General features: G+C 45.5%; 4 protein-coding genes, 1 non-coding gene and 1 pseudogene across 5 annotated transcripts; 3 read left to right on the top strand and 3 right to left on the bottom strand.

The window, feature by feature from the left end:
* Positions 1-2,157: 2,157 nt before the first annotated feature.
* Positions 2,158-2,261, bottom strand: LOC115509487. Its single transcript, XR_003967385.1, has one exon. It is a non-coding gene; the product is annotated as a U6 spliceosomal RNA (small nuclear RNA).
* A 20,665-nt stretch (positions 2,262-22,926) lies between these two features.
* On the top strand, positions 22,927-23,435 carry LOC115500127 (annotated as a pseudogene).
* Positions 23,436-50,102: 26,667 nt separating this feature from the next.
* Positions 50,103-62,127, bottom strand: CHCHD4 (coiled-coil-helix-coiled-coil-helix domain containing 4). The gene is made up of 3 exons (XM_030307490.1): positions 61,938-62,127; positions 54,464-54,562; positions 50,103-51,219 (listed from the first exon to the last, which is right to left on the bottom strand). Exons 1-3 carry the CDS (start codon positions 61,957-61,959, stop codon positions 50,915-50,917), a joined length of 426 nt encoding a protein of 141 aa, XP_030163350.1. The 5' UTR covers positions 61,960-62,127; the 3' UTR covers positions 50,103-50,914.
* A 178-nt stretch (positions 62,128-62,305) lies between these two features.
* On the top strand, positions 62,306-79,836 carry TMEM43 (transmembrane protein 43). The gene is made up of 12 exons (XM_030307489.2): positions 62,306-62,507; positions 66,723-66,872; positions 67,746-67,880; positions 68,526-68,620; positions 69,652-69,701; positions 69,964-70,033; positions 70,841-70,911; positions 71,798-71,919; positions 72,196-72,270; positions 72,894-72,995; positions 75,473-75,590; positions 77,754-79,836. Exons 1-12 carry the CDS (start codon positions 62,496-62,498, stop codon positions 77,954-77,956), a joined length of 1,203 nt encoding a protein of 400 aa, XP_030163349.1. The 5' UTR covers positions 62,306-62,495; the 3' UTR covers positions 77,957-79,836.
* Positions 79,837-81,050: 1,214 nt separating this feature from the next.
* On the bottom strand, positions 81,051-110,235 carry XPC (XPC complex subunit, DNA damage recognition and repair factor). The gene is made up of 16 exons (XM_030307487.1): positions 110,021-110,235; positions 104,308-104,500; positions 101,573-101,691; positions 98,745-98,868; positions 97,632-97,716; positions 96,340-96,497; positions 95,726-95,846; positions 92,615-92,704; positions 90,523-91,416; positions 88,815-88,975; positions 85,930-86,011; positions 84,865-84,999; positions 84,608-84,777; positions 83,994-84,087; positions 83,140-83,229; positions 81,051-82,024 (listed from the first exon to the last, which is right to left on the bottom strand). The coding sequence occupies exons 1-16, from the start codon at positions 110,121-110,123 to the stop codon at positions 81,809-81,811; spliced, it is 2,835 nt and encodes a 944-aa protein (XP_030163347.1). The 5' UTR covers positions 110,124-110,235; the 3' UTR covers positions 81,051-81,808.
* A 114-nt stretch (positions 110,236-110,349) lies between these two features.
* LSM3 (LSM3 homolog, U6 small nuclear RNA and mRNA degradation associated) lies at positions 110,350-119,915 on the top strand. The gene is made up of 4 exons (XM_030307488.1): positions 110,350-110,457; positions 112,652-112,762; positions 115,620-115,715; positions 119,600-119,915. The coding sequence occupies exons 1-4, from the start codon at positions 110,437-110,439 to the stop codon at positions 119,678-119,680; spliced, it is 309 nt and encodes a 102-aa protein (XP_030163348.1). The 5' UTR covers positions 110,350-110,436; the 3' UTR covers positions 119,681-119,915.
* The last annotated feature ends 22,897 nt before the right edge of the window (positions 119,916-142,812 follow it).

The following is a 142,812-nucleotide window of genomic DNA, read 5'->3' as shown; positions in this document are numbered from 1 at the left end:
AAAGTGCATTCCCCACGTCCGGCCCTCACCCTGGCCCAGCCACACCTCTGCCTTCAGCAGGCTGGGCTTCCGCCGCACATCCTGGCCTAACCTGACCTGTTTATCACCCAGCTCCCACGTGGTGCCCTGCCCCTCAGGCACACACATTCCCAGGGAGGATTCTGGGCTGGCTGGAGCAGAGGGGTTGGCCGGTGTGCCTCACAACTTTATGGAAGTCACCCTTTTCTGGAGCCAAAGACAGCTCTTTGGAGAAGGTGAGGAGATGTGGACCCACATCCCAGCTCCACTGTGAGCTTGCTGTGTAACTTTGGGCAAGTGAATCTACCTCTCTGGATCTTAGTTTACCTAATTTTTAAGTAGAGAGAAAAATACCTCCATCTCCAGTTGTTGTGCCCTTTAAATAAGATAATACAGTCTTACTGATGTCTGTGCTTCACCTCCAACCAATTAAATCGGAATCTGAGGGATAGGTCCCAGGCATTGGATGCAGCCAGTGATGGAAACCGCTAGTGTGGAATAATTGTTAAGAGCCAAAGCTTTGGAGGAGACCAACATGAGTTTGGATTCTGGCCATGTTATATAAGTATGGACCCTTGAATAGATTATTAGCCTCTCAGAACCTCTGTTTACCTGCCCATAAGATCGGGATGACAGTACTTACTTCCCAGTGCTGTTATGAGAACTAAAAGGAGTAACACATATTATGCGCTTTGCACATGTGAGCACCCCAAGCGACCCATGTGAGGACAAGCACCTTGTCACTTCACCACTGTACCCACTACAGCTGGCTCTGTGCCAGAGTCACATTTGGCATTTCAAACAAATATATGAACGTGAGTAAGTGTTATCACCATAGGTTAAAAAGCGATGAAGAAATATCACTTATCATGACCTGCCAGAATGAATAAAATTAAAAACAAGGAAACAACACATGTTGGCGAGGATGTGGAGAAAGGGGAACCGTCTTGCACTGTTGGTGGGAATGCAAACTGGTGCAGCCGCTCTGAAGTACGTGTGGAGATTCCTTAAAAAGTTAAAAATAGAACTACCCTATGATCCAGCAATTGCACTACTGGCTATTTACCCAAAGGCTACAAAAAGACAGATTTGAAGGGTCACATGCACCCCAGTGTTTATAGTAGCATCATCAACAATAGCCAAACTAGGGAGGGAGCCCAAAAGTCCATTGGCTGATGAACGGATAAAGATGTGGTATATATATGTATACGTATTTATTAATTTTAAATAGAAATATATATATAATGGAATATATATATATATGTCTATCTATCTATCTATCTATCTATCTATCTATCTATCTATCTAGATACATAATGGAATATTACTCAGCCATCAAAAGGAATGACATCTTGCCATTTGCAACCACATGGATGGACCTAGAATGTATGATGCTAAGTGAAATAAGTCAGTCAGGGAAAGACAAATACCATATGATTTCACTCATATGTGGAATTTAAGAAAGAAAACAAATGAACCTGGGGGGAAGAGAAGACAGGCAACCATAAAACACTCTTCACGACAGAGAACAAACTGAGGGCTGATGGAGGGGAGGTGGGTGGGGCATGGGCTAGATGGGCGATGAGTGTTAAGAAGGGCACTTGTTGTGATGAGCACTGGGTGTTCTATGGAAGTGATGGATCACTGAATTCTCCTGAAACTGATATAATACCTTATGTTACCTGGAATTTCGATAAAAACTGGAACAAAAAATAAAATAAAATAAAATAAGAAACATCAGTTATCATGAGACAAAGCTTCTGTCTTTTGACAGACTTAAAAACGTACAGATCCCAGCATCTGTTGTTGCTAGGAGTGGCCATGGCTCTGTGGCGGCCACTGAGATGTAGATGGAAGTCACAGGTTCTTCGTCCCTTGCGTTTTCCCCTCTTTGTGGTCCTCGGGCTGCCATCTCGAGAACGGCAGAATGAAAAACTAGAAGGATCCTGGGACTCACCGGCCTGGGTGAGCTGCCCTTGCAGCCCAGAAGGCAACTCTGGGCTTTCGTTTTTCCCCCAAGTGAAAAGAAGATAGACTTCTTGTTGTTTAGGCCTCTGGCTGGGGAATTTTTGTTTCTGATAGAAGGAAAACAGATGCTTTGGACCGCCTCATTGTTCTACTGTTTTTCTTTTCTTTTCTTTTAATATGGAACACTTCGCGAATTTGTGTGTCACCCTTGCACAAGGGCCATGCTAATTTCTATGCTGTTCCAACCTCAGTATATGTGCCCCCAAAGCGAGCACACTCATTTTTCTACTTTCTGTCCATAGTCATCAGACTCCAGATAAAGCTATGCCAAGAGGACCCACTAAGAGGGCTGAGGACTTCCTGGCACCACAGAAATCCCAGTCCTGAATGTGATCCCTTGGAGTAGAGCTAGCCATGGGTTCCTATCCATGCTCCTCTGGCCTCCTCAGAAGGTTCAGAAAGAGGGCGTGCCTCCCCCATGCCCCCTAAAACTAAAACTCATGGCTCCCATTGCTCTCCTGAGCACTGTCTCTGAAGTCAGGCGAATATAGATGAGAATCTTGACTGTTGCACTGTTTTGCCATGGGCAAAGTGTCTTTGAACAAGCCTGAGGTCACATTTGTCAGTGGGACTATGTCAACCAAGAGATACAGTTAGACAGGGAACTTGGAGGGAAAAGACAAAGTAACAGGACCAGAGGTAAGCAGTGCTTCCAAATAAACTCTGAACTAGGTCTAAACATCCAAGGGAAGGGAGGTGGCAGAGTAAATGTGATTATCACAGACCTTGGCATTATAAAAACAATAGCCCAGCAGCAGAATGTTGGGCGTGGGCAGGGAAGAGTGTGAGGGCCTTACTTTTCTCATCCTTCACGGTAGGGAAAAATAGAGCGGAGTGAAATGTGTAATTTAAAAAAAATACATGACCCCCAACTTCTTAATATTCTTCATAATCTTGGGGGGTCTTGTAGGAAATAATATCTGATACGGTAACAAACCAACGAGTAACGTTAGAACTGCTTTTATTTCCATTAAATTCTTTTTCTTTAGTTAAATTCAAAAATCAGTAAGCTCCATATGTTATTTTAAAATTTAGCATACAGAATAAGAAATAGGTGTACTGTGAAGAAGCATCATGAGCAAATGGAAAAGAGATGGATGATTGACTCAAAAAGATTTTTGGAAAACTACTTAGTGAAGAATAACTAAGCATTTAACTTACACCATAGTAAGGGGTTTATTAAAGATTTTAGTGTAAACAATAAAACTCTAAAACACTAGGTGAAAATAGATGTGTCTTTTAACTGGCATGAAGGTAAAAAGGTATCTTTTCTAAGATAAGATAAAGGCAATGAAAGAGATCACAAAGGAAAAAAATGATGTAATGAAGTTAAAATTTCTGTACATTATAAAAAAGCAAACACAAAACTATACACAAAATATTCAAGTACATATTCACTTAAGTAAAAATAATTTTGACTAGAGGTAGCTACCCTTGATACATAATAAAAGGCTCTAAAAATCACGATTCCTCTAATAAAGAAGAACATGGATAGCCAATTCTTGATTGAAAAAACATTAATTAGAACAAATATATAAAAAATCACCAAACTCAATCCTAGAGAAATAGGCAATAGAGCCACAATAAAATACTATTTATAATCTGTACACTTGACCAAATATACTTTAAATGTGAATTTTCAATACTCACTGAAACAGGTATTCATGAGGGGCAACTGGGTGGCTCAGTCCATTAAGCATCTGACTCTTGAATTTGGCTCAGGTCATGATCCCAGGGTCATGGGATCAAGCCCTGCATCGGGCTCCCTGCTGAGCATGGAGCCAGATTAAGATTCTCTCTCTCTCTCTCTCTCTCTCTCTCTCTCTCTCTCTCTCTCTGCCCCTCTCCCCCACCCCACGTGCTCCCACCCTCGCTCTCTCTCTCTAAAATAAAAACAAAACAAAACAAAAAAAACAGGCACTCATGCATTATTTGTGAGGTTATAAATTAATACTAATTTTAGGAAAGCAAACTGAAAATCATCTCAAAAATATTCATAGTCCTTAAATGAGTAATCCTACTTCTAAAGATATAATCAGAGATAGGTTCACAGATATATGCATATGCAAAGATGTTTACTGCAATGTTATTTATAACAGTGACAATTAGCAATAATCAAAATGTCCAACTTTAGGTAAATAAGAGAATAAGTTATGATTTATAATTCATGAACTTGATAGAATATTATGCAGCCATTATAATGTTGCTTCCAAAGCATATTTAAAGACTTGGAGGGGCACCTGGGTGGCCTAGTCATTTAAGCGTCTGACTTCAGCTCAGGTCAAGATCTATCAGTTCATGAGTTTGAGCCACGCGTGGGCTCTGTGCTGACAGCTCGGAGCCTGGAGCCTACTTCGGATTCCGTGCGTTCCTCTCTCTCTGCCCCTCTCCCACTCATGCTCTGTCTGTCTCTCTCTCAAAAATAAGTAAACATTTAAAAAAAAAAAAGATTTGGAAATTTTTCATTATTTAACATTATTTCATTATTCATTATAACATTATTTCATTATTTCATAATTAGTTAAATAAAAACTCAGGACTCAAGTTTATATTTGTAGTTGTTAAAATAAACATTACAAATGGAAATCAACAAAAAAATTAGCATACAGAGTGTGATCCCACTTTATAAAATTCTTTCGTTTCCTTCTTTCCTTTCTTCTACCCTCCCTACCTTCCTTCCACCCAAACTTTCTCCTTCCTTCTCTCCTTCTTCCCTCCTGCAATATATATGCCTAGAAGGATATCTGGAATGATGCTGCCTAATATTATTCCTGCATATCTGGGGTACTTGAATATATGTGAGCCACCCTCCCATTTTGGCAGTATTTTGCTGTATAGTGTGGATTCTTTACAAAGCATTTCGTATTTTTATAAGACAATAAAATCACTTTCCAAAAAAATTAATCATACCTACTTCTGTAGGGTTCTCATGAGCATTGACTAAGATAACCAGGCAAGCACGCGGCACAGTGTGGGAAGCAGCTTTCTGAGACCGCCCCAAGATTCCTGCCTTGTGCTGGACATGCCCTGTACACGCAGCTCCTACCTAGAAGGTCCCCTTCCCTTCGGTAACTTTCTACTCATCCTTCAAAACCTACTCCAATGTGAAACAGGTCCTGACACCTATGCCCCATTAATCAGACTCCTTCTCCAGACACACAGACTCTGAGCAGGGACAGCTCAGACAGCAGAAAAGGTTAGAGAGTGCCTTCAAAAAGCAGCAGTGTCCAGGAGTGACTGCTCAGAAGTTTGGGGCACCTAAACCACCTGGGACAGCCCCGCTCCTGCTTTACCGACCCTTGTCTTCAAGCACCCCCATTCCACTATCTCGCCGGTATCCTTCCAACAACTGTTGCTATGCAAATTAGTAAATTCAGCTTCTGCAGCCTACAACTCAAGCCGCCAACTGTTGCCGTTTTCCCGGCACCGAGTTCAAAGCTACTAAATGTTTCTGGAATGAATCTATCTCAGTCACACACAGAGTTGTTATAAGAGGCTATCCTTGCCCCAGGCCAACTTTCTAAAGGATGGGAAACGGGACTGACACCTGTGCAGCCTCTTTCTGAGCCGTCTTGGGTTGGAGGGCAGGGCGAGCGCAGACGGTTCTTGCTCGCTAAGGAGCTATGCCTACCTTAAGGAGAGGAAACGGGTTCAGCGCGTCTAAGCGATGGGCTCAAACCACTGGGGCAAAGCAGAGAGCCAGGTCTTCTAAAACACGCCCAGTTTGGTCTTGAGTGCTCCCGGAGGATGCTGGGCCGGAGATCATCCTGCGTCCACACTCACTCAGCACATAGATGGCTTTTCACACGTGCTCACTGGCTCCCGAATCCTCCAAGTAGCCTCAGGAGAGCGGAATTTTCAACAGCTCCCTGGTGCAGATGGAGAGACGGAGACTCAGAGAGGGGAGGTGCTCCAAGTTCATCCAGTTGTGACATGGGAGGCCCTGGACGCGACGCCAAGTCCGCCAAACTCAGAACCGTCCCTCAGTCCGCGAGGCCACCGCGATGACGTAAACCCTGGGAGACCCTTTCGGGGTCACCTGGGACCAATTCCCCCAGAGCGGACCACCGTTAAGTGAGGAGTTGGCAGGTGCACGGGCGTGCGGGGGAGCTTCGTAGGCGACTGAAGAAGGGAACGAGGTGTGCCCGGTGGAGCCGAGCTGTGCGCGCCACAACCCGAGGTGGGCCTGGCCCGACCCAGCAGACGGCCGCGTGACTAGCCACGGCGAAGGTGAGAAATTACGAGATTCCACTGGCTCAGAGGCTAAGCACGTGTGAGCCGAGCGAAGCCTCGAGCGGGGCCGAAAGGGGCCGAACGGGGGCCGAGCGGAGCCGAGAGAGGCCGAGTGGAGCCGACTGGTGCCCGGAGCGAGTCGGGTGGAGCCGAGTGGTGCCAGGAGGAGGCGAGCGTCAGCGCAGAGAGTCACGTGGAGCCGAGCGGGTGACAGGAACGAAGCCGAGTCGGTCGCGGTTAGCGGAGGCGATGGGAGCGTGCAGAGGTGAGGCTGCCCCAGAAATCCTGTAGCACATCGTCTCTGGACCCCTCCTTTCCAGGACCAATGGGAAAGCCATGCACTCCGGTTTCCCGAGCCTGCGAAGTAGCTTCAGAGAGACTCTCTTCTTTGGTGGCCTCAGTTTCCCCCCTTGTACAATTAGGGTAATGGAGGGAGGCAGAAGACGCAGCCTTTCTTAAGCCCTCCCCCTCAGGGGATGATGCGGAGTTTTTATATTTTCTAGGGGGATTGAATGTTCCCTCTCTCGTTGGGGTTCGTCCTGGGGAATGTCACTTGAAAGACCGTTTTTCTGGAACCATAATTAAGCCTCATTTTCCGGGCGTGCGGTAGATGCCATAACCTGGAGGTCCAGAGGGTACATGTGTGACACCACTGACACACGGTTAAGCCTTGCCTGGTCCCAAAGTCCAACATATTTACATGAAACAGGAGCTCTCTGGGGCCTGAGCAGTGAAGGAGTCACAGATGGGGAGAGGGTCTTTGCTCTTAGCAGGGCAACCTCGCTCAGCCTCCTTGTTTTCACCTGTAAGGTTAGGAGACTGATGCCTGCTGGTCAGGCTTGTGAGATGCCTTATTCTCACAAAGGTGCTTGGGGGGATGGATGGGGTAGGGGATCTGCACTTTGACAGTATTATCATGGCGTCTTTCTATTGTGAAATGTGCCCCTTTCATTTTTTAAGAAGAACTCTTAAGGTTCTAGGCAGTGTGGATAGAGATGTGAGCAAGTCAGCCGATAATCCCTGCTCGTGTTCCAGTAGAAGGCAGCTATTCCTATGATCTGGCCCAAGAATTCCAATAGTAAGCATAGGCTTGGACATGCTGACCCCATAAGCACCTGATGCCTTCTTGAAGCCCATGCCTGTATGCCTGCACCTGAAGTGTTCTAAAACACACATCTGATCACCTCCCTGAGGTGCTAACAGCCCTTCAGTGCCTGTGAAACACAGGCTTCCTTCAGGAGCTGGCTCCATTGGCATCTCCCTTCCGTCCCTAAATTTTCAGGAACACCTGGCTACTCACCCCTCCCAGAGTCTATCAACTCCCTCATACCTCTGCTGTATGTTTTTTTTTTCTTTTTCTTGTTTAGAAATGCTGATCTCGATACTGACACAAGATGGCGCCGAAACTGTATTCAAAGCTTTCTCCAGTAGCCCCTGAGTACTGGCTACCTGTAAACTGGCTTGGTTGTTGGAACTTTTAGAAAGACCGTAGACAACTTGTTTTATAAACTTAGGTTAGGTGTTTCTAGTACAACTCTCGATGAATTTTATGTATCTCATTAATGTTCCAGATAGAAACAGGGACGCTTACCTACCCAGTGTTTTGGTACTGTCATCTATCCTTGGACAACAGGCCCCATAGTGGTACTCAGAAGCTAGTTCGGGGTCCGAATTCACTCATAGCTTCTTCGTACAACCTTTGGTGCCTGGATGCTTCAGGGACCTTGGCCAAGGTTGGGAACATCCCCTTCCCTTGTCAGGCTGTTTTTTCATAAACCAGGAAAAAGAATTCCATCAGAAGGATTTTTTCCCCGCAAAGTCCCATTTATCTTCCACCCAACTAATATTAGGTAAAAATCAGATAGTGTTACTTGCCTTGGTTTCTTGGTGAAATATCTAACATTTCAGATGTGTGAAATTGTAGGCCCCTCCCCATCGTAGGAGGGGCCACAAAATGGATTTTTTGCTTGATGTCATGAAGCAGTCACGACCTGGTCTGTGCTGCCAGATAGTGAGGGGATAGTCCATCCTTTTATAGGATGGACTTTATAGGATAAACTTTTGGAGTTTCCACCAAAGACAGTCTAATAGAATGAAAGGAAATATTAGAATTATTAAAAGAGCTATTATTTTGCCTTGTTCAGATTTCTATTTCTGGTCATGTTGCACAATGTGTATAATGAACTTTAGTTGTATTCGTCAAGCCTGTGTTTTGCACAGGGCAAATGGCCAACAGTCTCACTAATTTGTCCCAAGATCTTTTTTTTTAATTTTTTTTAAATTTTTATTTATTTATTTATTTTTGAGAGAGAGAGAGAGAGAGAGAGAGAGAGAGAGAGAGAGGAAGACTGCAAGTGGGGGAGGGGCAGAGAGAGAGAGGGAGAGACAGAATTGGAAGCAGGCTCCAGGCTCTGAGCTGTCAGCACAGAGCCTGACGAGAGGCTCAAACCCACAAACTGTAAGATCATGACCTGAGCCAAACTCGGACGCTCAACCAACTGAGCCACCCAGGCACCCCATTTCCCAAGATCTTTTGACCTGAGTAGACTACCTGGAATTGAGTAGTGCTTCTTTGGAGAGTTTTGTCCTTCTCCACCTCTCAGCCTTATTTCTTCATCTGTGAAATCGTGCTCATAATCCCTATTCCACGGAGCTGTGAGAATTCATTCAGTGAGATCCGACAAGTGAAAAGGCTTTGAAAGCTGTGGTGTTGGGGGCAGGATAATGAAGGCTGCTGTCAGACTCCACAGCATATTTGGGAAGTGAGAAAAAGCCATCCCTTTCTCTGGGTAGACTCAAACAAGTGCCAGGGTGCATTGCTTGGTGGATTGAGTTGATTGGATTTCAGCCCCATTCGCCCTTGTGGCCAGACACCCAAGGATGCAATCTACACAGTGGTGGTGGCAGCCCTGTGGATCAAGTCCAAATTCACACAGGGGTGCCTGCCCAGAGTGCCTCTCCCATGCACACACCCTGAGTTTATAACAGAGTGAGGCCATCGGTGTCTTGACAGTAAAGGATCATTTCACCTCTTATGCTTTGCACATGTGGGTCCTGCCAACTTGCATGCTCCTTCCCTTACTCTTGCTGTCTCATTGAGCTTGTGCTCAGCCATGAAGACCCACCTTAGGCGCGTCTTCTTTAGGTGCTCCTGATTTGATCACTTCTACTTTTGTGGCCTTTCTCCTTGATCTGAGCACACATTCTGTCCTCGCCCTGATGCAATTATCCTTTCTGTTCTGCCTCCCTGCTAGCTTTGGACACTGATGAAGAGACAGACCCAGAGAGTCGGCTCCCTTGTGTCCCAGACAAGTCCCATCTTCAGCATGTGAGCTTGTAATACAGCACAGTTCTTTGCACAGAGTGGCCACTCTGATGAGAAAGCTGCCCAGGGCCAGGGAACATGACTCATTTACCTCGTCCTGTCCAGTTTGTGACAGTCCAGGGCCCAAGGGATTGGTGCTGGTGTCTGTTGACTGATTCGTTGACTGTATCTCATCCTTTCCTGCCCTAGCCCTGAGCCAAGGCATGGAGCCCAGGGAACCATGGAGCTGAGTAAGGGAAAGACAGTTCGGGAATAGAGTTTTCCAGGAGCAAGAGGAGGGGAATTCAGGGATTGTCTTTTTAAATTTTTATTTTTTTTTTATTTTTAGAGAGAGAGAGAGAACATGCAAGTGGGGGAGAGGGGCTAAGAGACGGGGGGGGGGGGAGAGAGAGAGAGAGGAAGAGAGAATCCTAAGCAGGCTCTACACTCAGCATAGAGCCCAACACGGGGCTCAATCCCACAACCCTGGGGTCATGACCTGAGCCAAAATCAAGAGTGAGATGCTCAACCAACTGAGCCACCCAGGTGCCCCCAGGGATTGTCTTTTAAATTTGTTATCAACACCTAAAATGTATACATTCATTATCCTTGTGAAAATAAAAACATTGTAGATTAGGCTGAGGTTCACCTTGTCTGATGCACCCAGTTCAAGCGCCGTCCCAGAGGTAGCTACTGGTCCACGTGGATCGGTCTCTACATGTGCTTTTTATACGTGTCCGTCCATTAGGGTACATGCCGGCTGCAGTGCCCAGAAAGCTCCCAAATGTCAGTTGCTTAACATAAAAAAGTTTATTCCTCACACTGCATGGTGTGATGTGCTCGGGAGGCAACTCTGGGCAGCAACCCCGGAAGGTGGTTTGGGGTCTGGGCTGGAACAGCTTGTCGCTCTGCCAACTCCTCGACCCCTGCTTCCGGCCTGTGAGAGGAAGACTGAGGGGGACATTTGAAGCTGGGGGCAGCATATGCTACCTGTTTCCTTCTTCCAGCAGCATGAACCCAGTCATGTGGTCTGAAGTAAGTTCAGGCAGATTGGGAAGTGAGGATTTGTGAGCACCTGGCAGATCTTGCCACAATAGACATGGGTATCAGTAGAATGTATATTGTGTCATGGCATGTGACTAGATGATAGACTAAAAGTGCTTGGATTTGGGGTAGACGGTAAAACCTTGGATTGCGAGTAACTTGTTCTGGGAGTGTTCTGTAAGACGAGCAAACATTTCTAATACATTTTATTTTTTTATCTTTATTTATTTTTATTTTTTTAATGTTTTTATTTATTTTTGAGACAGAGAGAGACAGAGCATGAGCAGAGGAGGGGCAGAGAGAGAGGGAGACACAGAATCCCAAGCGGGCTCCAGGCTCCGAGCTGTCAGCACAGAGCCCGACGTGGGGCTCAAACTCACAGACTGTGAGATCATGACCTGAGCTGAAGTCGGACGCTCAACCAACTGAGCCACCCAGGCACCCCAAATTTTTAAATTGGTAAACGAGCAATGTCTTGTAATGTGGGTAGTAGTACGTGATGCTGAATGTCATGTGATCACAACTGAGCCAGTGGTTCTTCTCTCTCTCTCTCTCTCCCTCTCCCTGCAGGATTGTGGGTGATCATCTCCCATGCTCAGATGCTCAGTCTCACACCATGATGTTTGGTAGAAATCCGTGATTTTTCAGAACATTGGAAGGTGCCCACAACTGGCACTCCTGTATTTTTTGTCACTTCAAAGCACCTATGGACAGTCCTTTGCTTTTCCATACAAGAGTAAGCTTAGGAATGCTTTGCTTCATTCTAGGTCAGGCTGCCTGCAGACATAGACCCTTTCCTCTGCTGCCTTGTTGCCAGTTACATTAAATACAGCATCTGACAGGAGTTTATTAATACGGTACTGTAGTCAACATTCATGGAAGCGTATACAATGGCCCCCATGCAGAAAAAAAGATTCCATTGAGTCAATAGATTGCAGTGACTCCATTAGTGATAATGAAAGTTGTCCTACACAATAACCCTCCTCTCTCTTGTCTCCCTCACACCACTCATGAAGTTTTTCAAAGGTACGTGCAGGTTAATTTATTTTTCTTTATATTTTATAGTTTCTTTATTATTTTGTATTATATTACAGTATTATCATCATTTAAAAATTTTTAAGTTTATTTTGAGAGAGAGCAAGCGTGAGTGGGGGAAGGGCAGAGAGGGAGGGAGGGAGAGAGAGAGAATCCCAAGCAGGCTCCGTACCGTCAGCACAGTGCCCACCACAGGGCTCGATCTCACAAACCACAAGATCATGACCTGAGCCGAAACCAAGAGTTGGATGCTCAACCAACTCAGCCACCTAGGCGCCCCTGTAGTCATTTTTGTATGAATATTTTTGGGTTGTGGAACAAGTCATCTGAGTTTCTATTATTTCTTACAGGGAAATTCACTTTGATATACAAGTGCTTTGGATTACAAGCCCGTTTCAGAACGAATTATGCTCGCAAACCAAGGTTTTACCGTATATTATTTTGGCTCTAAAGAAGGCAGGGTTTGCCGATGGATAGGTATGACAGATACAGGAGAAAAGCATCTAAAGATGATTCCTGAGCTTTTGGCTTAGATAACTGTAGAGAGCAAGATTGTGGAGAGCAAGCAGGTCCCTTGCTGATAATTGTAGAGAGCAAGCAGGTCCCTGAGTCAAGCAATGACACAAGCAGCCAAGCGTACTGCAGCTACCAGATATCCCTGAGACCAGCGCCAGCTGATGACACCCCAAAACTGAGAACAGGCAGAAGCAGCGGAGGTCTGCAGGGGCCCAACGCTGATGAAATCCCTTTAAAGGGGGAGGATTTTGGCAGCAAGCTGTCGGACTCCTCAGACACTGACCCCTGCCTGACCACTTCAGAAAGGTAGCTGATGCCGAAGGCTCCGCCTGACTGATCTCCAAACAGAACTGGGATCCCTCGCTGCTTGAACATAATAAGCAGTAAGTGCTGAGAGCTGACCCGGACCGGACCGAGGCCTCATCTCGGCTGTGAGCCCACACACTGACTTCACGTTTGGTTCCTTAGCTTCCTACCCCCCGTGTGTTAGCTCGTTTGTTGTGTGACTTGTCTAGTGTTCTCCTTTGTGTGCCGTGTAAGGAGCCAAGTGAATCACGTGGTGCAATGTCACTGGGTTGGGAATCCTGAACCTGCTTTAGAATTATGTTAACCCTGCTTGATGACTGACTTAAACTGGCCTCGTGGAAAGACACGACTTGTGTGTCTTCTGAGCGTACGCCTTCATAGCATGCTCGTGACAACAACACAGAAGGCTCATGTCACCTGCTCCTGGACAAAGAGGAAAAGAGACTTGGGGCAGGAAAAACAGAGACAGTTTTTTTCCCCAGGGCAGGAGGACTTCCATGTTTGCATTGTTAGCATGAGATACTCTTAGATATCCATGGGGAGAGCCCTCCAGGTAGGAAGAAGACAGGAGGTCATAGGAGTTGGATAATATTTAATGCCATGAGACTGCAGGTGCAGACAGAAGCATAGAGACCTCACCCTGAGTCCTGGGCACACAGACTTTAGAGAGAGAGGGAAGTGCGTGAAGGAGACAGAAAGGGCATTCAGTCTGGCAGATGGCAAACCAGGTAAATGTAATGACAGGGATTTCAGAGAAGAGGTGATTTCAAGAAGGATGATACCACCTTGTGCTCAAAATGAGACACTGTTCACTGAGGCAGTGAACAAAGACACCAAGGGGGACGATGAGATTTGGGAGAATGGGAGTGAAGGAATTGGAGGCAACAATCAGGGGTGTCTGGGTGGCTCAGGTGGTTAAGCATCCCACTTTGTCTCAGGTCATGATCTCATGGCTCATGGGTTCGAGCCCTGTGTCAGGTTCTGTGCTGACAGCTCAAGCCTGGAGCCTCTTTTGGATTCTGTGTCTCCCTCCCTCTCCTTTTGCCCCTCCCAGCCTCAAACATTAATAAACATTATTTAAAAAGTTTAGAGGCAGGGGTGCCTGGGTGGCTCAGTTGGTTAAGCGTCCAACTTCAGCTCAGGTCGCGATCTCGCGGTCCGTGAGTTCGAGCCCCACGTCGGGCTCTGGGCTGATGGCTCAGAGCCTGGAGCCTGTTTCCGATTCTGGGTCTCCCTCTCTCTCTGCCCCTCCCCCATTCGTGCTCTGTCTCAAAAATAAATAAACGTTAAAAAAAATTTTTTTTAAGTTTAGAGGCAGCAACTATAGGTAGTATTTCTCTAAGGAAAACAGGATAAAAGGATACCTGCCCAGGATGTTAACATTGCTAATATTGGGGCCGTGGGATTCGGCTGAATTTGTAAAGTCCGTAATATTTTTTTTCTCATTGTGGCCACTGAAATACTGGCTATTTGACCACATCGGTCAGCTGGTAATTGGTTGGAGAGAGATTTTCTTAAAAGCATGGAGCTAATATGTCTCGGAGTTGACTGAGCGGCACTGTGTGTGTTGGGGCATTGGCTTCAACACTGCAAGTCACTTTATAATCCTGTCTTAGTCTTTGCTCCCTGCTTGCACAAAGCATCATGACCGGCCACAGGCGAGAGAACTCGGCCTCATCATGCCTTTCCTGGCGTACCTGTAGCCCTGAGTGTGAACAATACCCTGTATGTGCTCGTGATTTTTAGATTCCCCTGGAATTTGGAGCCCCCATTGACCCTTGTTCTCCAGATTTTCTCCAGATTATACTTTTTAGAAGGTTTTGGTTAGCTTGATTTTTACCTCCTCCTGTTATCACCACCTCACGTGGCTGAACTGCTGCTGATTGTTTTTGACCCAGGGCCCTGTTACAAAGGCTTCTCACTGTGGGTAATCCTGAGGAAGATAAAATAAAGAGAAAGCTTTCGAGTGGGGTTATCTCAGGAACTTCCAGACAGATGAAATAAAGATAATTCTCTTGGAATGGGGCTTTGAATGTGTTCCATCCGGTTCTTTCCCCTCCATTGGCTGCTGGGCTGTGGATTTTCACCATGACTGCTGGCTCTTGACTTTCAAAAATACCCACAGACAAGGAGAAGAGGGTCTGAATAGAGCAATTTAAATGCCCCAGAGTGTGCTGTGCTTAACCCACATCCAGCCGCCTTTCTTGAATAAATGCTCTCTTATTACAAGCTTTTGGTTAATTTCAAGAGTCTGAAAGGGTTGATTTGGACTATTTTTTGCCGATGTCCTCATTGCTTTTATGAAGCAGGGATTGGAGGTACTTAACTCTGCCATTCTCCCTGACATCTCTCTAAGCTCCTTAGTTTCTAGTAGCACTCCAGTTTTCTGCTAACTTCTTGTGTGTGCTTTATGGGTTTGCTGCATCATAGGAGATCATATCTGAAATAATTCAAATGTTCTCTTCCCCGCTTTGTCCATTTTTGTACCAGTTGGCTTAGGATGGGTACTTTTTCAGACAGGGAAGGGACTGTTTGCACTTGAGAGTTTTAGTACTGGAAAAGTAGACCTGAAATCAGAGTATCAAACAGACAACAGGGCTCTTCTGACCAAGCATATGCCGAGGTAGATTACAAGAGTATTCACAAAGAAGAGTTATTTGTACCATTTATGGAAAAGGAGATTTCAAGCCAGTTGTATTCATTTTCAAGAAAGCACTGGACTGCGCAGGAAGGACATGAATATGGTCAAAGTGGAAACCCAGTTGCATCTGAGCTCTGAGCTTATTCCTCTAAGAAAAATATCCCGTAATTGTTTGAGGGCATTTCAAACGTAGTTTAGGCGAAGATGAGAGAAACTGCTGGCATTAGTGAATTCTTACGGACACAGCGAATGTGGGAAATTATTCTGTGCTATTGCACAAGCCATGCAGGAGTAAAACTTCTAAAATGTAATCAGTATGGGAAAACCTTCAGTCATAACAAACCTCATAAGATCTCAAGGGATTAATAAAGTGGAGAGATTCCCGTAAGTGTGATAAAAGTAGGAAGGCCTTCACAGGGAAGAGAGCAAACAAGTCATACTATGAAGAATCCCTCTGATTTTAATGAAAGTGAGAAGCTATAGATCCAGGAGTTAAAACTCCTTAGCCACCAAAGTTCTGCAGAGATGATAATCCTTATAAAAGCAATGAATTTGGTAAAGCATTCTTCAAGAAGTCACACTCTATTCCACATCAGAAGAAAACCCCTGGTAGATTTCTAGAGTTGCTCTAACAAATGACCACAAACAGAGTGACTTAAATAGTAATATATTTTCAACATCTATATAAGTCTGGCATCTGTTGATTGTGTTTATCCCTTCCAATTGGTCACATTTTCCTGTTTGTATATTGAGTCCTTTTGAATTATATTTAGACATTGTGAGTATTATGCTGTGTTCTCAGGCCTGGTAGATGCCTTTTGAGATGTTGTTTTGCTGAAGAAGGCAATCAACCTGGTTTGGGTCCATCAACCTATATGTCTAGTTCAGATTCTGTGTACTAGATCACATTGCTCTGTTATTCTGTATGTGTGCCATACGTGGTCAGGGGTTTGGCTGGGACACTGCCGGGCCTACACGGAACTAGGACCCCTTTTCTGGTTCTCTCCTCTGGAGTTCCCTCCCACACCCTCTGGTCCTCGAAGGTCCTTTTTCTGTATCCATGGGCCAGATGGATGTGGTTTCTGTTACTACTGCCGGGCCAATTCAGGAGAAAAAAAATGCATGGGAGCCAAGAAATGGGAAACTTGCTCCCCTGCATAAAATCTGGTTCATTTTTAGAGTATTTTGGATCTTTGTTCATGTTTTAAGTCTTATATTTATGTCTTTAATATTTTCATACTTATATTACATATGTGGTTATTACAATATCTGGTCTGTTGGTTATTACAGTATCTGGACACTTAATTTCACCAGAAATTAGGTTTCTGAATGTTCTGAAAATTTAGATTTTTCACTCATATATAGCTTATCTTATTCTTGGGACTATTTTATGAATGACTTATTATTTGCTTCCTTCTTGTTCTTGAGAAATAACTAGAGAATGTATAGATTCCAAATCACTCACATTCGTAGAATTTGAAGTCCAAACTAATACGAAGGAAAACTTTCATTACATCATATCCATATGAAAATTATAAAAATAATGTGGAAGAAATTTAAATTGAAATTTGATGGAAGAGTTCCAATTCTGCTATTGAAACCTGTTGTTTTTGCTAACGACAGCTAAATCTTTGGGGGAACCGTAAGAGGCAACTGTCCGAGGCCTCTGAAAAGTCAGCAAAAGCAGGCCAATTGTGGCGCGAGCCAAAACCAGAAGATGCATCCTACATGAGAATGAGTTTCCCATTTCTTTTCTCTCGTGAATAGTAGAAACCATGTTGTTCTGGCCAGAGGAAACAGAGGAAGGGGACTTCTGAGGGTCAGAAGGAAACTGACACAGGCTACGATATGGATGAACCTTGAGGACGTTGTGCCCAGTGAAACGAGCCTATCACAAAAGGACGAATCCTGAACGATTCCACTTACATGAGGTCCCTAGAGTGAAATTCAGAGATGGAAAATAGGATGGTGGCCGCCAGGGGCTGGGGGAGGGGCAACGGCGAGTTGTGTTCCATGGGGACAGAGTTCAATTATGCAAGATGAGAAAAGTTCTAGAGGTGGACAGTGGTGATGGCTGCACAGCAGTGTATGTGGGCTTAGTGCCTCTTCAACATGGTTAAGATGTTAAATTTTATGTTTTATGTATTTTATCCCACTTTTGAAGAGGTAAAAAATTGCTTTGCCTTTATGTCTGTTTCACCTGATATTAGAATAACCGCCCGGGACTTCCTCTCCTTACTCTTTACATGGTATGTCTCTCACTTCCTGTTTTAAAGTATTCCTATTTTGGAATACATATAATATGGACTTGTCTTTTTTCTTTTTTTCTTTTCTGAATATAATTTATTGTCGTGGACTTCTTTTTTTAAATCACTCTCCATCTTTACCTTTGGATTGTTTATATTAGTAACATTTCATATAATTATGGATACAGTCGGATTGAGAGCTGTCATTTTCTTATGTATTGTCTGTTTGTCTCTCCTGTTTTTTATTCTTCTCTTCTCCTGCTTTCTTTTGAATCAGTTTAATAATATCACTATTCTAACTTATCACACGGCATTTTGGCAATATGTCTTCGAACATTTTTATTTCTTGCTGCCCTGAGAATTATAATATACGTATGTGACTTTTTAGAATCTACTTAGAATTAATAAAGTACCACTTTATGTAAATTCTCAGAACTGGGACGCCGTGTGGGTTCATTATGACCCCACTGCTGTCTTATGTGGTACACATACGTGGAGTGAAACAGCCACTAACCTGTGTTATAAATTTTGCTTTAAACAGCCCTTGTATATTTTAATGAAAATCTAGGAAGAAATAAGAGGTCGTATTTTCTACTTATCTTGCTATTTACCATTTCTGGGCTTTACTTTAATTCCTGAAGTACTGGCTTTCCCTCTGGATCATTTCCCTTCAGGATGAACTACGTTAGCCTTTCTCATTGAGCAGATTGGCCGGCACATACTTCTTTGAGTTTTACTTCAATTGAGAATTAATTCATTTTACTCTTATTCCTGAAGGAAAATTTTTTTTGGATATAGAACAGGTTTGGGAGGGTTTTTTGAGGGGGGGGGTTGGCACCACTTAAAGATATTTTTCCCCTGTTTTTTGACATTTGTTATTTCTGATGAGAAATCCATGGTCATCCAAATCATTGTTTCCCAATATGGAATGTATCTTTTATCTCTTACTGTTTTCAAGAGACTTTCTTACTGGGGCGTCTGATAGGCTCAGTCGCTAGTGCATGTTCCGTTGACCTGTATGTCTGTTTTTGTGCCAGTACCATACTGTCTTGATGATTAGAGCTTTGTAATATAGCTTGAAGTCCAGGATTGTGATGCCTCCTGCTTTGGTTTTCTTTTTCAGGATTGCTTTGGGTATTTGGCATCTTTTCTGGTTCCATACACATTTTAGGGTTGTTTGTTCTAGCTCTGTGAAGAGTGCCGGTGTTATTTTGTTAGGGATTGTGTTGAACACGTAGATTGCCTTGGGTAGTATTGACATGTTAACAGTATTCTTCCAATCCATGAGCATGGAATATTTTTCCTTTGTGCGTGTCTTCTTCAATTTCTTTCATAAGTTTTCCATAGTTTTCAATGTATAGATATTTCACCTCTTTGGTTCGGTTTATTCCTAGGTATTTTATGGGGTTTGGTGCAATTGTAAATGGGATCGATTCCTTGATTTCTCTTTCTGCTGCTTCATTATTAGTGTATGGAAATGCAACCAATTTCTGTGCATTGATTTTGTATCCTGTGACTCTGCTGAATTTATGGATCAGTTCTAGCAGTTTTTTGGTGCAATCTTTTGGGTTTTCCATATAGAGTATCCTGTTGTCTGTGAAGAGTGAAAGTTTGACTTCCTCCTTGCCAGTTTGGATGACTTTTATTCCTTTGTATTGTCTGATGGCTGAGGCTAAGACTTCTAATACTGTGTTGAGTAACAGTGGTGAGAGTGGACATCCCTGTTCTGTTCCTGACATTGCGGGGAAAGCTCTCAGGTTTTCCCCATTGAGGATGATATTAAAGTTGGGTCTTTCGCATATGGCTTTTACGATCTGGAGGCATGATCCTTCTATCCCTACTTTATTGAGGGTTTTTATCAATAAAGGGCACTGTATTTTGTCAAATGCTTTCTCTGCATCTATGGAAAGGATTGTGTGGTTCTTATTCTTTGTTTTATTAATGTGATGTATCACATTGATTGATTTGCGGATATTGAACCAGTCCTGCATCCCAGATATAAATCCCACTTGATCGTGGTGAATAATTCTTTTAATGTATTGTTGGATCTGGTTGGCTAGTACCTTATTGAGAATTTTTGCATCCATTTTCATTACAGAAATTGGTCTGTAGTTCTCCTCTTTAGTGGGGTCTTTGTCTGGTTTTGGAATCAAGACAATGCTGGCCTCATAGAATGAGTTTGGAAGTTTTCCTTCTGTTTCTATTTTTTGGAACAGCTTCAGAAGAATAGGTGTTAACTCTTCATTAAATGTTTGGTAGAATTCCCCTGGAAAGCCATCCGTCCCTGGACTCTTGTTTGTTGGGAGATTTTTAATAACTGAATCAATTTCTTTACTCATTATGAGTCTATTCAGATTTTCTATTTCTTCCTGTTTCAGTTTTGGTAGTTTATATGGTTCTAGGAATTTGTCCATTTCTTCCAGATTGCCCAATTTATTGGCTTATAATTGCTCATAATATTCTCTTATTATTGTTTGTATTTCTGCAGTGGTGGTTGTAATCTCTCCTCTTTCATTCTTGATTTTATTTATTTGGGTCCTTTCCTTTTTCTTTTTGATCAGACTTGCTAGGGGTTTATCCATTTTGTTAATTCTTTCCAAGAACCAGCTCTTAGATTCATTGATCTGTTTTACTGGGTTTTGGGGTTTTTTTGGGGGGGATTCTATATTGTTTATTTCTGCTCTAATTTTTATTATTTCTCTTCTTCTGCTGGCTTTGGGGTTTCTTTGCTGCTCTGTTTCTAGTTCCTTTAGGTGTGAGGTTAGATCCTGTATTTGGTATTTTTCTTGCTTCTTGAGAGATTCCTGGATTGCAATGTGTTTTCCTCTTAGGACTGCCTTTGCTGCATCCCAAATGGTTTGGACTGTCATGTTTTCGTTTTCATTTACTTCCATATATTTTAAAATTTCCTGGTTGACCCATTAATTCTTCAGTAGAATGTTAATTTCCATGTATTTTCAGGCTTTCCAAATTTTTTCTTGTGGTTGATTTCAAGTTTCGTAGGTTTGTGATCTGAAAATATACATGGTATGATCTCAGTCCTTTTATATTTGTTGAAGGCTGTTTTGTGACCCAGTATGGGATCTGTTTTGAATAATATTCCATGTGCATTTGAGAAGAACGTGTATTCTGCTTTTGGATGAAAAGACTTGAATATATCTGTTAAGTCCATCTGATCCAATGTGTCATTCAGAGCCGTTATTTCCTTACTGATTTTCTGACGAGATGATCTATCCATTGTTGTAAGTGGAGCGTTAAAGTCTCCTACAATTACAGTATTGTTATGTATAGATTTGTTTATGTTTGTGATTAATTGATTCATATATTTGTGTTCCTTCATGTAAGGAGCATAAACATTTACAATTGTTATCTCTTTTTGATGGATAGACACTTTAATTATGATATAATGCCCTTTTTCATCTCTTGTTACAGTCTTTGTTTTAAAATCTAGTTTGTCTGATATAAGTATGGCTATTCCAGCTTTCTTTTGACTTCCAGTAGCATGATAGATGGCTCTCTATCCCTTCACTTTCAATCTGCAGGTGTCCTCAGGTCTAAAATTAGTCTTTTATAGGCAACATATAGATTGCTTTTGATTGGGGCATTTAGTCCATTCGCGTTCAGAGTGATTATTGAAAGATACGGATTTAGTGTCATTGTGTTATCTGTAGTTTCATGCTTGTGGTGATGTCTCTGGTCCTTTGTAGTCTTTGCTGCTTTCCACTCCCAGAATCCCCCTTGGGATCTCCCACAGGGCTCGTTCAGTAGTCATGCATTCCTTTAGGGTTTTTTTTTTTGTCTGGGAAACTTTTAATCTGTCCTTCTATTTTGAATGACAGTCTTGCTGGATAAAAGGATTCTTGGCTGCATATTTTTCCTATTCAGCGCATTGAATATTTCCTGCCACTCTCTTCTGGCCTGCCAAGTTTCAGTGGACAGGTCTGCTACTACCCTTATGTGTTTACCTTTGTAGGTTGTGGCCTGTTTGTCCCTAGCTGCTTTCAGAATTCTCTCTTTATCTTTGTATTTCAACCTCCAACTCTTGATTTTGGCTCAGGTCATGATCTCAGCATCATCGTGAGCTACTTGTCAGGCACAGTGCTGAGTGTGGAGCCTGCTTGGGATTCTTTCTCTCCCTCTTTCTCTGCCCCTCCCCCACTCGTGTACACTCTCTCTCAAAAATAAATAAATAGACTTTTAAAAAAGAAAATATAGAATTTTATAAATAGGTAACATTATAAAAGTGATCAAGTAGCAAGTTTCAATCATATGCATTAGGGTGAAGGACTCCCATTATTTTCAGTGTTATTAAGGGGACTACAGTCCTACAAATAGAAATGATTAAGGAAGGAAAGGCAGGAGTGTGTAGTTGCCATGAACTTGCACTAATATTCAAGAAATCATGGTTGAGGTGGTCATTGCTTTAAAACCACTGGATCCTGGGGGCACCTGGGTGACTCGGTTAAATGGCCAACTCTTGATCTCCGCTTAGGTCATGATCTTACAATCGTGAGATCAAGCCCCAACTCGGAGCTCTATGTGCAGCATGGAGCCTGCTCGAGATTCTCTCTCTCCCTCTCCCTCTGCTCCTCCTCCACTCATGTGTGTGCTCTCTTGCTCTCTCTCAAAAAAAAAAAAAAAGAAAGAAAGAAAAGAAGAAGAAGAATCATGAGAAGAGTAATTATTTCTCCAAATTAAAGAAACATTAAAATCCCAGAGGCACTACATCACAAATACAGAGTTGTCAAACCTCAGGAACTCAAATGGTCCTACATGCGAATTGGTTTCCCTGATCAACCAAACAGTGGTGAAATAAGAGCAGTATGTCTTTTTTGCTAAACTGATTTCACTTTTATTTATCACCAAAATCTTTGTATTTCAGTAACAAGAAAGGAGATCAGTTCACGTTTACCTCTTCATAATAAATGCATAAGGTAAAGTTTGAAAAAATAACTTAAAACCCAAACATAGCGATCAGAGTCGTAAATTTTCTTCCTAATGAAATGTGTTCTGGCATATCCATAAATGGAAGGGGTAGAGGAATTTGTTAAATGAATATGAACTAATTTGTAGAGAAAAGATAAATGGACCCAAATAGTCTTTCTCCTCACAAATTTTTGGGAGATAGTGTTCTTAAACAAGCAGAAGAGACATCTATCATCATCACTTTGTTTTCTTTATTTTTAATTAGTTGCAACCTTACTTCCAGTGTCCTGTGATTTGAAATTTCCTAACTGTTAGGGCACAAGCTTAAGTGCTGATGCCATTAATTTGAAATCTGTGAAATTAAAACTGGGGCAAGAAAGGTTTCGTGAGAAAATACTGGTGGATATCATATAGTACTATGAGGTTAAACTTGCTTTGTGAAACAATTTTTTGAACAAAGAACCTTATTTCCCAATAAAGAATCTAAGTTTTCTTAATTACACAAATTATAGAAGACACTTATTAAATAATAGTTCTAGTTGAGTCATGGAGAGACGTCAACTGAGTAATTAAGAACCAGACCTGATGCCCAACCTCCTCCTGTAGGTTGAAACCCAGGCGGTGCCCAGATGCCCGCTTACCACTCTTCTCTCGTGGACCCTGACACCAAACTCATTGGAAACATGGCACTGTTGCCTATCAGAAGTCAGTTCAAAGGACCTGCCCCTAGAGAGACAAAAGATACAGATACTGTAGATGAAACCATTTATTACTTCTTCTTCCAAAACTATGAGATTAAGAATGAAGCTGATAGAACCTTGATATATATAACTGTCTGCATTTCTGAGTGTCTAAAGAAACTCCAAAAGTGCAATTCCAAAATCCAAAGTGAGAAAGAAATATATATGCTGGGATTCACTAATTTTCCCACTCCTGGAGAGCCTGGTTTTCCACTTAATGCAATTTATGCCAAACCTGCAAACAAACAGGATGATGAGGTGATGAGGGCCCGTTACGGCAGCTGAAGCAAGAGACTTGACTGAGACTTTGTGAGAAAGTTTTGGACCCTCAGCACGTGGTGGATTTGCTTGTGCAGAGACAGTTCATGAACCAGAGTCTTTCAGGACCTGGACAATAAAAGGAGCCTGGGCAGACACTTTTCCACAGCCATGGGCAGCATTTTACAGCAAGATGAACACATTTCTTTGCCTTTATTTGATAAAGTTTTTTACAGAAGAGAGAAGAGAGTGTGTCTTCGCTTGAAGAGCTCTTTATCAAGAATTTGAGTGGGGGAGGGAAGAATGGATTGTCGAAGGGTAATTGGAAATTTTCTGCAGTATTGAATTGGTGCTTAATAAGAACAAGTAATAATAAAGACATTTCTGACATTCCAAAAAAATAAATAAATAAAAGACCAGACCTGAAATGTGCCCTTTCAAGATGAGTATGAATATGAATTAGTAAGGTTTTAGTTTAAAATGAGTCGATAATATAATAATATGTACCTTCTGAACTGATATAGGAAATAAATGAAAGCCATTTTATTCCGAGAAATGAATGGTCGCAGTGCACAGCAGAGAAAATAGTCCTCTGAGCTGTGGGAGATGGTTAGAGCTGGATGGCTCATCAGAGGCTACCAGAAACTTCCCTATTACACCCAATTTGCCCACTTCCACCACCTGCCTAGGACCCTACCCGGGCACTGATTCTAAGTCTGGGGAAGTTTTTCACACTTATCTGGGTGGACATGTAGGGTGACCTGTGCACACTGGAAGAATCTGCACAGTTTAAATATTTTTGTAATATTTTTTTACTGTTTATTTATTTTAGAGACAGAGAGACAGAGCACAAGTGGGGTCAGGGCAGAGAGAGAGGGAGACAGAATCTGAAACAAGCTCTAGCCTCTGAGCTGTCAGCGCAGAGCCCAATGTGGGGCTCGAACTCACAATCCGTGAGATCATGACTTGAGCCGAAGTTGGACACTCAACCGACTGAGCCACCCAGGCGCCCCAAGAATCTGCACAGTTTAAAGGCAAGGATGTCATTAGCTCGTCTTTCTACAGGCCTGTCATCTCAGTGTCTATAGAAAGGTGACAGGGACAGGATGGGGGAGGGCAGAACCATGGGGTCCCCAGTGGAAACATTTTCCCTGTCTCTTAACTCTACTTGATTCTCTCCTGGGAAGAGCTGAGCTCAAAACTTTCCCAATCACTTCCCTTGCCACATCTGCGTGGAGAGATCAGAAGAGAACACAATCATGGTAGAACTTACTAAGTTTTCTCATTTCAGTCTTAAAATCAAGTTAGTACAGTCTCACGTCAGACTTTGCAATACCACTACTTTGATAAGAGATTCCTTGCACCTCCCGTGAGTTCAGAGTGGCTATGAGCATCCTGTCTCTACAGTGTGATGGACACCCTCGTCCCTAGGTCGATTCTCAGATGAAACTCATGGTTTCTAGGTAGCATTGCTCATGCATCCCATGATTTCCATGCTTCATACAAGTCCTCAAATTAGGTATAAAAATATCCCTCATGGCAACAGGTGAAGGCAGCAAAACCCATTTGGAGCCGATTGGTTTTCATTTTCCAGGAATCCCTGCAGTGGCCCCACATTGGGTTATAAACATGCATCCCCTGCATATTGGTGACCCCAGATTTTTGGGGGGATGGAACAGGTGCCTGCAAAGAGCTGGGAACCTTCTGCATTCTGTGACTGAGGTACTGAGAAATCCAGGTTCTGATCCCTCTGAGACCACCGGTGAGAAACACATCATGATGGAACAGTGTGGTGCTGACCAGAGGGTTTTCTGGCAGTAAAGCCATTGCAGACTTTCATAAGGACATCCCTGTAAAAGCAGAATCCTTTCACGATATGATCTTGAGTGATTCTCACATTTTTTCCCCAATTAAATTCATTAGAAAGGGAATCAGAAAGAAGACAAAAGTTTCTGTACATTCAAAGAAGTTTAAAGAGAGGAAAATAAGATGCTCTGGGTGGGGAGGTGGCGGGGGGGGGAATATATTCCTACCCAGACTAAATGTAGACCATTGCTATTTAGCAAATCAAGGTTTCATTTAAAAAGTGCCCTAAACGTTAACAGGTCTTTCATGGATGTGGACTAATCCAGACCATGTAGGATCCATCCTCAGGTCTGCATTTGCTGCCCTGATCAGAAATATGGAAACTTGGGGCGCCTGGGTGGCTGTCAGTTGAATGGCCAACTCTTGATGTCAGTTCAGATCATGATCCCAGGTTCGTGGGATTGAGCCCCACAGCAGGCTATGCACTGAGTGTAGAGCCTGCTTAAGATTTTTTTCCCTCTCTCTCTCTCCCTCTACCCCTCTCCCCATCTCATGCACTCTCTCGCTCTCTCTCTCTCTCTCTCTCACACAAAATTTGTTAATGAAATAGGGAAGTGTTCTCTGTGACTGCTAAGCAGACATTCCAAGCAAGAGTGGAAAGCTGTGGGGGGGTGGTGATCACAGATGCCAACGGCCGAGGTCTCTCCTCCAGTAGTGTCAGATGAACATCAGCTAGCAAATACATCCGCCAACTAAGTTTGGCTTTTTTGTGGACATGCTTTCAATTTCCTCGGATAAATCCGCATGTAGATGCTGAGTAAAAGGGTGTTCGTTTGACTCAGCAAGAAACTGCAAAAACTTTCCAAGTGTCACTCATTGTACCATTTTGTGTTCTTCCCAGAAATATGTGAGACTTCTGGTTGATTAATATCCTTGCCACATTTTTGTTGTTTGGTTCTTAACTTTAAATATCCCAGCGAATGTGTAGTGGAATATCACTGGAGTACTTACTGCAGTCTCTAAAGACGAAGTGAGCAATTCTTCCTGTGTTTATTTTGTGTTGTCTAGTGTTTATTGTCCAGACATCTTGCTTTGTGAAATGTCTGCTTATGTCTTTTGCCAATGTTAATGGTTTGTTTATCTTTTTGTTATCGAGTTGTAGTTGTTAAAGAATCTGGATACAAGTATTTGGCTGATAAATATTGTTCACATATTTTCTTTCAGTATATGGCTTTCCTATTAATATTTGAAATTTTGACTTATGATAAATAAGAGTAGTCTTTGCAAAGTCTAATTATCATTTTTTCTGTTATGGTAATTGCTTTCTGTGTCCTGAGAAATCTTTGCCTACACAATATTGCAAATATGGTCTGATGTTTTCTCCAAAAGACTTTTTAGTTCAGCTGATTTAGTTTTGAAGACTGTGACTATCCTGAGTTAATTTTCTTTTTTTTTTTTTTTTTTTTTTAATTTTTTTTTTCAACGTTTATTTATTTTTGGGACAGAGAGAGACAGAGCATGAACGGGGGAGGGGCAGAGAGAGAGGGAGACACAGAATCGGAAACAGGCTCCAGGCTCTGAGCCATCAGCCCAGAGCCTGACGCGGGGCTCGAACTCACAGACCGCGAGATCGTGACCTGGCTGAAGTCGGACGCTTAACCGACTGCGCCACCCAGGCGCCCCCTGAGTTAATTTTCATCTGTAGTGTAAGGTTCTGGTCAACATTCATTTTTCTTTTTTTCAAAAAAAAATTTTGTTTAATATTTATTTACTTTTGAGAGAGAGAGAGAGAGAGAGAGAGAGAGAACACAAGTGGGGGAGGAGCAGAGAGAGAGGGAGACACAGAATCCGAAGCAGGCTCCAGGCTCTGAGCTGTCAGCCCAGAGCCCAACGTGGGGCTCGAACCCACGAACCGTGAGATCATGACCTGAGCCGAAGTCGGACGTTTAACCGACTGAGCCACCCAGGTGCCCCTCCATGTAGATTTTTAGATGAAGCTTATTAATGTATGTGGAAAAGACTGCTAAGATTATGATTGCATCGAATCTCTAAACTAATTTGAGAACAAAAATTTAGGCAATTTTGTGTCTTCTGATCTATGACTATGGTGTATCTCACCATTTATTTTGGTCCTTAAAAATATCTCTAAACAAGTTTTATAGATTTCAGTGTATAGATTTTCCAGGTTTTGTTAAAATAATTCCTAAGTGTGTCATCTTTCTTTAATGGCACTTTCAAAGGTTATGATTTTTTATATGTATTGCTGGATTCTGTGTTCTAAATTATTTTTACAATTTTTTTGCCTATAGTCATGAGGAATTTTGTTTCTGTTTTTTTGTTTGTTTGTTTGTTTGTTGGGAATGTTCTTGGTTTTGTATCAAGGTAATGCTTGCCTTAAATAAAACAAGTTGAGAATGTGCCCTACTCTTCTATTTTCTGGAAGATATTTTATTACATTTGCATTATTTCTTCCTTAAATATTTGGTATGGTTAACCACTAACTGCATCTTAGAGGAATTTTCCTTCGTGGGAATGTTTTCATTGTTAATTCAATTCCTTTGATAGCCATGGGCTAGTCAACTTATACATTTCTTCTCGAGTGACCTGTGGTAATTTGTGTCTTTAAAAACATTTGTCCATTTGTTTTAAAGTTGTCAAATCTGTCACAATAAAATTTTTCCAGCTAGTCTCTAAATTAGTTTTTTAAAACAAGTTTATTGGGGCACCTGGCTGGCTCAGTCAGAAGAGCACACAACTCTTGATCTCAGGGTCTTGAGTTCAAGCCCCATGTTGGGTGCAGAGATTACTAAAAAAAAAATAAAGAACACTTTAAAGGAAGTTTATTGATTTTCATAGTGGCTGAATCAATTTACATCCCCACTAAGAGTGTACAAATGTTCCCTTTCCTACACATCCTGACAACGCTTACTTCTCATCTTCTTGATGATAGCCATTCTAACAGGTGCAAGGGGATATTTTCTTGTGGTTTTGATTGGCATTTCTCTGATGATGAGTGATGTTGAGTGTCCCAGGGGGAGGAATCTCATTTAGCACCTAGTTTAAGGCTGACTGGGAGCCAGACTCTCAGACAGCAGCTTTTAAAGTATGCAAATATATATAATCCTGTGAAGTCAACTATATACAGTCCTGTGTTATCTTCTTGTTGAGTATTAAGGATTCTCGTACATTTCGGTCCCAAGTCCCTTTTTATGTTATTTGAAAATGGTGTGGCTTATTTTTCATTCACTTAACAGTATCATTCAGAGATCACAAGTGTTTAAGTTTGGTAAAGTCTAACTTAATTTTTTTTTCTTTTATGGATTACACTTTTGGTGTTGAATCTGAAACCTCATCACCAAACCCAAGGTCATCACATTTTCCCCTGTGTTGTATTCCCAAAGCTCTGTATTTTTTACTTATATATTTAGGTCTGTGATCCATTTTCAGTTAACTTTTGTGAAGGTGTAAGGTCTGTGTCTAAATTAATTGTTGGCATATGAATGTCCACTTGTTCCTGTATCAAATTTTGAAAACACTGTTCTTTCTTCATTGGATTGCCTTGTTCCTTTGTCAAAAAAATCAGTCGGCTGTATTTTTGTTGGTCTCGTTCTGGGCTCCCAATTCTTTCCCATGAAACTATTTGTCAATTCTTTCACCATGCCATCATGATTATTTAGATTTATAGTAAGACTTGAAATTGGATAGTGTCAGCCTTAGTTCCTCTGCAGTATTTTTATGTTTATTCTGGATCTTTTAAAAATTTCCATATAGGCTTTAGAATCAATTTGTCAATATCCACTAAGTACGTAGCTGGGATTTTGACTGGGTTTATTTTTTTTTTTATTTTATTTTTTTTTTCAACGTTTATTTATTTCTGGGACAGAGAGAGACAGAGCATGAACGGGGGAGGGGCAGAGAGAGAGGGAGACACAGAATCGGAAACAAGCTCCAGGCTCTGAGCCATCAGCCCAGAGCCCGACGCGGGGCTCGAACTCACGGACCGCGAGATCGTGACCTGGCTGAAGTCGGACGCTTAACCGACTGCGCCACCCAGGCGCCCCTTGACTGGGTTTATTTTGAATGGAAACATCAAGTTGGGAACAATTGGCATCTTGGCGATATCGAGTCTTCGTATCCATCCACCTGGACTCTTCATTTATTGAGATCTTCTCTGATTTATTTTTATCAGTGTATTGTAGAATTTCTCAAATAGATCCTGTACATATATTTTCTAGATTTATACTTAAGTATTTCTTTCTTGTGTGCCAAGGTAATGTGGCTTTAATTTCAAATTTCATTGTTCATTGGTGATATATAGGGAAACCATTGACTTTTGTCTGTTAACCCTGTATTCTGCAATCATGCTTGAATCAGTTGTTAGTTATGGGAGGTTTTTTTGTTGATTCTGTGGCACATTCTACTCAAACAATTCTGTCATCTGCAAAGACAATTTAGTTTCTTCCTTCCCAATCTGTATACCTTTTATTGCCTTTCCATGTATTTGTTATTTCGTGTTATTGCATTAGTTAGGATTTCTAGCATGATGCTGAATAGAAGTTGTGAAAGGAACATTTTACCTTATTCCTGATTGTACAGGGAAGACATCTAATTTCTCACCATTACTATGATGGTAACTGTATGTGTTTTGTAGCTGCTGTTTATCAGAAGGAAGAAGTATCCCTCTATTGCTACTTTGTTGAGAGCTTTTATCATGAATGGGTGTTGGAATTTGTCAAATGCTTTTCCTGCATCCATTGATACAATTACATGTTGTTTTCCTCTGGCCTGTTGATATGATGGTTTGTGTTTATTGATTTTCTTTTCTTTTAAACATTTTATTTAAATCCAAGTTAGTTAACATATAGTGTATTAATGGTTTCAGGAGTAGAATTTAGTGACTCATCACTTACGTGTGACACCCAGCGCTCATCCCAACAAGTGCCATCCTTAGTGCCTGTCACCCATTTAGCCCATCCCCCCTGTTTCTTGATTTTCAAATGTGAAGCAACTTTGCACACCTGGAATGAATCCCATTTGGTCATGGTGTATAAATCGTTTTACACATTGTTGGATTTGATTTGCTCATCTTTTCTTGAAGATTTTCGCATCTATATTTATAAGACGTATTGTTCTGTAGCTTCCTTTCTTATAATATCTTTATCTGGCTTTGGTATTAGGGTAATTCTGTCTCATAGAATGAGTTAGAAACCCTTCCCTCTGCTTTTATTTTCTGGAAGATATTGTGAAGAATTGGTATATACTGGTATAATTTCTTCCTTAAGTGTTTGGTAAAATTCACCAGTGAAATGATCCAGACCTGTCGCTTTCTTCTTTGTGGAGCATTTTAGTTATTGATTCAATTTATTTAATAGATGGGGACCCATTCAGATTATGTTTCTCTTCGTGTGGGTTTTGGTGGTTCCTGTCTTTGAAGGAATTAGTCCATTTCATTTCGGTTATCAAATTTACAAGTTTAGAGTTGTTCATAATATTCTTTTATATACCTAGATCAGTAGCGATGACTTCTCTTTCATTTATGGTAAGAGATTTATCAATTTTATCGATCATTTCAAAGAACCAGATTTTGGTTACATTGATTTTCTGTATTGATTTTTCTATTTCAATTTCATTTGATTTATGCTCTAACTTATTATTTCTGTACTTCTGCTTGCTTTGAGTTTAATTGGCTCATTATTTTCAAATTCCTTAAGATGGAACCTTAGATTATTGGTTTTTACATCTTTCTTCTTTTCCAATATATGCCTTCAGTGTTTTGAATTCCCCTGTTGGCACTTATTTCACTGCATACCACAAATTTTGATGAGTTGTATTTTCATTTTTGTTTAGTCCTATTTAACTTTTTGAGATTTCTATTTTGAACTATGTGTTATTTACAAGTAGTTGTTTAATCTCCAAATAATTGGGAGTTTCCCACTATCTTTCTGCTATTGGCTTCTAGTTTAATTACATCAGAGCTCTGGAGCATGTATTGTATGACATCTCTTGTTAAAATTGATTACGATGTGTTTAATGGGCCAGGATGTGCTCTGTCTTTGTGAATGTTCCATGTGAACTTGAGAGAATGTATACTCTGCCCTTGTTGAATAAAGTAGTCTATAGACATCAATTATGTGTAGTTGATTGTTGATGTTGCTGAGTTTAACTGTGTCCTTTCTTATTTTCTGCTTGCTGGATTTGCCCATTTCTGATTGAAGGGCATCAAAGTCTCCGGTTATAATAATGGATTCATCTGTTTCTCTTCTCAGTTCTACCAATTATGGATCATATACATTGATGCCCTGTTGTTAGCCACACATACATTAAGGATCATTATGTCTTCTTGGAGTATTTTATAAAAATCAGTCAAGTCAAGGTGACTAATGTGTCATTCAAAACTTTGCTTTTCTTACTAATTTTTTTGGTCTTAAATAATTCTATGAATAACTGGAAAGTTAAAAAATCTGTAATTGTGGATTTGTCAACATCTTCCTTTTGTGTTGTCATTATTTCTTTATGTATTTTAGAGTTCTGTAAATAGTTGTACACATAGTATTACTGTGTCTTCTTGAATTGTTTTAACCCTTTTATCATTATGAAATACCCCATTTTATCTGCAAACGGAATAACATCTCAGACATCATGCTTGCTATTTGTAAGGTGTCTCTTTCCCATGTAGCAGCCAGTTATTTGTTTGTTTTTTTTTAGTTTTTTTAATGTTTATTTTTGAGAGGGAGAGAGAGAGAGAGCGAGGGAGCAGCAGAGAGGGAGACATAGAATCCGAAACAAGCTCCAGGCTCTGAGGTGTCAGCACAGAACCCGACCCGGGAATCCATCACCAGAGCGGTGAGATCATGACCTGAGCCAAACTACCACTGTGAGTTTTGATGCAGTTTCAAAAACAATGTACACGGAAAAGGCCATAAAAATACTCCTCCATTTCCCATGACATATCTATATAACAAATTTTCTCCTTATACTTTAGCCATGATACTATTCCGTAAAAGATTGCAGAGAGTAATACACAAAGGAATCCAGCTCTTTTCTCTTAAGTCAGACATTAAGGAGATTGGTAAATATGTAAAATAAGGCCATCTTCTCAGTAGATTTGTTTCTGTTTAGAAAAATATATCTATCTTTATTAAAATACCTTCTAATTAACATAATGTTTTCTAAAATCTTTTATTGTTTAGTGAATTAATATAAAATATTTTTAGAATCACTCAGTCTAATTTCTAAAAAATTAAGTTTTTAACATAACCTATGCAAACAAAAGCTCTTTGGTATCATTAATAAGTTGTAAGTGTGGAAAGAGTTCTTATGACCAAAAAGTTCAGAAACTACCACTCTAGGGATTATAATATGTATCCTTAACCTATCCCATATTCTAAGTTAATATTTAATGTAAGTGTATGTGTATATGTATATATATAAAATGTAAAACTTTTGCATTACACTTCCTTTTATCCCATTTATGTCCTTTGTCCTATATTTTAGTTGTACAAATGTTATAAATCCCACAATGTATTACTGTATTATTATTTTTTCTTTAGTTACTTAAGAAATTAAGAAAGGAGAAAAAACATAATTTTGGTTTTTTTCACATATCTACCATTTTTTATTATTCATTTCTTCCTGTAGATCCATATTTCAATCACTTATTCTGTGAAGAATCTTTTATTATATATTTTATTTATTTCTACTGGTGATTAATGCTCTCAGTTTTACTATAGGTGGAAAAATATCACTAATGTTATCATCATTAACCATTATTTTCAGTGGGCATAGAAATCTGTAGAAAAAATTTCTTTAGCTTTTCAGATATTGGTTATTGTCTTCTGGTTGCATTATTTCTGATAGTAAATTGTCTTTCATTCTTACAATTTTTTGTCTATTATAATGTGTCTACTTTCTGGCCGCTTTTAAGATTTTTTCTTTGTTTTTAAGCAGTTTCACTGTAATGTGCTGAGGTCTCATTTTCATTTCTTTTTATTTGTTTGTTTGCTTGTTTGTTTGTTAATTTTTTTAACATTTATTCATTTTTGAGAGACAGAGCACGAGTGGGTGAGGGACAGAGAGATGGGGAGACAGAGGATCCAAAGCAGGCACCATGCTGTCAGCACAGAGCCTGAGGCAGGGCTCAAACCCACGGAGTGTGAGATCATGACTTGAGCTAAAGTCAGACGCTTAACCGACTGAGCCACCCAGGCACCCCTGAGGTCTCATTTTCTTTGTGTTTTTCTTAGAGTTTGTTCAGATTCTTGGTCTACATGTTTTATCAAGTTTGGGAAAACTTTGGCCATTGTTTTCTTCTAATATTTTCCCCCTCTTATTCTGAGACTTTAATGACACATATTTTAGAATACTTCTTTCCTTACTTATGCTTGTTTCATTTTTTAAAACTTTTTTCCCCTCTTTGCATGAATTTGGATGTCTGTTAATTTGTTTTGAAGTTCCTTGAAGCTTTTTTTCTGTAGTATCCAATCCTCCATCAGACTTGTGCATCTGAAATTTTAGATTGTAGGTATTACATATTTTAGTTCTTGTATTTCTATTTAGTTCCTTTTAGGTTTCCATTTCTCTCTAGTAACAATTTGTCTTTTCATCCATTATATCTGTTTTAACCCTTAAAATATTGATAATATTTATTTTAAAGTATATCTCCTAATTCCAATACCAAAACATCCATGGGTCTGCTTCTAGTGATTATATTTTCTTTCAATTATAAGTCACAAGGTCCCATTTAGTCACAAGTCGTATAATTTTTTATATAATTTTGTGTAAACTGCATTTGATACTGAAGCATTATATTATCTTGTTTATTTCAGAGAAAGCACAAGATTTTTCCTACTTCCATTAGTTAGAATGAAGGTTGGATTATTCAGATTCCTCAGACAGTTTAATTGAGATGGGCTATGCTTCAGCTTTAATTACGTTCAGTATACCCGTGATTACCTCAATTCTAAGCCTCCAGCCCTGCCTCTATTTTTCTCTTTTGTATTTTCTTTTAAAAATTAATTTATTAAATTGACTCATAGCTTGAAAACTGAAACTATGGTTTTGGAAATCATGAAGTACATGACCACTAATACTCAGAAGCTACATGCTCCATCTCAGAACTGATCTAGGCGTGAGGATGCCCATCACACCCTGCAGGAAGAGGACACTCAGAGCCACTGTGAACTCCTAGCAGGTGGCAGGAATCCCTCACCCCAGTGAGTGGCATTACAAGGAATGAAATGGGATTGTACTAATTTGATTTTAGGATCAAAATGAAAGAACTGGTATTTTCTACTATGATTGTGACTCTTCTGATCTTTCCACACAGATATGGCAAGGAACTTTATAGAAAAGTTTTGAGCACAGATCTTCCCAGATTATTTTCCAGGAGAGAATAAAGTATGATTAAGAGACAGGTAAAATGTTCTACTAGGGACTCCACGGTTCTGTCCTCCCCAGCCAGATCTTTTCACCTTTATACAGACACTAAAATTATGGGCCTACAGAGAGATGAAGTAAGGATATTCTTTCCTTTTGACCATGCAGGTTCTTCTCACATACAAAGATCATCCCACACGTCCATCCGGATAAGTGCCTCTTTATTCCACAGATTTGGAATCAGTACATGGGCAGGATCCCAGGCAGGCTGGGGAAAGAGGCAAATTGGGTCTCTACAGTAAGATTTTTGGTAGCCTCTAATTAGCCATCCAGCTCTAATCATCTCCCACAGCTTAGAAGATTATGTTCTGTATAATAGAATAGGGACATGTTCTTGTAAGTATATTTAGTCCTTTAATTTAGTGACTCCTAAAAATAGTCAACCTTTCCATTTGAAATACTGAATTAATTTCAGTTATGCGTATATTTTTCTGAATAGAGTTACTTTAAAAATTTTTTTTTTCAACGTTTATTTATTTTTGGGACGGAGAGAGACAGAGCATGAATGGGGGAGGGGCAGAGAGAGAGGGAGACACAGAATCGGAAACAGGCTCCAGGCTCCGAGCCATCAGCCCAGAGCCCGACGCGGGGCTCGAACTCACGGACCGCGAGATCGTGACCTGGCTGAAGTCGGACGCTTAACCGATTGCGCCACCCAGGCGCCCCTGAATAGAGTTACTTTTATTTCCTTGCCATTTCAGTTCTCAAGGAAGATATTACATTTTGTCATTTTATTTTATTTTATTCATTTTTAATTGAGAGAGAGAGCGTACGTGCACACAAGTGAACAAGGGCAGAGAGAGAGAGAAGCAGGGCTCACCCAAAGCAGGGCTCGAGCTCATGAACTGAGAGATCATGACCTGAGCTGAAGTCAGACACTCAACTGACTGAGCCACCCAGGTGCCCCATTTTCTCATTTTAGAGCAGAACATTAGTAATGCATATTTGTATTCCTCATAAAGGGATACATTTTAGCTCTGAGTTTTCATTAAAAATACAGTTTTGCTTCTCTCATCTTCATAAATCAATCAACTGTTCTTTAATAAGTGCCCTCTAATTTGGATTATTAAAACATAATGTAAGTCTTCAGAAGAAAATGAGGTTCTTTGTTTAAAACATCATTTTATCAAGAGAGTTTGACCTTACATTCCTACAAAATATTTACCAGTATTTTCTCATGAAGATCTTTCTTGTCCCAGTTTTAATTTCACAAATTTCAAATTAATGTTGACAGTACTTAACCATGTGCTCTAGCAGTTAGGAGACTTCACATCAGAGGACAGTGAAAATGAGGCTGCAATTAGACAAAAAATAAAGAAAACACAGTGATGATGATAGAAACATCCCCTGCCTATGTGCAGAAGACCTAAGCATATAATCTTACAATATTTGGTGAGGAGAAAGACTGTTTTGTCTATTTATCTCTTCTCCGTGTATTATTCATTTTAAAAATACCCCCTTACTTTTCGTTGAGCATGTGCCAGAACCCATTTCATTAAGAGGAAAATTTGGAACAGAATATTTTCATCTGCCCTGATCTCTATGCTTGGGTTTTAGATTCTTTCTCCAAACTGTATCTTATCATGAGTTTATTATGAGATAAATGAGAACTAATCCCCTTTTTTATTAACTAAAATCCAAAAGAAGATGATGTTAAATTAAAGGGAAAACTGTTCAGCAAGAAAGACTACTCTTATGTCATTAATGAGCGGATCGTGGAAACCAATTCTCAAGTAGGACTGTTTGGGTTTCCCAGTAATGACTGCTTCGCTTCGTATTCATGATAAAGCACCTCTGGGGTTTTCCTGTTTCTTTACTTTGGAATAATAATTACTCTTCTCTTGATTTTTCTCAAAATAGATGTAAAAATATTGATACTATAAATACCCATGTGTAAGAGACCACCCTGAGCTGAACCTCACAATCCTTGAAATTTACGAAAGCAGTGAGTAATTCTCACCCATGTTTTTTTTGGAAATTGCTGCTATTCATGTATTCAAATGTTCCTCAGGTTTCCTGTTTTCATTCCCTTACAGTTGGTGTATTTCACCAATGCTTTGTACACTGACATCCGGGTGGTGGTGGTTTTGCCTTCCCTGACTGTGCCAGCTGTTGCCCACAGTTCCCTCCCTGGTCCCTGTGCCACAGAGTAGAGCATTGTGTCCAGTAAATCCACATGGGTAGTATATTGTTAGTCTAGCGTCCCAGATCGTTTTTGTTCATTTTGACTTCAATTTCTGGAAGAGGATTATAATGATGACAATGAAGGTGAAATTGACCCATATGATGATATGCTCTTTGCTGTATGTAAGTAAGTGCTGAAGATAAATCATATTATTTAGACATTATCTCCATCCTAAGAAATGTCTGCATTTTTATGCTCATGTTGTACAGTGAAAGCAGATGTGCTCTCCCGTTCTTCCTTCCCCCCTGTAATCTGTCCCACTCACAAGGTCATACTGCCCAAATTTGCACTGGGGTCTGGCGAAGAGTTTCCTCCTTCACCACATTCTCCACTTCTCTGACCACCGACTCCAGTGCAGTGAGCTTAGCATTCTTCACTACTTTGCAGCCGATTGGAAGGACACTGTGTCACATGATTATTCGTGATTCAGGTAATTGCAGAATGACACAGTGTCTAAAGTGACTGCTTCCCTGATCAAGTTTTTAAAGGGTTGTGTTCCCTTTCTCCTGAAGAAACCTCAGCCTTCATTATCAGTTCTAATGGCTCTTGGTGGTAATTTTCCCATATGAATGTTCGTTTTTCGCCTTGACATTTCTTACTCCCACTGTATTTTATTTTGTTTTGCTTCCTTCTCTCTTTTGATTTGCTCACTTAGCCCTTCTTTTCCTCTTTCACAGTGTGGCTCTTAGAGTATGATCTGTTTCAGATTTTTCTTTCATATTATTTTTCCTGTGATTTATGTCATTTTGATCAGAACCTCAAGTCACCTTGAGGACATCTGTTTTTCTCCAATTTGTAAAATGAGATTTTTGTCCTTGATACGTTAGGCAAGGCAGGCACTATCTGGGCATCACCCACTCCTAAGAGCCTTATTTGAGGAGGGTCTCCTAGATCAGCCTGCTGATCGCTCAATTGATATTCTGCTCCCTGCTCACCTAAACAGTGATGTGCGAGTCAGGTGGTGAGCGTGATCAAGGATAGTTGTAAGAGGACGCACAAAGAGAATTTCTTTTAGCTTGTTTTTATGAAATGTTCATATTCTCCAGAATATTTTCTAATAAAGCACAGAAGTAAGTATATACTTTTCTTTATAATTATAATCAACATACAAATAAAGAACATAGATATTTGGAGTGTGTGTTTCACTAATACAGTTGTGTATGATCCAAGAAGTTTGGATACACTTGGATGATTAGAATTTTATTTCTTGTTTTCTGGCACTTCGTATGAGCTAATGTAAGTGGGCGTTTGTGAATGTATTCAATTGTATCACTTTTCCTGATCAATACTCTGGAGAAAAGAGATCCACTTTTCTTCTCCTGGGAAAAAGAATATTAGGGCACCTGGGTGGCTCAGTCAGTTAAGTGTCTGACTTTGGCTCGGGTCATGATCTCATGGTTTGTGAGTTCAAGCTCCACTTTGGGCTCTGTGCCGACAGCTCAGAGCCTGGAGCGAGCTTCAGATCCTGTGTGTGTCTCTCTCTGTGCCCCCCTCCCACTTATGCTTTGTGTCTCTCTCTCAAAAATAAACATTAAAAAATTAAAAAAAAAAAGAAACAATATTTACCAGTGGGTTTTTAAAAAAATTAAAAAAAAAAAGAAACAATATTTACCAGTGGTTTTAGGTAATGACCCACATATACCATGATATCCTAAATGTCGAGGTAAATTCATGGCATATGCACGCACACTCCTGCCTTTCCTTAAACATTTATTGATTTTTCTTGTTTTTTTTTAATTTAAATTTCAGTTAGTTAAATACAGTGTAATATTAGTTTCAGATATAGAATTTAGTGATTCATGACATACAACACCCAGTGCTCATCACAACTGCCCTCCTTAATCCCCATCACCCATTTAACCAATCTGTCCACCCCCCTCCCTTCCAGCAACCTTCAGTGTGTTCTCTACAGTTAAGAGTCTGTTTTATGGTCTGCCTCTCTTTTTTTCCCCCTACGTTCATGTGTGTCCTTTCTTAAATTCCACATGTGAATGAAATCATATGGTATTTGTCTTTCTCTGACAGAATTTCACTTAGCATAATACTCCCTAGCTCCAACAATGTTGTTGCAATTGGCAAGATTTCATTCTTTCTGATGGCTGAGTAATATTCCACTGTATAATTATGTCACATCTTCTTTATCCATTCATCAGTCAATGGACATTTGGGTTCTTTCCATAATTTGGCTATTGTTGCCCCCTAAATAATGCTGAAAAAGTAATATAGTCCTATATCCTCAATTTATAAACCATTAGGACATGCTACTTGGCCAGCTTTACAAATTGTAAGGCTCAATTTTTAAAAACCGAATTAAAGCAAAGCCTGTGTTTCACAGAAATACATGAGAAAAGACAAGTTTAGAATGTTTTAGTTTATTTTTTTTTTTAAGTTTTATTTCTTTATTTTGAGAGAGAAAGAGAGAGAGAGAGAGAACAAGCAGGGGAGGGGAGGGGCAAAGAGAGAGGATCCAAAGCAGGCTCCACCCTGTCTGCAACGTGGGGCCTGAACTCATGAACTGTGAGATCATGACCTGAGCCGAAATCAACAGGTAGACACTTAACCAACTGAGCCACCCAGGTGCCCCTTATTTCATTCTTTTTTTTTTTAATTTTTTTTTTTTCAACGTTTATTTATTTTTGGGACAGAGAGAGACAGAGCATGAACGGGGGAGGGGCAGAGAGAGAGGGAGACACAGAATCGGAAACAGGCTCCAGGCTCTGAGCCATCAGCCCAGAGCCCGACGCGGGGCTCGAACTCACGGACCACGAGATCGTGACCTGGCTGAAGTCGGACGCTTAACCGACTGCGCCACCCAGGCGCCCCTATTTCATTCTTTTAAATATATATTTTAAACGTTATATATTTATTTAGTGTTATTATTTAAAACATGATCAGTGTATTTGTTATATACTTTAAAAAATTTGTTTTTACATACTTCCATGAAATAGATGTACAGGAAATATGTGTATGTCACTCATAAGTACATGAAAAACAGAGGAGACCATTTAGGGTCATGTGCTTAATGATAGTGTGTGACCAATAAAACTCAGAGACAGCTGCACAAATAGATTAATATTTTTGTTTTTTCTTCTTGACATATAATAGAAGCAAACTTTAATTTGCTGAATTTATGAACAGAGAAAATTGTATCACTTTACTAGTTCAATATTTAGGGAAAAGGTTAAGTTTTTCTATTTCTTACTATGGAATTCCATAGTTTTCCAAAGGTTTTAGACCATATACCCACCCAGGCTCTGAAGTTTTACATCCCATGTTCATGACTCATAACCATTTTAGTTATGCCTTAGTAACTTATATAGGACAACTACCCTGAGTAGCTGTGAAAACAATTTAGCCTTACACTCTTGATTTTCAGATAACAAATCCGAGAGTATGTGTCTGGACCTATTTTACAATATTATGTATCTCACATTATATTTAGCCTTATAAAGAGCTGAATTAAAGAAAATGTCTGCATTGCACAATAAAAATCTCCACGTGTAGGTAATCACCAAATTACCTAGTATAAGTTTTATAATTGGGCTCCTTAACTCTGGAGAAATGTCCTTGCTTACTTGAGGAAGTTTTCAAGTGAAAACTTGAGCTCCTACATCCTATCAGGATGGGAGTGGAGAACCAACCTCTACGTAAATCTTTAGAAAGGAATTAACACAATCTATTTATTTTTGTTTTCAAGTGTTACCACTCTGATTCCACAGTCTTAATGAAAGGAGAGAGAAGAAATTGGAAATGTGGCCCTGCCAATAATTGATACCTGGACTCCGCTCACTTGGACAAGGTTTTCTTGGCATTCATTTCTACAATACAGAAGATGTATAGTTGTTTTGGTGGATTCAGAGAAAAGACTATATATTCCATCAGTGTCCTATGAATAGAGATTATTGATAGTTATTATTTTGGTACTCATTTCCTTTTGCTCTTTTAAGCAAGGAGAGAGCTAAAAAAAAAGTATTAAAATAACTCAATACTCTCAAGTCAAATGTATGAAGGACGGCATAATAAAAATAATAGCTGACATCTATAGAGATCATTATGTTCCAGATGCTCTCTCATTTTTGGTGCATTTACCCACATAGTACCTCTAGGAAGTACTAATGTGATGATATGTGTCTTACAGATGAGATAATGAGCTCAGATGTGCTCTGACTTTGGCTCAGGTCATGATCTCACAGTTCGTGAGTTCCAGCCCCGTGTCGGCCTCTGTGCTGACAGCTCAGAGCCGGGAGCCTGCTTCAGAGTCTCTCTCTCTCTCTCTCTCTCTCTCTCTCTCATCTCTCTCAAAAATAAATAAACATTAAAAAAAATTTTTTTAAGAAGATTCTCTCTCTCCCTTGCTAATGTCTGCATGTACCCTCTCTCTTAATAATAATAATAATAATAATAATAATAATAATAATAATGAGGGGCGCCTGGGTGGCGCAGTCGGTTAAGCGTCCGACTTCAGCCAGGTCACGATCTCGCGGTCCGTGAGTTCGAGCCCCGCGTCGGGCTCTGGGCTGATGGCTCAGAGCCTGGAGCCTGTTTCCGATTCTGTGTCTCCCTCTCTCTCTGCCCCTCCCCCGTTCATGCTCTGTCTCTCTGTCCCAAAAATAAATAAACGTTGAAAAAAATAATAATAATGATAATAATAATTAATATTTTATCTTCCAAAGAAGTTTTCACTTCCCCTTCCTCCCAAATTTCAAATGATGATCTCATTGAGAACTTTCTTCCTCAAATATTTGCCAAGCAGAATTTTAATCCAGTCATTGAATTATCACAGATTTCAAATTTGGGGTGTATATGTAAATTAAGTCAAGCATATTCTCCAGTAATTGATTTCGAAGGAGAAGAAAATGATAATGGAGGCTCTTCCCTTCCTGAGTCCCAAATATCTAACAATGTAATCTTGGGAAACATGGGAGGAGACTCGAAGACTCGAGACTCAAGACTCGAAGAAGGCTCCTACTCTTGAGAAGAAAAGCGACTCTCAGGGCATGAGCGAGTACAGTGTAAGACACAGCTTAGGTAAAGAATATCAGAACGTCCTGTGTCATTCAAATAGCAGCCAAGTAACTGAGAAGACTCCCAGTTGTTCTTAAACTTCATGTTGGAGTATCCTCTCCCTCACTGGTGATGTGTGTGCCAGCTGTGGTTCTGAAGAGTGTGATGGGTTGAATTCGACTGGTCCTGTACCGATGCCTGGAATATAGATTTTAAATACTTGGTTTTCCTAGAAATTGACTGCTTCATTCACCTGTTATGAGACCCTTCTGCTATCTGCTGAGATACAAAAGAATTGGCAGGTTGTATGAAAGTCCCACTTCGTTCTTTGCTACAAAGACACCTCCAGACTTGATGTTTCGGCTTCCAGCTAAACTTAGCACTGCGTTTGTGGCACAGCTCCTCCTGTTTTCCCATCTCCTCACTCTGCAGCACCATTTTCTATCTTGCTACTTCTTCACAGAACACATAGCAATGCCTTGGGGCAGTAAATTCCAGTAGCAAGGAAGACTATTCGCTCCACCTTTCATCAGGGTCAGCTTCCTTTATTCATCCCAAAGGTGTTTCTTGCTCTTTTTTTAATATAAAGATCTATTCCATAGAACAGTTTGACAGTCAAAGAAGAGCATCACGCTTCCTAAAGACCTAAGTGTTCCTCTTCCAGGCACACGGCACTTGCATATTCCACAGACGGGATATCCGGCCTCCCTTCACTGTGCCAGTTGTTTCTGTGTATTTCTCTCAATGGTTTTGGCATTGACTTCATGAGCATTATGTCAAGGGCATGGACTCCCAGTGCCTCTGGCTTCCATTAGAAATGCGTATCGATAGGGGCGCCTGGTCAGTCGGTTGAGCGTCCGAATTTGGCTCAGGTCATGATCTCACAGTTTGTGAGTTCGAGACCTGCATCGGGCTCTCTGCGGTCAGCGTGGAGCCCACTTCGGATCCTCTGTCCCCCTCTTTCTCTGCCGCTCACCCGCTTATGCTCTCTCTTTCAAAAATTAATAAACATTAAAAAAAATTTATATTGGTAAAATTATATGGCTATGGTAGATCTTTAGAATCATTTATTCTACCATTCTTACTATTCACATGGAGATTCTGAGGGGAAATATGACTATATGTATAACATACATATTATATATAATGTACATATACACACATACATACATTATATGTACATATATAAACTCTTTCAAGCCAAAGTTAGGTAGTGATAAATAATAAATCAATAGTTAACAGTTCTATAGTGCTTCATGTATGTCACACATTTTCTAAATGCTTTTCATATGGGGGCACCTGGGTGACTCAGTCGGTTAAGCATCCAACTTCAGCTCAGGTCGTGATCTCACAGCTCGTGAGTTTGAGCCCTGCATCCAGCTCTGTGCTAACAGCTCAGAGCCTGGAGCCTGCTTTGGATTCTGTGTCTTCCTTTCTCTCTGCCCCTCCCCTGCTCATGCTCTCTCTCTCTCTCTCAAAAGTATAAATAAACATTTAAAAACATTTTTTTTAAGATTTTAAATGCTTTTTATATATTGACTTATACATTCCTCCAACAGTGCTATGATGAAAGAACTAGTATTATCCCCCTTTTAACTTATGATGTTAACTGAGATGAAAGAAGTTAAGTGAGCAGATAATGTTCACCCAGCTAGTCAGGGGTGGAATCTGGGTTTAAACAAAGGCCATGTGGATCTAGGGTACAACCGACTAAATCCTTTATGATTCTCTGTTTCTATAAATAAACAGGGAGACTGGTCCTGTTGGGATTGCTTACTCGGAAGATTCTTACTTTCTCTTGTCCAAAATTTACATCAACAAGCTTTAGTGAACAACTTATATAAGCATCAGTGTTCCAGATGCTGTGGATCCAAAGACAAGAGAGCATCTCTGCCCTTGGGGAATTTGCAGGAGAGAGAGGAAAGTAAATGAAAGGTCCCCATTAAATAGGGTAATAATGTGTGCCGTAAAGGAGAGGCTAGGTACTGGGGGCTCACAGAGAAGGGTGTGATGTTAGTGCCACCGTGAGGCGAAAGGGAGGTACACGGAAAGGATTGCATGGGAGGAATCAGTGTTTGAGGTGACACTCCGATGCTGATTAAGAGCAAGTCATATTTATGTAGAATTATTTGGGTTAAAATGATGATTCTACAGATTGAAAATGTGTGATGTGATGAGTCAGAGAATGTCAATGAAAGCACTACTGTTGCAAAATCTCTTGTTTTTCTTTCCAGAAATAATATTATTTGCTTTAACATTCACACGACGATGAACAAACGTTCTAGTTATATTGCCATAAAAAAAATGCCTTTTATCCTCAAGCTGGTACAGGGGTCTCAGGAAACACCTTACTTCTTTTCCTCCACATTTGAGTTTTCCTTGTGGGACCCAAGCCCAAGTTCACTGACCTGACCATTACTTACTTAGCTATAATATATATAATGGTACTCCTCACCATAGGGTTCTTTGTGTCTACAGACATTTTGGGGACACGGGATATCCAGAGTGACTTCAAATGTAAAGTGATTGTCTTCCTTTACAAGGTACTGAGGGGACTCCCCATTTGGGCCACCTGCCTTTTGAGTGTGCTTCAGGCCATCACCATCATCCCCAGCAGCTCCTGCTTCGCTAAATTCACACTTAAATCTCCAAATCCCATCCTGTGTTTCTTTCTCTTCTTATGGATCCTGAACAATGTAGCAACCTGTTCCTCCATGCTGTAGACATGCCCAGTGAGACCCAGGCTAGTCTTCTGTTCCTCACTGAGTGCTGGTCCTTTTGGCCCATGAGCCGCCTCCACAGGGGATGTTTTTCACGCTGATAGCATTCAGAGAGACCTTCTTCATGGGTCTTATGGTCCCATCAAGTCGATACATGATCATTCTCTTATTCAGACATAAGCAGCAGTCACAATGTCTTCACAGCAAGGGTTTCTCTCCAAGAAGCTCTCCAGAAAAAAAGGGCTACTCAGATGATTCTGCTGCTAGTGAGTTGTTTTGTGATCATATACTGTGTGGACTTCATCATTTCATTTTCCATGGTCATGACATGGACAAATGACCCAATCTTGGTGTGTATCCAGATGCTCGCGGCCAATGGCTATGGCACAGTCCTTCGGTGTTAATCACTGTGCTGAAACAAACAAAGATTATGCATACCATATGGGGGAGGAAGGGTCAGTGTTTAACAAAACAGCAATAGAAATATCTTAAGAAAAAATGTTTCCACTCTCATTAGAACAAGCTTATATTTCACAGAATTTTCTCGCTGAAAAAAAATGATTAAATATGGAATTATACATTTTCTGTCATAGCATGGAAATCCTAATATATGTAAATATATGGCTATAAAGCACATGGTAGATAATTTTGGCACTTTTTTGAGAATTATGTTGTCTTCATGAAAATTCTTTTTAGGAAAGATTGTTTCTTTTTCTTTTTAGGAAAATTCCCTCCACTCTTGGTAGTCTTAATTTCTTGTATTAAAATATTCTATATTTTCACTAAAACGTACCTACATTCCTTTTCTACATTCTATTGTGTCTTAATATGCTATTGCTGTATGTGTCATATTAAGCCTCAATCCATGTATGTGATTATCCTATCTGGGAAATTCTATGTCTTTATTGCTTCAAATACTTGTCCTTTTCCCTACTCGTGATTTGTGAAGTTCCAATTCAGTGTGTATTAAGCCTTATTGTTTTATTTCCTATATCCCCTAAGGTTTTTCATATTTTCCATCTCCACATTCTATGAACTACACCCTGAACAATCTCTTCAGTCCAATATTCTAGCCCACTAATTCTCTCTTCAGCTGTGTTTAAACTGCTGTTTCACACATCCATTGACAGTGTATTATATTTAGTTTATTTATTTTTTGTTCCTAAGAGTTTTGTTTTTTTAATCTGCCTTATAGTAGTTTATAATTACATATTTTGTTCATATTTTATTAATTTTTGTATGTCCTTAAGCATTTAAAGAATGTTTGACTCTACCTAATAAACAATATCTGATATCCACACAAATATAATTCTACTTTAGTTCTTGAGGGCTATTCTTAGCATTTTTAAATTTTAAGTTTAGTTTCATATTTGGCAACTTTTTAATCTTTTTTTAACATTTATTCATTTTTGAGAGTGAAACAGCAAAGCATGAGTGGGGGAGGGGCAGAGAGAGAGGGAGACACAGAATCTGAAACAGGCTCCAGGCTCCGAGCTGTCAGCACAGAGCCCAACGCAGGGCTCGAACTCACGGACTGTGAGATCACAACCTGAGCCAAAGTCGGACACTTAACCGACTGAGCCACCCAGGCGCCCTCACATTTGGCAACTTTTAATTCAGAGGGAAACTGAATATCCTAGTTGAGATGTACTTATCCAGAGGGCATTTAAATTTTCGTCCTCCAATATATGCAGAAGTCTGGGGAATTTTCAGATTCATCTATTGTTTAGATTTTTCTGGACTCTACACATCGGGATGAATTTGAACCCCAAGCCAATGTGAATGCAAGATTCTGTTCCCAAAAAGAAGCCAACAAAGTGGCAGAGTAATATCATTGTTAAATTCCTTTATCGGATTCTAACTCAAATATTTGCTAAAGACATCAATCCTTCTGAAGACAGGCTTTTTGTAGGAGTCCTTCTTCCTCCTTTCTACCTTGTATGTATTAATGATATTGTCTCTTGTCTCTGCATAGCTGTTGAGATCCAACAGCTCTGCATAGCTGTTGAAATGAGAACCTCATTTCCAGGTTCAGTAAATGACTCAAGAGGAATCCCACCTTCTCAGTTTCAGATCCCTCTTCATTTTAGCCCCCTGAGGATTTCCCATACTATTTTATAAACTGTTCTGCATTTTTAAAAAGGTTCCTTTATACATGGCTTATAAAATATTAGTAGTGGAAAGTTCTTCTGTATTTCTAATCTGTTAAATTACCAGAAAAACCACTACTTGTATATGAAAGAAAAACTTTTTAGACTAACTATATAAAACTTTGTTAGACCATAGTATCTCATGAGAAATACCAATTTTGTGATGTCCTTACAAATGTTCCAAAATGAATTCCAAGGGATCTCTGTTTCCATTTTTACCTCTTAATTTGGGAATCAGTATGTTAAAGAATAATTATTATCATATTAAATAGAATTAGCCCTATTAAAACCACCTCTCAGCTTATAAAAAAAAATGGGAGTCTATTTATATATTTGAAGCCCCTGTGTATCTTTCTCTAAATGCCTGCAACCAAACAACAAAAACCAAAAAACGTCTCCCAAATGGATTGCTATCTTGATTATTATCATTATTTCCTTGCTTTTCATTTTAAACTTATTGCCATATATGTATATATGAATATATCATTAAGATATTTAGTTCCCTTCACAGCATATATATGTAGATAATTCTTGATGAAGTCCCAATAGTTCATTTTTGCTTCATTTTCACTTACTGATTTTTTTAAAAATTGTTTCTTTCCCTTGTAGATATTTAAGATTTTTTTTCTTTATCCTTGATTTATCAGTAGCTTCTCTACGAGTGTGCAAAACCTACCTGAGGACAAAGTCTTTCTGCTTTTCTGGGCAATTCTTAGTAACTGTCTCTGGTTATTTCTCTCAATTATTCTTACTCTCATTTAGATCTATGTTAGACTTATTTTGGAATTGTGCAATTTATTTTCAATATTTAATAGTTGTTCTTAAAAAATCTCTGTATATAACTGTGCTCTATTCTGGTAAAGAAGCTTTCCAAGCCCCGTAATTTGTGGGATTTTGCAAAGGTTCCATTATGTGGCCATGATTGATTAAATCACCGGCTACTGGTGATGAAACTAGTTTAAACTTGATCTCAGCTTTTGAAGAATTTTTCCTTTCGATGATCTTTTATATTTCTAAGTTTTCCATTTTTTTCATACCTGCAGGTATTTATTTTTTTTTTAAGTTTTAATTTAAATTCCTCTTAGTTAACACACAGTGTAATATCAGTTTCAGGTGTATAATATAGTGATTCAACAGTTTTATACATTACTCCGTGCTCATCATGATAAGTGTATTCGTAATCCCTTCCCCTTTTTCACCCCGCCTCCACCCATCTCCCTTCTGGTAACCATCAGTGTGTTCCCCATAGTTAAGAGTAATATGCTCATTCTATAGTTAACTTAAAAAAAAAAAAATTTTTTTTAACATTTGTTTTTGAGAGACAGCACATGAGCAGAGAAAGGGCAGAGAGAGGGAGACACAGAATCCGAAGCAGGCTCCAGGCTCTGAGGTGTCAGCACAGAGCCCTGCGAGGGCCTGGAACTCACCAACCGCGAGATCATGACCCGAACTGAAGTCAGGTCCATGATCAACGGACTGAGCCACCCAGGTGCCTCTATGTTTAACTTTTTGAGGAAACCCCAAGGTTCCCATGTTTCCATATGCCTACTTCTTTTTCTCTTTAAATCATAGCCATCCTAATGGGTGTGAGGTGATACCTCATAGTGGTTTTGATTTGCATTTCCCTAACGACCAGTGCTGTTAACACCTTTCATATGCAAATGTGCATATCTTCTTTAGAGAAATCTCTATAGGGCCATTTATGTGAGACAGCAATCCTTTGGCTATGACTTGAGGTAACGAGAGGTGCTTAAACATTCTTGCTTAGCATATGCTTTTTCATTTTTTATTATGAGATATTTCAAACATATATGAAATTAGAGTGATTCAATTAATAGCCCATAGAAACTCCTAGAAATGGAAGCCCTGACAATGTTTGTTTTTTGTAAGGTTAAGTGCCTGGTTGGAGTTTTCATTGCCTAGGGAGCCACTTTAAAGATGGCGATCTCAAATAAACACATTGCCAGCCACACCACACCGTAAAGAGCCAGGTTGTCCTCCCTTCTGTCCCAGGCTCCTTAGTTTTAGGGATCCTAGTTGGTTTCTATAACTGACCATTTTGGCCATTTGCTTTTTTTCTTCCCGAGCTTTAAATTCCAACTTTTGTGTTTTAAATTCACTAGTAAAACGTGAGCCCATGAAACCCTAGGCCCTGCCCTCCTCAACCCCAATAAAAGCATAACCCCAGGCCTGCTCACTCACTGTCTGTCTTTTCCTCCAGCTTCCCCTCAACTTCGCTATGTGGTACATGTAATTTCCAGGTGCTGTAACAAAACTTTTATTTATTTTTTTCAAAGTTTCCTGATGGTTACTGCCATAGGGCATCTTGCAACCATAGTAAGACCCACAAGGGCTGGTCCAGCCACAACACTGGTTATTGACAAGCTGTGCCCAGCACCAAACAACCCTACTCTGTCTTAATGCCCAATTTTGATGAACTGTGTGCTCTTTATTTACCCCCTTTGGTTGATTAGAGGAAAAGGTCTATCTATTTATATCACACTAACATTCTGGGCCTACAGCAGATCTTGAAAGTTATGTGTAAAATTATCTAATGCATGTGACTTTTCTTTGGTTCGTCCAGGTGAATGAGAAGCCTTTTATTTATGTAAGAGCTACTTTCTAGTAGTTTGGGCTACTAAAATGTTATTATTCTGTTAAAGTCAATACCATCACAGAACTTACTGAGAACAAAAACAGTAGGGGCAGAACAATGTTCTGCTCGAAGGCTGGCTAATACACTGCACAGGCCTGCATCACAAAGTTAACAAAGCACAGACAGAAAACACTGTGTATGTAGGTAGCTGGCACAAATCACTGTGATCATAAGTTGCGCCTTCTATCTTGCTTGCTCTGATGGAAGCCACCTGCCATGTTATGAGCTGACCTAAGCAGAGGCCCACGTGACCAGGAACTGAGGCCCTCAGCCCAACAACCCACAAAGAACTGAATTCCGCCCAAAACCACCTGAGTGATCCTGGAAGGCCTGTCAAGCCCTGAGATGGTCACAGCCCTGGCTGACCCCTTGATCACAGCCTCGTCAGACTCTGAGCCCCAGACCCCAGGTAAGCTGTGCCCAGACCCCTGACCAACAGAAACTGTGAGTTACTAAATGTGTTTCAAGCTGCTGAGTTTTAAGGTAACTTTTTCCATGGCAATAGATGAGTAATACACCTGGGCCAAACAAGGCATTACTACATCACGGCCTGAAATTTGTGCTACAGTTGTCTTGGACGAGTTACTTAACCTGTGAGGGCTGCAGCTCCCTACCTTCAACAAGAGAACAACCTTCCCTACCTCACAAGTTAACTGCAGTGTCTGTGTGAAGGATCTGCTCACTGATAAACAACCGGCTTGCTATGAATTCAACACCGAAAATTTTAATGGACTCAAACTGGCTTACCAGTATCTTCAAGGAGGAAATTTCAGTGAACTTTTCATATTTATATTTCCTTATAGCAAAAACATTTTTAGTTAGTAAAAACAAAGGACACATTCAACACCAGATAAAAGTCATATTTTCCTTTTAAGTGACTAAATACACGCCGTTTCTTCTCTTGGCTGCTACTTTGGTAACAATTAGGTCCCCACCTCTCAAGAACATTGCATTGAACAGGCTGACACAGAGCCAGCGTGAACAGAGGCCCCAAACCAGGGCTTGTGGAAGAACAACAACAGCAAAACCAGCCTTTCTCTTCACTTAGAAAGGGACTGTGAATCAGAGTGTCCACAGTTCCAATTTCTAAACACGGAAAACCTGGAGCTCAAAGTGAAAATGGAAACCAAAATGCATCAGAAATGAACTATAGTACCTCCTCACATACTCAAGGTCAAGACGGTTCATGAGAAATACGTATCTGATCATCTGGCCTTGTACTGGGAATGGCCCCACTCCAGCATTTTTAAAGGAAGATGGTTTTGTTTCTATTTCATTTCCCACAGGGGTATAAAATCTACAAGAGCATATAATCAATCAGAATAAATCAGCTCACTCACAAGATACTCCCAGATAATGATTTCTAGTTGCTGAGCATAGTCAGCACATTATTTCAAAGAGGCAAAATTCAGGATAATCTGAGAATTCGAAAGTGACAGCTACATTTGCCGATAGGTTTATAGGAGACACACATACATTTTTTCCAGTGTATATGTCAAAGGACCAAGACCCCCGATCATCAAAATAAGTTATTTTGTACATTATAGTGCACAGAACAACAGAGGGAAAGACACGTTCTCAGAGAATGACCAAAAGGCATCTTACAAAAGGTTCATATCACTCTGAAGGAGAAGGACTGGAGCCCAGTGCCTTATGGCCTTCATTAGCTTGACCGCTCCTCTTCTTTGGTTGCAGTGGCCTCAGTGGGAGCTGTCTCTTCTAAACGTTCTGCTGGCTTCTTCTCCTCTTCCTCCTCCTCCTCGTCCTCCTGAGGATAGAGGTCAGGGTATTTCTGCATGCATTCCTGCATGGCCCGGAACTGGTCTACACAGTCTGACCCCTTGACATCCTCTGTGCTATAGTGGAAGCAGGAAAAGGCCGACTTGAACTGTTCCCCACAGGGGCCACTGGCCATTCCCCCAAGGCACGGGCAGTTCCAGTTAATGTCTCCATTTGGCAGGATCAATCCTACAACAGGAAGATGGGCAAGGAAAATGTGAGACAGGCTCTCTACGGTTTCTGAAAAAGCAAAACCAAGTGCAGTCTTTGAAAGCTACTCAGGAGGTGCTGGACACTGTCCAGCTAGGAACTGTCGCCTCGTAGGCCCTTATCTTTGGATTTGGATTGGGTTCAAATGCAGCATTCCTTGGCTCAGCTGGAGAGAGGCCACCATGGCAGCTTTGTCCATGCACGACACTGATCTATATTCTAGGCCGCTTCCCAGTGCGATGCCTGTGGCTGTGCCCCGAGAGCTACAAACTGGAAACCGTTTAATCCAAAGAAGCAGCCATCGTTGGGTTGCTTAGCGAGAAGCTTTTTCAAAGCCCCGACACCTTAAGAAGCTGAGGTATTGATCTCTTTCTTTCGATCTCTGCTCCCCTCCCATTCAAATGGGTAAGATTAGTCCCCTCCCCCAAAACAGGCACTTAGCTCCCTCCGGCCCCTCTGGCTCTGCCACTGCCCACAGAAGCTCAGCTCGGTGTGAGGCCCGGTGAGAGGAGGCTGATCCTTCTGCACAGGCAGGAAGATGTCCAAGACATGGTGTACAAGGGAAAAAGCTAGTGGCACACCAGATGGTGTGGTTCCGGTCTTGTAACAGGGAAAAACCTCCAGGGATGTTAATCATACTAACCAAACTGCTCAGCTGCACGCGTGTGTCAGAGAGGGGTGCAACTACAGACTGATTTTCAGTTGCTCGCTTACCATTTGTAAGTGCTACTGGAGTAGCACTTTTCATTTCCTTTAAGAGCTTCTCCTCTGCATTCACAACTTGGCTGTTTGGTTTACGAGGCCTAGTTTTTAGCCTATCGTGGCTCTTGAGATGCCTTCCTCGCTAACTCAATCATTTCTAATTTCTGATGTGACATGAGAGACCGCACAACTAGAGGCCACTGTCGGATTATTAACCGGCCTGTTTTCAGTACTGTCATGTCCGGGAATGGGGAGACCCAAGGAGAGAGAGAGACAGAGATGAGGAAGAGCCAGTTGGTGGAACAGTCAGAACACACACAACATTTCTCGATTAAATCCCCTTTCTCACATGGACATGGTTCATGGCACCCCAGAAAAATTACAATAGTAACATCAAAGATCAGTGATCACAGAATCACCCTAACAAATACAATAATGAAGAAGTTTGAACTGTTGCAAAAATTACCGAAATGTGACACAGAGACACGAAGTGAGCAAACGCTGTTGAAGAAATGGCGCCAAAAGACTTGCTTCTTGAAGCAGGGTCACCACAAACCTTCAATTTGTGAAAAATGCAGCATCTGCAAAGCGCGATAAAATGAGGGGGCCCATATACAAACGCTCCCTCCAAAGGCTCAAAACTAGGAAACCTGCACAATAAGTTTCCAAGCGAGACGTTATGATAAGAACATTTTTAAAAAAGAGCCCAGCTCTGCAGGAGTCTTCGTTTGATTCTTTCTCAGGGGAAGGCATGCTAGACTGAGGTAGCTCCTCACAAAGGGCACTGAGGGTGCCAATCTGCATTTCAAGGACAACATGTAGAAACACACAGACGTCAACATGTTAAATCAAGCCCAGATGCAGCAGGTTCCAAACATGCAACCAAAGGCCGGCTACTAACTTCCCTGGCCAGTCCCTACCTCCTCCTCCAGTTTCCCCTCCAGACCAGGGGATCTTTAAGACCCTCCTCCAGTCTTCCTGAGTCTATGAAAATGACTTCTGCCATCTTGGTCATGACACTCTTAGCCATTCCAAGTGCTGTCTCAGTCACGGAACTGGGTGCCTCGATACAGGCAGCTGGCATAAACTGGGGGCCTGCCTACTCTGCTGAGTCATTTTGCAATTGAGAGCTCAGAAGCTGGGTCCCAGGGCTCGCTGCTGAATGTGCTTCTTGGTACAATCATTCACTGGAAGGGGCTGCAAAGGCAAATGCCTTCACGGTCCACGCAGATCTATCATAAATGACAGAAGTGGGTAGGAGAGAAAACAAGAGGAGCGATGAGGCCTGGCAGGAACTGGAGGGGACACACAGTCTCAGCACAAACACATTCAGTGTTGAAAAACACCACGAGGCAAAACAAGGCCTGATTTGTCCCGTAGGCCCTGCAGAATGTGCTTAACTAATATGCACCTAAAGAGAGGCAGAGTTATTGGAACTGACACGTGGCTTATTTTTCTTTGTAAGGGTGCTGGTTCAAGATTACTCCCATGGCTGCCATTCTCAGAATGCGAACACCGGAGAACATCTGTACCTCCCAGCGTCCCTGGCAGGGTGCTAGACACCTCAGCTCTACTCTGCTCTAACCCCCAGAGGCAGTAAGGGTAACACGTCAGGTGTCCCACCTAAGAGCACACACTTTAGCTAGCATCTGAGAAATTCCCATCAGGAGCTCATACTCCGCAGGCTGCTGCTGCAAGCTCTTTTCAACCGTATTTCTCACCAGCCAGCACTGGAAGCTTTGTTAGTTCGCATCACAGGTGTCAGAAATGGCTTTAGACTGGCAAGCTGAGGACCGTTGACGATACGGACTGTTTATAAATCCCGCACACCCACACGTCAGCCTTACGCACGCTGCGGAAGTTCCAGTGAGCCCAGCAGTCTAAAGCCTTTGGAGTAGCACCCTCGGCCCATATGACCAAGTGACCATTCACTAAACTGTGTGCAGCAGTTCTGACTAGGCGAGCTGGTCCTGCTGCCGGAAAGCTGTCCCTCTATCTCGAGTGAGCATCTCGTGGAAGGTGCTTCCTGGAGCACGTACAAAGAGAGAGCAGAGCTTCACCACCTCACAGAACAAGGTGTTAGGACTCTCACACGCCTGCTTGCTTATGGTCTGCAGATGTGGCAGCGTTCAGGCTGCAGCTGGACCGAGCAGGAGGATCCGTCGCCGTAACCTGCCCGCAGCACTGGAATCCATTTCCGCCCCGCACCCCCTGCCTAAAACTTCGTCATCCGGAAACATCCAGCCAGCTTTAGTCGGTGTAAAACCTCAAAAGAAAAAGAGGCAGAAGACTTCAGTTCAGCAGAAACTCAGGCTCTGGCCTAACAGCCAGGGAAGAGCAGCAGCACGAGAGCTGCACGGCACTCAGCACAGCCTCTCGCACCTCCAAGGGAGGTGGGCTCACAGTCCCTGGAGACGGTCCTTGGCTGAGAGGGGCCCGTGAACACCCAGCCTTGGCCAGGACAAAATGGGAAAGGAATTTTGAACATTTCCTCCAGGAAGGATCTGTGTGTCATACCCACCGTGCTCCTCATATGGGTCGTTGGGGTCATCAGCCACCAGCTCTGCATTGCTTGGGGTTTCATGGTCTTCTTTGGTCACAAATATGATTCGATCCTTCCCTAGCGTTTGGAGAACAGAGGAAGAAAGGTTTCACTCAAGAGCAGCCAAACAGCCCCAAACCCAAAGAAGCCACACAAACCAAGTTTGAAGACTTCCCGTGCAAAACCCGAAAGGGAAGAGTGTCCATCAAAATGCCCTCCCTGGGCTGCATCACTGAGTCTGTGTGACAGTCTAGCAGCCACTTCTACTGAGTGCCTACAACTGAAACAAAAAGTCCACCAAGGTCACGAGTGAGGAAGAAGATGCCATATGCACCCTCTAGGCAGGAGATGAAATGCCCGATGCAACCAAATGCATGCTGCTTTTAGTCCCCAGATTTGCTGATAATTCAGTGGTGCCACAACTCCTTTCTTCTTCCCATCAAGAAAGGAGCAGTCCCTTCTCAGAACTCCCATGGTGCTCTGACTGTCCCCATTATGTCCCACCAACCTAGGAAGGCCTCATCAGCCTGCCAGGTCTCCCCTCCTCCCCAGGCCCGGCGGGGAGCCACAAGCTGTCATCCTCCAGACAACTCTAGTGGAATGAAGGTGATTCACTACGGCGACCCCACCTAATCTCACTAGGGCTCGAATGCCTGTGGGTAGGGAAGGGGTGGAAGGGACAGGGAAGGACTTGCTTCTAGCCCCCTAGGGGTTTACCTACAGTGTTCAGAATGCAGACAAAGTCTAAGGGGACTGAGAACTTTGACAAGAGAAGAGGGCAGTGATGTGGGTGCCCGGCCAGCAGCCCACTGGCTGATATAGCCACTTAAGTGTGTCCGAGAAGATTCCCTGTGGGAAAATATCCTGGTCACCTACCGTTGAGTGCCCACGGTCAAGACTCTCTCTAGCCTCTTAGCTCCTAATCATGGCCAGGAAAGAAGGGCTCATGATGGTAGGGAACACTGTGGCAGTTCCCCACAGCCCACGACGCCTGGGGCAACTTCCCAACAAGTGGAATGACTAGGGGGAGGAGAGACCATTCCCGAAGTGCTGATGTTAGCAACTTCTGTGACAATCTGCAGTGTGTTATTTTTTTTAGAACAATCACCCAACCTAAACATAACAGGCTGAGTGGGAGGGTAGTCCTGAGGCCCTGCAAGGACCAGCATCAGGAAGCCAGCACTTCTTGTGAACACTGCCTTGGTCAGGCCATAGCCCCTGGCCCTACGTGCCTGGCTTGCCAGAGGGTCCTGAACTTTCAGACTGATGGGAGCCAAATGCATGCTCTGTGAGGAGCTTCTCAAGGGAGGCTGCGTAAGCACAGAAAAGGGAATCAGCATTGATTGAACCAGGATGGGCGTGACCCGTGGCTTTTCATACAACAGAAAACCAGGCCCAGAACGGTTATTCAGAATCACCCAGCTGGAATGGCAAGGCAGTCCCCTCAGCTACCCGACTCCCTCCAGCTCTCCCCTATACCTTACAGCTGTCAACACTACCTCGCCTTCCTAAAAATCCCTAGCCATCAGCCAACCACACAGCAGGTGTCCACCCAATAGTCCTGGTGTGGGTGGGAGCACCTTGTCTTCAGCACTCCACACACTGCATGCTCATCAGTTTCCCCTGCAGTCCCTGGAGGGCAGACTAGGTCTAGCTGCTCTCTGGGTCCTGTGTGTCAGCTCCCTGCCGCCATCCCATCACTGCCCTGGGGCAGGAGCCCCATTGTAAGTGGGAGCCTAAGGCTCTGGGAAGTGATGTGCCTGAGCTCACACGGGCCTGGAATTTGCACCCAGCTCTGGGCGGCTCTAAACACCACGCGGTGGAGATCCTTTGCACAGACCCGCACTGCCCCCCACCCCAAACACACACGGGAATGAAAACGACAGCCCAACTGGGTACTTAGCATGACTCGGATGCTGTCCTGAGAGCTTTGTGTGCTTTGGGCAGGAATAAATGTTTTGTACAATAAATACCGATGCAACTCCTGCCCCCCAAAAATGTTTGCTGAGTGAATAAACAGGAACTTTCCTCTAAGCTACCGGGTACCCACCTGCTGAAGGGCAAGGACAAGTTCAATGGTACTTTGAACTTGGTACTGAATACCCATTCTGATCCATGAAATATGGGATAATGGGACTTCATCTGGAAGGGGATAGGAGGTGCCTGGCATTTAAGGAGACTTCAGGTCCTGCCCAATGGGCCCTTGGACAGGGCCTTAGTGGCCTGGAGAGAGTGAGCTACTATGGGGGCAGAGGCTGGGTCTGCAGAAATGTGGCTCTCTGAGAGCTGCTGGCATTTTCTCTGATTATTTCAGTTGTTTTCTCTTTACAACATTTAGCAAAGTTTAGTCACAGGCTTGCTAAGAAAAAGCAAGGAAAAAGGTTTGGGCCTACACTGAGCTCGAGTATTTAAGGAAGAGGCTTGGGGAAAAGTACTGGGGCTAAAACCAGAGCAACACCTCCAGAGAGGACAGCTTAGGAGGCAGAGGGAAGGCACCCTTCCCGTGCTTCCACAGGGTCTCCCACAAGGGATAACGGACAGTAAGGACAGCTGACCCTTGGCACACACGGGGACTGAACCTCCAGCCCACCCGAGGTCTCTGCTCTCCCTGTGGTTCTGTTCTCCCATGACCAGTTCTTTCATGCTTGTCAAACTGTAGCTCTCCCTACACGGGCTGAGCTGCAGTCCCATCCCTGACAATGAAATCCCAGGTTGGGAGTCCTCAATTCCTCTACCAGGCCAAGGCCACACAGCTGGGAAGTGTACAAGATGAAGTCAAGGCCTCTCTGACTGCTATTCTCACCAGAGCGCAACACAGCCTCTCTGGGTCCTGGACTGAGGTTTGGTCCCCTCATTGGCATCTTAGTTCTGTAATTACACAAGCAAAATTAGCTTAATCTGGACCATCTTTCAGATTCCAAGTGCCTTGAGACAAAAGTCCTGGATCTTGCTGCTCCTTGCCTCTTCCACTAGTCTTTTTACTTAGCGGATGTTTAGTTACATGTTTTAAATTAGGCTGAAGCTTAACGATACCTTTAGTTGAATTTGGTGGCTGAAGCTAAGTCTTAGAGGCTTCATGGACAGAAATGAAGTGTGGGGGAAATGGTCCTGCTGAGCTGTGTCTGGCAGAGAATGTAAGGATTCTGAGCCTCCCTGAGTGGCACTTTTCCTACCCTGGATGGGTGTCTTGGTCCGTTCAGGCTGCTCTAACAAAATACCACCACCGACATAGTTCATAAATATTAGAAAGTTATTGCTCACAGTTCTGGAGGCTGCAAGTCTAAGATCAAGGCACCAGTATGATAACCTTCTGGTGAGGGGCCCATAGCAGCTGCCTTCTTGCTGTGTCCTCACATGGTGGAAGGCGCTAGTGATCTCTCTGGAGCCTCTTTTATAAGGGGGTTAATCCCATAAGTGAAAGTTCCACCCTCATTTCTTAAGCACCTCCCAAAGGCCCCATCTACTAATATTATCGCCTTTGGAGGTTAGAATTTCAATGTATGAAACTGGGAGGGGAGGGGACACATTCATACCATAAAACTGAGGAGAGACTGTCCCCTGGGCGATCGGACTGTGGTTTCTGGGCAGGGACATATCTTTGTATCCCCAATCCTGGTATCCAGATGATGCTCCTTTTGTTGCATGGACAAATAACAGTAAGGGCTAGAAACCATGTGTACAAAGAACAGAAGCACAGATCTGAGCCTGAGATAGAAACCCAGCTTCAGAAGGTCTGGCCCAGTGGCATCAATATCACAGAGTTTAGCACTGCACTTCAAATCTGGGCTTAAGCACATAACAGCTGTGATCTCAAGCACATTCTTAGGGCCTCAGGAAACAGGTCCCCAAGAAGCTCAGCCTATCTTCCTCCCGTGGTCAGGGCAAGAATCACAAGACTTAAGCAAAAGGGGTGAAATGAGTTTCTGCTCTCACCTTAAATCCCACTCAAAAGACAGTAATTTTTTAAATAGCGGCAAATGACAAGGATAAAATGGCCAAGAAAAGAGACCATCACAGGCCAGAGAGATCAGTACAGTTCTGGAAGTGGGAAAGCTGAGAGAGAAGTGCTCTCTGACATAACAGAAACCCAAAGTCACAAGAAGAGAAGTCAGCTCGAAGAAAATCTATCCCCACCCCAGGACCCTGGTAGGGGCCAGGAATTGGGGGTCCCAGGGCCCACTCTGGAAAACAGGACTTAAGGGTGAGGTTGAGAACAGAAAGCCTAACTGAGCAGCTGGATACCAAGATACCCCCAATTCGGTAGTTTTACTCTCTGCACAGCCATTCTTGACTCTTTTCTCTTAACCTCCATCATCAAATCTGGTTGACTAGGGGCGCCTGGGTGGCTCAGTTGGTTGGGCGTCCCACTTCGGCTCAGGTCATGATCTTGTGGTTTGTGAGTTCAAGCCCCGTGTCGGGTTCTGTGCTGACAGCTGAGAGCCTGGAGCCTGCTTCAGATTCTGTGTCTCTCCCTCTGTCTGCCCCACTCACACACACACTCTCTCTCTCAAAGTAATAAATAAAACATTAAAAAAATAAAAAAATCTGGTTGGCTCTACCTTCAAATACATCCAAAAAGATCTGCATCTGTTGCTGCCAAGACCCCATCTCCCACCACTGGCTCCCTCCACTCCCACCTCCTTGCCTTTACTGGACATGCTGGGGGCATACCTACGTCTGGCCTGTGCACAGGCTGCTCTCACTTCCGGGAGCACTCTCCAGATACCCTCACAGCCACCCTCTCCCTGTCTTTATACCTCCTGATACCACCTTCCCTGATCACTCCCCATCTCCCTTACTCTGCCTTCTTTTTCTCCAAAGTGCTTTTCCTCACCTACCATATTATATTTGTTTACCACCTGTCTCCCCTGCTGAAATATCAGCTCTTCTGGGGCAAGGATTTGTCTATCCCTTTCACCGCAGTATCCCCAGAGCCTAGAACAGTATCCAGAATGTGGTGGGTAATCAATATTTGCGGAACAAGTGAATGGATAAACCAAACTCGGAAGACCCCAGCCCCAGCAGAGGACAGGAAGACAGAATGGTTATTACCATTAAGCAGATTACAAAAACAAAACCGAAAAACCCAGGATGGGTGTTCTCATTTCCCCCAGAATGGGCACACACAAACACAGGATCTGTACACAGCAGAATCTTCAGCAGATCCATTCCAGAAAGAGCGGCCATCTTTTCCACCAAACCACGGAGTAGATTACGTCACCTGTGCTCACCACCATGTGCCGAGGCTGGCACACTGCAGGTGCCTAATAAATGCTTGTTTCAGGAACAGGAGAGGGCAGATGGCAATAGAAAAGGAGGCAACTAAAGAAAGGAACAGTGTGGCACTGATACAGAAAAGGGTGGGTGGTCTGAGGCTTGGGAGCAAGGCTGAGTCCAGGCTCTGGAACACCTTGAATGCCCAAACTGGGTGGTGAGTGGACCCCCCGAAGTAAATTTGCACCGGCAAGTGACTCACTCAGAGCACAGAACGAGGAGCCAGCCATGGGAAGAGGTGGAGACAGATGTACCAGGCAGAGGAACAATGAAGAGGCCAGTGTGGCTCAGCAGTAACCAGGTAGTTAGAAATCAGTCTGGAGCCCGATCGGGCAGGGGCTTTCAATTCTCATCCCCAAACTAAGAGAGAGATCTTTGACCCAAGAAAAGATAACGATCCATGCTTTGGTGACAGATGGAAACAGCCTTTCCTTCCCAAAGAACCTGTGACTCCTAGATATCCTCATGGGCAAGAAGTCTTACTCATCTGCACAGCCTCATTCTACCTAAACAGCTCAAAATTATTCACTAAACGAAGTAAATTAGAAACCCAGAGAAAGAAAATTAAAAACAAGAGGCCTACTGTCGAACAAAGTGGTGAGGGCTGAGGACTTTTGTTCATGGCACAGTTATAAATCAATAAAAATAGTACTCAGTAGACACATCAGTGAGGATTATCGCTCTATGACCCAGGAAAGGAGGAGGTCTAGAAGCAGAATGAGGTACTGGGGAAAAGGCTTGACGTTTAATTTTTTTTTTTTTTTACATTTATTTATTTTTGAGAAAGAGAGTGTGACAAAGCGTGAGTGGGGGAGGGGCAGAAAGAGAAGGAGACACAGAATCCGAAGCAGGCTCCAGGCTCTGAGCAAGTGGTCAGCACAGAGCCTAATGAGGGGCTCGAACCCACAAACTGTGAGATCATGACCTGAGCCGAAGTCAGATGCTCAACCGACTGAGCCACCCAGGTGCCCCAAGGCTTGACATTTTAGATTGAAATGTTCTCCTAACTGGATGCGTGACCCTGGGTAGGTCATCTCCTTCTCTGCTCTTCAGATCCCTGAATTAAACCGAGGGAACCAGACTATTCACCAAAGGATTTCTGGGTGAGTTCTAACTCTCTCTGTGGCTTTACCTTCTCATGTGTCCACCATCCCTGTCGCCAGGCACAGAGAAGATGCCCATGAGTATCTGCTGAATGAATGAATGAATGAATGAAGACCAACTTGTCATTTTAGAAGACTGGAAGCTGGGGCCTGCAGAGGTCAGGTGACAGCTCAGGGACAAAAAGCCAGTTAGTGGCAGTGTGTGAGGAGGCCCTGGGACTCCAGCCGAAAGACCTCTGGGTTCTTCAGTAGAGATAAGAACAGATGGAGCAAAGAGGAGCTAGGTGGAGAGACGGGCACTTTCTTGAAGAGGTGGGGTGGAGGGGTGGAGGGGTGGAGGTTCCCAGCAGAGAGCTCCCTAGAATCCGGTGGCCACCAAACTGGATAGTGCAGCTCTGTGACCAGACTGCTGAAGCTCAAACCCCAGCTCCAGGACTTAAGTCACCTCTGTGTATTAAGGTCTACTCTTGGGTAAAACGCGGATAATACAGCCTCGCCTAGAATTATAAAAACCGCTGCGAGATCAACGAGAAAAGCCATATAAAGCCCCTTGAACAGTGCCTGGTACATCGTAGGGGCTCGATAAATGTCCCCGTTGGTGGCACTTTTACCACTCCAGCACAGCCCTAACCCGAGTGGCAACTTTTCTTTCGGGACAGTTAAAAGGCGGGTACAAATGGAAAGGCGTGGTGTGCGGTTAAGAGCGACGGTGACAATAAATCCCCAATTACGAGGCAGAGGAAGCGTGCTCAGCACTTCCCGCGCCCCCTCAGCCTGGTTTATGAAATCCGCCACGTGCTGGTCCTTCTGAGGTCAGGGTTCGAGTCTCACCGTGACCTTGGGCCAGCCTCCTTCCTCCCAGTCTCGGTTTTCTCATCTGCAAAACGGACGTGGCGACCCCAGCGCCCAGCCCTCCCAAGGGTCCTGAGGAGGGTATCCCGGGCCGCCCCTCGCGTCGCCCGCCCCTGCAGTGGGGTCGCGGGGCGCCGGGGCCTGTGGGGCTGCGGGGGTGGCAAAACAGCGTGTCCCCTGCAGGCCCTCGTAGGCCCGTCTCCATGGCAGCCCGCTCTCCCTACCTTCCTGCCGGCAGTAGGCCATGGCTGCAGCCCCGGCACTCAGACCTCGCGGCGATAGCGGCAGCGGCCAGGCGGCGGCAGGCTCCCGCTGTGACCTCTCCTCGGGCTGGGCGGGAGGCTCCGAGGCCCACGCGGACCCGCCCCCTCCAGGCCTGCCCGCCGCGCGCCTGCCTGCGCGCCCTCCCAGCCCCAAACCCTGTTCCCCTTCAGCCGGGAACTACATTTCCCAGGAAGCCGCGCGCGGCTCGGCGACTTTTCAGGCGATAAGAACTACATATCCCAGAATGGCTTGCAGTGCACAGGCGCATCAATGAGGTACCGTGCGTGTTGCAACTCAGTGGCTAAAGCACCTGATCCCAGACTACATTTACCAGGAAGGCTTGCGGCGCGCAGGAGCAGAAAAGTTGTGGCTCACGGGGCACGTCCTCCCAGATTCTGGGGTTCACGCGGGTTTTCGCAGCTGTCCGGTAGGTGGTAGGCCGCTGAGTTCTGTACTCAGGCCATCAACCCCTTCCGCAGCTGAGCAGAACGAGGGTGAGCGGCGAGCCGGGTCTCACCATGGCCGCGAACGTGAGTGTCTCCTGGTCTGCCGGACCCCACCCAGACTTCCCCATCTCCCGGGGCCTCTTCCCCGAAGGGGCCGTCTAGGTCCATCTTGCCTGCCTGGCCCTCCTCCGTGCGGCCGGTCCATCTCCCTCTGCATGCCCTTGTCTCGGCCTTCCGGCAGCTAACCCGTCTGTTCATCTCTCTCAGTCTGCCCGGACCTCGACGTCGGGCTGTGCGTTTGCGGGGAGAGAGACTCGGGAGCCGTTGCTCCCAGCACTGGGATCGCCTTGTGCGCGGCGCCTGCCCGCAGCCCCTCCTTTCATTCCCAGTGCCCACCTGGGCCCTTGGGCTTCCCGTTTACACACGGGTTTTGGGAGCTGGACGGGACCTCCGAGGGAGTCGGTCCGCGGGAAGGGTGGGGAAGCCTACACGGCTCAGGTGGGGCTGTCCATCAGCGGACAGACGGGGCTGTGCGGGCGGGCCGTGAGCTCCGCGCCCTAGGGAAGCGTGTAAACCGAGGCTAGAGATGCTGCAAAGGGATGCGGGCGAGACTGAGAGTAGAGGAGTTAGGATGACTGTGGGAGGGACCATTTCCCCACTGCCGGGCCCCTTGGCCTCCTAGGGTGTGTTTGGTTAGAGAGGTCCTGGCTGAAGGTGGTTCCCTTCAAAAGGCTGCTGGCCCTTTCAACCTGCAGCCAGCCTGTCTCTCGGAAACCTTTCGAATGAAGCCCAACATTCATTCAACAAACCGAGCCGTGGGAGGAGCAGCGCCTCCCGACGGAGCGCTGGGTGTGGGAGAAGCCTGGTGACTCACCACTCCCCTCCTCTGTGAAAGTGCTTCTGGAGCCAGCCCTGGTGCCCTGCCAGCCCCAGACGCTCCCTCCCTCCTGCTTTGCTGGAGCGTCCTAGCCACTCTCCCCTGACCTGTTACACCCTCTTGCCAGACCCCTGGGTCCTCTCTGTGCCCCACGCCCCTGAAGAGGCAGGGTTTGTTTCACCCAGAGCCCTAGTGTACTCCGCCTCAGTTGGAGTTGTCTGGGAGATCTGGAAACCGTGAATGCTGCACCTAGAAACGCCTCAGGGGTAGTCTGAGACCCAGGGTCTGCCAGGGGAGCCAGCAGTCAGGAAACCAGAGGTAGATTCTGTCCACCCCCACACCGCCACCACCACCATATTTTACAGATGGAGAATTTCCCCAGCAGGACAAGGCACTTGCCCAGGGCCTGACAGCCAGCTTGGCCAGATACTTCGTGAGAAGATGCTGTCCAAAGACAGCAGGCTTGGGAGTCAGGCAGACCTGGGGGGCAAATCCAGTTTCTTCCTCTCAGAAGCGGTGTGGCCTTAATCGCTCTGGCTTTGTGTCTCTTCGTGGGATCTGTTCCTGTGAAGTTTAAGGGAGTCAGTCTGTGGTTAGCACGGTGCCTGGTACATGCCTAATGCATGAGAAAAATCTGTCTTCACAGTCTGGCTCGGGTGGCCCTGGTGGGCAGAAACTATCTTGGGTACAGTGGCACCTGACCTGGTCCAAGGAATGTGGATGAGTTTGGGCATCTTCTGCTGCCAAACCTTTGTTGAGTCATCCAGTAGCTGGGTGCACATTTACAGGAGCCACCAGGCCCAGTGAGGAAGAAAGATCTGATGATGGTGGGGTGGAGCGGGGAGGTGCCACAGCTTCTTAATCAGTATAACAACAAAACTGCCCTGGGACAGAGGCACTGGTAACCATCTCCTTTTTATAAGTGACTAAACAGGATCAGAGAGGTAGAGCGACTGATGCAACAAGTAGTTTTTAGGGCCCACGTATCAACCACTGTGCCATCACTCACTGCTCTTTGCTTCTGAGCCTGGAGTGCTCACGGAGGATATACGTATGTGTTCAACACATATCAAGGAGCCAGCATCAAGGTAAGGGGCTCAAAGGTGGCCTTGAAGGGGAGGAAGAGAGGCACCCGAGGGTGCCCCGCAGGCTAGGGAGATGGCAGAGTGGGTAGTGAAGTGTGGCTGCAGGAAATCGCCATCATCTTCCTCTCCAGACCCTCCATATTTACTGGGATTTTGGTTTGGAATGTGGGCTGGGTGTGGCATGTCACTGCCCACCCTACCCCTCCTGTGGGTTGAGGTATATCCTCCAGTGCCTTTCTTTCTTCCCTCCAAGGCCTTCCATGAGCTCCTCTCCTTGGTGTTGGCTCGTAGAGGTATGCTGAGGGGAGGCCCAGAAGGAAGTCATGCCTTCTGGCTTCCAAGTTTTGGGCTGCACTGCGAGCAGCAGGACTGGCTCCCTTCCCTGACCCTCTCTGCAGCAGGTTCCCAGTGTTCAACTCTTCTTACAGCCCAGGAAGTGAGGAATGCAGCTTGGAGCAAAGTGGTAGGAGAGTGGCCTCTGGTCTGTCCATATATGAAGCCTAATTCTGCCCCTTAGAGGCTGAGTGATCTGGGCTTAACTGCTGAGCCTCGATTTTCTCATCTGTGAAATGGGATAGCGATAGCTTTCCCATGCCTGGCCTGTAATAGACTGGCATTTGGCCGTTGTCATCATTATGATGGATGATGGTCACCTGCCTGCCTGCATCGAACAGCTCCACTCATGTTCCCCAGTGGTGTGGAAAGTTAAGACCGTTTCTGAATGCAATGGACATCTGGTTTCTGGGAGGCATGGGCTGGGGGCGTTCGGGAACAATCAGAGAATGTGGCCTCAGCCTTGTTCAAGCAGAAACTGACCCGAGTCTCTCTTCTGGCCCCCTGTGCCAGGGGCCTGGCCCACTCTGATCACTCATCTCAGAACCACTTTACACCTTTGTGACTTTGGTCAGCGTACCCCAGCCGTGGGTACCTGTGCGTTCCTTCCTGTGCCCTGCTCATTGAGCTGTCTGATAATTCAGTCCTTTGGTCTCAGCAGCGCTATGGATTGGATTATTATCCCCATTTTGCAGATGAGCGAATGGAGAACATAAAGGGGTTAATTGCTCACCCAAGGCGCCATCACCGGTACAGGGCAGGGCCTAGATTCAAACCCAGTTCTTCTGGTTCCAGTGTTCTGCTCTTAGCGATGCTAGTCAGCAGGGGACACTTCAAACCATGCTTCTCTTCTTGGCTGTACAAAACCTGACCCACTGACTCTGGAGTTTGAAGCCTACCATGAACCCTCCTGGATGTGTCTAGCCATCCTCATCTCCCCTCCAGCCCATGCCTCCCCAAACCCAGCCAGAGCAGATGGGCAGCCGTGCTCCCAGGACCACCTCCTGCTTCCTCACCATCGCTCAGTGGCTCCCCCTGCTGGGGATGCCCTTATCCCAGGATCTGCCTCTCTGATCCCAATCGAATGCCCCCTCTTCTGGGGAGCCTGCTGTGATCTCCCAGCTGGAAGGGGTCGCTCCTTTGGTACTGGATCTGCTCCTCACCAGACACTCAGCATGGCCTAGTACTGTTTGTGCCTGTAACTCGATGGCCCTGCAGCCCGTCTTCCCCTTCCCTCGCCGCTATGAGCCCTAGCGTGGCCCTCGGGAAGCTGAGCCACCGTTTGTTGAATTGAATTAATAATATATCTCTGATAACCCCTTTGGAAAACCGTTTGGCAAGTTTCTTAAAAGCATACATCTTTTCTATGATCAACAAGTTCACTCCTTTGTGGGTATTTGTTACCCACTTTCCCCAAGGAAAAGGAAAGCACCGTATCTGCATTCGGATTTCTGGGTGAATGTTCATAGAGGCATTGTTCATTACAGCTGAAAACTGGAAACAACCGACACACCCACCCACTGGCAACTGAGTCAACAAATGTGGTATATTCTTAAGTGGAATACTGTTCAGCCACGTAAAGGAATGAGCTACTGATACACACACCACAATGTAGTTGAACCTCAAAAGCTTTATGCCAAGGCAGAATCCGGACAGAAAAGAAATTTGTGCTGTATGATGGTTCCATTTACGTCAGGCTCTGTAAGAGGCAAGACTAATCTATAATGATACAAATTCAAATACTTGTTACCACTAGAGGGTGGGGAGAGGGGAGTATTGGCAGGAAAGAGGCACAAGGTAACTTTCTGAGGTGGTAGAAACATTCTTACCTTGATCTGGATGTTGGTCAGATGGGGTATGCCCATCAAACTATACCTTTAATACCTGTGCATTTTTACTGTATATAATTTCAGTGAAAACTGAATATAAACAAATAGCAGAATTCAACTTATTTTTAAAAAACTAATTTCCATTTTGATTTTTTTTAATATTTTTTTTTCTCAGTATTCCAGTACAAGTAACAGGAGAGAACATGTCAAAACTACAAGCAACCCCCAGCCAGGCTTCTTGGAGCGGCTCAGCGAGACCTCGGGTGGGATGTTTGTGGGGCTCATGACCTTCCTGCTCTCCTTCTACTTAATTTTCACCAACGAGGTAAAATGTTTGGGATTCCCCTGTGCAGTATTAGAGAGCAAAGGCTATGAGTCCAGAGGCTGGATGTGGTGACAAGGGCCTAGATTTTACCACAGGCAGGGCCGGGGGTGGGGGTGGCAGTGCTAAATTAGTCAGAATGTTTTCTCTTAGGACTCATGTCACAACTGTCGTAAGTAGGAAGACAAGTGCATTGGTGCACAGGCCTGAAATCCTGGGGTAGCCTCAGCTTCAGGCGTGGTTGGATCCAGGTGTTCATGTTGGGTCACCAGGAATCTCCATTTTTCCACTCTTGCCTGTTTTTCTCTTTATGGATTCTTCTTTGGCGGGCTTTTCCTTTGTGGTGGTAAAGATGGCCAACAACTGCAGGGTCACATCCCACCAGCTTAGCAGCCCCGTCTCTTCCAAGACCAACTTAGCAAAAGTTGCAGGGAGATGTTTCAGTGTCCTGGCTCATCTCAGTCCTCTCTCTGAACTAATCCCTGAGGACGATGAACCCGTGTTCCGATTGGCTAAGCCTGGGTCCCGTGATTTGGACAGCACTACAGACAGGCCCATCTAAACCACATAGACTGGGAGGTGAGGGAGAGGGAGAAGGCAGAGAGAGATGGCATAAGGGCACACAGCAGACAGAAGCACCAGCACAGGGTAGCAATGAGACTGGTGAGAGTGTGGCAGGAAGAGAACTGCCTGGGAAAGCAGGAGTCTTGGGTTCCAGTTCACCTGTGCCGCTTGCCAGGCCTTGGTTTTCCAGCTGTGAAATGGGGAGATAAGCCCCATGCTTCCCGAGGCCCCATCCTGACATGATACACTGCGGTAAGCACGACTGTGCTGAGCCGCATCTGAGGTGAAATCCCCACTCGCCTTTGCTCCCAGGGCCGCGCACTGAAGACAGCCACCTCCCTGGCCGAGGGGCTCTCCCTTGTGGTGACCCCTGACAGCATCCACAGTGTGGCCCCAGAGAATGAGGGAAGGCTGGTGCACATCATCGGGGCCCTGCGCACGTCCAAGGTAGGTTTGGTGAAGCTTTCTGACCCGCCGGAGGCTCGGGGCACATCGCTGGTTGTTGTCTGGTTGGGGCTTTTAAGCACATGGGCTTTGGAGAGGGACACGCAGGTGTGATTCCCGGCTGCCCCACTCAGCAGCTGTGCGGACCTGTCAGTCCTGAGTCTCAGCATCTTTCTCTGCAAAATGCAGACAATAACTGTAACAAACTGGGGGGCTGGCTTCAAGGATTTGGTGGGATCAGATGGCCAACCCCTTGGCCCGGTGCTCAGCACGTGGCAGGAGCTTCACGAAAAGGTGCTTTAGCAGTTACGATAACACGTGTGTCTAGCACAAGGCCCAAAGGTACTCTGGTGATCAGACCTCCCTCTCCTGTTTGAACCCTAAATACCCCGTGGTTGGTGCCAGGGCATTGGTCGTGCAGCCCGAGCTGGTGCTGTGAGGCTCCCGGCCCCAGGCGCTGGGCATTGTGGACTCGGGACAGGCAGCGTCACCCGGTCCTCCCGCCCGAAGCAGCTGTGGTACCTGCCTCCGGGCCCTGTCCTCCCTGCCTGTTTTTCGTCCGGCTTCCTCTGGCATCCTGGGCTGGTATGAGCCTTGTCCTGAGTTTTGTGTTGCTTGTGTGTTTGATTTGTTTGATTCTTTTTGAAGCTCTTGTCGGATCCAAACTATGGGGTCAACCTTCCGGCTGTGAAGCTGCGGCGACACGTGGAGATGTACCAGTGGGTGGAAACGGAGGAGTCGCGGTGAGCTGGCAGGGAGTGAAAACTCCAGGATAAGAGGTGCAGACGTCAGATGTCAGGATCAGATGCAGGTGGCTCTTTATTTGGACACTTCTGGAATTTAAAGTATGGTATCTTCCTCTCAGAGGGGGCGCCTGGGTGGCTCAGTTGGTTAAGCGTCCGACTTCAGTTCAGGTCATGATCTCGCGGTTTGTGGGTTCGAGCCCCGCGTCGGGCTCTGTGCTGACAGCTCAGAGCCTGGAGCCTGCTTCAGATTCCGTGTCCCCCCCCAGTCTCTCTCTGCCCCTACCCGGCTCATGCTGTGTCCCTCTTGCTCTCAAAAATAAATAAACATTAAAACAATTTTTTTTAAATCTTCCTATCAGAAGTGTTGAATCATCCCCAAGTTATCAGCCAATGATCTTCTGTTTGGAGGTGGCAGAAAACCTAATGCGAGTGGGAGGATGGGTTAGCTCCCGTGTCTAGGGAGTTACGCAGGGCTGCCCAGGCTTGAGGCATGACTGGATCCAGGCACAAACAGTGCTTTCCTGCATGTGGGTTCCGTGCTGTCTCCCATGACGGGGCAGAGGTGGCACTGGGTTACATCCTGTCCCTTCTGACAGAAGTCTGAGGGCATCTGTCATTAGGCTGGAGTCACTTGGAGCCAAGCAATGTGGACTGTGAGTGAGGATGGGGAGGTGGTTAGGGGAGCCAGGGCAGCTGCAAGGGGCCCTCCGTGGGGCTGGCCTGGGGCAGAGGGTGCAGCGAGGTGTCTGAGCCCAGAGGGCAGGGCTGCAGCCCTTGGCATGAGCCAAGTGGAGCCACATTTCAGCCTAGGAGGATAAAGCTCTTTTCTCCAGGGTGGGCCTTTGAGGGATGGAGCTGGCTGTCTGCCCAGGAGTAAACACCTGTCTCTGGCTGGTATAGACAAGACCAGCTCCATTTGGAGATTTTGACCTCATGGGCCCAAGTTGTGTCCAGCTGGAGAAGCTTAGACATGGGACTGCCCTGGGGGTGACAGGCTAACTCTGGAGTGCCCTGTGCTTTCCCCACAGGGAGTACACCGAGGACGGGCAGGTGAAGACAGAGACAAGGTACTCCTACAGTGAGTACCGGGCCCCCACCATCCCTGCACACATGTGGTCTCTGCCCCTGGCCGAGGCTGACGGCAGTGGGGAAGGCGTGGAACCAGATGTCGGGATTGCTGGGTGTCAGTCCTCAGAGTCTGGCTCTGTCATGTGTCCACTGAGGCTCCAGGAGCTGTCCCTCTGGCCCTGGAGTGGCCAAGGGCTTGGATAAAAGGACACAGAGCCTCAGACATGTGGCCACTCTTACCATGGTTCCTGAGTTCCCTCTCCCTGTGACAGACACCGAGTGGAGGTCAGAAATCGTCAACAGCAGAAACTTCGACCGAGAGATTGGCCACAAAAACCCCAGGTGAGAGGTGGCCCTGAGCACAGCCTTGCCGGCCACTGGCGGGTCCCCAGCCTCAGCTTCCTCAGCAGAGTGATGGGGTTGAGTTGCTTCTGCCTCATGAGTTGATGAAAGTCTGGGACACAGTTCTGAGGCCAGTTCCTGCGCTGGGCACTGGGAATGTGGAGGGAAATCCCGATTCCTGACCCCCACAGGTCCAACAGGTCACGAATGTAAGGCCTGGACTGAGTGCTGAGAGGCACTTGCACATACAGTATCCGGGAAGCATTTGTTAACAGCCATGGGGATGGGAGGGCAATCAGGAAGGGCTTTCAGGAGGCAGTGGCATTTGATCTGGGCCTTTGTAGGATTTGGGCAGAAGGCAGTTAGCTCAGAGACACGGGGGTGGTGAGATGGGCTTGGCGCTGGAGCGTGGCTGGAGCCGCGGGCAGGCCTGTGCCCGGAAGGGTCTTGAATATGCACAGTTGAGCTTGGGAGCTACCTGGGGCTGGGAAGGCTGGGAAGGGTCAGGGATGATGTAGAGAACCACAGAGGGTCCATGTGATGACTGGTGGCTGGGGTGGGCCAGGCTGGTAGGGGTCTAGATGTGAAGCTCTGGGGGACAGGAGACAGGAGGAGGGTGCTCCACCAGGCGAGGGGACAGGAGCGTCCGAGGGGTAGATCAGGTGGTAAAGACAAGACCTCCGCAGTGCTTGGGCTAGTCGGGACTTGCAGGAGCCCCGGGGTGGAAAACCTGCCCAGCGCAACCCAAAGAGACGGCACAGCCCCCAGCCAGTGCCCCGCTCCGCCGACAGCTCCTTCTCTTCACAGCGCAATGGCAGTGGAGTCGTTCACGGCTACAGCCCCCTTTGTCCAAATTGGCAGATTCTTCCTCTCGGCGGGTAAGTTTCTGGCCCCTTCAGATGAGCCAACAGCACCCAGAGGCCTTGTACTTCTACTTGGCCACCTCCCAGGAGCTGGGGTCCCCACTGCCCTGGATGTGGGATCAGCCTGCACTTTCCCGGCATCGTACTTTGGGCTGGGGGCCAGAGGGAAGGCAGACCCCCAGGAGGTGGGGGACTTGTGCAGAGCGGCCCCACCTGAGCCAGGTTCCTTTGAAACACAGTCTCTTCCAGAGAATAAGTACCAGGCACCCCTGGTGCCTGATCTGACCAGACAGAGCTGAGAGCCCTTCCTCAAGCAGCCCCAGAGCCAGCCGCAGAGATAAGGCTGCCCCCAAGGCCTCCGTCTGTGAGCCCCAGCCGGCATCCTGCCCTATGTGAGGGAGAGGGTGGTTCACTGTAGGCCCCCCAGGTGACACCAAGGAGAGGCTTTCCAGGGACAAGGAGGCACCACCAGCCACCTGGGTCTATCCTTGGGCCTGCCCCAATAGAGTGGGAGAGAAGACACATAGGCCCCAAATAGCCAGGGAGAGGGAGGACGGGCTGTGCCCTGGGGCCTGGCTTGTCTGCCATCTGCCCTGTTGCCCAGTCAGTGGCTGCTGTGCCTCTAGTGCAATGCATACAGCAGGCGAGCCAGGCTTGGACAGGTAGGGGGATCTGAGGCAGAACAGGTGCAGGGCTCGGGCTGTTTCCAGAGCTGCAGCCACTCCCACCGGCTGAAAGGGGGATGGGGAGGCTTTCCTGGAGGAGATGGAGACTGAAAGGGGCCTGTGGTACGGAAGGAGGGATTGGGGAGGGTGCTCCCGGAAGGCGGTCGGGCTGAAGGGTGTACCGCTCGGGGGCGTTGTTTGCACAGCATCGTTTGTGACTCCCGCACACCCCTCAGGCCTCATCGACAAAGTCGACAACTTCAAGCCACTGAGCCTGTCCAAGCTGGAGGACCCGCACGTGGACATCATTCGCCGGGGAGACTATTTCTACCACAGCGAAAACCCCAAGTATCCGGAGGTACACAGGGGCTTGGGCTGTTCACACAGCAGAGGTGGAGGCCCTTACAGTGCCAGCCCCCGGACAACACACAGGAGCCACATTCCTGCTTGGGACTCTGATTCGGTTCAGTTGCATCCACTTGGCCAAATGAGATTGGAGGGGAGAAGCCTTGAGATGGGAGCCCCTGGGCCGAGGTGTGGAGGTGGGAAAAGAGCTTCTGCTCTGGGTGCTGGGGACACAGGCCCAGGCTGACTGCTCCCGGTCTCAGTCAGCCCACGTCTCTCCCACCCCCAGGTCGGAGACCTGCGCGTGTCCTTTTCCTACGCGGGGCTGAGCGGCGATGACCCCGACCTGGGCCCAGCTCACGTGGTAAGTGGCTTCCCCAGGGCAGACCCAAGCAGGGCGTCCTGGCCTTCCAGGGCACAGGCACCACGTACAATGCCGTGAACACTTTGGACCCTTCCTGCAGGAAGTGTGTGCATGTGCTCACACCCGCACACAGACGGCTGTGCCTTGGAGCAGTTTCAGAGCTCCGTGTGCTCCACAGCCATCCGGGGACATCCATGGGCCCCAGGCTAAGAACTGCTGTTGTAGGGGGACCTCCTAATCATGCCTGCCCAAGTTCTTCCAATCACATGCAGCTCTTTCCCCCACCCCTGCCTCCCAGCCCCCAGCCCCCAGCCCCCAGTTTTTGCTCTGTAAATACTTGGTCTCCGGTTCCTGACCCTGTCACATGCAGTCCCACCCCTGGCCCCAGCCCCTGCCCCACACTGACACATGCTTCTTTTTGCCAGGGTCTTCCCGGGAGCTTGAAATGAAGCAGCTCCACTGACCTCTGGGGGGCAGGTGTGCCCCAGGCCGATAGGTGGAGAGAGGGGCTCCGGGCTGGCACGGGTCTCCTCACTGTCTCCCCCAGTTGGCGTTCAGTGCGGAGGGGTGCTGGGACCCAGCCCGCCAGTCCCCTCAGCTCTAACACTGAGTTCTCCCATCAGGTCACTGTGATTGCCCGGCAGCGGGGTGACCAGCTACTCCCATACTCCACCAAGTCTGGGGACACCTTGCTTCTCCTGCACCATGGGGACTTCTCGGCAGAGGTGAGTTGCTGCTGCCTGTCTGTGGGATGGAGGGGCAGGCATCTCCCTCCTTCCCTCTCCCCTCCCGTGGTTATTTAATAAGCTCCCACACTAGAGGGCGTAGCCAGTGCAATGAGGCAAGAAAAAGAATTGGAAGGAGCAGGAATCTCCCCATATGGGCAGCGGACTGTGTGTAGGATCGTACTTTGGGCATAGGCCCAAAGGATGCCGACCGAGGATAGAACAGGGGGCACAGCAGACCCCTCCTCCTCAGGCTTCCCACCTCCTGGGGGGAGGGACCCATCAGAAGAAAGAGCGAGTGAGGACACCGTGTGCTGAGAGCTGCGTAGGGGAGGCAGATGCTCTGAAAAACAGACGGGATGATAGAGCTGCAGAGTCCCCATCTGTACAATGGGGAGGGTCATGTCTCACCTAAGTCCCTAACTTTTGATTAGTTCGATTGCATGCCTTAAAAGTTAGCCCCTCTTTTCCAGGCAGAAACCCTTCTCTTCAACAGAAAAATTGTTTTTACATTGTTGATGAACACAGTGTATCACTGGTGGGAAATTCTATATGTGCCTGGAGCAGGATTGCAGGACTTTTCAGTCCATAAAGCTTTGAGAAGGAAAGGCAGTGGGTAGGGGTCCAGGCATAGCTGTGGCCCATTTGACTGTTATCGTCCTTCTCACTTCGGCCCCTGGCCCCAGGTGATGATGGGCCTCACCTTGTCCTCTGTCCAGCCAGGACCAGGGTATGGGCAGGCTGCCACCCAGGAGCCCGGTGACCAGCCTCAGGGTGGGGCTGCCACCTCCCAGTTGGGCGGGCGTGAGTCACCCTTTCCATGGCAGCTCTCAGGGAGTCTCTAAAATTAGGAGGCCCTGCCCAGGCTTCTCTCTCTCCTGCAGCCCCAGCCCGATCCCGCACTTCAGTCTCCTGCAGGTGGAGGCCCAGGTCTCAGAGCCATTGCCCCCAGAGAGGAGTGGGTGGGGCTCATGGCCTGCTAACTCCCAGGAAGGCAGGCTCAGGCAGTGCTGACCACCCCGGGCCTCCAGCACAGGGCCTGGGGTCTCCGGGAAGCAGGGAGAGAAGGCCCGGAGCCAACGAGGTGGCCAGGGCCCTGAGGAGAAACCCAGACCCCGTGAGTCAGGATGCCCAGATTCCAGCCCTGGCAGCAGGAGGGCTCAGTGTGGACAAGTGTGGACACGAGCTGGCCCTAACTCAAGCCCTGCTCTGTCTTCCACTGGCTACAGGACCTTGAACCAGTTGTTTATCCTCTTGGATGATAACAATGATGATCCTTATCTTATTTGGTTATTGTAAAGATTATTCATTTATTCAGAGCCTTGGTTTCCTTATCTGTAAAATGGAGATAAGTGTGTCTACTTTGTGAAGTTTTTTTGAGGTTTAAGTAAGGCAGTACTTGTAAAGCACCGAGGACAGCAACTGATAAGTGGTAAGCACTAAATGTTAGCTGTCCTTATCGTTATTGTCATAGACAATGGGGGTGCTCTCTATAGAAATGACATTAAGGCTGGCACTGGCAGAATGTGTAGGAGCTGGCTGGGCATGCTCCAGGCAGAGCAAGCACATGTGCAAAGGCCCTGGGACAGAAGGACACTTGACCTGGACCCCTGACAGGCACCAGGGTCTCGGCAGGTTGCCATGGGGAGGAGGTGGCGGAGAGGAGGAGGCTATTGCAGCGGTCCTGGTGAGGGTGACTGTGGTGAGAGTTCTGGGGAAATGTGGACGCAGCATTGACAGGACTTGCTGACAGGCCGGATGGGAGGTGGTCCTTGTGGGGAGCAGCAAGCCGAGTCTGACAGCCCGGTTTGGGCTTGTGCAGGCGGTGGGCAGTGGTAGCATTTGCTGAGGTGGAGACAGGAGGAACAGGTCGGGGGCTGGGGGGAGGCTGCAGTGTGGGTGTCGGATGGCACGTGAACAGCAGGAGGCCCCGGGCTGCAGCTAGAAACCATGGGGCGGGGTGGGCAGGGTGGTGTTCTGGCACGGAGGCGCCGAGAAAATGGTTGGGACCCGCGGGGAGGGTGCGCTGTGAAACTCCAGCGTGCAGAGGGCAGGCAGAGGGAGGGGGGCAGCTGTGGAGACTGCGAAGCAGGGGGGAAACGGAGCGAGGTGCCCAGAACCATGTGAGGAGCGGCCAAGGTGAAGCGTCACACAGGATGCACTATTGGGGATGGTGGTAAATGACCCCAGAAAGGAACCCCTGGAGGAAGGAGGTTGGGGTTCATTCCGGATGAGGTGGTGGGCTAAGGACTCCTCCCTTCCACAGAGGTCTCCTGCCCCATCCTGTGCTGTGCGAGATGGGCAGACACCTAGGCCCGGGCAGGAGACGTGCCCTTACCTCCCCTGGTCTTCTCAGAAATGGCCAAACGGCTCCTGGGTTGGGATGGACCCTCTGGCACCTGCCCTGCCAGCTAGGGAGGCTGGTGGCCCCTCAGAGACATGAGACGTGACGCCCCTTCCCCCGCCTTGCCCTGCAGGAGGTGTTCCGTAGAGAACAAAAGAGCAACTCCCTGAAGACATGGGGCCTGCGGGCCGCCGGCTGGATGGCCATGTTTATGGGTCTCAACCTCATGACGCGGATCCTGTATACGCTGGGTAGGTGTGCAGGGACAGGCGGGGGCATCTTGCTCACCCTCATGCAGCCCACATGCCTCCCTTGCACTTCTCACACCATCTCTAACCCTTTCCGGCCTGCTGTGGTGCTCTTTGGGGCAGAGGCCGGGTATTTGGCCCATGTCTGAGTCCCAGTGCACAGCCCTGGGATGAATGGGCGGAGGAAGACAGAGATGATGGACAGGTGCTTTTGGGGGCGGGCGCGGGGTGGGGTGCCACCTCCTGGGAGGGAGTGTGTGGGAGGGTTCGGTGTGGCTCCTGTGATCTGAGGGTCCGGCCCATCTGTCCCCAGCTGACCCGCTCATTCCTTCAGCCCTTCATTCCACAAGTGAGCAGCCCCGACGGGGAGAGCGGCCAGGCTTTGCAGTGAGCCAGGTCTGTCATGTCAGAGCTCTGGGTACTCGGGCCATTCCCCTTCCTGCCTCAGCGTCAGTCACCTCACACCTAATGTGCAGTTTTGTGAAACGTTTGGCAAATAGGAAACACCCCAAAACTTTTATGCTTCCTCACCCTAAGACCTGGGCTAGATTCGGGGCAGCCAGCAAGTTGGAGTGCGAGGCAGAGTGCTGGGCCGCTCACTCGGCACCCGTGAGCCCAGCAGTTGCCAAGTGACCCAACCTGGCACAGGACTGAGGCCCCGGTTGACCGAGTAAGCACTAGCCCCACACTGTTGATCTGGGCGGACGGGGCTTCTCAGGGGACTTGTGTCCAAGCCTTTACCCCAGTGTGTCTGTCCAGTCCGATAATTCCGTCCAGCCCTCGCCAGGCCCCAACAGAACCCTCTCCCCCATTTACCCTTTCCAGTGGGGGGGGGGGGGTAGGAGGTCTGGCTGCAGTACATCCCAGGCTAGGAGGGAAAAGGACACTTCCTCCCTTCCAAGGCTTTCTCGGGACAGCTGAGTTGTGCTCAAACCAGCCAGACGCATCTTGCGTGCCATTTGGGAGAGATTAGAATTTGATCAAAATTCTCCACCTTTCCTTTGCATTGAACGCGACCTTGGGTTAGGCCATTTCCCCTCTCGGAGCCTCAGTCCCCCCACTGCCAGATGAGGAGGTGGGAATCTGTCTCAGAGGGCCCTTTGATTCTCTGACTGCCCACGATCCTCCTCTTTGCTCTTCATCTGGGATGCTGACGCTCTAGACCGAGGACAGACGTCAGAGCAGGGACCGATCAGGGAAGCGACGAGCCAGCATTCGTTCACTCCGGCATTCAGTCAGTAAGCACTTACTAAGTGCCTGCTGTACGCAGGATACCACTCTAGGCCCTGGAGACTATGCCGTGGGCAGCACAGACAAGGTTCCTGGCTCTGGCACTTTCTAGCTGTAAGACATTAGGCAAGTTGAACTCCCTGGGCCTTGGTGCCCTTGTGGATAGAATGAGGGTAAAACAGTACAGCCTCCCAGGGCAGGCACGAGGGTTTGAGGAGACGGTCCACATAGTGCCTGATACGTGGTCGATGCACAAAAACACGAACCCTGCTTACTGTGAGGGCCAAGGTGGGGTATGTGTGGGAACAGACCAAGCTGAGCCAGGGTCCTCTGTTCATAGCGCCAGACCACTGGGGCTTCCTGGAACTGAGTGAAGATTCCCCCTGTGGACTGCCATCAGCTATAGAATGCTTACCTGAAGGGGCAGACAGGCCAAGGACAGGGTAATTCCAGATGGATTAGCCGGACCCTAGACTTTACCATATGGGGCCAGTGGCCCGTGAGATCCTTGAGGTGGGAGCCAGCTTAAGCTGACTTATTTCCCTCAGCGCAGAGCTGTGCACACAGGTAATGACCCGAATGGCCGAGAAACCCACCTGGGCACCCACAGAAGGTCCCGCCCACAGTTTTCGTCGAGGTGTGAAGCAGGCGTAACTTGCCACCATTACAGGCAGATGTCTTCCCAGACCGATGGCACCAAGGCACTCCCACCTGCCTGCTCTCCTGGGGCGGCGCATGGTGTGTGGTGTGCCTTCCTCCTCTGGGTCCTCCAGCTCTCACGGGAGCCTGTTCGCGCCACCGTGGCCCCTCCCTCCCTCCTCCTCACCTGGTGACACGGGCCCCTCCTGGTCCGCAGACACGGGAACAATCCGCTGACCTCGTGCGATGCAGAGCACCGTGGCCCCGGAAGCCTCACCACCTTTCTCTTCCCCACAGTGGACTGGTTCCCCGTCTTCCGAGACCTGGTCAACATTGGCCTGAAAGCCTTCGCCTTCTGCGTGGCCACCTCGCTCACCTTGCTGACCGTGGCTGCCGGCTGGCTCTTCTACCGGCCCCTGTGGGCCCTCTTCCTTGGCTGCCTGGCCCTGGTGCCCATCGTCATTGCTCGGACCCGGGTGCCGGCCAAAAAGCTGGAGTGAGGCAGGCCCTGGCCGCCGCCCGACACCCGCGTGCTCCTCAGGATCCAGCTCACCCCCCGCCCCCGTGACCCCGCTCCTCGCCCCAGCATGAGCCCGCATCGGTTTTGGATTCTGCGCCCGCTCCGCTCCTCAAGGGGCCACGCCTCGCAGTGCGCGTGGACGTCAGGTTTGGTGCCCACCAGCTCGCGTCTTCCCACCCTCTTTCTCGCCAGCAGGCAGCTCTGGTGAGCAGAGGCGGCAGCTCCCGGCTGGCCGTGTGACAGGCGACAGGCATCCATTCTGCTTGCTTCCCTCCCTTCCCTCGGGACCGTGTGGCTGCTTCACGCGTCTCGCTTGGCTGATGTCTGCCAACAGTGAGCTGGTGACACTCCACACGGACCTGCTGCTTTAACACTCACCGGCCCCTCACCCTCACCCTTGGAGACAAGTGCCAGGGCTCTGCCCAGCCACCCCTGCCCCGTGATCCCGCGTGGCCACCGTCACCAGCGGCCTCTGAGCGTGCTGCGGTGCCGGACAGACCGGGCACGGGCCCCCACGCGGGGCACCACAAACCCAGTTCGGGCACGGCACCTGACTTGGTACTTAGAAAAGCCACCGAGGTCACAGTGAAGAAGCGTGGGATATTTGTTGGGCTTTATTTACACGTAGTTGATAGTTTGGCAGAAACTTCTTAGTGTGTAGGATTTCCAAAGCTCTCATTTGTTATGTTTCTCTTTGCTACGCTTCATGTGTATTTTCCTACTCTAAGAGGGTGTTGTTTCAAATAAGATTTAAAAACACAAAACACTGCTTGAATGATGAGCACTTCAGACTGTTAGAGAAAAACTCCTCTTAATCTGTCAGTTGAAGTTAATTCAGGGCACAGAGAGGTGTAAATGGGGGCGTGACTTACTGCTTAAAAAAGAGTCACCTCCGTCAGAACTCTGGTCACTGGGAGGCTCCAAGGTGCTTTTGAAGCCAGCGTTGGCGAAGGGATCCCACTCTGGGAGGAGAGGGGAATTTGGAGAAGGTGGAGAGAGGCATTTCCGTTTATCCTCTGGCATCAGAAACTACCGATTTACTTGAAGATGGTTTTGAGTTTTCAGTCAACCGTTCAAGGAAAAGGCTGGACGCTTTCTCATCCTGAGTGGGCTCCCTCGTGCCCCCATCACCCCAAACCAGAAATCTGATACCTGACGCTTGTGCAGCGCCCGGGCCTCATGCCTTTCACCATGGGAGGCGTTCACACTAGCAGCTGGCCCCCGGGTAACTCCTGTTGTGCCCACGTCCACAGCTTCTCTAAGTAAAATGTACCCACACTTCATTGCGCTCCTGCTGTTTCCCAGCTACTCTCACGCCCTCTGAAGCATAAAGTGTGTTGTCACCTTGATGTCTCAAAAGGTCCTTCGTATATCCTTTATCTGTTTATTACTTGGAAACTGTTCTGCCTTGCTGGGAGCGGTCGCTTTAGCAAATTAGTTGGTAGTTGAGTGAGTGATGGGAGACCTAACAATCTCTCATCGGCCTGGGAGATCTGTGGTGTAACTTCAGGTTCTTCGTGCAGAGAACAGCTGGCCCCAAAGAGGACTTAGCTGGATTTAAGAATCGAAACAGTATTCACCACTGCTTATCACGTGAGCAGTTGTCATCGAGTGTCTCCTCGTGAAGGATGCTTTTGGAAAACAATACAACTAGATGGTGGCTGAATACAAACTCTGTGGGATTTGGTTTGTGTAATTTTTTCTACTACAGATTTTAAATTACTGCGAATTTCAGTAGTGTTCTTAAAGAGCAAAATAATGTTAAGAAATGTTTGAAGTCTTTGGGAAATCATGAAATTTGTATCGTATTTGTATTTTTGATAAAAATTCAAAATAAATTTCAAAAGAGCTTTTATAGGACCTTGCTGTTACTTTTTTTTTTTGAAATTTCTATCTTAAACAGTTCAGCTGTAGAACTGATGAAGGACTGTGAGTTTTTAGAACTCCGTTCTAAGTAGCTTTTAGTGGTTAAAATGGGTTTCAATTTTTCTGAAAAGGGCAACTTGTCATTTTTAACACATGCTTTGTTTTGGATTGACTCAAAGTAAATGACTCAGACTTCACGCAGCTTCAGAATGCATCAGAAGAGGTGGATGGAGCCACGGTGTGGCACAGTGCACAGCAGGCACCCTGGACGTTAGGTTGGCACAGACCCGGGTTCCAGCCCCAAGTGTGCCACTGCCTGGCTGTGGCTGTGTGACGCTGGGCCACGTCCATGATCTGAGTCTCAGCTTCCTCATCTATAAAATGGCCCCGATGCCTTTCTCCCTTACCGTGGAAAGGACTACATGAGATAAAGCCCACGAAATGCCTGACGTGTGGCATGTTAGTTTTTCACTTTTTGCCTGTTCTTTTTTTTTTTTTTTTTAAATGTTATTTATTTTGAGAGTGCACGCGCGGATGGGCAGAGAGAGAGAAGGGGGGAGAACCCCAAAGCAGGGGTTGCAGCTCCGTGCAGAGCCTGACGCGGGGCTCGACCTCCTGACTGTTAGATCGTGACTCGAGCTGACATCACGAGTAGGACGCTTAACTGACTGAGCCCCCCCGGGTGCCCCACTGCCTCCTGTTCTGGATCCACGGACAGCTGCTGACTGTCCACACTGGGGCCGGCAGCGTGTGTCCTTTTTGTTATAAGATGTGAAGCAGCTGAGTTACTTCCCAAAACCTACTCTCCTCATCCGCGGGACCACTGCCATTCAACTCCCACAAAACAAGTCGCTTACCTCTAGGAGAGCGTGCGGGAAGTGTGAGGCTCTGTGGTTTCCACGGCAACTCCGGTTTGTTTCTCAACACCAGCCCTCCAGCCAGGCTCTTGCCGCATGAGTCACACCCCAAGTGTTTTGTTTGTTTCCCTTGGATAGAACTGGCTGGAAGTTTGCTCCTATCAAAGGTTAAGTAACATCTCTCCTGGCTTAAGAGTAGAAAGAAAAAGGTCAGTTTGTGTAACGATGAGTTAGTTCCCAGTCAACCTGAGAACAAAACCCGACCTTGAGTATCAACATGTGGAAAAACCACTCTGCCATGCAGGTGTTCTTAGCTGACGTGAAATCTGGAAGAAAACGCAGAGCTCGGTCTTTTTAGATAAATGCTTTATTTTTTCCTCAAAATGTTACAAAAGTTACTTCTCTTGAATATCTACAATGCATAGAGCTTTTATAAATTTATCCCATAATGAATAAAATCTAGTTTAACACTGATCCACGTTCACTAACATTTAACTCTCAGTGTTTTCGTTTTCTTTCCTGATTTCAGCTCTTTGTTCCAGTCGTCTGCCACCCTGAACTGTTACTTTGAAAAGCATATCCCGACAATCCCATAATCTGAGATGAGGGCGTTTGCTTCTGCTCTCTCCCACACCACAGAGGGGCGGCATTAGGCAGTGGTAGTAACCCTGAAGGAAAGTGAGTGGCCCACAGAGAGAGGGCCCCAGGTCTGCAAGAGAGGGAAAAGCACGCACGAGGGTCTGACAGATGAAGGATCCACTTGGAAGAAAGGACCGGTGTCTTCCTAAATTGCCCAGTGGTTTCTGTAAAAGAACTGACTCGCGTTTCCAAAGATGTGATGAGCAACGTCTAGGTGGGCGAGTCTCCAGGGAAGTGCTCCGGAGCTCAAAGCATAGGGCGGGGGAGCAGAAAGCGTGGGAAGCCCTACCCGGGGTGAATCTGACGAGGACGGGGGCCAGACCAGACCACCTGAGCTTGACCGTCTATCCCCTGCCCCCATCTGCTTCTGTGCCTTCTCAGAGGAGACAGCACCGCCCCTGGGGCCCGGGCAGCTCCCAGGGCAGGTGTGGGGCCTGTGGGGCACAGGGTACGACAGGTGGCCACCCCCATCACAGCTTCTCAAATGGGAACAGGTGGGAGGCTGCCGCTTTCTTTTCCCTTTTGGTCTTCTTAGGGCACTGTGGCTTCTGCTCCTCTTCAGCCTCTCGGTTTTGGGGCCAGGAGGCAGCCAGGATCCTGGACGCTTCTGCTTGAGAGCTGGTCCCCTCCTCTTCATCAGAAGAGAGTCCACCTCCCGCATGTGCCTGGGCAGCGACGGCCTCACTCTGGAGAGGGAGGGACAGTGGAGGGGAAGGGCAGGCCCAGGTCAGCGGTCGGGTGGCAGGGAGCCCCGTCAGGGGCAGTAGAGCCCCCAGCAGCAGCCTACGCAGGGCCAGTGGCTCTGGGATGACAAAGGCACCACATGGGGCTAGGGAAGAGCCTTCCTCAGACTGGGGACTCCTCCATGCAAGTACTGGAGAACTCGCTCTGGGCTCAGTGCTGGGAATCGCAAAGATGTTTATGCAGGAAACTGCTCTCCAGGAGCGTACAGCCGAGTCTAGATCACCGGACTGGTGCTTTGCACTTACTACTCTACCTCACTTGGGAAAAAGCGCATTAATGTCTTCAACTGCAAAGGACCAACTCTCAGTGCCAAATGCTCCGAGGTGGCACCCCCTGACCGCCGGGCCGGGGAGCTGGGCAGGGAGGGCTGGGAGGCAGAAGGCGAAAGCACACAGGTGGACGGGGTCAACATAAAGCCTGGTGAAAGGTCACCGAAGGGATGTGAGGGAGAAGCGTGGCAACAAAATATTTTTTGAAGGCAAATTGGCAGCATGTGGGGTTGGAGACGGGGAAGAAAATAGGTGTGGTTACAGCTGTTCCCAGAGCACATTTCTGTGTCTGACCCAGACTGAACACACCACATAACTGTGGGGAGGGGCCTCCCTGGGGAGGCCCTTGAGGGCTGCGTGTCAACTTTGCACCTGCGCCCAGAGGCCAGCCCAGCCGGGGCAGGTGCTCGGGGATGTGAATTAAATGAGCAACCCCGGGGCCTGGAGGATGGTCACAGGCACAGGGCACACTGCAAGGCTAAGGGTGACATGTCAAACACAGAAATGCAGGGTGCCGGTCCCTCCCTGGATGGGTTTAGCATGAGATCAGACCCAGAGCGGGCACTGGCTCGTGCAGAAACAGAATAGGTGGTGTCAGGGTAGGACTGGGGTCTCGAAGAGCCGGCTGAGGCTCATTTTAGGGACACCTTTCCCAACAAAATAAGGACACGGGGCCTCAGAGACACAGGACCATGGTGTCAAAACATAAGCCATCTCTGGGCAGAATCTGGGCCCATGGTTCAGAGTCCCACTTGGGCTTGTCTTCTTTCCAAAGGAGCCACACTGACCTTGTCCCCGTAGCGAATCTTCAGCCTCTCCCTGATGAGCAGTCCTTTGACCAGCAGCTTCCAATTCCCGAGGGCCCGCTTCTCCCTTTTCTGCAGGCAGAATAAAACGGAGGGCACAAAACATTAAGTACTGACATTTTCAGGAAAAATGTCAAGATGGAACCTGTGAACATATAAAGATCTGAAATAAGATTTTGAGCTTAAGTGAGTTTCTCAGTTGTGCAAGTCTGTTTCAAAATCGATGTGACTGGGGCGCCTGGGTGGCTCAGTTAAGCATCCAACTTCAGCTCAGGTCATGATCTCATGGTGCGTGAGTTCAAGCCCCACATCGGGCTCTGTGCTGCCAGTGCAGAGCCAGCTTCGGATCCTCTGTCTCCCCCTCTGACCCTCCCCGACACGCACGCGCGCTCTTAAAAATAAACATTAAAAAAAAAAATCAGTGTGATTTATAAAATGAGGCACATAAAAGGCAGCAAAACAGAAGCCTCTTGTGAACTGTTAGCGACCCTAACATCCTCAAGGAGGAGGCCATGCAGACCTGGACCACGGGCGATTCCTTTCAACAGAGGCAGGTGTGGCCAGCAGGTGCAGAGTCCCCAGAGCTGGGATCCAGGCAGACTGTGGACAACGATGGCGGATTGTGAGGTGCAGACAGGACCCTGTTCACTGGGGCTGGCTCCCTAGGGTGCCTTCCACAAAGTGCAAGAGCTGGAAAGAGCTTTCAAGCGCACATAGTCTCCTTTCGTTCACGGTGCAAGTGAGGCCCCTGCCCCACCTGGGGCTTGCGTCCCCCTGCGATTCTGCTTTCGCACCTCAGGCCCCCCACCCAGGCCCACCTTGGCCAGGCTGCTCACCTCCTTCTCCTTCTTTTCGATGAGTGCCTGCTCATTTTCCCAGGCAGCCAGGAGCACGTCTTTGTATTCCTCACAGACAATGTAGCCGTCAGTTCTGTGGGGATGCAACGCGGATCGTCTTACGAGCCTGCCACCTGCTCTGGCCTCTCCTCCTCCCCCCTCGTGGAGGCCAGCAGGTGGCTCCTAGGCACTCAGAGCCCTGAAGGATTCCCTGCATCAGCCGCCCACAATCCCAGCCGCAGCACCGTCCGTGCAAAGGAAGGCCTGTGGACCCTAACACTGCATGTTCTTCCCCAGGCCTGCCTGAGACACCTGGGAAGAGGGCTCCCACCCCCACCCCATGGGAGGACAGAGGCCACCAAGCAGGAAGCATGCTGTCACCACCCCCAGGAAACTGTTTTCATCCAGCATCATCGGCATGCTGGTTTCAGTAGTTTTGCTGCCTCTGGTTGGAAGCCAGAGTAGAAGTGTGAAAGTAAAAGGTAAAGTGCTAAGGCTGACTTTGCAAATCCAGAGTAAAACCCGGAAAATGGCCTCCACCCTCACACGGACTTCCTGCCCCTTCTCCAGGACGCCCTGCCCCTCCTGGCCTCCATGGAAGGCCCCGCACGCACATGGGATGGGAGTAGCCTTTATGGAAGTCGAAGCCAGTGATGGCCTGGACACAGTCAATGTCCAGCTTGCGGGCTATGCGGTGCAGGTTGGGCAGGTTCAGCTGGACACAGCCGACAGGCATCATGCTGGGCAGGAAGAGGTACACGTTCCCAAATTCATTCCGGGGGACCTGCGGGGGGGGGGGGGGGAACACCAGGTCAAGCCAGCTGCAGAATGGAGTGGCCTGGGTCCTGACCCCACTGAGCACCGCCCTTACCTTGCCGTCCACAGCCACAGGGGGCTGGTACTCCTCCGTCTGCCACCTGCCAAACAGACCCAGGTCATTTTGGTCCTGCAGCTGGGGCTCGGCGAGGCGGGCTTTCCGGGCCCGGTTGGAATAGCCCTTCACCATCTACGCCAGAGGGAACAGCCAGTTTACGACACAGACACCCACTTCCTAAGCACTGACTGTATACGGGCCACTGTGCTGAGTGCTTTACAGCCGCAGCCTCATTTAACCGCCCCAACAAACCCGAGACGGGTGTGTTTTTTTACCCCCTTTACAGGTCCTAGTACCACCAGGACCCCTCAGGCCGCTACCACTAGCCAACACCTGCAGAGTGCTCCCTGTCCCGGGCACTCGGCCCAGTGCTTCTGTGTTAGCTTATTCAGCTCTGCCAACAAAGCCAGCAGGTAGGCTCTGTCACTGCGTTTTACAGAGGAGCAGCCCAGGAGGTATAGAGTGTCCACCTGCAGCGGCAGCTCCCGAGGGCCAGACCCGGCCTTTCCTGGCCATGCCATGCTCTGCACTTTCACCACTCACGGGGTAACTGGACTCAGAAATGAAGTCACTAAGGCCCCACGGCCAGGTGAGTGACAGTGCCAGGATTCACACCCGGAAATTGCCTATGTCACGTGCCGTGCAAGGCGCGGAGTTTGGGACTCCCGGCACACTCCCCAAGGAGGTCTAGTGGCCAAATTTTTCACTCAGGAGGACTGGCTACAAGGCTGCATAACTTCTACAAGGAGGAGTGGTATGGGCGCAGCGTAAGGGGCTAAGGACTGGCGCCTGGGCACATGAGCTGCTCCAGGGAAGGGTTTTCTGTAAAGGGTCACCTGCAGCCTCTGTTTTCCAACCCTTCAAAAACATGAAACTTCTTGCATGCTCTGAATGATCCATACCTGGCAAATTCCTCATTCAAGTAAGCCATATATGAATGCTTTTCCCTTCCTCCAATCTTTCTCAAGCCAGAGAAGTCAGACTTGGGTCCCTCTCCTGGGCGCGCACTCAGCAGCCCTTAGTGCCCACGCCTCTGCCCTCCGCACGCCCCCCAGTGGTTACCTTGTAGGGCACTTCTCCCAGCCTCACCACTCTCGCTTGTTTCAGCCACGTGTCCCGGGAGTGCAGGGTATGCACGCAATCCCTGCAGGAACCAACAGGGGGAGACACAGGACAAACTCAGTTCACAGGCACCGAAGAAACACTGTGTGCACAGAGGCAAGGCCTCACACAGCCTCTCAGAAGGATGCTCTCAGCCCTCAGTTCTCTCCTTAAGGCCCTGCTCCTGAGGGAACTGGGGGACCTGCGTTAGGCAAACAGCTAACCTGGACTTCCTATCTTCTGGGGGGATGCATCTACTTACAGGTCCTGACCTGATGGAGTTATCTGTCTGTGTTAGGCTTCATGCCAAGGCCTCCCCCCTTCTCCCACAGTGAGAGTCCCTTTGCAGCTTGTAGAGGACAAGATACCTGAACGAGTGCGTGGTTGCCGAAGGCCTGGTCTGCTGCTAAACACAGAGATGGGGGCAGGGACGAGTGTCCAAAGAAGGGGCAGTGAACCCCAAGGAAGACTACACGGAAACTATACTAAGCTAATGAATTACCACGGAAGTAAGATCCATGCACATGAGAGAGTCATTAATTCCCAGCAGCCTGATTAGAGACAGCCTCTGGTTTCACTCTCCTTCCAGGGCTAAGAGCTATAGCCGAGCCTTGCAAGGCGACTTTCCAACAAGTTTCAACTGCCGTCCTCACTGCGCCTTCTTTGACAGGGCACGGCTGTCTCTTCCTCAGCTGGCAGCCCTGAGCTCTGCCCAGAGCGCGGCTCCAGTGAGCAAGGGCACTGAGTGCCCTCCCAGTGCAGAAATCAGGCCCTTCACCGAACGCCCTGAGGCTGAACTTCGGCACAGGACGGGGCACAAGGGGTGCACTGCCTCCTCTGTGCCACTGCCTAACGGAGTGACCCAGGACAAGCCACTTTCCCTTCCTGATCCTCAGCGTCCTCCTCTGTCGATCAGGGGTAATGAGCTCTGTCCTCTCTGCTTTGCCAGGTTGCTGGAGGACCAGACACGTTCCAGGTCCACAGCGCGGGGGCAGCGCTCCTCTGTCCACAGCATCCCTGTCCGAGCTGGGAGCGCTACCCACACTCCTGCCGAAGGCAGCACATCTCCGATTGCCCAAAGGAGTAATTATGTCGTGGTCACGGTCTTAGGCGGGGCAGGCGGGCACTATCTGGATGTTCCCAAGGAGCACAGCAGGGAAGTGGACACAGCCCTGTCAGAATAAATCTCGGCTCCCTATTTCACACCCAGGAGGGCAGCTATGACTACAAAAACCAGAACACAAGTGTCGGCAAGAGTGTGGAAATATTGGGATCTTGTCCTCTGCTGGGGAGACTGTAAAACAATGCAGGCTTTGTGGAAAACAGTGTGTCGGTTCTTCACTAAGTGAAACACCCAAGTCCCACATGATCCCGTAACACCACTTCTGGGCATACACCCCAAGGAGCCGGAAGCAGCGTCTCAAAGAGACAGCTGCACAACCCCTGTCCACAGCAGCACGGTTCACAAAAGCCAGGAAGGAAAGCAACAAGTGTCCACCCCCCGGGCGTCAGGCACACAAGGACAAATACTGCATGGTCCCACTCATGTGAGGTCCTGAAAGGAGTCAAATGCACAGAGACAGAAAGTAGGCGGGTGGGTGCCAGCGGCTGTGGGAAGGGGGGCGGGGAGTTAGTGTTCAACGGGGACAGAGTCTCAGTTTGGGAAGATGAAAAAGCTTTGGAGATGCGGGGGGGGGGATGGTTGTATATTTAAATGTACATTATACGTTCATATATGTACATTACGTACATTATGTGTGCATTATATGTCAATGTACTTAACAGCACCGGACTGTATGCTCTCAAAGGGTTAAATGGCACACTTTGCTTGGTGTCTTTTACTACCAGAAAAACCGTCCACCTCTAATGCTTTCTTCCTATGGCGGACATGGTGGTTCCTGCGGATCATGCTGGCACTTTCTTCCTATCAGACCTCCTCTCTCGCAACCGCGTCAGGAAGCCTGTGCCTTACTGCCTGGGTTAGGGAGGCCGGGCCCCGGGGGCCTCTCGTCATCGTAGCTGAGGCCCTGAGCAGGCTGGAAGACGAAGTCCCACCACAGACCCTGAACAGGGGCTGTGGCCGTCTCCCTGCAGGGCTGACTCCTGCGCACAGGACTCACTCCACCCACCCGTGTGATTTCCCGGTTTCCTGGTTTTCTCTTTCCTCTACTCTACCTTTGGTCTTGCATTACCATGTTTTAAAAAAGTCACTTCTGTTAGTTATTATTTCTCTCATCTGCTATTTCTTAAAAGTGCTGCTTCTACATTTCTCTGTTCCACACATTAAATTGACATTAAAGTGATCTGTTTTCATTTTGTGTGTATTTTACATTCATTTTCTCTTATTCCCTGGCAATTTTTTTTTTTTTTTGGGTGTGGAGAAAATATACATAAAATGCATCATCTTCACCGTGATTAAGTGTGCAGTTAGTTCAGTGGCATCAACTGCATTCACACTGTCGAGTAACCATCCCCACCATCCATCTCCAGAACGTTTTCATCTTCCCGGAGAGAAGCTTTGTCCCCATTAAAATATCCACTCACTTTGTCATGATCAAATCTTTTCTTCCTTCTATTTTATGGGTATGTTTTTTTATTCTTATACAGACCTTGTTGTACTTTATATTTCTCCCCATAACCTTTCTTCACCTGCTGGTCTTTTAATCCTTGTTGTTCTCATCTTTAAGCTACAATCCCTCTACCCACGTCCCACGTGGGACGGCGTGCACACACACCAGAAAGCTCAACCCTTCTGACTAAAGGGCCGACATTAGCAGCCCCCTGCCCCAGAAGGCCGCTAGTCCAGGGCCATCGGGAAGACAAAGCCACCGGGCCGCCTCACGCACCTGGAGTAGACAGCCTCTCCTCGACAATACCCCAGAATGGCGGCTGTCTCGGGGTAGATGGCCTCGTATTTCAGGAGATGCCTCTTCAGGGCGTACAGAGGGTGGTTCTTATACGTGCCAATGACCGTTGGCAAAGGCTGGCCCAGGTGCTTTGCCTGAAACTGCAAAGGCCAGAGAGACAACACTGAGCATGTCTGGAAGAGGAGGGGAGGTCTGAGGTGGGCGATCCTTAGACCTCCTTGTTCGGAAACAGTGGAGCAGAGGTTTAACAAGCACCAGTAACAGTAACGTCCCCAGGTAGTAGATTTTAGATAAATCAAAAGCTGCAGAAGCATGTAATTCTGTGGCTCGTGGCAGCTCGGAAGGGTCACCTAACCTATTCACTCTCAGCGCTCAGACCCCTGGCAGCCCTCGCAGAGCAGCGCCTACTCTGTTCCTCAGGGAAGACACACGGGGTTTCTTCAGGCGGCCGCACGCGGAAGTGACACCACTAGCCTGCAGCGCGTGTGTACTTGACCCTGCTCTCCCGGAACACTCAAAGGGGCCATTCACGCTGTGTGACTCGGCTTAGTCTGCTATAACTAGTACTTGTTCTCCTAGCCCTTCTTCAAGGCTCTGGATTTCTCAGTAGGCGATTCCCCTGCTGTAGTTCACATCCTATTCCCCAAAGGCCCCTGCGCCTTCCCTGGCATCTTTCTAAACGGCCCTCGTGGACTGGCAAGGACTGGCAAGGCGGAGTGGTCGGGAGTAGGAGCACGGTCAGCCTCCACCGCAAACACTTTAATCAGGACGCCACCTGCACAATTCCCACCTCCCCATCACTTCTGAGTAAAATGAGCCCGAACGCTGCCAGACTGAACTCTCAGCAGAGTGAACTGCGTGGCTAGGGGGAGTGGCACATAAACCCACGCTTCACTGGTCCTGACAAGGTAGGACTAATTCGTTGGCAAATCTGGGCAAAGGCTGAGCTCTACCCAACATAACTCATGCATAAGGGGCTTGGGTCAATGGGGGGTCCTAGGACACACACACACTGTACTATGTCTTAGCAGTCTGCTTCCCAGAGTGCCTTCCGGAGTCCCTCCCTTCCCAGGAGAGGAGTGTTCTAGATCCGAGGAGGGACATTTGTGTGTGTGTGCTCCTTTGAGTGTGCATGGGGGGGGGGGGGCACAGGCGGGGACACAGAGGATCATCACATTCATGAGTTTTTCTTCATGGAGTGCAATTTATAGGACTTGCATAAATTATTTTCAAGCTCCAAATTTACAACTAGGCAATAACTAAAAACACACAGTATATGCCTTCAAACCCAGATAGACACGAGTTCAAATACGAAGGCAGTTTATCTCTCAGGTCCTACATTTTCAACTGGTAAAATTAAGGCAATAATCATCCCAGCTTTATAGTACTGTTGTGATAATTATAGGAGCTCACACTCAAAGATAACCCCACGTGGGGCTGGGCACATATAAGGTGCACCAAGATGGGCCTCGAACCTGTGGCAGCTGAGGCCTTCCCTCTGAGTCCCCATCCTCCTCCCTCCCTGCCAGTCTTCCCTCAGTCCTCCTCCTCCTCCCTCTCTGCCCGCCTTCCCTGAGTCCCCCTCCTCCTCCTCCCTCCCTGCCAGTCTTCCCTCAGTCCTCCTCCTCCTCCCTCTCTGCCTGCCTTCCCTCTGAGTCCCCTCCTCCTCCCTCCCCGCCAGCCTTACCTCTGAGTCCTCCTTCTTCTCCCTCTCCACCAACGGGCTCTGATACGGTCTCAAGGTTTCAGCCCACCACTTGGCATCAACTCGGCACTTGCGGGTTGTGGTCATCCAGGCTGGGTCGTACCTCTGGGTGACATCCCGGACCCAGCCGTCACCGTCGATGCCCACCACGTAGGTCATGGGCTTGGTGGCATACTTGTAACAGGCCGCGGCCTGGCCCACCACACCGTGCACACAGTCCACACACACCCACTTTTCCTCCTGCTCACAGAACACCTCCAGCCACTGGTCTCTGCCGGCTGCTGTCCCTCTCTGTGCCCCCTCACCATCACTGGAGATTTTCTTGCCTCGCTTGCTCTTACTGCTCGAAGAGCTCGTGGACGCTGCCGGAAAGCCAGAGCGCCTAGGGTGCCTTCCACGGTGGGTCCTGGAGTCACTCTTAGACCCTGCCTTTGTCCTCTGGGGGCCCGGGGCCCTCCTCTGCCTGGGAAGGCCAGGCTCAGAATCCTCATCGGATGAATGATGGGCTTCCCCACTGGACAGCTCGAAGTCAGAGCCACTGCTGCCCCTCTCACTCCCACTCTCCTCTTTGTACGACACCCTGGAGGCCACCTGCCGTTCCCGGCCCTGCCGACGTCTCCGGGGGCCCTCCTCCTGCCCCCCCGCCTTGCGCTCCTCTTCCTCACTGGAGGAGGGCCCACGCCGTTTCTTCCCAACCGCGGCTGCCTTGCTCCTCTTCCCTCTGGCGCTCGGACTGCCAGTGCCCGCAGAAGGAGTGCCCTCTTGTCCGGTCCCCTTGCCGCTCTTGGGTTTAGCTTGGTTTTCCGGAACTGGGCTGGAAGTTTCCAAGGAGCCTCCGGGACCCTCTGTAGATCTCTCCTTGGAAGCTTTCTTTCCCTTAAACAGAAGAGGAATTTTTGTTTTTTCCTTTTTTTTTTTTTTTTTGCTAATGATAGGAGATCCTATAATCTACCAGGCCCAAGTCACCGGCTACAGAACCCATGTACACAGGATGTCCCCAGCTCAGACAGTGACAGGCTGGCTCGACTTTAGGACTGTAAGACAGCATTCACTGAAATCCAAGGCACCTTAGACAGGCCACAGTGTGACTCTTTCCACTCTGGAGTGTGGCCCGCGGAAAAGAACACCGGAAACAGACAAACCTGGGCTCCAATCCCAGCTCTGTTTCTCCTTTCTTCTACGGTGCCAGTAAAGTATGCAGACGTTTATTCACTTGCTTTCAAATATTTTTTACATATAGGCTTATTATACGTAAACACCTATAAACGTCTCCGTATGTACCCATAAACATATCATTAGGTACGTATGAACCTCTGAATCTCAGTGTCCTTGGCAATAATACCTACCTTGCACACAACGTACCTTTTTTTTTTTTTTTTTTTGGCACATAATGTATCTTGCAAACAAAATACTGACAGACTTAATAAAGTTGTTGCATTAAGAATACAGAATTTCAGGGCCGCCTGGGCGGCTCAGTCGGTTGAGCAGCCGACTTTGGCTCAGGTCATGATCTCATGGTTTGCGAGTTCGAACCCTGCATCTGTGCTGTCAGAGCCCACTATGGATCCTCTGTCCCCCTCCTTCTCTGCCCCTCTCCCACTCATTCTCCCTCTCTCAAAATAAATAAATAAATAGATAAGTAAACTTAAAAACAAAAATAATCCACCTCTGACACTACATTTCAGACCGTGCTAACAGTGCAGTGAGTACAGCGCCGAGCCTCCTCCTTAGATGATGGCGGAATGCAGTCCTTCACCCGCTATCACTCCACACTGACGAGGAGGAAGGAGAGGAGGATGGGGCCTTTCTACTGCACCTCACGGCAGAAACTAACCCACCAAGGAGCCAAGATCTCTCTCAGGCCCCTCTCTACACCTCAAGCTCCATCAAGCTCAGGCTGCCAGAGGCCCATTGGTGTCCAGTCTTCCCAACACAGGGGACGTGCAAGGCAGGTCCAAGAGGCCCATGCCCTGTGAATACCAACCCTTGAGAAAAGTCCAACGACCAATTTTTTTGTGAAGTGCGAGAATTTCTCCCTCCTTATTGACACAACTACCCTCTGGGAGAACCCCACCTTTGCTGTAGGTAACTTCAGAGGAACCGGCTGCAGAGACAATACCAGTCGGGTGGGGAGCTGCAGGGCCCGGAGAATCAGTAAAAATATCTACAATGAAAAACAATGACACATTTATTCTAAGGAAAAAAAAAATGAGGATTTAACTAATTCCATGTTGTTTCTTGTGGGTAGATTTTTATAACGGGGAAAAGTCAGAAACAACCAAGCAAGAGAGTCTGGAAACCTCCACACTATTAAAAATAATCCTGGAGAGGGGCACCTGGGTGGCTCGGTCGGTTAGGTGTTCGACTTTGGCTCAGGTCATGATCTCATGGTTTGTGAGTTCAAGCCCTTTGTCGGGCTCTGTGCTGACAACTAGGAGCCTGGTGCTTGCTTTGGATTCTGTGTCTCCCTGTCTCTCTGCCCCTTCTCCCACTTGTGCTCTGTCTCTCTCTCTCTCTGAAAAATAATGTAAAATAATAATAATAATAATAATGCTGGAGAGATTTATCTTCGTAGAAAAATGGTTTGCTTTTTATGTGTAATGTTAATTTTTGTAAAAAAAAGAAAGTATAGAAATATAAACATATAAGTGTGTTTAGAAAAGGACCCATTTTGGGGATATGGGTGTTTACAGGTGATTTTTTTTCCAGTTTATCTATCTTCTGATTGTTCTGTATTCAACATATGTCGTGCATGTGATTAAAAGAAAATAATTAAATGACATCACTCTAAGAAGAAAAAACAGAAAACATCATTATCACCAGATCCCCAAAGTCTACTCCATTTTCCATTTTTCCCACACGGAGTCTTTCAACTGGAGGCTGCAACTCTAAAAATCTGTTACCCTGTAAGGATGGGAGCCTGGTTGGGGGAATAAACCTCCAAAACAGCGACAGTGACAAAGTATCTGAGCAAGATCTTCCCATGCGGACCTCAGGGACCCGCTTCTCCTGAATTACTGTAATGCCCAGCTGAGAAAGCCAGAAATAAGAGGGTGAGTTTTCCGTGAAGAGCCATGTTGTGACAAAAAAAAAAAAAAAAAAATTACTTTTGCACGTTTCTTCTGAAGTTAAAAGCAGAGGGGGTGAGAAAACATCAAAGAAATCCAAATTGAGGGACCCTCTACAAAATTCCTAAGCAGTACTCTTCAAAAGTATCAAGATAGCAAGGACAAGAGAAGACTGAGAAACTGTCAGAATAGAGGAGACAAGGAGTCCTGGTGGATAAATGGAATTAGAATTAACCCATACATCCTCGGGCAATTGATTTTTGATGAGGGTGCCAAGACCATGCAATCCCCACTGAAAATCTTGTCTCTTCGGCCAACAGTGAAGATAACACAACAGATAGCTGGGAGAATGGTCTCCTCAACCAAGGGTGCTGGGACGACTGTGTCTCCACATGCAAAAGAATGAAGGTGAACGCTCACCTCACATCATATATAAACAGTAACTCAAAATGGATGAAAGACCTATATGTAAGAGGTCTACAAGTATAAAACTCCTAGCAGAAAATAGAGGAAGAAATCTACGTGAGCTTGGATTTGGCAATGGATTTTTAGATATGACACCAAAAGTATAAGGAACAAAGGAAAAACAGAAAAACTGAACTTTGACAAAATGAAAACTTTTGCACATCAACAGACTTTATCAAGAAAGGGAAAAGACAACCTACAGAATAGGAGAGAATATCTGCATATGTGACAGGTGCCTAGTGTCTAGAGTACATACAGAACTCTCACGATTGAACAAAAAAAAGACAGAGAACCCAATTAAAAAACAGGCATCAGATTTACTTGGGTATTTCTCTGAAGAAGGTATACAAATGGCCAATAACCACATGGAGACGCTAACCATCATGAGTCACCAGGGAAACGTAAGTCAAAACCACAACGAAATACCACTTCACACCCCTTCGGATGACTACAATAAAAAAAAAAAATTTTTAAAGGAAAACAACAAGCGTTGGCGAAGATGTGGAGAAAGTGGAGTCCTTGCACCCTGCTGGTGGGAATGTGCAACGGTGCAGCCGCTGTGGAAAAGTCTGACGATTCCTCAAAGAGTTAAACACGGAATGACCCAGCAACTCCACTCCTCAGAAGAAGTGAAAACAAGAGCTCGAGTAAGTACACGTATGCACACGTTTACGGCAGTGCTCCTTACAACAGCCAAGAGATGGAAACAACCGAGATGCCCACCAACTGATGAATAAACAACATGTGGTCTATCCAGTCACAGAAGGTCACAGGTTGTATTGCTTCCACATGAAACATCCAGAACACGTAAATCCGTGGAGACGGAAGGCAGACCGGTGGCTGCCAGGTGCTTGAGGGAGAGGGAGGAGGAAGCAGAATGTTGGGTAACTATTTAATGGGCACACGGTATCATTTTGGGGTGGGAAAATACTTTGCAAATACACACAGGAACAAAGACAGGGAGGACAGAACTCAAATATTAATGCTTGTCCCTGGGAGGTGGCATTTTGGCATGATTCCTGGCCATGTCAGATATCTGAGACTTTTTCAAGCCAGATCAGAAGACGGGTAAAGATGCCTGTCATTTGGGCTCTTAAGATCCAAGAAGTCTGGTCTCTTGCCCTGAACAAAGAGAAAAGCTGGAGCTCAAATACAAGCATACGTGATTAACAGGAATCTTTCAGGGGTAAAACTGCATTTCTACCTCTGTTTTTCAGACACAACAACATCCTGGTGGACAGAACTCTCCTCGCCGCACAGCAGCCGGCCAGTATCGCTGCTCAAACTGGAAGGGAGGAAAACACTTCCTGAAGGATTTCGGCAGCCAGTGTTTGAAAAACCATTTCCCTGGGATGTCTGGACGTAATTTCTGGATATTTAATGGAAACAAGTCGAGGGCGCCTGACCAAAACTGAAGTGCTCTGTACTCCAGGACGGCAAGCAATGGTCACTGGTCTCGATCTGGACTCCAGGGCTTCTCAACGGAATGACCCTGAGAAAGTTTTTTGGCCTCTCTGAGCTTCAGAACCTATTTTTTATCTTACAAGGACTGAGTAAGAACATGGAAAACACTGGAACGGTATCTGGCACATGACTGCCATGGTCATTTGCTAACAGTCCTAAAGAACAGTGCTGCCAGGAAGACCACTTACGTGGACCAACTCTTCATCATCCCGCGCAGAGTAAATAGCAAATCTCCTTTCCAATGTGGTCTGTAGGCCATCTTGCTCGTTGGTTGAAAGGTCTGCATTAACTGTAAATGTTCCAATGAACCTGGAAAGAAACCAGGCGTTCCCTGTGTCACAGGTCATGGCAAAGAGGAATGCTCGCTATTCTTTTATAGCCAAGAAAATCAGAAGGGACGGTCTTGTAAAGGAACATGAGCCTCGGCTGCCTATGCCCTGCTTTTCCCAGTCTGAGCGGCTTGACCCCTGCTCACCACTGAGGACCCTGTCACACTTCACATCCCTGGTTGCCTTCCCAGACCCCCAGCTGCTCCGTACACCCACAGGCCCCGGCACATCCCCTCCTGAGCACTCCTACCAGCATGCTACCCTGATGAACTAAGTGCACCGGTCTTCCCCGCCAGCCTGGGAGCTCTTCGAGGGCAGAGATCATGCCTGACACTTCTCTGTCTTCAGCGCTGTGCCCAAGGCCTGGCATATAGGATCCTTTCGGGGAAGGTGTGTGGAACTGACCTGCCCCCAGACTCTGAGAGGCATAAGTCCTACACTGGGGCTCTGCAGGACGGGCTGGAGGGCCGTACCATTTCACCAGGTTCGACAGGTAGCAGGCATCCACATCCTGAGGTGGCACTTTGGTAAAGCGAGCTGGGATGATGGACAGGCCAATGGCAAGCAGATCTGGCTGGCTGCAGATGTTACTGCGATAGAAACCATTTGCCAGCAGGCACAACAGGTGAACCTGGGAAAAAGGAGAAGATGGTAGGCTGAAAACCGGAGGGGTTTCTGCTGCCAGACTGAGTGACATTTTGTGGGCAGGAGTTCTTTGTTGTTATTTCTACATACGAGAAAGAAAAATTCCATGTCAGCCATTTCCCAAGACTTTGTCACCCTGTCCCCTCCCAACTTATTCCCTCACAGAAATAATCAAATCTCAAAATTGCAAAATAAAAACTTTTTTTTTTTCTTTTAGAGGCCTTGTCTTTTAGATATATGCTGTAAGATTTACGGATGACGTTCTACAACATCTGGGGTTTGCTCCAAAAAGATTGGGAGGAAAAGTGAGTTGGGGGAGAGAAGGTCGAGGCTGCACAAGCGCCAGCAACTGTCCAAGCTGGGGGTCGGTACGGGTTCACCACGCTGCTAGCCCCCCAGCCCTGGAAGAACCCAGCCCCTCCCACTGCAGACCCCACGTCTGCCCTTCACCTGAGTTCCAACTGCTCCCCAACCTAATGAGACGATCACAGGACTGCTCCCCATCGCCCCACAGCTTTACATCATTTTCCCTGCAAAACCGTCTTCAAACCCACTTATGACCACCCCGTTTGAGTCAGTGGCTCACCCTTCTCCCCTCACTGAAGATTACAATCTGGGAGCTGTATTAACTCTTCCCCTGCTTTCACCTCTACCAAGAGGTACAAGCAGCACAGCTATCTCATATACTCCTCAAGGCTTTGTGGGGGGGGGGGTCGTCTCATCTCTTCACTGTCCTTGCTCTGCATTCACCTCACCTCCATATTTCTGCAGCTGCTGCAGACACACGGGTCTCTTCCACCTCTGCCGTCTCTACCTCCTCTGGCTGCCGCTGCCGACCCGAGGGACATCAAAGTGCCCTTCCCTCGCTCTCCACGGGCCTCCGATGCACGCACCCCCCAAGATGCAGACACACTGGTCGTCCCGCCATGTGCTCTCAGCTCGGCCTGGGCAGTCCCCCCAGCCTCTGTCCTCTGCTCTTTCTCTTCAATAAAGCCTTCCTCCACCGCTCAACCCACGCCGATCCCTTTCCTTATTCCCAGGCTTCACTGAGACCAAAGTTCTGGCACCACACCACCTTGCCTTGACAGAGAGGACACTGTCCTTTCACCCCTGCCCTTACCTTGTGTGTGTCCTCACGGACTTCTTTACTGAAACGGTTCATCATCCTCCGAAGATATGTCTCAAACTCCATTTTTATCCTTTCACTGCCATGCATATGGAAAAATCCGAGGATGAAGTGGGAGACGGGCGACACCTGACCCCAGCCCCCAGTCACTTCCTTTCCCTTGTGATGTCTCATGAATGGCGCCCTTTGTTTTCCCGCACGAGGTTGTGCAGGCGAATCTGCAAGCTGGCTACCTTCTGCAGATTTTCTGGTCCTTCTCGCCTAAATGCCTCGACTTTCTCTACCCGACACGCCGCACGGACGTGCTTTGAAGTGCACATTCTCCAAGCAGTCCTCTCTGCCTGTCTGACCTCCCGATTACGGATTCCCCCCCTTAGCATGGGTACTTTTGTGCTACATTGGTGCACACTCATTTGTTGGTGCTGCTCTGCTGTAAGAGGTCTCTCATGCCGGTGTCCCCTGCATCCATAAGCCAACTTAACACTTCTTGAATGACTTCTATCATCTCCTTTCTTCGTGCCTGATGATGTGCCCGTCACACAGCGGGAGTCATTGGCCATTAACTACCAGGTGTGGTGTTACACATTCCCAAGCCACCAGGGGCTACAGCGGTCCCAGGGACCTAGGGATGGAATGGGGGCTCCCTACCACAGTGGGGCACTGCCTCAAATTGTGCAGTGTGATGTGGTGCCACAAGATGAGGGTCAAGTTGGATGGAGAGGGATTTAGATCTTGGCTCATCCACTTCCTGTCTTAGGACAGTTTAGGAGTGACTCCTAAAACTTTACTAAATTTCTCGGAGCGTCCAGGTCCTCACTCACAAACTACCTGAAAGTTTAAGTTAACAGACAACCCGCAGAGCCCTTGGACACAACAGACGTTCAATACCTAAGAGTTTCCTCTCTCTCCACGCCCTGCCCCAGCCAGAGAACAAACCAAGATTCTTGTTCAAGTCCTAAAGGTGACCCCAGGGCTCTCCCACCTAAGGCTCCTGACCACTTTGGTACTCAGCCCTGGTCTCCTATGTGTTTCTCAAAAGCTCTCGTCACATAGCAGCTCTTGCTGATTATACGCGACAGGAATCTAGAAGCAAATGCCTAATCTTACCTTCTTTCTCTGGCTTTTGCCTGCTGGGGTGTTTCAATTTCTATCTCCACTGGCTTCACAGGCAGGGCAGATTTAGAGAAGGCTGCGTTTTCTCCTGCATCACTCGGCACAGGCTCACTAAGTTCTATCAACAAAAATATTCAAAAATCAGTGATAATAATTATTATAACAGCGATCACACGAACAAAATTGAGTTCTGCTGAGATGGAGGGAGTAAGGAACAGAACAGGACAGATGCGAGGCAGGAGTCCCCTACTCCTATCATGTTTTTGAGTACCTCAAAAATGCCACACACTGTGCTGTTTTACTTTATTGCTCATTGAACTTGATTGAACAGCAACCCAGAGACACAGGAAACTAGGGCACAGAAACACTGAGCTGAATTAAATACAGATCTCTGGTATCAAGGAGCTGATGCTCAAGTGTGTGTTTTAGTAGAGACTTAGCCTTTATCCAAGGGAAAAAAAAGCGCCAAACAAGAACAATGTTCTATTCTCTGTTTTACTACAGTAACACATATCACAATTTGCTCTGTATAGAGGAATGGCTGAGGGGTCTCACAGCCCCAATCGCAAACTTGTAATGACAAGGAATGCATCTTTTTTTCTCTTTATCCCCTGCATCACTTGTAAACGCTAGCTGACATAAACTGAATTCAATGAACTGGATCTAACTGTGAATGTCATCAGCAAAGGCCCTTTTAAAGCGGCTGTGGGTCCAGACGCACTGACACCCCGTTGGTAATGAACACACCTAATGTCAAGACCTGGTTTGTATATATGGGTCCCTACTGAAAAGAGCCAGGACTTCCTGCAGAAACAAAAGCTGATTATAGGTCTGGAGCAAGAAAAGTATAGGGTGGGCCTGGCACATCTTCTCGTGCCAGAAAACAAAAATGTTCTCAAAAATGAGTAAGGCCACAGCAACAGGACACAGCAGGGTAACTGGCTTAAAGGGGCTCCCACGAGCCAAATCCGGGACAGTCTGAAGATCAAAAAGTATAACGATAATAACTGATAACATATTTCAATTTTTAAAATATCTGAGTCCACAGCGATACTCAAAATAAATTCTTAAAAGAGAAAGTTCTTCTTTACAGATCAAAGTCACCTGATCAATGAATATGAAATGACAGATGCAGAATATTCCATTTTGCAATGCTCAGTGTAATAATCTCTGACTTGGTAAAGATCAAAACATACTAAAACCATTAAGTAGGGGCACCTGGGGGGCTCAATGGGTTAAGTGTCTGACTTCAGCTCAGGTCACAATCTCACTGTTTGTGAGTTTGAGCCCCGCATCAGTCTCTCTGTTGACAATGCAGAGTCTGCTTCAGATCCTGTCTCCCTCTCTCTCTCTGCCCCTTCCCCACACACAGGTGTATGCTCTCTCTCAAAAAGAAACATTAAAAAGAATTTCTTTAGTACCACCCGAGATGGCTAATTAAAGAGGAAAAAAATGTACCTTTATATTGTTGCAACCTGGCAGGGCCACCTTACACGATCGAACTTTGCGTCACTAGTAGGACAACCTGATATTAGGTGCCTCTTAACAGATGCAGTATTAAGAGCTGAACCTAAATTCAGGTAAACCTTACATGTATAAGAAACCAAGAGACACTGAAACCCGTTACCACCACCCTGAGATGTGTGACTGTCTGTCAGACAAAACTAGACTATGAGACATCCCACAAAAGAAGAGGCCACGACTGTTCAAAAACAGCAGTGTTCCACAAGTGAAAAAACAGGGCTGGGTAGCACATATTGTTCTAGACTAAAGGAGACTAAAGCAGTATAACCAAATACAAGGCTCACACCTTAGATCCCGGATTAGCAACAAACAAAAACATACCTAGGAAGGATATTTTTGTAACAAATGGGGACTTTTCATTTTCTTAGGTGTGAAAATATTTTATCATGTAGGAGAATGTCTTATTCTTGAAATGCATGAAGTATTTACAAGTGCCAGGGTGTCTGCAACTTATTTTCTTTTTAAATGTTTATTTTTCCGAGACAGAGAGAGCAGTGCATGCATACAAGCAGGAGAGGGGCAGAGAGAGGGGGAGAGAATCCCAAGCAGGCTCCCCACTGTCAGCTCAGAGCCAGATTTGGGGCTTAACCCGGTGAACTGTGAGATCATATCCTGAGACTGAGCCACCCCGGCGCCCTTGCAACTTACTTTCAAATGGTTCTACAATGTATATATGCAGAGAGAAGGACACATTCAATATGGCAAATGTTACAGTTAGGAATCTAGGTGGGGTCTATGTACTACATTAAAAAATTTTTTTTGTTGGTTTTCAAAAATCATTTTCCAAATCAAGAGCTGAGATAGAGTCAAGCTACACAGAAGGAATCAGGGATGATAATATTAGCTGCCACTTACTGTGAATATATGAGGCTTTAGGCCCATTACATTTGCAAACCTTTCCTCCGCCAACACAGTTCTGGATCCCAGCCTGTGCACAGCTCACAGGGAGCATTCAATGCTTACTGAATGTCATCAGTGAAAAAACTCAGCTCTGACAGGTGGATTTGCTCACTCCACTATAAGTGACAAAGCTGGGCTCTGAACCCAGGACTCAAAGCCTGTGTGCTTTCTACAAGATGATGCTGCCTCTCTCTTTCACAATCTACTCCTGACAGCCACCAGAGGAAGACCATACCTTTTCGGTAACCTGGTCATGAATTTTTCCTTGCATCAAAAGCAAGTCCCTACTGCAACCTTATTAGATCTTAGTTTCGAAAGGGAACAACGGGTAACTAAGTGAAATGCCTCTAAGCCGATTCAACCAGAAAAACACAATCATACAGCTCTGGTGTTTTTACCTTCTACCTCTTCCCAATCATCGTCACTTTCTTCCTCCTCGTCTCCTTCACAGCTGCCTTTGTCCACAGCAGCCTCTCTCTTTGGATGGTGTGCCTTCTTGGGGGCACTTGCAAAGTCCCTGTGTAAAGATCACAGGAGGGAAGGTGAAGAAGATTCCCATACCCTAGAAAGACTCCTTCTATTTGCTGAGAACCTGTTGCAATTATGTAAAGATGACGTGTGAGCTCTGAGCCTCATACCCTCCATCAGCGTGGGTCCCAAGTGCTCCTCAAGATGTGCTCTGATCATCAGTCTGACACTGGATGTGCTGTCAGAAAGAACGCAATGACCCTACAACCTAGAGCTGTGTGAGGAAAAACGCAGCTGAGCCTGCAGGGGGTACAGGGAACGTCAGAAGGAACCACAGTAATAATGGGAGTTCCAGAAGTAAAAGCTGTGGTGTCTGGGTGTCTACACGTGCAGGTGGGCACCACAACGGAGAAGAGGGGATTCCCATTTGCTGGTCCTACCAGGAGCCAACTCAGATGATTGTTTCTCCCCACTTTAAGAATTATGATGTATGGGGCGCCTGGGTGGCGCAGTCGGTTAAGCGTCCGACTTCAGCCAGGTCACGATCTCGCAGTCCGTGGGTTCGAGCCCCGCATCAGGGTCTGGGCTGATGGCTCAGAGCCTGGAGCCTGTTTCCGATTCTGTGTCTCCCTCTCTCTCTCTGCCCCTCCCCCGTTCATGCTCTGTCTCTCTCTGTCCCAAAAATAAATAAACGTTGAAAAAAAAAACTTTAAAAAAAAAAAAGAATTATGATGTAAGGAGACAGAAGCTGGTGGAATTCTAACTTCAGGGTATGCAGGGATGTGACTGTATGCAGGTCTGTCATACACAACAACAAAAGCTTGGTAGCTAGCTGGTTCAGTAGATAAGGACATGGGGAAGTGGCCACAGCTGACTAACTGGCCCAAGATGAAATGGTTGTTAATATGTAACCTACTCTTTGCAACTTCATATACATTCTAAAATGTGTTTAGAGCTCTGAGTTACTTTTCAGCTTTTGTATGTTTGACAGTGGTGACAACATCATCTCGGATTTCAGCACAGACATTTAAAATAACCGATCCTCAGTCTTCAGCTCTAAAACTCCACATTCTGCCTTTTTAGCCTGCTTCTCTCTCTCAATGCCACAGAAACAAAAACATTTCTCCTGAGAGTGAATGTAACGGAAATGTCCGTGTGCTATGGGTCTGACTGCACTGGACTCTCAACAGAAAGGGAAAGGAGGTCCCAGAGCTTCAACTGACTGTATCCTGGTCTATCTGTATGTGGATTTCTCTGGAGAAAGAATCCAACTAGTGCGGACGGGCAGCCAGGAAACAGTAAGCTCAGAGACAGATTCAGGGAAAGCCTAAGGGAAAGGGAGATGAACTGAGTGCAAAATTGACCTGCTTCCTCATGCCTTGTCTACTGTTGCCCTCTCCTGGGCGGCTGTTCTCTGCCAGGACTGGAGGTTGCTGGAAAAGCCAACACTAAGATTGAAGATTTGTTTTTGAAGGGACTACTGCCTCTGGTTTTCCTCTTCCTCTCTTCCCCACAACTTTCCTGGGAGGTGGAAGATCACTGGGCTTGTAATCCCTGTCCACCACATATTACTAAGAATGTGCATTCACTGCAAAAATCTTGCTCAGTTTCTGCCAAACAAAAGGTCCTTTCCTAGATGCCACAAGGCACACAAAAACGAACCAGGAGTGGTTCCAGGCCTCAGAGAGCTTCCAGGGGAGCAGGTGCAGTACATGACATGGGCACAAATAAGCACAACACGAGGCAGACAAGCTACACTCGTAAGAGACGCTGCAAGAAACCAGAGGAAAGGAGGGAAGAGTCAGTGAAACTGTCAAGCAAATGGATTCTGATCCACATCTTCTAGGTGGAAGAAAACATTCCAGGCACAGGGAAGAATGAGCACAACTCAGGTGGCAAAGCAGGAGGGACAAGAAGTCCAGCTGGGTGGGAGGAGAGTGTGCTCGAGGACAGTACAAGAGAGAGCTGGAATGGCAGGCCAGTATTTTCCGAATGGAGCACCTTTATGCAGGAGAAAGAGCACTGGACCACGAGTCAGAAGACCTGGGTCTCACCTGGTTTTTGCCACCATCTAGCTGTGTAACCACAAATAAATCACTTTCTGCACACTGTCACTGTTATCTGAAAAGTTTGAGAGGTAAACTATATACCCTTGAAAAATTGAAAATCCGCACAGAACTTTTAACTCCCCACAACTACCACTAACTACTACTAGGCTTCTGTTGACTGGGAGTCTTACCGATAGATAACACACACAGTGTTTAACACATCTTTTGCATGTTACATGTCTTGTATGCTGTATTCTTACCATAAGGTCAGCTGGAGAAAAGAAAATGTTATTTGAAATATCACAAGGAAGAAAAACTACATTTACAGAGCTTACTGTATTTATCATAAAACACACACACACACACACACACACACACACACACACACACAAAACCCACGTATAAGTGGACCCCTGCAGTTCAAGCCTGGCTGTTCAACGGCCAACTGTAACCGCTAAGAAGAATCTTACTAGTGGTCTGAGCTCTAGCTGGAAGAGTTTAAAGATCCCGTCTTTTGCACGGATCCTAGTGACGAGCAAAAAAGGGGAGGTTTTATTACTCACACCTCCCTGATGGCAGCAATCAAGACCTGGCAGGAAGCTTCTCAGCCATCTCACCTGAAGTCCTCCCCATCGCTGAGAGCTTCATCCTTCACCTCGGCATTTTCAGATTTAACAGTCACCTTGGCCGCCTTCCTTTTGGCTGGACTGTGTGCGGGGCCCCCGGGATCACTGCAACCTCTCTTCCTCGTTTCTCGTGAGACTTTGGAGAGAAGGCTCCTCTTTAGAGGTTTCTCATCTTGCAAGACATCTAGACGACCACATGGAACATGAGGTAAGGGACACGGGAAAGGCGGAGGCAGTGTGTTTTCACAGGCACGTGATGAAAAGCCCCTTTCTGTCACCTCTCTCCAGGTCACATCTCCGTCACCGGGTCACCGTCCCATCTGTTCAGCAACCAGCCTGCAGCCTTCTGTCTCTACTCCAACTTACACCCGCACTCACAGTAAAAACTCACTCCTTTTACCAGCATTTTATTCTACTCCTCCTGGGACGACAGACTGCCACATGACTCAAAAATCTAGCTTTCAAATCTCAAACTGCAGCTAGTATCCAGGAAGGAAAGTACATCAATCTGCTATGAGCACCTTGCTTATTGACTACCTGCCAAGACTAGTTATTTATTTTAGGGGTAACTCACTTCTAAGTGAAATGTTTGGAGTTCAGAAGCATGTCCAAGTTTTACCACAACCCTACTGCTACTAATCCATGTTTCCGCCACCTTTCACAATCAAACCCTGCTCAAAACAGTTATGAAACCTTTCCAATCTAACCCAAAGGCACTCATTTACCAACCACCTCAGCAAACTTAGGGTTGGAATAACAGTAGTAATTCAGAAATACCTTTGCTTCCTTAAAATAATCATTGTTGGTTTTTGTTAAAGGGAAATTTAAAAAAGGCACAAGCTGCTGGCTTTCGTTAAATCAGGGTATCTAGACATACAGTCTGTTTCTTAACAGGTATCAGTAAATCAACTTTTAATAAATAGTAACACGGCAGGGGAAGATGGCTTCTATTTTGCAAACATGTTCATAAAAATAATCAATCCTGAATCTGAAATAAAGAATCCTCCTTTGCCTTTGCATGACTCTGCTTCAATTAATTTTGGAAAACAAAAATACTTTAGCCTTTATGGAGGTGCAGCAATAGTAACCTAGTATCAGATTGATTCGTTCCATTTATGGTTTGTCTTACTGACTCTATGGATACATACTTACATTCCCCAAGAATATACTTTTGCATGGGGGAAAAACCCTATGATGGCCATAATTTTCATAAATTTCTCTTATAGTGGAACATATGTTCTAATGCTAGATAAAATCACTGATCAGTTTCTTTAGAATGTTTTATAAAAGGACTCTATGCATTCTTGTGTTTTGAACATTTTAATAGAAACAAACAATTTCAAAAATATTTAGAATCTGGAGACATTTCTTATTCCATGGCCAAAAGCTGCTTGAGGGTTTATGACTTCACAGTTTGAGTAGGGTGTCAGAATTCCTGGATCTTTAACGCTTCTTAGCCCTCTATGAATAGATGTAAAACAAACAGATGTGAAACTCTTTCATTTTTACTAATCTAAAAATGCACGCGAGAGGATACTTCAAAAGCACTGTTTCCTCCTCACCAAACTTTTTTGGTTGCTTAAAAAACACAATTGTGTTTCTGTGCTTTGAAGAGAGAGGTAGAGGAGTTAAAAGGGGGCAAGAAAGGAAACAAAGAAACTGTGAATCAAAAAGATGCCCATAGTATCATCATCCATACAGTAATCCCCCCTTACCCACGGTTTTAGTTTCCCACTCAACCCACTGCTCAACTGCAGTGAGGAACAACCGAACCTCCTGACAAACTCCTAAAGGTCAACAGTGGCCTAAGGCTACTTCACAATGCCTGTTATTTACCTCATCAGTTAGGCATTTTATCATCTCACATAAGAATTAGAAGGCTGGGGCACCTAGGTGGCTCAGTAGGTTAAGTAAGCATCTAACTTTGGCTCAAGTCAAGATCTCATGGTTTGTGAGATCAAGCCCCACGTCAGGCTCTGGAGCCTGCTTTGGATTCGGATTCTGTGTCTCCCTCTCTCTGCCCTCCCCTGCTCGCACTCTCCCTCTCTCTATCAAAAATAAACAAACATTAACTTTTATTACAATATATTGTTTGAACTTCTATTCATTATTAGTGTTGCCAATCTCTTACTGTGCCTAGTTTTATCAATTAAACTTTATCATAGGTATGGAGTCTAGGAAAAAAACAGCATATACAGGGTTCAGTACTGTGTTTCAGGCATCCACTGTTGTGGGGGGAGGGGGGACTTTGAAACATATCCCTGCAGATGCAGGGTAGGGGGGGGTGGCTACTGCAATACCCCCAAATTTTAAAAATCTGAATGCCCAACCATGACATAATAATTATGTACAGTCACACAATGGAAGGTAATTCAGTCACCTTTTAAGACAAAGGAAAATGACATCTAATAAAATGTTAAGCATGCAAATATGTTTTTAATGTGTGGTTTCCACTACTTAGAAAAACAAACTTGAACAAAATATACCACTATTCAGTGGTGCTTCTTTCTGGATGGTAGAAACATAGGTTATTTTTTTTCTTTATTCTTTATGGTTTTTTGGGTCCCAGAGAATCCAGAGAGCTATTTTCTAGCACTCTCCAAGATCTAGAGTTACCTAACCAGCCTCCTTGAGGCCAATGTGGTTATTTCAGAAAGGCAGGAATTACCACATGGTCTACTTGACCTTCCAGTGAGATTTAATAATACCTGCTTAAAACTGCCAGCGGCATCCCATAGTGCTTAGAATAAAATACAAACTTAGTTTGGTCTCCAAACTAAGAGTCCTGTCCACTTCTCCCACCTCAATTTCTACCACTCTCCCCCCACTTACTGTGTCCAGCCAACCGGCCAAGCTCATTTCATTTCCTCCTAAGTTGTTAAAACTTACAGCTTCCTCTGCCTTCCCTCAGAACTTCCTATGAATGGCTCCTTCAGGACATTCAGTAATTCGTTCAAACTATCAATCACCTCCTCAAAGAGGCCTTCCTTGACTACCAATTCTGACTTAGCTGCTTCTTCCTCACCCCCATGGCAGTTCTATTGCCTGTTCTACTTCTTTTCGTAACTCTTATCACTGCATGAATTTATTTAAGTTGTTATTGTCTGCCCCCCCCCCACCTCCCCCACAGATTGTAAGCATCACGAGAACAGGGATCGTGACTGTCCTGTTCACTACTATTAATTCCAGGACTGAGAACAGTGCCTGGACATAGCAGGTTCTCAGTAAATATTTATTGAAGGAATTAATGATTCACAGTGACGAAAGCATTGACATAGGGAAGAAACATAAAGAAATTAGACATACCCTAATAGAAACAAGGAAATAATGTGGAAGACTGTTTTCTTTGTCCCTAAACGTTGAAAGCAGCCAAGTGTCACCTTCTTTGGCATGCAATGAGGTGCTCAGAAACTATACTGTAAAGTCATCAAATCAGTGTGAACTGTAGCCCAATCCACAACCAGACTGTTCTTTGACCCAACCACAGCAAAGATTGTAACTCTTCCTTGAAGAGAACTTACTGCCAAGCTCCTCTAGCTAGCAGGGTCTGACTCATGCCTGGATGCTTCCTCACCTACACCTAGGCCGAACCGACAGAAGGTAGCCCATCTGATTACCTGACGTGGACCGTGGCAGATGCTTCTACCTCACTCGCAAACACAACTACCCTGAAAGGTAGTATTGTGTTTCAGAGATGAGGTTCAGAGAGGTAAACTATTTGTCCAAAATAATTTGCACTAGTGCATATAACTACTAAGTTGCACCAACCTGGAGTCCAGATCAAGTATTAAGCTGGAAGAAATGGTACCCAGGCAGGTGGCATTTCCATCAGGCTAAAACTTCGAACTCCTGAAGTGCCACATATTCAGAATACATTCCCTCTGACTGCAATAACAACCCCTTTCCACAGCCATATGCTGAAATGTTACCCATCCTTAAAGTCACAGATCAAACGTATCTCCTTCAGAGAGCATTTCCCAATCTCTCCAAACTTGATTGTTCCTTCAAAAGCCACAAAGCCTGCTACCTTCTTCCAAAATATCACTGTCTTGAATACTTTGTGTAAAGGGCAATTTACCTTTGTGTAAAGGTAAATTACCTGAATGAGTAAATCAATAAAATGGAACTCACAGCATTAACTGTGGGGTAAATTACCTTCTAAGTTTGGAAATGACTTCCATTTGCCTATTTACTAATGAATGTTGAACTTATATAATCATAGTATTGAACCTAGTGTCATAGGAATCCTTGTTGGTTACCTAAACTTCTATTCAGATTATTTTAGGAATGCCAGAAATCCCTTCTACAGCATGCACTATGCAATTATTGCAAACATTTATTGAGCACTTGGCATATGCAGGGAAGAGGGAGAGGACAATACAGGACACAGCAAAAAAATAAAACACATTTGCATAAACTTAAATGGTAGTAAGACGGGCTACCCTAAAAGGAAGCAAATAAATTAACAAGATCATTACATTATGCAACAGAGGCTGTGAGGGCCTGTGAAGGAGTACCTGGTAAGGATCACCTTAGATCAGACACTCAAAGCAGTGTAAGTTCAGATGTGAAGGAACAGAAGAAATCAGCCACCCTAGAGCCATGGGAGAACATTGCAGGCAGAAGGAATATCAAAGGCAAAGGCTCAAGGTGAGAAATAACATGGCATATTTGAGGAACAGACAGGAAGCCAATAAGGAGGGTATCTGGCAAAGAGTCCTAAAAGACAACAAAAGTAGCAGCAGCCAAATCATGTAAGGTCTTGCAGGCCATGGTAAGGAATTTGGATTTTAGGCCAAGAGCAATGGGAAGCCACAGGTTTGAGGTAGGAACATGGCACAATCTGATTTTTTTTTTTTTTTTTTTAATCATTTGGGCTGCCAGGTGGAAAGCCATTGCAGAGAAGTGGGGAAGTAGGGAGACCAGTAAAGCAACTGTGGTCCTTCAAATGAAAGTGATGGTGGCTTAGGCAGGGGCTGTAACCACGGAAATAAAGAGAAGTGGAGGGATCTGAGATACAGCTCTGAGGTTGGATTGGTAGAACCTGCTGACGGATTAGATGTGTATGTGTAATGAAAAGGAGAGGCTTGCTTTAACAAGTGGGTGAAGGGATCATTTATTGAATGGGAAAAGGTGGGGAAGAAACAGGCTTAAAGGGGAAAAGCAAGAGTTTTGCTTTGCCCTTGACGAATATAAGAAACCTATTCGACATCCAGGTGGAGAAGTCAGGTTGGATCCGAATCTGGAACTCTGGGGTGAGATTTAACTGAAGATATTATTCTGGGAGTCCGCACATTACAGCACTCTGGTCCATCCGTCTTCTGGGGGCCACAAAACAACTGTAATGCCTTTTGCCCTATTCAGCCCTTTGCATCTGCAGGAGGCTGGACAGCATCCTGTGGGCAACAGGGAGCAGGAAAGAGGCAACGCCGGAGAGCCAATGGTCAGGTTGAGCTCCAGGGGAACCCCCAGGGCGCATCAGTCCTCCCGAGGACTAAAGCACAGCGACGTCGGTGAGGACCCAAGCAGTGGCACAACCGCCCGCCTCCCCGGGCCGCCTTTAACGCCGGCTCCGCTCAAGGCAAACAGGGTATTCTCCGCCCCCTCACCTCCAGAAGTCAGCTCCCCCCACCCCCGCACTTTGTTTCCTGCCCTCCTTGAGCATGAGCATCTACCCCTAAGCCCGGCTCGGTCTCGCTCTCACCCGCCTCCTTCTCCTCACGCCGGGCCGTGCTCTTGCCCTTGGCCTTCCGGCCGCACGGTTCACGTCCCTGCGGCTCCCTACCGGCCGCACGCTTCCGAACCATGTTGCCCAGGCAAGACTCCCGGAGACTGACGCACTAAGCCGCGGGAATGGGAGCACAAGCTCCGCCTCCAGCTGGGCGAGCCATCGCCAGCCCTTTCCTTATAGGCCAAGTCTACGCCGATGAAGCTCCGCCCCAGCCTCAGCCTCAAATGACCAATACAAACTGTACAAAGCAAGACAGCGCAGAGCGAATTTCTCTCTACTTCCGGCTCATTGTATTTTTCGCGTTTCCGGAGACAGCGGCGGGGGGAGGGGGGCGCGCGAGCGGCTCGCGTACTCTCGCGAGAGGCAGGAAAGAGCGCAGGGTTTGAAGCATGGCGGACGACGTGGACCAGGTGAGTGTGTTTTGAGGGGCTCACTCCAGAGCGGCTTTTCCACTGCTAGCCCTCACCCTGTTCGGCTTTGCGTCCCAGGGCTACTTTCTCCAAGCTCACCGAAAGGTGGCCTTCATGCCGCCCTGTTTCTAGGTTATCACGGCTTTTAATCTTCCCTTTGGTAACCGCGCCCCCTCCGAATTTTGTCTCACGCCCTGAGATGGTTTCCCCTTGGAAGCCCGCCTGAAAACTAATTATTCTTCACACTCGTCACTTCCTTTCCCTTGTATCTCATCTTCATCAGTGGTATGGGAATGATTATCCCTGCCTGCCTCACGGAGATGTCGGGATTCTGATAGAAAAGGTGATAATAAAGCTAAATAGTTACTATTATGAGCGCAACGGTTGTTACTTGTTCAGCAAATGAGTAGTAAACATCAACTTGTATGGTTAGACTCCGCTCTAAGCACCAGGGACACCGGCATTGGCAAACGTGAGCCCTGTCTCCACTTGGAGCTTATGTTCTCTGGAAGGGCAGATAAGTAAACAAACTTGTAATATGTAGGAACTGTGATGTGGCATGAAGAAAACAAGCAAGGACCTGGTATATAAAATAATATGATGGTCCTCCAGGCTTTCTCATCTTCTCTCCTTTTCCCGAAAATGCTCTTCCTAAGATATATTTGTGGATCAGGCCACAACCTAGCTTTCTCCTGAAATTTCACCTCATCAACGAGGATTTATCTGGCCGCTTGCGTAAAATAGCACTCTTTCCCAGTCTGCTTTATTTTTTTTCGTAGCATGTTATTTGTTCATATTAAGTAGACCCTTCGATGTTCAACGTCTGTCTTTCCCCACTCGAATGTGAGATCCTTAAGAGCAGGGTTTTGTTCACCATTCTGTCCTCCAGGTTCAGAACAGTGCTGGAAACCCTGAACAAATATTTATTGAACGAATGAACTGGTTAATCAGGGAGGCTTCTTTGAAAAGGCAAATTTAAAGCTACAGGATGAAAAGTATGGACAGTGGGTATTGTAGACTATAGTAGCCAAAGGAGCAGTAGGGCTCTGTGGTGTGTCTGTTCTTGTAGTATTACTATATATTTATTCATACCCCTCTCCCCACTAGAATGAACTCCTTGAGGGCAGAGACTGACCGCTCTACCGTAATGTAGTAGTTGGTTAGCTGGTCTTTGACAATCACCTGTTTAATTGGGATTGAGGACCAGTTGAGGTTAGGAATTTTTTTTTCATTCTAGTTTTTTTAACACTGTAGAGCCTGTAACTTTCAGTTGCATTCTGCCACTGGCCTGATGTACTCACCAAAGAAACTCCTTGAATAATCTTACCAACTTTCCTGCCTACCCATCCCTTGCATTTGGATGACTCCCAAGTCATCCTAGCCCTGATCTCTCTGGGACCTATATTTCCAGCAGTTCTTCAATTGGAAATAACAAGAACCATTTTTAAGTACTTTCAGTTTGCCACTTACTATTGTGAATACACTTAATACGTTAACTTAATACATTAGCTCATCCAGTCCTTGCAAGTGTCATGAAGGGAAGATTATGGCGTCCTCATTTTACGAACAAGGAAGCTGATGCTCAGAGATGGCATGATTTTTTTTTTTTTTTTATCCGAATTCACAAGTTTCAGATTCAGGAGTTGAACACACACTGCCTGACTTCAAAGCTAGTGCTTTCAACCAGTATTCAATACTCCCTGCTAAATATATTCATCTTAGTGGCCAGTTGGCACCCTAAACTCAACCTGCCCCAGATTGAATCTCCCCTTGGCATTCTGATTAGTGTGTGGTAATCATTAAATGAAATTTTTTCAAATCACTAAATGAAATTTGAGGTAAGGTTGAAGTCCCAGACAGTGACTTCCTGTACCCTGAAATTGGGTCAGGCACTTTGGATTTTGAGAGAACAAAGTACATGCTTATTTTGCTGTATAACTCCTTCCTGTGTACGTGTGTTTCAGCCTTCACTTACATAGCACTTACTATGATCCAGGCACTGTTTTAAGCTTTCATAATATGCCCTTTGAGCCTCACAACAACAGTATTAGGTAGGCGCTATCGTCATCCACATTTTACAGAGTCTGAGACAGGCATTGAGGTTTAAGTAACTTGCCCACCGTCATACAGGATAGCAATGACTTGAACACTGCACTCGCTAGTACTGTATTACTAAGCCTGTTTCTTTCATCAGCAACAAACCACCAACACCGTAGAGGAGCCCCTGGATCTCATCAGGCTCAGCCTGGATGAGCGAATTTATGTGAAAATGAGGAATGACAGAGAGCTTCGAGGCAGATTACATGTAAGTAAATTTATTAAATTACCTTGAAATCAGATTATTTCTCTGTCATGCCTCCCTACCACTACCCCCTTGAAATATAAACACTGTCTGATATAGAAGAGTATTTTGAATGTAGATAAGAAGGTGGAAGGTCACCCATATTTCTACAAGTCAAGTACAACTGCATTTAATTCACCTCTTTAATATTTTTTCTAACAGAAATGATGTAATTTTAAAGAACATTTTCATTTCTTTCATTTTTTCTATTTATTTGTAAACAGCATTTATTCTCCATTCTTATTTAAACGTTCTATCAGTTACTGATATGTACATAAGTTTGCGTTTTCTTGTGAGAAAAATTAAATAGCGCAGAAGTACATAGAGTAAAAGGTGAAATCCCATTTTTTTCTTTTGCTAGCCACTTAGAAATTGGGTCTGTGATCTTTTAGGTCTTTTCTATATATTTACACATAAATACATATACATGTGATCCCACGCATGTATTTGCACTATATACACTACCTGTAAATAAAACTGGGATCTTGCTGTACGTGTTTTTGAGCAGCTTTCTTTTTCACTTAATCTTTCTTGGAAATTATTCATCATGAATGCATATAAATCTCCATTCAGCTTTATTTTTTTTAGAGAGCGAATGAGCGTGAGCTGGGGAGAGGGGCAAAGGAAAAGAGAATCTTAAGCAGGCTCCACGCTCAGCACAGAGCCTGATCGCCCAACCCTGGGATCATGACCTGAGCTGAAATCAAGAGTTGAAGGCTCAACTGAGCCACCCAGACGCCCCTCCTTTATTCTTTTTAAGGACTGCATAGAATTCTGTGTATTGTGAAAGTGGTTTTTAGATTGTTTTCCATTTCTTGCTGCCGTAAGTAAGTCTGCAGTATGTATTTTTGTGCATGTTTCTTTGTGTATATCTGTACGTATTTCTATAGGATTGGTCCCTTGAAGTGGTCCTATTTATTCATAGAGAGAGTATACTGAGGGTTTTGTCTTTTCTTGACAACTTGTCACTCTCCTGTATATATTGTTTTTACTACCATCATTCTACCTTAAAGGGATTTAAAACGGCTCATATTTGTTGAGCATTAATTACATTCCAGGTGCTTTTATTATAAGTGTTTTGTATGTAATGTCTCATTTAACCTTTATAACAGCCCTATCAAGGTAGACGCTAATTAGCCTGGTTATGCAGTTGAAGAAGCTCAGGCCTAGAAAGGTGAAGTTACTTGCTTAAGTTAAAGGAAGATCCAGAATATGACCCTGGGCAATCTGACTGCAGCCCCATTCTTAAGTACTTTGATTTCACCTTCGATAAGACCTAAAGGTAAAGAGTGTCCTGTACTTAGAAAGCAGGGACCTAGGAAGACAGTGATCTTGATATACAGCTGGCTTTATGAGAAGAGGAACCCCGGGAAATGGAAGAGTGGCAACTTTACCAAGAAAAAGAGAATTGCGCTTAAACACATGGGCCAGTGGCATGTGGAGACACACCCCGGGACAGATATGTCGCCTTAGCTCTTGGAGGCTTCTTTAGTTCCCTTCTAGACTTCATTGCCTCTATACTAAATGGCCCCCAATATTTTGTTTGTTTTCTGGCCCTCATCTATAGATTTTTGCTCTTGTTGGTATGCTTTGGTAGAAGTGGCTGCTATGTGGCTGATGCGTTACTTTTATTTTGATGTGAGCTGGTAAACCATTTAACCCTTTGTTACAAGTGAGCATGAGTGAGAGGCACCTGGGCAGCTCAGTCGGTTGAGCATCCAACTCTTGATTTCAGCTCAGGTCATGATCCCAGGGTGGTGGGATTGAGCCCCATGTCAGGCTCTACACTGAGCTTGGAGCCTCCTTAAGATTCTGTCTCTCTCTCTCTCTCTCCCTCCTTCTCTCTCCCTCCCTTCTCCCTCCCTTCCCCCCTCCCCCTCCCTCCCTGCCTCAAATAAAAAATAAATTTTTTTTATTAAAAAAAATTTTTTTTAATGTTTATTTATTTTTGAGAGAGACAGACAGAATGCGAATGGGTTAGGGGCAGAGAGAGAGGGAGACACAGAATCTGAAGCAGGCTCCAGGCTGAGCTGTCAGCACAGAGCCCAAATGCGGGGCTCGAACTCACAAGCTGTGAGATCATGACCTGAGCCAAAGTCAGACACTCAACGAACTGAGCAAGCCAGATGCCCCAAAATAAAAGAAATTTTTAAAAAAGAAGTAAGCATAAGTGGGTTCTGAACAAGGCCCCTGGAGTTTTACCTTTTAGTAAAATACATGAGCTTTAGAGTTTGGATTAAGGCTATCCCTATCAGGATGGCAACATTTATTGATTGAGCCTACAGGTGCCAAACACAGTTTATTTTGGCTAGGTTTTACGTGGGCCGGGTATTGCTCTACTGGTTTCATGCGGTGGTGTTCAGTTTAGCACAGGGAGGTCTTGTCTTGTGCCTTTGGGAGACTGAAGTGCCATCTTCTTCACAGTTAAAGAATCGTATTTCTTTCACTGTATCTCTCTTGTCATGCTGTTACAGAGGGAATTGAAAGAAGTCTACTGAAAAGTGATGAATTTGCTTTTTCTCATAAATATTATAAATGATGTGACTGTCTTGGATGACCAATAGGGTAGACGCTTTAAAAAAATAATAATTTCAAATTATTTTGAGTAAATTAATTTTAGGCCATATGAACAGCTTTGTATTTTTATCAGGTCAGTTAACTTGTCACTGGAAATAATTTGTGAAGAAACAGCTTATTAGCACAGCAGAATTATTTTTTATTTGTGTATAAAAGTGTGTGATATAAGTATTGTGCGTAAGCTCTGTTCATTGTTCCTTTATTTGATGATTAAGTTTCTTGATCGCTCACCTTTCCACTGCAGGCTTATGATCAGCATTTAAATATGATATTGGGAGATGTGGAAGAGACTGTGACTACCATAGAAATTGATGAGGAAACCTATGAGGAGATATATAAAGTAAGTCATGGAATTCTGTTCTTCACTTTTAAAATGTCAAATGTTCTCAACATCCAACAGCATAACACTTATTTATAAAAAGCCCGTCATGATTTGACACCTACTTGTGGACCCAGTAAAGTATAGCAATCAAAAGCAAAGACTTTAGGGTCAGACGGACCTAATTTATAGTGCTGTTGTGGCCATGTCCCACCTGGGTTATGTTGGGCCAGTGAATTAACTTGGCAGATTTAAGTTCCTCATTGTTAGGCAAGAATACTAGCACTTACCTCATCCGGTTGCCAGGATTCACTGATACATGTCAGTTTAAGATGCTCATGTGTGTTAGTCTGTAAGAGTAATGCTGGACAGTGTTCCTTGTTTGATGTGAATTTAAGCTATCAATAATTAATAAAAACTAAAACAGAAATTTTAAAAACACTAACTCTGTAATAGTGAGCCTATTACATGTTGATTTAAATAACATCAACTACAGGACAAAATACTTAGAAGCGTCTTTGTTTTACCTTTTTGCAGATTTCTTTAATGCCTGGCTTAATTGAAATCTAGATTCTCACATCTTTTTCTGCATGTAATCTGTTATGATATGTCATAGTTGAAAATCCTTCCTCACAGGTAGTTACAAAAGGGAGGAGTATTTTTTGTGGGTATTCGCGTTTGATGCTACATTAAAACTCAACAAGTGGTAGTTTCTTAAAGGTTAATTGCAGTGTGGAATCTGAGACCACATCATTGAACTTTTCATACTCTTACTATATGCAAATTCATAGGTCTGCCTTGTTTGTTTTGTTTTTTTTTTAATGTTTGTTTATTTTTGAGTGAGAGAGACAGTGCAAGTGGGGGAGGGTCAGAGAGAGAGGGAGACACAGAATCCAAAGCAGGCTCCAGGCTCTGAGCTGTCAGCACAGAGCCCGACATGGGGCTTAAACTCACAAACTGTGAGATCATGACCTGAGCCAAAGTTGGATGCTTAACCGACTGAGCCACCCACGTGCCCCACTACCTTGTCCTTTTAATGGATCTTTTACATTGTGTGATTCTGTGACATCAAGCACTGCTCATTTGGAAAATATTAGTTCGTGGAGCTATGCAGATCTTCTGAATGTTGGCACATTTCATTGTTCAATGTGAAAAAAAAAAAAAGGAAATCACCTATGTCTTTTAAGTATTTGAAAAGCCAGTCTTTGACCCTTCTAGAGTATAGTGGTTTAAAATATAGACTCAGATTGCAGGACTGGAATTAAATCTTGACTCCCTTGCTTGCCAGCTATTTAATTGTATCAAACTACGCAATCTGTCTGTGACTAAGTCTCCTTGTCTGTAAAATGGGGATAATAGTAGGACCCACTTTATACAGCTATTTAGGATTCACTGAGAGGTTACATGAAAAGCCTTCAGGTTAGTGACAGGCACATAGTAAGTGTTCATCTTTTAGCCTTTTAAAAGGTTTTTGTATTTCTGCTTTATCCTGGCTTTCCTTCTGTCTTCAACGACTGCTGACTCCTTTGCAAATTTTCTTTCTCCTGAACATGGGTTTTGAATTTTTTAACCTATGTGTCTCTTTTTCCCCTCAGAGGTGTGATGTCATTTAGTAAGTAGGAGTCTGTAACAGTAATCAGTACAGCACCAAAGCTTGAGCTCTTCACAGATCTGGGCTCACATTTTTGCTGCTAGTGGTTAGTTTCATGACCTTGAGCAAGTTATAGAAACTTCCTAAGCCTTAGGGGACCTCTTTTGTAAGATGACAGTAACTGTGCCTGCCTCCCAGGATTATAACAGGAGGCACTGAACTTGGTATGTGTAAAGCCATGGCATGTGGTGACTGGTAGCTGTCATGATTGTGGATCAGTCTGTGTCTCCAGTTTGTTTCCTTTTCTGAGCTTCACTCTTTCATACCCAGTATTCTAATTGAAACTATTTTCACATTGGATATTATCTTGAACTCAGTACATCTGAAAGTAAATTCCTTTGAAGGTGTTCTTCACCTTCAAAATGAGATCATTCTCAGTTTCCTATCCTCAGTGCATGATTTTCTGTTGTTTAGACCATAAATCTCAGAATTTTCTGGGACTTCTCTCTTTCAGTCACACTGATGAGTAACTAATTCAGTTGATTCTTCACGTTGATTCCAGTGTGTCATTACTGCATCTTGCTCTCTGTGACAACTGTTACTAATATTTTTGTTCTCTCTGTCAGATCCACATGTGGTCACTTGTGGTATAGATTCCTAGAACCTGAAAAGGAGGAATTAATTACTATTGCCCCTCCCACAGCCATTATAGCAGAACAGGGACAGAATTTTCACCAAAAACAAACAAACAAAAAAAACCTACCTTCGGAAAAGGGAAGAATGGAAACATACAGCAGAATCCCCTGGGGAGGTGTGAATGTTCCCTGTCCTAGGATTTGAAGTAATGGCTTTTAGGTCAAGTGTGTCCCATGTAATATTTGGGACATACTTAGACCAAAAAAAAAAAAAAAAAAAAAAATTCTCTTCTATTTATCTAGAATTCAAATGTAATTGAGCACTCTATATTTTCATTTGCTAAATCTGGCGACCCTAAATGGGGGCTTCAGCTTTCACAGCCAAGTACTTGCTTATGCTGGAAGACTGAAAAATAGTCAACAGCTTTTTTAGCCAGGCTGTTTCTTTGCATGCAATTTCTTTAAAAGCTTAGGACTTTGTGTGCATCTGATCTGTTCATTTCCAATCAATTCTATGGGCCAGTAACCTCAACATTCTTGCCTACACATAGCCTATCTATAGATGCCTTTATTTATTTTAGTTCCTTCCCACTGTTCTTCCCACCCTTAGGCCATTTGCTAAAGTAAATTTGGGTGGGAAAGCAGCACACTTAAACTAATTCTTGCCTCAGGGCTGAGTTTGTTTAACTGGGAAGGTTTGCTGGGCTTCAGTCCGCAAAGCTTTTGTGCCTGTTCATTGTCTATAGTTTGGGATCTAAAAACTGTTGGCTTTTCAAACCCTGTGAGTCCTATTTCTTGTGATCTCTGCTTGAAAACCAGCTAGTTCTTACCTGGGCTCATCTCTTACTGCCTTGCTGAATGTATCGGGTTAATAGCAACTAACATTTGGCTTGTTCCAGCCTCTTCCCCTAGAACCTGTAGGTTAGGGAGGCCCTTGGGCTACCTTCCAAGCCTTTGCAGGCAACATTTTTACCTAATGTTTTCTCCAGGCATAAGAGGATTTCAAATATTTGTATTCCATATCTGTTTCCTCACTGCCTAAGGCTCCACCTATAGACTAGTGCCCCAAGTATTCGTTCCACATATGTGAGCGCAGTAGTAGGACACAGGAGCAACATGTAACGGCTCAGTACAACAGCGGAATTTTATTTCTCACCCACATAACAGTCCTGAGTGGAGTTTTAGTTCAGCATGATAGCTTTCTTCCAGGTACTTAATCAAGGGCCCAGGCTTCCTCTGTCTTACAGCTCTGCCATCTCCAGAGTTCATTATCTGAGTCCGGCTAGTCATGGGAGGAAGACCATAGAGGGGCATTTGTGGGAGGCTTATGGGTCAGTCACTTCTTTTTACTTCCCATTGGTCAAAACCCAGTCTCAGGGCTGCACCAGGTTGTAAGGAAGTGTGAGTAATGTAGTCTAGCTCTGTGCTAGGAAGAGGAGGAACGTGGGTTTTGGTGAATGCTCTAATCTTTGCCCCAATTATTGACATCCTGGAAAAGTAAACAGTTAATAAAGTGGTTCTTTGTGCTACAAAGGTAAGTGAGTGGTGAGGTTTTTAAATCAGTTGTGTTATGATGCGTCTGTGTGGGTTTTGTTGTTGTCAATTTCTCAAAAAATAAATAATACTACTACATATTTGTATAAATGTGTTGTGTTTTTTTTTTTTTTTTCCTCTTCCAGTCAACAAAACGGAATATTCCGATGCTCTTTGTCCGGGGAGATGGTGTTGTTCTAGTTGCCCCTCCATTAAGAGTTGGCTGAAACAAAGAATTTATCGTGTTATGGAATATAGGAGACTTTGTATGATTGCCTCTTTAAATGTAGAAGACATTCAAAAGAGAAACCTGCGTTAATTTCGACATTAAGAAATGACCAAGGATTCTTGCACTCCTGAAATGAGTTGATTTGCAGATAACTCAAAAATTCTTAAGCTAAAGAGTATTTTTATTTTTTCCAACCCTTTCAATAAATGTGATCACCAAGATGCAGAACTCTTTTTCAGGAGTTGATTTGCTGTTGTTTTCTCAGACAATTTCTGGGGTTTTTTTCCTTTAAATTGAATTTGATGTTTCCTTTTTTAATTTTTTTTAATGCGAACTCTTTAAAGTAAACACACATCTTACGTTGACTTTACTTGTATACACTCATCTGTGCATCTCCTAGGTTTGAGGCACCAGGTGGACCACTGAAAATTAGTTTTGCCAATATGCATACTTCCTTCAAATCCTCTGGGAAGGCAGTTCTTTAAACCAACAGTTGCAGGCCAGGGAGGTAGATAGAATAATGCATGCACAGGATGCCATAAGAGCACAAAAAAGAGTGCCCAAAGAACAGGGTGGGTGGGTGGGTGGTGGTGGTGGTGGTGGTGGTGGGACTGTGACATTATAGATGTTAACACTGCCATGAATATGAAGCATGATTTCTGTTACTTCTGCTTGGTCCGATATATCTCTAAGGTCAGGCTTCAGAGGTTATATACCTGTGTGGTTCAGCCTCGTCATATCTACCAATGCCACACATATTTAATGACTCAAAGAACATATTTCCGTTCTTGGATCACGGGCCATTCGTGACGAGAGGTCTTCAGCAACATATCTCAGTAGCACAATAAAACACAGTGGCTAAAAAGCAAAGCTCTTTTTATTTCTAGCTTCAGTCAGTCAGCACTTAATGCTTGAAAGAGAGAGGAAAGTACATGTATGTGTGGCAGTTTCTCAGACTTTATTTAGACAGGACTTAGAACTTGACGTTCTCTACCAAGTAGGTTGTACCATTTTGAAATGTAGAAAGTCTGATGTGTGGATAGCTTGCCTGTGAATATGCTGAATGTGTGTGTTAGTCCATCATCAAGCACAATATGCTAACATATGCACAGTATTTTCAGCCATGTGCAAGAAAGATGTTTCCGGTAAACACTGTAAAAAGGTTTCGTTTTCATTATTTATTGTACCTGTCCCTGCAAGTTAGTGAAGAGGAAGACGAGTGTGAGCAAGCTGCCAGGTTTTATCTTATGTGAGGAGACAGGAGAGAACCTTCCTTCGCTTTTGCTCACCCCACACTTTGTCCTTAGGCCTCAGTAGTCCCAGAGGGTAACCTGTTTACATCAACCCGTTCAATATTGGAAAAATAGGACCTGTGGTTCTGTGGTGGCGAATGGCAGATACTTTGGATCACCGTTTCCAAGTAAAACTCTTGGCCTAGATGCTGCTGCTGGTGATACTGCACAGTAATGATTGCCACAAAGGGGCATCAGGCAGAAGCAGCTTGTATGTATATCCCTCTTCAATCCCTACAATAGCTCTTCAAACCGAAGCTCCGAGAGCTTGCATTGCTTGCCTGTGGCCCCACAGCTAGCACTAGACGGTGGGATGTGAATCTGCTGGACTCCTACCTGTGTGTGTGTGTGCGGAGACGGGCGTGCTGTGGAGACTCTGGCTCAGGGTAGTGCACTGCTCCTGATGTCTCCCACAGCCACGGGGTGACAGGAGCATCTGGCCCTCTTGCTCTGCCACACCCTCCAGTTCTTCCTGAGCTTGTGTTTTATTTTTAGTGGCTTCCAATATCCATGGTTAGTTCCTGGATACTACTTTATTCTTGGCCTTCTTTCTCTTTTTTCTCCTAGAAGTGATAGAACTTTTTTTACACTAGAACTTTTGGTGTGAGGGCTGTTGTGTACACACGTAGGTTTCTAAAAACCGTGGCCCTTAAAATCTGACACAGTTGATTTCGTGTGCCCAGAAAACTGATGTGACATACAAATGTCCACTTAGCTCCTAGCTGTTAAGATACAGGAAGAAGGGCAATAAAAGATCAGCTGCAGGATAACCATTTGCACGTTACCAGACGGAGGAGGAGGACGCAGGGTGGGTTTTGTGAGCCCTTCTGTGGTTTAGGCTACCTGCCTGGAGGGTTGGAGCTGGGACTCAGTCTGCACCCGGGCAGCTCAGGCAGCATCCTGCCACAGCCCTCCATGTCAAGGCTTCCTCTACAGGGCTGCACAGGGCTGCCCTCTGAGGGCTTATGCAGTCAGAGGGCACCTTGGAGCCATGCCTTGGACTCCTAGGCTGCACAGCACTTGGAGCTCCAGCCAGCTGGACGACCGTGGTCACTGGAGCTGGTGATGAGGCTTCTGCAATGTGGTGTCACATAGCTCAAGCCGAGCCTCTTGACCATCTCCTTTGGAAGCCTCTCAAGCAGATGCCATACCTAGATCCCTGTCTTGGTGGTTTCCTGAAAGAGATTGTTATGAATTATTGCCTCATACAAAGGAGGGTGGACTGACAAAATTTAGGATTACGCATTTCTCTTTCAGACAAAATGTGCCCAAACTGAAACCCAAGTAACTTGAGTATCTCAGTTTAGGCTAAAATCATCAGCTACAAATTTTCACACATCTTTTAAAGATCTACATAAACTCAAGGTATTATCTTTCTGTACACCAAGAGAGAATCTGGTTCCATACACCCTTTTATTATAAATAATACCTATTGCCCACAATGTTCTTAGCCTGTAGCCAGAATGAGAGGAATGTTCCACTGTGAGCAATTGTCACCTGTAGAGCAATACTCCTCTGTATTGGACAGGGAAAGGAACTAAAAATTCCGGGATTCATCCTGGCAGGATCAAGAGGCTCAGTTGGTGTTTCTGTCACCCAGCTCCACTCAACTATGTGGGCAAGCCCTCCCCTGTAGCAGATCCAGGCTTAACAACCGACCTGCCAATGGCAGTGCTCTCCCTTGAGATTGGTTTGTGTTCTGGTCCCTGGCCAGTCATTAGGGCTATGAGAACGTAAGGCTCTGATTGGCCAGGCCTGAGCCACATGTCCCTCCTGAAACTAAGCCAGATTTTCCCCACCTAAGCCATATGGTCTGAGCTTGGGGTTTGGGGGGGTGGTGGGGAGTCATTCTCTAAAGGGAACCAGAGGAAGGGGTGAGTGGGAACTGCAGACAAAAGGTGCCTGACCTAGCACTTGGAGCCTCCTGGTTGATAGAAAACTCCTTTGATTTACTTGATTATTGGTAAAACTTCTTGAAACACACCTTATAGTGGAGACTGTATGATTTGAAGCCATTACTCTGGAATCTAGTTGGAGGCCCTGGAGAATCCCGAGGAGGAGTCAGTGTGGGTGGAGCTTAGACTTGTTCCCTGAGGGGGCCTGATGGCAGCGGGAGTCTCCTCTGGGAGTTAGGTATGGGACCTGCCACACAGGAAGGGATGAGGCTGAGAGTGGGTATTGGGGTCTGTGGAGCTCAGAGGCAGACAGGTTACTTGCTTGAGGTGAGTGAAGAACACTGAGCCCCACCAGACAAGTTCCTGCTTATGAGCAGGGATCGGGCACTCACCACCTCTGGCATGGGGCCTGGCCAAGAGTTTGTCCTCAGTAAATGCTGAGTGAGTAATTGAACCACAGGAAAACCAGTAACAACACTGTTAGTGGAGGGGCAAGTAGTACTTTTTCCTCCAGCTTTATGAAAATGTAATTGAAAAAATTACAAGACACTTAAAGTGTGCACTGTGGTGATTTATGTATAAGTTGTGAAAGGATTCTCACCACCTAGATGAGTAATACATCCATGACCTCACATATTTATCTTTTTTTTTTTTTTAATTTTTTTTTTCAACGTTTATTTATTTTTGGGACAGAGAGAGACAGAGCATGAACGGGGGAGGGGCAGAGAGAGAGGGAGACACAGAATCGGAAACAGGCTCCAGGCTCTGAGCTATCAGCCCAGAGCCCGACGCGGGGCTCGAACTCACGGACCGCGAGATCGTGACCTGGCTGAAGTCGGACGCTTAACCGACTGCGCCACCCAGGCGCCCCTCTTTTTTTTTTTTTGTAAGAACTTTTAAGTTCTACTCTCTGAGTCAAGTTTCAGTTATACAATGTCGTGTTATCAACTATAGCCACCATGTTTTACATTAGATCCTCAGGCCTTACTCATCTTATACCTGAAAGTTTGTACTCTTACCAACCTCTCCCTGTTTCCCCCACCCCCGGCCCCTGCCAACCACCTTTCTATTATCTAAAGGTTTGACTTTTCTCTTTCTTTCTTTCCTTCTTTCTATCTTTTTCTTTCTTTCTTTCTTTCTTTCTTTCTTTCTTTCTTTCTTTCTTTATTTCTTTCTCCATTTCCTTTCCTTTCCTTTCCTTTCCTTTCCTTTCCTTTCCTCTTCCTTCCTTTCCTTTCCTTTCCTTTCCTTTCTTTTCTTTCTTTCTTTTCTTTTCTTTTTCTTTTCTTTCTTTTCTTTTCTTTTCTTTTCTTTTCTCCTTTCAGGTTCCACATATAAGTGGTAGCCATGGAGTGTTTGGTGTATTTCACTTAGCGTAACTCCCCCAAGGTCCATCCATGTTGCAAATGACAAGATTTCCTTCTTATGGCTGAACAATATCCATACACACATGCATACACACCCATGTATTTACACACACACTTCTTTATCCAAATGATACTTCCAAGGTGAACTTCGCACATTGTTTTCCAGATACTTGCGGTGTCTTCCCTATAAATTGGACAATGCTTCCCACTTTTCTGCCCTTCTAGCCATCTTGTCTCCATTACCATTTATAGCGATATGTACTAGCTGTAGATACCTAACGGAAAACTAGCACCAAGAAATGAGGAAGCCAAAGCCAAGTGTTTTAAATTCCTTTTAGATCCATTGCTCACTCTTAATACCCAGAGCATGTAGATTCTTCTTTTCTTGGCTGCTTCTAGAAGCTTGCTAGGTGTGGAAGCAACACACCCCACTGTAGTTCCTGATACTGATTACTCCAAGGGAATTTTTTTTTCTTGCCTCCCCTCCCACCCACCTACAGGACTGTGGGGATCTGGGCTCTGGGTGTTGACAGGACCTCCACAGTGTTGCCCTTGGTGAGTTGGAAAACTGACCATAAAGTCTGGAAGTGTGGAGTCATGAACCTGGCTTCAAATCCCAGCTGTGCCATGTACCAGCTGGGCAAATTACATCTGCCTTAAGGTCAGCAGTAAGGATTGGAAAGCATTTGTATAAACAGCCTAGGATAGTGTCTGGAATGTTACTGACACATCACGGGCACCAGCTGCACAAGTCACAGAAGTGGATGCAGTATTGGAGGCCAGTTCATCACTCATTCATCTTATTCCAAGTATCCCTGCTCTTTTTCTCCCTAAGTACTTTTCAGAAGATGTGAAATAATTTAATTCAATCAATTAAAAATTGTGATCAAACATCTACTGAGTGCCAGGCCATGTAAATAGAGGACTGAACAAAACAAAGGGAATCCACAATGCTAAGTACTATAGACATGGAGGGTAAGGTGATGGGGCATGACAGCGGCAGGAGAGAAGGAGGAACACCAGAAGGGCTCAGGGAAAGTGTGTCCAAAGAAGTAACATTTGAGCAGACATCTAAAGAGCTGGAGGGAGACAGTCCTGTTGGGAATTGGCAAAATAGCATTTGTCCAGGCAGTTGGAACCTGTGCAGAGGCTCTGAAGTAAGAGCAGTTTCACACAGTCAAGGGTCAGCAAGGAGGCCAGTGGGCTAGAGGAGAGTGAGCCAAGGAGAGGAGGCCGGAGGGGCATTGGATCCCAGAGACCTCAGTGGTCCAGGTGTAAGTCAGCATCTTCATTGTACACGTGGGGAGGAAAAGGCCAAGCCAATCTAGTTCTAAAACCTAAATTGAAACCACTTTGTGCTGCAGTCCCTGGAGTTATGCAAGGTGTAGTTTGTGTAGCTACACAGTCCCCTTACTTCTGATCACATGCTATTTCACTTCGTTTTACTTTTTTTCTTATAAAAAAAAAAAGTGTTTATTGGGATGGTTCCCACTCATCTTGGTTCAGAGTGCTGCCTCTGTCTGAAGGAGCCACCTTATGCAAGTTTTGCCTTTCCTCCTGTGGGCTGGCAGAGGACAGTGGAGCAGCTGCTGTTTGCACCTGGCTACAGAGGGTGCTGACTGTATAGCCTGGCGGGCACTCCACATCCACGGAGCGCAGGAACAGGGGCTGTGCATCGGGCGCTTCTTGTGCTTTTCTTCTCTCCTGCAGAGGGATGAAGGAGATCTTTGCATGAGGCAAGTTCTAGTGGGAGGTCATCCCTGCCGGAAAGGTCATCCCCTTTGCAAAGGAAGGGCTCTTCCTTCTGAGTACCAGCTGCCATTTAGACCCAGCACGAGCTAGTATCCCATGTTCACCAAGGGCAAAAGAACTGCTCTCTTCCCCTCACTTGGGCTGGGTGGAAATGACACAGAGTTGGAAACCAAATGGTCAGGACTCAGCTTCCTCATCTCATGTTTGGTGAATTTTGGCAAGCCTCTCAGCCCTTTGGGGCTCAATTCCTCACCTGAAGGGAAATGCAGGGGTAAGTTTTACCCCTGCCAGGCTCGTGCTAGTAAAGCTGCTTCTAGCTCGGTGAGGGCACCTAAACTTATGTGTCTTCATTGTCAACACCAGGTGGCGCTGTGCTCTTTGCTTTTCAACTTGAAATTTTCCTTGGGTTTGCCATGTATATTAGTATTGGCCAGAAAAGTCTGTATCATTTATTTTCTTAAATCTAAACAGTTTGTGGAATTCCAGCCCAACAGTATCTGTTGCTGCCAGGAGCAAAGAAGAAAAGAAAACAACATGCTGTTTAGGCCCCAGGGAGCAAGTTGTAAGGTAAAATGCCCTTCTAATTGTGCCCACATCCTGTGGAGCTAAAAGGAGATTGTCGACAAGGCCACATTCCAGACTAGATGGCTTTTGTCAGCACTCTGTCCTTCGCGTGCAGTTGACTGGTGGCTGGAGAGCTCTTTGGTCAGGGTTTGAGGCCAGATGCCGCCACTCCGTAGAGCAGATTCGCTTACCTGCTCAAAGCCTCTTTGCAATGTCCTTTCAGTTCAGACCTGTTGTGGTGGGGCAAGGCCTGGGGTAGTTCTGTTACTCATGAAAAGAGCCTGAGTTTGGAGTTCTGGAAGACTCTTGGTGACAGTATCTGAGAGCCAACAATTGTGTGTGCTAGGTAAAGAGTACAGATTTGGAGTCAAGAAACTTTGTGTTCATATTCCAGTACCACTACTTACTAGTTGAATAACAGACTCGGCCTCTCTGATCCTATTTCCTCCTCCGTGAAATGGGGTTGGTGGCACTGCCCACCTGCTGCAGAAGGGCTGAGGCTTCCAAGGCGTCCTTGCTCGGGGCCTGGAATGCAGTAGGAGTTCACGTATCATTGTTTCATTTCATTAAACCAGCGGCTCCACATAATGTGCTTCCTTTCTCCTAACTGCCTTTCGGACCTCTGTGGTTGGTCCACAGTGCAAAAAGACCCCTTGTAAATACTTACCTGCCTTTATTACAAGAATCAAAGTCGTTCTTTACGAGTCCATAGTTTCTGCCTTGCTGAGTCCATTACATTTAAAAACTAATCTCATTGATCTCTTCTCACATTGTTTTTCCTTTATGGCTTTTCCAGGCTGAGGATTGCTAGAAACTGGGTCAAATAAAAGCTAATCATGATAAGGGTTTGGAAATCGGGTGCGAAGGACTGGGGCGGGGGGCGGGGGGTGCTTCCCTTTAGCAGAGTCTAGAGCCTCCTCGTCCTTGGTTCTCAAGACTGTTTTTCACAGTTCAACTTTAGGGTATAAGAGAAAAGAGTGGAACCAGCTCCGTGAACAAGGTCACCCAACAACATCACGAGATGATGACATCACTGTCAGCTCCTGCCCAGGAAAAACCCAGGGCTCAAATAACCGAGGGAAAGGGCAGGTCATCTCCATGGCAGGCTGACAGGGCTAGTTGCAGGCCACCACCAAATATCAGGCCTGGAAGTGTTGCTAAAAATTACCCAGGGGCCACACTGGCCTCTGCTCGGTTTGCCCTGGGCAGACTTGTTGCCCTCACATGCTCGGGACAACAGAATATCACCAACAGGTTTTTTTCCATTTCCTAGAAGAAAGGTTACCAACTGCCAGAATCAAAATAGAATGTGAATCGTGTCACAGGAATCCTGTCCAATCCAAGCACACTCATATTGTGCAACGGCCTTGAGGGGATAGAGCAGATAAGCAAAATCTCCAAGTTATTATCACTTTGTTGGAATTGACATCTCAGAAGGCCTCTCGCCGTCCTCTCTCTGGAGGCTAGTTCTGTTTCTACAATGCTACGTGTCAAGTGAATCATGTTTTTAGTGCCCTAGAGGGACACTATTACTTAGGTCAACCTGATGCAAAACCCTCACGTCAAGAATCTTTGTGTTAAAATGAGTAGTTTTTCCCAACTTTGTTCATCTCCCAAGTTCATGGTTTTATACATTGTTCTTTTATCTTTTTGTCATTCTTGGCTTAAACTCTTTAGTATTCTTAATGGTATTATATAGTTTTTCCAAATGGTAGTGAAATACCCACGGTAACTTTCCTGAAGAACAAATAACAAGTTAACAAATTGAAGAATTCAGTGCTTTGCAGATTTGTCTTTCACATGTATGATGAATATTATCCTTTTAAAAAATTGTGATAAAAAACATTAATATAAAATTTACCATCTTCACTTTTAAGCAGTAGTGTTAGGTGTATTCACATTATTCTACAACATATATTAGTTTTCTTAAAGCACTCTTAGATGTCTTTTCAGTAATTAGAGATGTCCCCTATCAGCCAAGTCCTTCTCCCATGACATAAAACTTTATTACTGTACCTAAACTTACCTTTCAAAGATTTCAAAGCCTTGAACAGTAATTCTAAACAAAATCCATGGACAGTACTTAAAATATGTGCTGGGGGGGGGGGGGGCGGTACTTAGAGAAACCTGTGAAGCCATTTCATACTTTGTCACAATCCAAACTCCTTTGGGTAGAACGGCCTGGCCGGAGATCTGGCCTCAAGACTGTTGGATGAGGGTCATAATTAAGGCATTCAGGTCACATCATCCTTCCTCAAAGACTCCAGCGGCTTCCCTTTCCACCATAGAAACCTCTACACGCCTGACCCATCTCATCCCCTTCTAATCCCATCCCTGCCTATCTCTCTGACCTCACCTCCTTCTGCCCAGCCACACTGGCCTGCCTCCTTGATGGCCCTCAGAAATGTCAAGGGGCACCTGGGTGGCTTAGTTGGTTAAGTGGCCGACTTTGGCTTAGATCATGATCCAGGTTTCATGAGTTCTACCCCTACATCAGGCTCTCTGCTGTCAGTGCAGAGCCTGCTTTGGATCCTCTATCTCCCTCTCTTTCTCTACCCCCTTCCCCGCATGCTCTCTCTCCCTCTAACTCTTAAAATAAGTAATAAACATTTTTTAAAATGTCAAGCTCATTCCTTCTTAAAGGTTTTGTATTCCTTCCTCCAACAATCTTCTCGACTCGTGCTGAGCAGTAGACCACGTACAGAACTCATAACATTCTAAATGTCCAGCCCACATCCTATACCAATTAAATCATAATCTTTGGGGGCTTAAGGATCAGTACTTAAAAATAAAGAACAAAAACAAAACAACCTGGGAATTCCAATGTGTAGCCACCTTTGGGAACAAATGTCCTAAATTAGTGGTTCTCAAAGTGTCCCAGGTCAGCACTAGTAGCATCAGCTGGGAACTTGTTAGAAATGCAAATTCTCAATCCCCACTTCAGGAACGAGAAACCTGGAGAGTAGAGCCCAGGAATACTTATTTTAACAAGCCCTGCAGGTGATTCCAATGCATGCCTCAGTTTGAGAACCATTGCCCTACATTCTTGGAGCTCAAGATGTGGCTTATGGACCAGCTGTGTCAGCATCACCTGGAAGCTTGTTAGAAAAGCCGAATTTCTGATACCATCCCAGCTCATAACCTGACCAACGGGATCAGAATCTGTACTTTTTTTTTTTTTCAACGTTTATTTTATTTTTGGGACAGAGAGAGACAGAGCATGAACGGGGGAGGGGCAGAGAGAGAGGGAGACACAGAATCAGAAACAGGCTCCAGGCTCTGAGCCATCAGCCCAGAGCCTGACGCGGGGCTCGAACTCACGGACCGCGAGATCGTGACCTGGCTGAAGTCGGACGCTTAACCGACTGCGCCACCCAGGCGCCCCCAGAATCTGTACTTTTAATGTTATCCCCAATGACTCATAGGCATGTTAAAATTTGAGAAGCCTTCTAGCTCTATCCCCTGAGAGAGTCTAGAAGCAATAACACGGGTAGCAGCAGCCCATCTGGCACCTACATCTTGGATTCCAAATACCATTTAATATCGATGGGAACTGGGCTCACTGGAGAGAAGGCTGATTCCAGGGCTAGTGCCAGGAAAATGCAAGATAGGCCTGAAATACCTAGTGCCAGAAAGCAAGGGTATTCTTGAAGGATGATGGGACATGTCAGAAAGACAAAGGGGTCAGTTTAAAAGGCCTCCCACGGGCCAAATCTGAGAAGAATCTGATAATAGTGGATTATAACCTGTTGAATAAAATAAAAACTGATGAGTTTGTAGTGTTATAAATAAATAGATTATCATATAAATAAGTGAGAGAGAAAGAAAAGTCTTCCTTGCAATAGAATGTTAGCTAATAAGTAGAAAAGGAAAGATGGAGTAAGAAAATCATGCATGAATGCTAAAACTAATGGGTGAAAGTTTGAGGAGCAGAATGTTTATGCCTTAAAAGTAACCTCCCACAAATGACATACAGAGGGGAAGATAGTAACTTTATATGGAGAAACCTGGCAGAGACCACCTTCACCCAACAGTCAAAGTTAACATCACCCATATCGAGACAGTCTGGCACCACATGCTTCCTGCAACAATGCACAGAGGAGGACATGACATTACTTCTGTGGCATTCCTGCCAAAAAGGCATTACCTCAGTCAACTCCTCGAGAATCACTAGGAACCCCAAGAGGAGCGTTCTACAAAATAGCTGGCCTGCACTCATAAGGAATGTCAAAGTCAAGAAAGACAGTAGCTAAGGAATTGTTCCAGATTAAAGGAGACTAAAGAGACATGAGAACTACATGCAGCATGTGATCCTGGACCCAGAAAAATGTATGTAATTTCAAAAGGTTGGAGCGACCAACAAGATTTATACAGATGGTGGTTATGTAAGAGAATGTTCTTATTTTAGGAAATACACACTGAAGTATAGGGTAATGGGGCAGTATGTTTGCATTATGTACTCTCAAACAGTTCTGAAAAAGTATGTGTGTATGTGTAAAAGTATGTGTATATATTATATATTTATATAGAGAGAGGAGAGAGAGTGGGACAAATATAAATAATTGGTGAATCTAGAAGATGAGAGTTCCTTGCACTATTTTGGAATTTTTCTGCAAGTTTGAAATTATGTCAAAAATAAAAGTCCTTCCCCCCCCCTTGAAAAAAGACCTGGGGGGGGGGGCAGACACCAAAATAAACCAAGGAAGAAGCAGTGTTCCAGAACACTTGCTTCCAAATTTAGTACGACTCTGTCCTTCCTGTCATTCAGGTCTCTGCTCCTCCATTACCTCATCAGAGAGGCCCCAGCTGGTCACCTCATCTAACATAGCCCCCTGCCCCCCCCCACTGTCAGACCCTGTCTATCACAGTACCTGCTTTCTTATTCTCATAGCATTTTGTTAGCTGTATAATTATCCCAGTTTATGGATTTGTCCTCTCCTTTACTGTCTCCTCCCACTAGAATGTAAATTTTGTAAGTGTAGAGATTTTTTTTTTGGTCTTGATACATCCCCCAGTACAGTGCCTAACATCTACAGGCACCTGGGGGGGCTTGTGTTACACGCATGAACAAGTAAACAGATCTATATATGAGTCCCAGTTTTCACATCTGTAGGGCAAGGGACTCTACAATTCAACACCCAGACTCCTTTTCAGCCCTGACACTCAGAGTCTGGCAATGTAAGAGCTACTGTTTAAGGAGCATCCAAAATGTCCTAGCTTTTATTTACAGTCTCTCATTTAATCTCCACAATAATCCGGCAGCACTGGTGACGGTACCCTTGTTCCATCCATTCATTTAGCGGATGCGGACTGAGTGCCAGGTGTCTACAAGGCACAGAGAAAACACTAACACGTCAGTAACCGCCCCTACTCCCAGTGGAGCTGCTGCATTAGCAAGAGCTGACTGAGAAAACCAAGGTTCAGAGAGGTTGCCCAAGCTGCTGCCGTCACAGCCAGCACCGACAGCTGGGAAGGTGAACCAACGTCTCAGTGCAAAGCCCAAGCTCTCACATCGCTGCTGACGAGCTGCCTCAAGGGCGGGAAGCTGCTGTGAGTCCGTCCACTCCTCAAGTGGTTCCCTCAGAGCTGTCACACCGCCTGTGTCCTGTGACCTCGACACTAGTTCCCCCGTTCACCAGCATGGAAACAGAGCGTGCTATATCTCAGTTATTTCTGATTACGTTTTTGATTATTCCATGGCCTCCTGGTCCCATTTACTTCCGATAAGCTAGAGCCGGTTCTGCCTCAACGGGCAAAAGTCAAGTTAAATTCAGCCTGAGAAATAATCTAAGTCTGAGATGTGATCAAATAACCTTGCCAGAAAAATAACTGAAAAAGCAAAAACTGAGAATCAAAATGAAAACCCACTTCAAAAAATGTTTATTGAAGAGACTGAGCATGAAGAATTAAAACAATGTAAGGGAGTTGGGAAAATTTCCTAAAGGATGTTTAATTTTTCCTCAGCTCATTGATCCTTTCCCCCTTGAAAGCTTTCTCTGCCAATTAATCACTCAACTTATTACCAGGGCCTGTTTCCCTGTTTATGATTTTGAGCCTCAAGAATCCCTCTGTAAGACCACAGTAAATTTCCCTGGTTAGCAAGACAAACATTTATCTTAGGGGATCAATTACTATGCTGGGAGGTCTCAGATTCCTGGGATTTAGTGCATGCCTTTGCCCTTGATTTGTTGGGTGACCTTCGCTTCTCTGCCTTGGTTTCTGAAGCTATACAAGGAAAACAATGTTACCCCCTGAGTTGTGTCCTAAAATTGCTCTGGGTTCCCTATTGGAAAGTAGAAGAGGATATTTGGCCAAGGATATGCCCATAAATGCTTCTCCTTCTCCTTCTGGAAGTTAGCTAATTATGTTGAGAATTGAAAATACATTCTCTGTGGGCATCTAAAGTAGATTCCTTACGGGAATGTCTAGCGGGTGGGTGAATAAAAGAGACACATTAACAGACTTTTGTTATTCTAGAGGAAAATGTCATATCTCCATTTTTTTGTGGCCACAAAGTTCAGAGTTGGGGACAGGGGTGGACAAGAAAACAGTATTGTTCTTTGGAACTACGACTCACAAATTGCTTACCCATGAGAAGCTTTTTTGTTGCTGTTGAGTGACCTTTTTTTTCTAGTGAGCCAGGCGGCTAATTGACCAGTGGGTGGATGATAAAATTACCCACTTTTGCATTTAGTGAGTACCCCGTCATTGGAGGCAAGTAAGAATAGACTGGATGTACTCTCAGCAAAGGGTAGGGTGGAGAAATTTCAAGCACCAGAAGAGAGCTTCAACTAAGTAACATTCATTCCCCTCCAACTCTGAGACTCAGGGATTCTGGTTCTTGTCCATGCCACATGCTCTTCTGAATAGACAGAGCTGTGCAGCAGCACATGGGGACGAAGGTGGTGACAGGTGAGCTAATGGGTAAGTTTCAGGCTCAAATCACGCAAAGAAAGGGTGGCTTTATACTCGCTGAAAAGCAAGAACCAGAATTAGGATCCCAGGAGAAGAGGGTAAGTAGGGTACTGTGTATTTGAGGACACACCTTTCAATAGGGAACACTGCATGGACCATGGACTCCAGCCTAAGAAAATTTGGTGTGGCCACTGAGCTCCCTCTGGATGTAGCTTTCAGCCATAGAGGCCCCATCACTGATTAAAGATAGGAGGAACCCCGGCATCAAAGACCTAAAGAGGGTGAGCACAGGGGTGGAAATTAGGGGCAGTATCAGCTTTTAATCAGGCACTTATTTGTAGAGTAAATAACATCCACAGTAACAATAAGAGCTGTCAATTATTGATCATCTGCAATGTGCAGGCATGATGCATGGTTTGCCTCACCCGTACAATTCTTCAAGCTAGATGCTATATGCCTGTTTTACAGATGAGGAAACTGAGGCATCTAGAGAGAGAGGAAGTGCCTTGCCTTGCAGATGGCAGTGCCAGTGTTCAAACTCAAGCCTGTCTGACTCAAGATTCATGTTCTTTCTGTTGTGTCCACAGCCTTGATTTAAAGGTAGGAATTATTAACCCCATTTTTGCTGATAGAAAAACAGTTCAGAAAGTAGAGGTAATATTGGACAATCTGAAGCTTGGTTGGCTCCAAATCTCTGCCAGATGTCCTATGAGAGGAATAGTTGTACTTTGCAGAATGCCAAAACTGGGGGACTGCCCAGGGTTGCCTGATCTCATCCCGTCAGTATGTGAAGGAGAACCTGACTCAGAGGTAGGAAATGAGCAGCTCAGGAGCATGAGGGAAGACAGGCAGGCAGGACAGAGAACCCCTGTCTCCAGACTCCTGGGACGTGCTGAGTGAATTGCTTTCAGGTAGATCTGTGCTGACCACCCTCTGGATGTCTTTGGACCTGGTAGGGTTGCCCTGCCCCAAGGCTGGGATAGAGGCACGCGTGTTACCTCGGAGGATATCCAAGGGGCTAGAGTAGTGGGGGCTGAATGTCTGACAGGGAATCTGGCTCCCTGTGTGAGGATGTAGACCAGCAGGCAGGGCCCTCGGGTTAAGGTCACCAGCCTAGCAGCTGCCCACACTGGTGAAGCTGGGAAGTCTTGGGGGAATCGGGTGATGGGCAGGCAAAAAAGCAGGACTTTATTTGGGAAGGTGAGCCACTATTCTCAGATGCTCCTGCTCATCCTGCACCTTCTTTAAAGCCTCTGCCTGTAGAATGAAGCCTCCCTGAATCTAACTGAACTCCCTTCTCCCCTTCTGGCTGCAAGAGCCATAATACTGACTGCTGTGTCTAGAAGCCACTTAAGCACCAGACCCTAGGCTTGATGCTCTCCCTGAAAAATCTGACATTTAGTTTTTCAGCAAGCCTGGAATTATGTGCAATCCTGTGATCATTTTGTCATGAGCTGAGGCTCAGAGAGGTTACGAGACTTGGCCAAGCAGACACAGCTGATAAGTAACAGAGACAGGATGGCAGCACTATTAGGATAGGGATTTCTGACTCCTTTGTTTGCTGCTGTATTCCCAATGCTTGGCACATAGTGGCCACCCAATACACATTCATTGAGTAAATGTCTGACTCCAATGTCACATACCTCACTTCCTGTTGAAAACCCTCATGATGGGAAACTTCAGTATGAGTGAAAATAGATTTGGAGGATTTCAGTCAAGAATGAATCCTTGAGGGGGGGCCTGGGTGGCTCAGTCGGTTGAGCGTCCGACTTCGGCTCAGGTCATGATCTCATAGCTCATAAGTTCGAGCCCCAAATCGGGCTCTGTGCTGACAGCTTAGAGCCTGGAGCCTGCTTCAGATTCTGTGTCTCCCTCTCTCTCTCTACCCCTCCCCCACTGTACCATGTCTCTCTCTGTCCCTCAAAAATAAATAAACATTAAAAAAATTTTTTTAGGGGCACCTGGGTGGCTCAGTCGGTTGAGTGTCCGATTTCGGCTCAGGCCATGATCTCAAGGTTCGTGGGTTTGAGCCCTATGTTGGGCTCTGTGCTGACAGCTCAGAGACTGGAGCCTGTTTCAGATTCTGTGTCTCCCTCTTTCTCTCTGCCCCTCCCCTGCTCATGCTCTGTCTCTCAAAATAAATAAACACACACACACACACACACACACACACACACACAAAGAATCCACGAAGTCCTTTTCTATGGGTACTTTTTATACTCACCAAAATATGAAAATAAAGAAAGCTCCCTGAAGAGAATGTCAATTGCATTGTGCACAGTTTTAAAATTGCTAATAAGGGCTGTCATGGAATCCATTTCTTCTCCAGGCAGGTTCAGCGAGTTGCTTGTTTGCTCATTTTTATTTGCTTTCCTGCAGACAACATACATGCACACCACCAAACATTTGGTTTTCCTCTCTCCAAAAGTTCAAAGCCATTTTGGTTTTACAACTCAGAGTCTCTAGGTCACTGTCCTCCAGCCATGAAGTTTATGACTTTATATCCAACCCAGAATTTGGTGGTACAGAAATGGTAATCTGTGCATCCTGGAATTTCTAAAAAGGAAACTCATAGCAGGATCCGCTTTCAATATAGCTCCCTCTATTGCCCAGCCTGGTCCAAGTTCATGAATGTTCTGTTTATTGGGTCATTACCATCCATTCCACTCACAAAGTCTCATTTTCAGCAACTGGAATTCTACAAATTACAGCAGAACTCCATCTAGGCTTGACTGACCGTAATTGTTTGTTTGTTTGTTTGTTTGTTTTGCTTTCCATGATTCAGGGTGTAGTTTAGCATCCTACAGAGCCCTAAGTCAAAATAATGAATTTTGAATTACAACTTCTCAGAGCTGAAAGAGAATCTTCAGATCCCCTAATCTAACTTTCCTCAAATTCTGTTTCACAAAACAACTCCACCACAAAATAGTGCACCCAGAAAAAATTCCTTCGTCAAGTAAATTTGGGAGTTCTGGTGCTCTATCTCCCTGTTTGGGAGAAGTTGCAAGGCACAGGAGCAGAGTGAAGTTTCTGAGAAGTCCTGTGGTAAATATGCTTTTGTTTAAGTTTGTCCTACCCAGTGTTCCCCAAATTCCTGGACCAGGGAAGGGTTGGAGGTGGTGTCTCCTTTTTATAACTTCTGAAAAATAACTACTAGAAAACACTTTGGGATCTATCACTCTAGTCAGACACCCCCTAACACACTTACCCATTTTGTAGGTGTGGAAGGTAAGGTTAAGAGAAGGGTTGAAAATGACCTGAAGTTGTACATAGTTAATCCACAGCTAGGCCTGGAGCCCCTCCATCTCTTCACTCCTAGGCTCACAATTCTTGTCGGCCACAGTGCCCAGGTTAGACTGGCAAATGGCTGGAACAGAAATAGCCAGGTAATAAAGTAGGGATTGACCTAGCTTCTATTGTACCAAATAAACTGGTTCTGAAGCTTCATGTATTGAAATAGATAACTATGGAACAAGACAGCTTTGAGTCCATCCTAAGTGACTGTCTCCATCTGGAAGTCCTAACATGGCTACTTTACCTCTCATCCAACTATAGATTACTTTTTAAAGTTTGTTTGTTTGTTTGTTTATGTATTTTGAGAGAGGGAGAGAGCAGGGAGGGGCAGAGAGTGAGGAAGAGGGAGAATCCCAAGCAGGCTCCGTGCTGTCAATGCAGAGTCTGATGCAGGGCTTGAACTCACAAATAGTGAGATCATGACCTGAGCCAAAATCAAGAGTGTGACACTCAACTGGCTAAGCCACCCACACACCTCCAGCTATAGATTACTTTTTATAAAGCAAATTTGGGGCAATTGGAAGATGGGGAAGGGCCAGTGATCAGGGATAAGAAAGCCATCAGGTCATCAGCCTTGTTGGAGTTGATTATTATTGCTAATAACAGCAATCATAGCCACTTACTGGATGCAGACAGTCTACTTCAGTGTAGACAGTGAGCTGAGGAGCCACATGCCCTGGATTTGAATCCATCATGGATTAACTGTGTGATCTTGGACAAGAAACTTAATCTTTCAGGGTCCCTGTTTCTCACTGTGAAAAGGAGATAATAATAGCACCTACATTTTCCTGGCACTGTACTCAGAGGATTTTATGTCATGATTTCTTCACAGGGAACATCAGGTAACAAACACAATAGTTCCTGTCTTAGAAAAAGAGGTTTTTCCAAAAGACGCACAGAGGCTTGCCTGGCAGCCAATCTCTCATAAACCCTGGAGGAGTTTGAGCAGATAGCCCAGAAAGTGCCTGTAGGTTAATGCAGCATTAATAGTGGGGAGAGGGGTAAATAAATTAGAGCAAAGATAAGTGAAGAGATGCTTAATCTTCATAGACGATTAAGGACATATTTTAAAATGATAACTGAGGCAGAGAGCATTTATAGAAAACAAATAGATTATGCTAACCAGGATTTTTTCATTGGAAACTAGCAAAAGAAAAAAAAGCCACAACTCCCACTGGCTTAGGGGAAAAAATGAGCAGGGAAATGACTGTAGATATGGTTACATCCAGGAGCTCAAGTGATAGCACCAAGAATCTGCCCTGTCCATCCCTGGCTCTGCTTTACTTACTGTTCACTCTGCTCTCAGCCAGGTGCTCCTTTCATGGCAACAAAATGGCCACGGAAGCACCAAGTGGATATTCTACAGTTTAGCTGTCCTGCCTCTTTCCCAAAACTTCAACCCAACTCCCTGGGCCTGGCCCAGCTCATGTGCTCCTTTCAGTTACCGGGCCTGCACGGAATGTGTAGATTGCTTTGGTTAGTATAGATGTTTTAACAATAGTTGCTCTTCCAATGCATGAGCATGGAATGGAATGTTTTTCTATTTCTTTGTGTCTTCTTCAATTTCTTTCATAAGTGTTCTATAGTTTTCAATATACAGATCTTTTACCTATTTGGTTAGGTTTATTCCTTGGCAAGTTATGATTTTGGGTGCAATTGTAAATGGGATTGATTTCTTGGTTTCTCTTTCTGCTGCTTTATTATTGATGTATTGAAATGCAACAGATTTCTGTACATTGATTTTATATCCTGCCATTTTGCTGAATTCATGTGTCAGTGCTAGCAATTTTTTGGTGGAGTCTTTCAGGTTTTCTACATAGAATATCATGTCATCTGCAAAAAGTGAGTTTGACTTCTTCCTTACCGAGTTGGATGCCTTTATTTCTTTTTGTTGTCTGATTGCCGAGGCTAGGACTTCCCAACATTTATAAGCAGCACTATCAACAATAGACAAATTATGGCAAGAGCCCAAATGTCCATTGACTGATGAATGGATAAGGATGATGTGGTACACACACACACACACACACACACACACACACACACACACACACAGGAATATTACTTACTCATCAAAAAGAATGAAATCTTGCCATTTGCAATGATGTGGGTGGAGCTAAAGCGTATTCTGCTAAGTGAAATAAGTCAGTCAGAGAAATAAAAATGGATTTCACTCACATGTGGAATTTAAGAGACAAAACAGATGAACATAGAGGAACATCGGGGAAGGGAAAGAAAAAATAAGATAAAAACAGGGAGGCAAGCCATAGGAGACTTAAATACAGAGAACAAACTGAGGATTTCTGGAGGAGAGGTGGGTAGGGAGATGGGCTAAATGAGTGACAGGCACTAAGGAGGGCGCTTGTTGGGATGAGCACTGGGTGTTATATGTAAGTGATGAATTGCTGGGTTCTACTCTTGGAAACAATAATACACTATATGTTAACTTACTTGAATTTAAAGAAAATCTTGGAAAAAAATTACTGGGCCTTACTGGCCAGGCCTGACTCATTTGCTTCATTCTGGAAATGAAGCAGATATGGGGCTGGGACCTTGGACATATGCCTTCAGTTCCTCCAGTTTCTTTCAGTTTCTTGACCCTTGTCTCTGTCTTCAATCGGTGCCCAGCTTCCCAGTTTCACATCTCATTCTGCCCCCCCCCCCCAGGTAAGAAATGGCCACATTGTCTAGAACAGTCTTCTGGATTGACTTGGACCTCAATGCTGGCTCGAAGTAGACCTCAAAACTGGCTCAGGAGATGCCAGTTCAGATAGAGGGAGTCAGTGTGGTGTGTGATGCTAGGATGACAATGGAGTTTTTATCTTATTTGCCAATTATGATTGAGAATGGCTGTCTTGCAGAGGATGGTAAAGCTGAATCCAGACTCAGAGGGAAAGGAAGCCATGATTGATTAATAATGTCTGCCAGGAGCACTAAAACAGGTAATTGTGGTAGACATGTCATGTATTTGCCAAGCCTCATTAAAGAAACATCATGAATCACAGAGTACAACAGCCCTGTTCACGGTCACCTTTACCTCTTAGTCCTGTGATCACAGTGCAGTGACTTAGCCTTTTAGGCAATAATTCCCACGTTTGCACAGTGAGGATGTTTATCTTGAAGAGCCTCCAAAAGAATCAATGGAGACAGCGTACATAAGGTGCTAACCATGTTGCACCACAAATGGAAGCTTTGGTTTTTAACAAAGGCAGAAAGTTATCTCATTTTTCCAGGGATCCCCCCTGTAAAGTGCTAGCATTGCCTAGGGCATCTCAGGAAGATTTTCATGAGTTTGAACTTCTTTTCCGAAAGACACACTCTTGGTTCCTCATCCTTATCTCAGTAGGCCTTGATAATTCATTGTATGCAGGCACAACTTCTAGCAGCCAGCATCTGCTTCTCATTGACTTTTCCTGCCAACAATGCCTCAGTCAGCACCACCGTATGAGATCTTACAAAGGGTCTGACTTATCTTCCTAAAATCCCACATTGTCTTATACCAAGGGACCCACTTGATGGCAAAAGATGTATGACAGGGGCACCTGGGTGGCTCAGTTGGTCAGGCAGCCGACTCTTGATTTCAGCTCAGGTCATGATCTCATGGTCTGTGAGACTGAGCCCTGCATTAGGCTCAGTGTGGAGCACAAAGCCTGCTTGGGATTCTCTCTCTCTCTCTCTCTCTCTCTCTCTCTCTCTCTCTCTCCCTCTCTCTCTCTCTCTGCCCTTCTCCTGTTTATGCTCTCTACCTCTAAAAATAAATGAATAAACTTAAAAAAAAGATGTATGACAATGGGCACATGATCACAGGACCCATTGATCTTCCCATGGAATGCATCACCAGAAGCTACTATTGGCCTGCTAGAATGTTGGAAGGGTGTCTTAAAAGCAAAGTTAAAATGCCAGCCTAAGAGTGATATCCTGTAGGATTTGGTTGCTGTATTTTTTTATTGAGGTAAATATCACATAACATAAAATTCACCATTTTAGCCTTTTTAAAGTTATAATTCAGTGGTTTTTAGTACATTCATAATACTATGCAGCCATCACCACTATCTAATTCCAGAACATTTTCGTAACCCCCAGAAGAAACCTTGTACCCATTCAACAGTCAGTCCTCATTCTTCTCTTACCCCAGCCCCTAACATCTAATTTGCTATCTGTCTCTGTGTTCACCTATTCTGGATATTACATATAAATGAAATAACAATAAGACATGTTTTTTTGTGTGTGTCTGGCTTCTTTCACTTAGTATAATGTTTTCAACATTCATCCGTGTTGAAATGAGGTCAGTGTTTCATTACTTTTTATGGCCAAATAGTATTCCATTGTATGGATATACAACATTTTGTTTATCCATTTACCCTCTGATGAATACTGGGTTGTTACTGCCTTTTAGCTATTGTGAATAGTGCTGCTAAGAAATCTTTGTAGAAGTTTTTGTTTGAACATCTGTTTTCAGTTCTTTTGGGTATATACCTAAGAGATTAGAATTGCTGGATCACATGGTAATTTTATATTTAACTCTTAGAGGAACAGTCAAACTCTTTCCCAGCAGTTACCCTGTTTTACATTCTCATCAGCAATGTATAATAAGAGTTCCAATGTCCTGATGTCTTTTCCAACATTTATTATTTTACATTTTTTTAAATTATAGCAATCCTAGTGGGTGTGAAGTGGTATCTTATTGTGGTTTGGATTAATATTTCTCTAATGACTAATGATGATGAGCATCTTTTCATGTGCTTATTGGCCATTTCTATATCTTCTTTGAAGAAATGTCTATTCAAGTCTTTTGCCCATTTTTTAAATTGAGTTGTTTTGTTATTGTTGTTCTTTACATATGCTAGATATTAATGTCTTATCAGATACATGGTTTGCAAGTACTCCCATTCCATATGTTGGAATCCACTTTATTTCTTGTACTCTTTGATACACAGAAGTTTTTATTTTGATGAAGTTCAATTTATCTGTCTTTCTTTTGTTGCTCATGCTTTGGTGCCATGTCTAAGAACTTATTGCCAAATCCAAAGTCATGAAGATTAACCCCTGTGTTTCCTTCTAATAATTTTATAGTTTTAGCTCTTATATTTAGGTCTTGGATCCATTTTGAGTTAATTTTGAATATTATCTAACTTCATTCTTTGCATGTGGTTATCTAGTTGCTCCATTGCTACTTGTTGAAAAGACTGTTCTTTCTGGAACTAGGGTCTTGGAACCCATGCTGAATATCAGTTGACTGTGGATATATGGATTTATTTCTAGATTGCCAGTTATATTCCATTGGTCTATCCTTATGCCAGTAGGATACTATTTTGATTAATATAGCATTGTATTAAGCTTTAAAATTGAGAAGTGTGAATTCACCAACTTTGTACTTTTCTCAAGATTGTCTTAGCTATTCAGAGTCCCTTGCAATTATATATGATTTCTCTAAATCAGCCATATGGAATTTGGATAGAGATTGCACTGAATCTGTTGATCACTTTGGGGAGTATTGCCATGTTTGGATACCTTTTTTTTCTTGAACAATTGCCCCAGATCGAACTTCCAATACAATGTTGAAAAGAAGTACTGAGTAGACATCCTTGTGTTGTTCATGATTTTAGGGAGAAAGCATCCAGTCTTTCCCCATTAAGTATGATGCTAATGGGTTTTTCATAGATGCCCTTTATTATCTCTTTATAATGTTGAGGTATTTCCCTTCTATTCCTAGTTTGTTGAGTATTTTTTATCATGAAGGTGTGTTGGGTTTTGTCATATTCCTTCTCTGCATCAACTGAAATGATGGCAGTTTTTTGTTTTTTCATTCTATGTGGAACTACTCTCCTGATCTTGGGACAAATTCAACTTGGTTTGGTATACAATCCTCTGTATATGCTGCTCAAATATTTTTACTGGTATTCTGTTGATGACTTTTTGCATCTATATTCATAGTGATACTGGTCTATAGTTTTCTTTTCCTTGATGTCTGTGTCTGGCTTTGCTATCAGAAGAAGGCTGGCTTCATAAAATGAGTTAAGAAGTGTTTCCTCTTTGGTTGTTTGGAAGAGC

This window comes from Lynx canadensis, chromosome A2 (assembly GCF_007474595.2).
Source record: "Lynx canadensis isolate LIC74 chromosome A2, mLynCan4.pri.v2, whole genome shotgun sequence".
NCBI classification, from domain to species: domain Eukaryota; kingdom Metazoa; phylum Chordata; class Mammalia; order Carnivora; family Felidae; genus Lynx; species Lynx canadensis.
This window is presented reverse-complemented; position numbering and strand designations above follow the sequence as displayed.

Bases quoted from the DNA above. Each gene is read 5' to 3' on its own strand.
- XPC (XM_030307487.1), bottom strand. From the start codon at position 110,123: ATGGTTCGGAAGCGTGCGGCCGGTAGGGAGCCGCAGGGACGTGAACCG. The intron at 97,717-98,744 runs GTAAGATTAGGC...TATGCATGGCAG, and splicing joins GCAAAAGCCAGAGAAAGAAG to TGAAAGGATAAAAATGGAGT. The intron at 84,088-84,607 runs GTGCGTGCGGGG...GCATCCCCACAG, and splicing joins AAAGGCTACTCCCATCCCAT to AACTGACGGCTACATTGTCT.
- CHCHD4 (XM_030307490.1), bottom strand. From the start codon at position 61,959: ATGGCCTACTGCCGGCAGGAAG. The intron at 54,563-61,937 runs GTAGGGAGAGCG...TCCAAACGCTAG, and splicing joins GGCCTACTGCCGGCAGGAAG to GGAAGGATCGAATCATATTT. The intron at 51,220-54,463 runs GTGGGTATGACA...TTCCTGTTGTAG, and splicing joins CGACCCATATGAGGAGCACG to GATTGATCCTGCCAAATGGA.
- TMEM43 (XM_030307489.2), top strand. The intron at 71,920-72,195 runs GTACACAGGGGC...TCCCACCCCCAG, and splicing joins AAAACCCCAAGTATCCGGAG to GTCGGAGACCTGCGCGTGTC. The intron at 72,271-72,893 runs GTAAGTGGCTTC...TTCTCCCATCAG, and splicing joins ACCTGGGCCCAGCTCACGTG to GTCACTGTGATTGCCCGGCA.
- LSM3 (XM_030307488.1), top strand. From the start codon at position 110,437: ATGGCGGACGACGTGGACCAG. The intron at 110,458-112,651 runs GTGAGTGTGTTT...TTCTTTCATCAG, and splicing joins TGGCGGACGACGTGGACCAG to CAACAAACCACCAACACCGT. The intron at 115,716-119,599 runs GTAAGTCATGGA...TTCCTCTTCCAG, and splicing joins CCTATGAGGAGATATATAAA to TCAACAAAACGGAATATTCC.